The 144,179-nt window shown below is 38.2% G+C and overlaps 1 protein-coding gene across 1 annotated transcript; it reads right to left on the bottom strand.

Annotated features, from left to right (window-relative positions):
- Positions 1-70,096: 70,096 nt before the first annotated feature.
- On the bottom strand, positions 70,097-118,519 carry LOC139736465 (uncharacterized). The gene is made up of 3 exons (XM_071647216.1): positions 117,233-118,519; positions 79,389-79,552; positions 70,097-77,563 (listed from the first exon to the last, which is right to left on the bottom strand). The coding sequence occupies exons 1-3, from the start codon at positions 117,942-117,944 to the stop codon at positions 77,246-77,248; spliced, it is 1,194 nt and encodes a 397-aa protein (XP_071503317.1). The 5' UTR covers positions 117,945-118,519; the 3' UTR covers positions 70,097-77,245.
- Positions 118,520-144,179: the final 25,660 nt, after the last annotated feature.

Here is a 144,179-nt window from a genome sequence, read left to right as displayed (position 1 = left end):
ATATGTTGCAGGTACCAAAGACAGACAACTCTGAAGAATTTGCGTCATAAATCACGATCTAGACACGACATGTTTGCCCCGGGTCACAAATTACCGACGACAGACCATTTTTCCCTTTTTCGTTTGCCCTCTCCCTCTCCCTTGTCCTCTCCATCCCCCCCGCTCTCTATCTCTTTTGCTTGCTTTTTTCTTGTCACAGATGTTCAAACACTATACTGCACAGCACAAGAGGGCTATGCTCCTCTTATTGGACACTTGGAACGGACTGCGTCGCCACACATTCTCCGCAAACAGATGGTCGAATATAACGTATGAGAAATACGTGCCTGCTGCGTAGCGCACGGCGTACGCATCGTCCGAACGACACTCAGCTTTTTCCCTCTACAAGCTTCCTTGTTTTCAAACCACGTGACTTTCGTGGACAGCGTCCGCCATTTGGACGGGCTCGCCGAGCGATTCACACATTGCAGGCGAGTTTTATTGTAGCAAGGCGAAAGCTCGATCGGCTATTTGCAGCGATTACATCTCTGTCACTCCCAAATCCAAGGCAACGTCAAGATACTTCAGTCTTTGTAATGAGCTTCATCTTCCTTTCAGCGGTCATTAAGATGATCGATGTGATTTTCGTTCTTGGCGTCGAATAATCACCTTCTGGTGGCTGCAGTGGAACAGACGTGAGATCGTTCCTTTCTTTCATTTTTTTTCTTCATCATTTCTTTTCAAAATTGCATTTTCTACTTCTCTGATATAATGTGGTTGGGTGACCATTCGGAGGGTTGGAAAACTTACGTCTTTTTGTTCCTTGTAGTTGTTTTGTTTCGGAACAAATTGGTGCCAAGCAAATTGAATATAGTAACAGTGGTTCATAAAAAATTACCTAGCTCTGATATCTCATCTTTATGATAAAAAAGGAAAAACTTAGAAAGGTAGTCGATTCGTTACCGTTGCGATTTGGATGCGTTCCATTAATTTGCTGTCTTAATGAAAGGAAGTAGGTCACACCGCATGTCCCAATAAACTGCTTCGTTCGGTTAGGTTCGGCAGCAACTGCAGGCTGACCAATTCACTTTCACGAAGATTGATAAAGTTTGACTGGCTCCTACCTCAATCAAAGTGTATCATACAGAATGACATGCCGGGAACCACATGAAGAAGTCAAATAATCGAATCTTTCATGCTCTTCCTCGATAGCATTGAAACGTGATGTAATGGACGATTGTGTTTACGTGTTTAGAAGAAGAAGACTAAGAAGAAGAAGATGATGATGAAGAAGAAAACGAAGAAGAAGAGGAGGAAGAAGTTTGACAAAGATAAAGACTAAACAAAAAAGAGTGAGATAGAGGAGAAGTAGGAGGAGAGAAGAAGAACATTAAAGGAAACAGAAGGAAAGAAAAACGAGAACAAGAAGAAGAAAAGGAGAAGAAGAGGATAAAATTGAAAGTGAGAAAGTCCTTGATTCCTTTGACGAATGTAAGTAACTTTAACCAGGGGAGGGATAGGGGACGGAGCTTAAAAGTATCGCGAGTCTTTTATCGATACCAAGAAGGTTACCATCGGCCTCCTCCTTATCGGAATCGTGTAGGAAGAGATGGAGATTTGTGTCTCTATCCTCTGACAGCAGGGAGAACAAAAGTGATGCCATATTTAGAAGAGGAGGGAAAAACATAAAGCGGCAGAAGGAAGAGAAAAAGAAGAAGAAAAAGGAGAAAGAAAGAAGAAAGAAAGAATATAATACATTGTCTTTGTTTCTCCAGCGTCTTCCTCTTCCATCTGAACTCTGCAAAAGCACATTCCCCGAACTATAAATCCCCGGCTCCTTACAAATTGATCTTCCTCGGCTGGAAACATCATGCAGGAATCTCCGGGAATGCCGTCACATCATTTGAGCAAACAAGCCCCAATACCATCGGCGCACTTATGCACCCCGTCTCCTGCTATAACTTGGAATGATGAAAGAAAGAAAAAAAGCCCTCTTACGCTCGGGAGACCCGAGCTAACGCAATCAATCACGCGCAGTACACGCGCAAGACGGAAGATAGATCTAAACGTGCATTTCTTTTGAGCTTAGTTTTGTAGAGATAACATCCCGGAAATAGGTTTAAATGTTACTTCGGCAAATTAATGTTGATGATAGTGAAGGACGAAAGGACTCGTCTTTGATCTATTGCCGCCAAAATACATAAGCTTTTATACTTCTTTTTTTTTCTCTCTTTCTTTCTGTTTTGCGGGAGAGCAGTACAGTGTACGTGATTGTTGAAAAGGAAGGGACAAATGTAATAAACGACCTGTGCTGTTGTTTCTTTTTTGCGTTTGGTTTGTTTTATCCCAGCTGGGCTACTCCTCAACATGGAAGGGATTTAGAAAAAGAGGCAAAACTTTGGATTAGGGGTAACCGCGGGCTGGCGTCTTCGGTATAGCATGAATGTTTGCTGTAGCTGTCCATTGAGGAAAAGGTACAAAATGAGCACAGTTTAGAAAGAAAGCGAAAAGTATAAGAGGACATGACACCAATTTTTTCCTTGTTTTGTGGCAATATGTTCGAGCGGAAACATACAGAGACACACGGACACATGATGGAAGCACACGTAGAGGCACGCACGCAAACATGCTCTCGCATAATTGATGTTTGAAATAAAGTGTCTGTGTGCGACATTAAAGGCATTATCTACCATTCGCAGATGAATAAAAAACCCGGCTTTAGTGCTTCAAAATAGTTCTAAAGTTTTGGTTAAGGATAGAAACAACCAATGTAAAAATGTAAATCATTATAATCAATGTTAAAGGGATGGTACAGTATTGGTGGAGATGAGAATTGGGCTTTTACTTTTTGCGAGATACCAAGAAAACACTTATTAGATAGTACAGAGCATACTATGTTAAGAGGAATTCAAAGTTTATTTGATGAAAATCGGGTTTGGAATGACTGGAACATCCAAAAACAAAGTAAAACAAGCGATCGTAATAAAGGGGGGTCTCACACTTTATTAAAATCGCGCTGTTTTGGATATTTCAGCCATTTCAAAACCAATTTTCATCAAATGAACGTTAAATTCCTCATAGAATTACATGCTCTTTTATATTTTATAAAAGGTTTCTCATTATCTCACCAAAAAAAAAAATGTTAGAAACCTGGAATTAGGTCTCAACCGAAACTATACGATCCTTTTGAAGGGATGGTACATGTCTCGGTTGAGATGGATCTTCAGGTTTCCATCTTCTGTAGATTATAATTTTGTGAGATAATGAGAAACCTCTTATGAAATATGAAAAAGCAAATTATAATTCTGAAAGAAATTCAAAGTGCATTTGATGAAAATTTGTTTTGAAATGGCTGAGTTATCCAAAACAGAGCGATCCTGATATAAAGTGGGACCCATCTTTTATCAGGATCTCTTTGTTTTACTTTCTTTTTTGATATCTCAGCCGTTTCAAAACTGACATTCATCAACTAAACTTTGAATTCCTCTTAGAATTGTATGCTCTTTAGCATTCATAAAATGGTTTCTAAGTATCTCACAAAAAGTTAAAAGCTGAATCCTCGCCTCAACCAATACTATACCATTCCTTTAAGTATTTTTAGATATACAAAATGTGAACAATAGTTATAACAAAATTGTTTCTAGAACAAACCGTCTACAATTATGGTTTACTGAGAACAATAGTGATATCTCCTTATACTTAACGCTTTATTGCGATATTTCTATTCGGTAGGATTTCCGTTATTTATACACATATGCATCAAATTTGATAACTCGAACATTTTTTTAAATCACTGCTTCCAATGTTAAACAGCACCTTTACTTCACTAGCTCTGTCTTAAACACAATGTAATTTTGTAACAACAAGGGGGAGGGGTGTAAGGAATAATCATAATATTCCACCAGTCGCCGTTCGCGAGGTAGTTTAAACATGTTAACGCAAAAGTTTGACTGCATGTCCAACAAAGAAATAACTTAATGATATGAAATTATGCGCCATTAGGTAAGAAATCTTCATTGTGTGCTTATGAATTCATTACTACTTTACTCAGTTCAATCATGATTTATATGAAGTTTATGTTACAATGATTTAATCTTCACTTCATATGTAAAAATGGTCTAGGTTGCACTGATCCATCTCTTTTTGTTTTGTTTAAAGACGTATGTTCGTTGAGATTATGTCTGACTATCTAGATTGTTAACGTTCGTTAAGGTTAGATATATTTGTTGCGTTTATATATGTTTGTTGAGATTGAAAATGTTTTTTTGAGATTATATATGTTTGTTAAGATCTTAAGAAAGAAATGTTTCTTAAGATCATAATGGACATCTGATAGAACTCTCTTGGCATAGTTTTGCCCCTGTTATTATCCAAGCATATCCGTTCTCCAAAAGATTTACAATCACTTCAAAATCTTAATTTTATGAAGAATGTCAACTCAGTATTGACGCAATTTTGGGACTTTTAAGTATCATTTGAATTCCCTTTTATTTTTCTTTGAATGTAAGATGCATCTTCACTGCTTGTCGTGACCTTCTTTGTCTTAATTCATCCATGTCATTGTTGTGACGTCAAACTTACAGTAAAAACTCCTTTCTACTTGTTTGATTTGTGAAGTTATTCATTTGCAAATGGTAGTTTACTACCCATCCATTGCACTTGCAAACGTAACTTGATAATAAAAATATCGACAGCTTTCATGTACAAGACAAGTTTGTATTTCTATATATCTACCCCCCCCCCGTGTCCTCTACCAGTAGTGCATGTTAGTGCATGCAGTAATGTCTTTTCATATTTATTTTTCTTTTACCCTGTTTGATTATATACACTCAGTTAGTTTCAGTCGTAGTCGTCCGGAAGAGGAATCGTGGAAGTTATAGGGCTCACACGCGTAAATAATTCCCCGTAGAGACGTGTGTTAAAATTCAAATTTCAAAAAATTCTGTAAAATAGCTGGGAGAAATGAGGTGTTTCAGCCTCACTAACCTGGATAAGTGACATATACCCTTTCATCCATCAAATTTCCAGGGTGGGTTCTTCAGCTCAAATTTTGTCCAAGGGTCCGCAAAGCCAGACTACGAGTTCTAGTCACTCAAAAAATCACCTATTTTCCGTACACGTACCCAATGAAATATAGTCCCCTCAAATTCCATCAGAATAGCTTTCATCTTCCAACCAAAATGTAGTTTGTAGAGGAATTCATACTCAGTATCTATAGCTTTTCAGTTTTTTGCCAAACTACATCATTGATTTTTTATTAAATTTTTTCTTCATTTATTTTGGTATCTTTGGTACGAATTTGTGAAGGGGTCTGGGACATTCCATTTTATTTACGGGTGTGAGCCCTATATTGTCTATCTTCCCATGAAACAAAAGAACGTATCAGCTGTAAAGTGATATAATTACATTGGTTCTTTGAAATTAACAACAACAACAACAACAACAACAACAACAACAACAAAACAAACAACAACAACAACGACAACAACGACACCAACAACAACGACAACGACAACAACAACAACAACAACAAATAGAACATTCCCACAATTTTCATCCCACTCTATGTCCTTTCCAACGCGTTTTCAAGCGGTCCAAAAGACCCGGGTTGGTTTTTCACTTGACTATCGAGGAAGCTACGTCGCATGACGACAAGTTATCGAATGCATCGATTGCCTCACCCTATCAATCTTTATGTCAAAGTACATATAAGTCATACCTGTTTCTGATTCTGATGATGTTCGATTAGAAAGAATCGTACAATTTAGTGCATTTGGTATCGCAGACTTTGCACGCACGCATGCACACGCACATTGCACACACACAAACACACACGCACACACACACACACAAATCATCTTGTTTATGCATTGCGAAAATGATCCGTATTGAACAAAAAATCATCGCGTGAGACATTTTATTCATCACAATGCGTTCATTTTTTTGATGTAATAGTTTCATTTATCATAAACTGATAAAGGCAACTGTGAACTGCCATGAGATAAGAAAGTGAAACAGAAGAGAATTTATTTTCTGAAAGCTAACTTATTAAAGGCTTACAAAAAGATACATTTCTCCTTTACCTATTTACCACATATTGCAGCGTGGAGACAAGACCTGCCGGAGAATTGATTGTTATTGCCCAAGAGGCTTGTAAAGCTCAAAGTTAAAGCGTTGTTTGTTCTCTTGGATATACGTTTTGATAGGAAAAATCTGTGGCAAAAAAACCCAAAAAACCCTCAACATCTGAATAACCGTAAGAGCAAGCATTTCCAACGCCCATTACCCCTCAAAGAATACGTGAATGGTTCTAAAACAGCCATTTCTTTTTCTCAACATTATGAGTAAGAATTTGAAGAACTTATGCAATGCAAATGCATGCTGACTTGTGGTGACTTATAATACCCTGATCATTACTTATGTAGCCAAAACAATATCTAAATATGTGTCATATACTTTGTGATTTTTTTAAATATTTTTCTTCAGCTTACTTGGAACTGGCCATAAAGAAGCTTCCAAACCAAGATTTCGTCAGTCACTGCTAAATCACTACTATGATTAACAAAATACACTGGAATTCATCTTCCCTAAATTGATCATAACTTACATGTTTCCAATAAATAAATAAATAAATGAATGAATATATATATATATATATATATATATATATATATATATATGTATTATTGAGTGTAATTCAATTATTGTATGTGTTTAATTACTGGTACACATTTGATTTATGTCGTGTTATTCTTATTTATGTTTTGACCTGTCTGTTTTCCCTCATTTTTCATCTTTCCTTTCGTCTCTTCCCTGTGCGCTTAGAAACATTGTATTCAGCGCATTACAAATGTAATGTATTATTATTATTATTATTATATGATTAATAAAAGACGTAATACGGAAACATTCAACATATGCTCAGTAAAGGGGAAGGTGCATCCCAATGTCTTTTGGTTATCATTATTAGTAATGAGGTCATCGACAAAATCTCGGTTTGGAAGATTTTTGTAGGAGGTTTCAAATAATCAGAAGGAAAGTAGCAGAGTTTCATAACATTATGACGTATACTATTAGATGTTTGTTTGGCCACGTGAATGCTAATCAGGGTAGGTATAAATCAATGAAAGTCAACACACAGTTGCATAGCATGGGTCCTTTAAGAAATGAAACCATTGTAATGATATTTCTTAACAGCATGGGTTCGTTCTTCGTTTGGTTTTCCTTTTTTTTTTCACTGATTTACACAAAGTTTGATATTTACCGGCATTTTTTTTTTGGTTAAGAAGATATGAGAAAAAAAAAATCATTAAATAGCTCTATGTGTCTACCTTCCCCTTTTTCCTTTTCTTCTCTCTCTCTCTCTCTCTTTCTTAATATCTAACGACTGTAAAAACATGGATGTAGTTTCTATCTTGGTTTTGATGACAAAATATGAACAGAAATTGGATTGTCTTGGGGATGAATATATACTATACAGCGATGACGCCAAGTATAGTTTCATGGTTCCTAACAGCCTAAGGAGTGTGTCTTGCTGAGCGAGTATAATGTTCATCTCGCTTTAATGAACGATTCGAGAACATAGTGGAAATTTGTAACAACAACTGCCCTGCCGAAGACGAAGTACAATCAGAGTAAGGAGGAAAAAGATAAAAGACTTAGGCAGACCTAAGATATTTGCTCAAGTTATGAACGATTTCAAATTATGACAAATAGAACGTGATATTGGAATAAGAAAAGGAGAAAAATTATACCCCGGTTTTATCGCCTGTTAGCAGAAATTGAGAAACTTCGAGTGAAAGAGGACTATCAATTACCATGTATTCATGAGTAGTAATAACTGTCTGAAGTCATAGACGATAAATTACGTTTCCTCAAAACAGCGACTAAGAAAGAGAAGGAGGGAAGAAGATATGAGGAGGGAAGAGAAGACTTCAGTACATGTCTATGACCACAAATAGCCCATCGAATTAGCTTGATGACTATGAATATATCATTGGCATATCGGACAAGTGGCTCGAATTAGGAGGAGCCTCGCACATCACTTAGCATTAATTCTATTACCGGAGAGGAGGAGGGGAACAAAATAATGTCGGATGAAATCGACTATTAAGGGTACACGTGTAAGTGGTCTCAACCCCTCGCTCCCTCCTCTTCCCCCTCCCCCTTCCTCCGCTCCGTTCCTTATCGACTTCTAACATCACCCAACGCTGATGGTCGAGTCGCGAGCAGGAGGCCACGCGACACGGGCCGGGCGAGAAGGGAGAAAGAAAGATATGGCTGCAGGGATCGAGATAAAGGTTTAGGGGTATGAAACAAGAAAAAAACAAAGCATCCCATAAGAGACATGATGGAGAAGTGCAATTTGGAAGGTAGGAAGGCTGTTAGATGCTAAGAATGAAAGAACAGATTAAAATTGTAGCAAATTGTATGCAAAAGACCCTCTACTTTATGCATTTAGGACAGGAATCTTGTAATGTTTCGAAATATTGATTTGATATTCGCCACGGATTTCATGTGTGTGTGTGTGTGTGTGTGTGTGTTTTTTTTGTTTTTTTTTACCAGAGTTGTAATTAACGTGCAAAAGAATACGGCAGATCAAAAACTGGACAGATAGACGTAATAAGATTTGGCAAAAAGTCGCCAACAAGATATATTATCATATTGGACAGTAGAGAAAGAATGCATGGGGTGAAGTACGTTGGAGAGACGAAGAGAAGAAAAGGGGAGAATTACACAAATGCAATCTTTGTGGTTTATGAAATGGAGATGTATGGATATGTAAAGTTATGGCAAAAAACATCAGGCGTAGATAGATATATTGATGGGATGACGTCATAGACATATTACTACCATATCAATCTCTCTTCGCTTTTTCTCATTGTATAAATTTAAAGAATGGAAAAGGAGAGACGAAAGAAATAGATAGATAGAATAGAATAGATATATATATATAGGGGAGAAATAGATTATCCTCAGAGCTAAAGCCACATAACATTGCATAAAGAAAATAATGACAAAACAACTAAAGCGAAACAAAAGCTGCCGAATAGATTTAAAATCTAAAAGATGACCGAGCATCAAAACAAAGAAGGAAAGAAATAAAAAAGACGGAAGGAAAGAAAGAAAGAATGAATGAAAAATTAGATGAAAGAAACTGACGCTTGCACCGGCTGGATCGATAAAGGTCTAGGAAGATCAGATGCAAGGTATTGGAAGGGGATCGGATCATCGGATTGGGCATGGCTTGACGAGCGCCATTAACACCCAGTTCGCCCAGGTTACTCGCTGGGGGAGTTGGCCCGTAGATGACGATGATGTTGTCGCTAGGCGTTCTCCCTTGTTGCTATGATGTAGAAGATTAGGAGTGTCCGTGATTGACTCGCAGCTCGCTAGGCGTGTCGAGGAAAATGGTGACCGCATCAACTCATCATTCGTCCATTTGCTGAAAAAAGGGGAGAGAAATCGGTCGTGCCCAAGCGGAATGCAAAGAAAAGAGAAAGGCACTGCAGTGAAATGCTACTTCATGTTCTGTGGGGAAGAAGGTGGTGTGTAGATTTATTTCCACGAGATGTTGGCTGGTGTGAAGAGGTGTCTTTGGAAAGCAAGGAAGCTGTCTTGAAATTCTGCTCTGATCAAGAACGAGATAACGAGACCATCACGATAAAGATAATGTCGTGAAAAACTACATTACATGTTGCCAATTTGAGGAACAGTGCATCCACTTCTCGCCGATGCATTCCATGATGGCTTTTCTCCCAAGGCTTACACATAATGCACAGAGAGTCTCAACGCCGTGATTAAAGTATAAAAGAGCAGATGAAATAAACAGGTTGACGAATACTTCAAATGAGGAGTTATTGTTACTAGATAATTGACAAAAGTGTACAATATCTCCACTACTGTTTTAAATGTACAATGTACAAGGCAATGAATGAGTAGCGGTGACAAGGACCATGTTATATACTTATCATCACTTTCATTATGACAACAATGATACTTTTACTACTTTACTGCTACTACTGCTACTACTACTACTACGACTACTACTACTACTACTACTACTACTACTACGACTACTACTACTACTACTACTGCTACCACTACTACTACTGCTACTACTACTACTACTGCTACTACTACTACTACGACTACGACTACGACTACGACTACGACTACCACTACTACTACTACTACTACTACGACTACTACGACTACTACGACTACTACGACTACTACTACTACTACTACTACTACTACTACTACGACTACTACGACTACTACTACTACTACTACTACTACTACTACTACTACTACTACTACTACTACTACTACTTACCTCTACTACCGCTACCTCCACTATTACTACTACTGCTGCTTATTACTGCCTCTACTACTGATAATTGTTATTACTATCATTATTATTTCATTACTATTATTAATCATGATGATAACGCTGACAATGATAATATCAACATAGAAGTAGTGAAAATCACGATAGTAAAAGTTGTAGTTGTAGTATCTTTATTATAGTAATTATAATCATCACCACATTACCAGAGATGCAATGTCTAGGACTGGGATGAGGGCTCACTGAAGCAGGATGATTTTGCCGACGAAACGTTGTCCTCCTTTTGGCCTCCAACTCAGACACTACTGAGACGGATTAAGAACTGTGTTAGGAGGTCTGTCGTTTCCTGGTAGGTCAAGTGCTTCCGGAGCAGAGTTCAACAAATCAATTTATCTGTTTCAAGTGGCGAAATTGACAAATCCAAGTTTTGATTCCCCCTCCATATCAACGAATTTTGATCTATTGATTGCTTTTGGTGAAAATCTCATGACGATAATTATGATTCCTTCTCAAAATGATACGATCAAAACTAAAATAACAGTAACAGTGATATATAATCCCATCTTCATGTAGATTTCAACAGACATCTATAATATCTAGCTGAACTCTGAAATGTGATCATGTTCCGCTTGCGCATTGTTACAATATGATTCAAAGGCAGCATGATAGTGTGTGTGTGTGTGTGTTTAAAGTATCGTTTGAGAGAAAGAGAGAGGTTGTGAAGGAGCAGAAGAGTCTGTGAGGGAGAGCCGGAAGAGCGAGAGAGACCAATAGAGGGGAAGGGGAAAGGGGGATGGGGGAAGGGGAAGAGGAGGGGGAGGATAAGGGGAGTAAATAAGGAGAGCTTGGCTTAGGGATTAATCCCCTCTCGACACTTACCGAGACTGCATAAACGACTGAATGAATAGAAAGATGAAGGGGCTTAGATGGCACCCGTGGGTTAGGAGCGTCGAAATAAACTTGGCATAATCAGCAGGGGAGCACCACTTTGCTGCAATATGTACATTTGTATTAATTACTGACACAGCGTTTCAATTCTGGGGCCTGACACAGAGTCCTTGTTTTTGCCAGAGGCAAAGAAAGGGAGCAGGTATTGCATAATGAACTTACATGACCAATCCTCACTTCGGGGTGAGCATTCTACACATGTAAACACTAGAAAATAAACGAGATAAGTTGTAATGAAAATTAAGTTTGGGATTGATGTCGTGGGCCTTCTCAGACTTGATTGTCTCCTACCCGAAAGACTTAAGCCTTTCATGGATTTGATGAGCTAGAGAGAACTCTGCAATGAATTTATCTTAGCGAAAGTGACAACAAGATCTTCGCCGGGGGCAGCAGCTCTGCTCTTCTCGCTCTTTCGCTAGGCCACGCGCTCAGCGGAGTAAGGCGTCTCGTCGCCCCCGGGGCCACGCTGGGGAGCAGCTACGGGTAACGGCAGCGAGCCGTGGGTTCCCGCGTGAACTGGATCGGACATAATATCATCTTGATAGCTGGCATTTAGCGACGAAAAAATGGCGCGCGTTTGTCCAGCCATCAATGACGACTAATGAGGATAGGTGGGGTACCCCCTCTCCCTCGATCGTCCAATCGGGCGGGATCAGTGCAGGCTTAGGCTAAATGGTGCATGGGGAGTCGTCGGGATTAATGTCGATTGGGCGATCAAGTACGGGGTATCAAGCCGTAATGTGTACACAGCGTGAGCAATACCCCCAATAAATACGCGCTTAATTATGATCTAGTAATTCTGCATATTGTTAGCAAGGGGAAATAGACGGCAGAGACGGTGCTTTGGGCGCGTCTTTGTGAGGATGGACGAAACACCGCCCCGTCCGTCCTGCCTCCTGGTCATAGCGAAATGAAATCGCAGGAAGTCGGGAACATACACCGGCTGATTTTGAGAAATATGAAACTGATCATTCTAAATTCTTCGCAGAGAATAATGTCCCCTATGTATTAATCGCAAACGTTAGGGGGCATCCACTAAACCCAGCCAGCCCTACTGTGGCGGCGAAGAGCAAAGGCCTATGACAAAGTCATGCCATCCATATTCCGTAAAACGGCCGTCCTGGTTTTGACGTTGAGGGAACTACTTTATTAGAACTTTCATACGGAGTGACAAAACACTGCATTAGCAGTGGGACATATTTTACGTCAGCTAGCCCGAGGACGCCATCACACGACACCCTATGTCATCCACGTTTCCGACGACGAAATGTGTTATACATCAGAGGGTCCATTACGAACGAGATCAACAAAATGTCGAAAGGTCGAAGAATGTTTGTCCCATCACTGCGCTTACATGATCGTTTGCCAGTACACAGTTAGTTGTTAAAAGTTGCAATCAATGTCAGTTCTACCGCCAATGATAATTTTTTAATTGCATGTAAACCTCTCGAATGGCCACATAAAGGCAACATCAAATCACAACTTGTCAGGCGGTTCGGATAAATTCTTTTCCCGCTGATAACATGCTAACACACTGATGGTCATGCATCTATTTCCTGGAGAATTAACACCCAAAAGTGGTTTGAGTAATTGCACAGAGACAAATTTCGATAATTCCCTGAAAACTTATTCAAACTCAGTCGAGAAAATAAACAAATCATAACCGCTTATTTGCAAGCAGATCATCTTATATCATGTATATGATAGCGTCAAATGACAATGGCGATTCTAGTACAGAATTCTTTGTAAACCTTCTTAAAGGTCAAAGTAATCTATTATAGTTTTCTCAAATTTCTGGGAAAGATATGATTAGCACTAATGTATGCCCTTTCATACTTTGTTAAATAATTCATTAGCACTTGACTTGCAATACATACTACATGTATTTTGATTTACTCAAGTGTCATGACTGTATATTGTCATGATTGTTGTGCTTGTTTCACATTGCATCCATTCAGAATAGCTCTGTCCATAGAGTTCATTCATCTTTGGCTCTTCCGGTTTTCTCGGAACACTGATTGGGTGATGAAAGATTAACACATTCATGAATCACCCAAACCAAAAAACTGCATTAATTTCATTTACCAATAGTAACGTATCTAATCGCAAGTTTACTTCTATTTCAGCCATAAACACGTGAAAAAGCCATACGCATTCAATGGCAAAGAAACAATCATAGTTACACCAAGTTTAAATCACTTCTTTGAACAGAGTCAAATCCGGAGATAAAAAAAGCAAGATTTGAATAAAAACAAAACCGGACCTAGAATAATAATGGCACTGAGTTTTAAAGTTTCATATGTTTTCACCATGTAGAAATATTCGTTACAATCACGTACGAAAGACAGAGGAAGCTGCAGTCATGATGACGTCATTACACAATTCTCCGAACAATGCTGAAAGGTTTGTACGGTTTGTAAACACAAATCATAAGATTCGTGATTTTTGGTCTAAAACTTCAGCCATTCCCCCTAAAAGTCGTTGCTATCACTTCACTACAAAGATTTGATGTGAAGGATACAATGCATGTTACAAGCAATTTTACGCCCCCAAAAGGACGATTTAGTGAAAATTTATGTGCAAGTCAATGAAAGATTGATTAACATCATTCCCTCCTCCAATTCGCACACGTTTCATGAAAATAGTATGCTAAACATTTAGAGCTCCATGACATTCTTATCAAAATCCCAATCATAATAATTGTTATATCGTCCTTATCACTTCAGTCAGTCAATTTTCATGGCGACGTATTTGTTACTCCAAGGTTTCACAATTATATTTTTCTCAATTTACTTTGTTTTGATTATGCAACCTTATTCTCTATTACCAAAGGAAGTGAAATGTTTATGTTTCTTTTCGAAAAATGAAATAAAGTTTGAATTGAATTGAATTAAGTAAACCCGGCAGGATAATGTAAAGAAAAAAAATTGATAGATGGATAGATAGATCAATAAGTCGATAAATCAAATGAATAAACCACTAAACAAATAAATGAATGAATAAATAAATAGATAAACCTCTATCATTCTGTTGCTCTAATTTCATTATAATTTCACTTTGATAGTATGGAATGATTCTCTAACTTTGTGTATTTCTTAAAAGTGCTCCAACTTCACGGTGAGTTTTCATTCTAAGGTTTCTACTCCGTTAGTATACATTTTTTCCCTTTCATTTGATTTTGTGCGCTAAATCGGATGTAGAGCAAATCATCACACCATGACTACCACCCTCATCATATTTTCATCCAAAGACATTATCATCCAAGTCATTTACAGCTACAAGGCGTTCATGTCGGATGTCCCGGTATAAACATCACCGTTATACCATCATCGTCCAAATGTCAGGATTCAGTGTCAATTTTGTAGTCACTGGCTACATGGCTGGAGAGATTATGCACTGTAACTCAAGGACAGTGTAATATATTAATATTTTCAGCTCTCAACCATCGTAAGTCTCCAAATAGTTGACACTGATGCAAGCACGCTGCAATTCGTTAAATTCCACATCCATATATATATATATAGATATATAGGCCTATTATATATATTTGCTATAATGATAACGTTAATATAAATGTATATAAATGAATATAGATAAATAAATATAACATTAGCATATACACATTTTATAAACATATGTATGCTTTTCTATTTCTGAAATCTAACATTCCAATTTCACTACATAAAAGGAAATGCAATAAAAAAAAACATAAAATACTCTTCACTAAAAACTCATTCCTACTTTAACTTGATCTCAAAAATCTATTACAGGACCTAATACAAAATTTAATAGGGGAAGCATTCATGACGATGTCGTCATTTCACAATTTTCTGGACGGTTGTAAACATACATCATAGAATTCGTGTTTTTGGTCTATAATCTAAAAACTTCAGCCATTCCCACCTAAAAGTCATTGCTATCACATCACTACAATGATGTGATGCGGAGGATAAAATGCGTACTACAAGCGATTTCACGCCCCAAAAAGGACGATTTAGTGAATATTTATGTACAGGTCAATGAAAAATTGAGTGACTTCACCCCCTCCTCCAATTCGCACATGAGCGGTTGCGACGTATAGCTGTTTCATGACAATGATGTTATGTAAAACATTTAGAACTCCATAACATTATAGATGAATAGATAAATAGATGAATAAATGAATAAATAAATCAATTGATTCATTAATCGATGAATGAATAAATCTCTATCATTTTGTTGGTCTAGTTTCATTATACTTTTAGTTTGAGTGTGGGATGGCACTCTAACTTTGAGTGTTATTTTAAAGTGCACCAACTTCACGGTGAGTTCAAATTCTAAGGTTTCTACTCCGTCAGTACACACTATTTTTTTTTCATTTGATTTTGTGCGCTAGATGGGATGTAGAGCAACATCATCACGCTATGACTACCAACCTCATCAGCAGAATCATATTTTCATCCGCAGTCATTATCATCTAAGTCATTAACAGCTGCAAGGCGTTCAAGCCGGATGTCCTGGTATAAACATCACCGTTACCATCATCGCCTTAATGCGGGGATTTAGTGTCAATTTTGTAGTCACTAGCTGTAGATAACTATAAAGAGATCAAGCACTGTAACTCAAGGACAGTGTAATATATTAATTTTTATCATCTCTCAACCATTGTAAGTCTGCAATAGTATATATACAATGATGCAGCACGCTACCATCCGTTAAAGTCCACATTCATATATAGGCCTATTATATATACATTTGTAATAACAATAATTATGATAAGAATAACAATAATAAAAAAATGATAATTATGAAAATGATGACAATGATAACAATATTATCTAGCAATATCATTATTATTATTATTATTATTATCATTATTATCATTATTATTATTATTATTATTATTATTATTATTATTATTATCATTATTATTGTCATTATTATTATTATTATTATCATCATCATTATTATCATCATTAATATTATTACTACTACTACTATTATAACAATACTTACATTCTTTGCACGGAGTTTCATGTCATAGATACGCTTTACTGTCAAAAACAACAATCAAGGTCTCGTACTACTATTTTTCACCAATGACCTCTCTGCAGTAAAACCGCATGTGACATTTGCCGTGCGTATACCACAGTCCATGCAAAATCATGTCCTGTGCATTGTGCATAACACACTTTGAATCAAACTGTAAATTTATCATCTCTTTTGCAATGGGGTTGTCGAAAATGATGACAATTATATATGGAAGAAACTAAGATGAAATGTTGTTTGTATTAACTGTGCTTAATATGATATAGCTTTCGCCTTTATCCTCCACTATCAATGCCAATAAAAGGTGACATAAAGAACACTGTGCTTAGAATCAGCACTGGCTGTCGGGCGGAAGCTCGGTGGTCTAGTGGATAAGACACCTGTCCGGAAGTCATAGGTTCGAGTCCTGCTCGAGTATGTAAGCCCATGATTTATTTTGTCATGATTTCTACTTAAAACAGTGATCAATTCATTGCTTATTTGCGTCGATGTATAGGGCAATTTGTCAATTAGTTGCAATAAAAACAACTCGATGGAAGAATGTCATATTTTGAATAATACCGTGCTTGTTTGTTAGCATGTTCATTTGTTGGCAATAAACACAAAGCTGCACAAAATAAAATTATAATTTTTATAACTTTATCATCCTTTCTTTCAGCACTACGTCTTTAACGCCTTTTACCTTAATGACTGTCGCTGAATCATGTGTCAGCTAAATGAATAGACAGACAATCAAACGCAGTGTGAAAACATTCATTATTGACATTATTGATTATTATTATTATTATTGCCATCAATTCATCTCCATATACCTCCAGGGTCGAGCTGAATCGAGGGGCAAACCAGACACAGGTCGAATCGTTGGGCGGCCTATCATGGTTCTAAATCCCGGTCACGAACATAATCATCAATGCGGGAACAACATAATATACATCCATATCACGTTATTTTGAATGTAAATTAAACCTGAACAAGCAGCGGACCTCCAAAGGCGAACAAGTTTTTGACGAATTTGTTCAGCATTCGTACACGTAATCCGCCCTTTCAGGCGGCGATTATCGTTTCAGTAGGGAATGGAACAAGCCCAATCCTCCGATCATGTAGCACCGCTACTCAATCATGTTCTATGATCGTAAGTACATGCTCGTTTACCGCGCACAAATCATCGCTACATTCAAAAAGATGAATCTCCGATTTGCATGGAATATTGTGACGGAGACCCAAACATATATGCATATATATTTCTCCCCCCGTATTTTTGCCCCCCTTTCCAAAGTCCGCTAATTTATCATTAGTCGCCGCGATGTTCATTTCCTGGGCTCCCTCCGATTCAGACAACCCTATCGAGGTACAATTTCCTTCGAGCCTAATCCTCCACTTATTTGTCATGATACAGCGCGCTCCGGCGATTTAGACAGATTTAGCGCGGGATCTTGGCTAAATGCTCGACAATTCATTACGCCTTTATGAACGGCGGTCGTTCCTGTTATTGCGAGAAATCATAATAATATAATGTCAAGCTTAATAGTTTCGGTTACGGACGGGAAAGAGAGGCGGCCGCGAAAGGAGGGGGTTGGGTCTGGAGAGAAACGACTTTGATGAAATTGCCTGACATTAATTGCAGCGAATAGCAAAACGACCGTCAAAAATCAAAAACAGCAATTTTCGATCGCTGTAGCCTATATAACCACGTCATTCTCCTTGAACAACATTTTGATTACGGTCAGCTCATTGAACGCGACCTGTGCACGTGTAACGAAAATCGCTTGTAGCGGTCATCTTATTACAGAATAATTTGAGAGATTGAATTTGCATGTTTATGACCGGAAACGCGAACAGCTATGAATTTTTCAATATGATTCTGTCGAGAGTATCTGTGCTCTATTGCTTACTTCCGATCATTGTTAACTCATGAATATCAGCAAAAAAGTGAAGAAAAATGTGGAAATGTAAATAAATGCAATTCTATAATTTGTTTAGAGAAAAAAAAACGTATACAAGAAAACGGTATGATTAAGAATAAACCTGCCTAATTTGTTTCGGCTTGTGCTTTTGGGCTTCTTTTTACAGGCTTAATATGGGCGCATAGAGAGATATTTTGAAGTGAGCGATTTTGCGAAGGATATTAATATCTGCATGCGTCAGCCATGCAGGGTTATCATACAGCGCTCTAAACCGTGCAAGGCTCCCTTCGAGTGGATTATGCTCTCTTCGGTTTGATGCGAGGATTGAACTTGTAATTGAGGGTAATATGCGAAACATGGCAATCACATCGTTCGGCAATCTGACCAAATAATAATGAAATAATGACGAGGATATGCCTTCACCCCTTATATCATAATCACAGGTTTACGTTTTCCCCGTTCCGAGTGCAATAGTTCTGACTTTTTTTTTTACGGCTCCCATTGATGATCTTATAGGAGCTTTTCATCGATCGGTATCACTCAATGATAGAACATTCAGACAGATTTAATTCATATTCGTTCATGTTTTGTGTCGTAGATCATAACAATGTTACTCTTTGTGTGTTCATTTTAATTTGTTCGTATTTCCCTGAAGCAGCGTATAATTAGCAGTTGCACATTACTAAAAATCATAATGGAGACGACATTCTCAAAGGAACCTGACCGACATCTATAATCATGTTTAACTGTAACCTGTGTATCTCACCAATTAAAGTTATTCTTGAAATACATCCGATGCTTGTATTCAAGTACAAAATGTACTACGACGAATACACACACAAAGCTCACGGTCGATACCTTGAGATCGAACCAGCATTACTGAAAATCACCAAATTACAACGCCAGTTTCCATGGTCTCTTTGGTATATACAGTCTTTGCGTTTTTGTTATGGTGTATCAATATTTTGATCAGTTGTTCTTGCTTTCAGATTAGTAACTGTTTTGGTTATATGTACAATCTAAAGTAAGCACACATGAGTTCTTTATTGCAGTGCAGTAGAGTACATGTATGGCAGCTGAGCTGTGTAGATGATGTGATGTGAAGCACTGTGAAACAATTTATAGTTCCCAAGAGGACTTTACAAATGTTGTATTGTATTGTATTTACATTGTATTGTATTGTATTTTATTGTATTTAGCGGAATACAACTGGTGATAACAGTGATAACCAATTACAATGCAATTTTATGCGTCGCGTGCCCGAAAGAACGACTCGAACGCACGCGAGCGCGTAAAATATCTTACGCGCTCGGGTGCGTTCGCGTCTTTCTTTCGGGCACAAGACCCGTTTCAGAATTACAGTCCAGACAGTACCTGTCTAGCGACATATATAAGTAGATAAATAGATAAAAATAAGAAAACACAACAAACAAACAGACAAACAGACAAAACAAACAACCCAACAAAACAGAACAAAAAAATAGAGAATAATGTGTGAAATCTCATTGTGTAAGCAAGAGGTAAGGCGGTGTGCAGAGAGAAAAACTAGGTGAGGCTTCATACATACTTTGCTTTATACAGTCAAATCTGGCTTAGCGGCCACCTGTCTATACCAGCCAACTGCCGTATACGGCCACTGAAAAAATCCCTCCTCCCTCCCCCCCCCCCCCCCCCCCGAGAAAAGCCATGTTAAAGGACAAGTTCACCTTCATAAACATAAGGATTGAGAGAATGCAACAATATTAGTAGAACACATCAGTGAAAGTTTGAGGAAAATTGGGCAATCGATGCAAAAGTTATGAATTTTTAAAATTTTTGTGTTGGAACCGCTGGATGAGGAGACTACTACAGCTTGTGAGTCATATGCGTACAACAGTATAAAGAAAATGTAAAGAAAATTCAACATATTTTCACTTTTTTCGCATAATAATAGAGCACTTGAATTGCCTCTTTCTAAAGGCAGGGGGAATAATATTACCCATAACATTTGTCGGTAACGAGTCGGGGGAATGTGTACTTTTTTCAAAAGATGAAATATTGTGAAATTCTCTTTATATTTTCCTTATATTGTTGTACGCATGTGACATCTAAGTTATTCACACACTGCAGTAGTCTTCTCATCCAGCGGTTACTGCACAAAAACTTCAAAAATTCATAACTTTTGAACGGATTGTCCGATTTTCCTCAAACTTTCAATGATGTGTTCTACTAATATTGCTACATTCTCTCAATCCTTATGTTTATGAAGGTGAACTTGTCCTTTAGGACCATGTCATGCCTGTGCATAGCGGCAACCATTTATTAGTTGTATCCCGCTGTAGATTTTGAACTTTCATCTTTCCGTCTCCCGTGGATGGCCGCTATTGACAGGTTTGACTGTATATGAATGTGTAACATTAGACGACACACATCTAGTGTGTACACGTGTATGTGCGTATATGTGTGCGTATATCCACACTGGGAATAACACGACATGAAAAGAAGAGGGCTATCGCTATGACCATTAAACCCGGACTGCAATGTAATACATTGTATCCACAGGAACAAAATCGTTCAGTTGAAAATTATGGTATATTATAAAATGGGTTCAAGAATGTAGCCAATAGGAAGCGCTGAAATGAGTCACGTGTGCTTTATAGTCCAATTGCACTGCGTGTTTAAATCCTATTGCCGATCGTCTGTGCGCGCGGCGGCTCCTTTGAATTGCATGCATACGCGCTGTCAATCCTGTAAACAAATTCTAGTTCGGGCTGCCGGCCGGCCGGCCTTTCTTCCCTTGTGCATAACATGTGTGGCGTACGTATAGTCTTATATTTACGTACACTTTGTACAGTACAGTAGACCAAGCGTTGTGGGACCGGACGCGTATACATGGAGTCACTTTGAAGGGCAAATCCAATGATTTACCAGGTTAATTCTCACGCCATTTTCAGAGTATGTTGTCTAGTAGGTCTATATGAGGAGTCTATATCAAGTCCTTAAGGTAAAGGGTGCATATTCTATGTGAAATAAGTAAGTTTTCATGCGGGAACTTAAGTGTCCGGAAACCCAACCCCCCATCATACCTAATATACTGTATGTGCGGGATTTCCGAGTGCGACGTGCGTAAATGTTTGGGACGAACATCTTCGGACGTCTTGACCCACAAAGGTACGTGAAAAACGCTGAAAAATGCTGTTAGTTTTCGAATTTTCGACCCATTTTATAAAACAAATGATGCACAGGATTATTTCGTGGCGTTAGTGGAGGCGTAGCTCACTCTCGGGTATTTACAATGTAGTGCAACATGCACTCGGCTTCGCCTCGTGCATATTTCACAATTGTAAATACCCTCGAGTGCACTATACGCCTTCACTAACGCACTCTATCCTGTGCATCATTTGTATACTAGTATGCTAATATCACGTCATAGCGCCACCACCGTTTAACTGAAGACAAGGATTGAGATTTCGTCCCATGAGCCACTCCGAGTCTTGTTACCCACCGACGAAGAGGTCGGTGTTGTTACCCAGTGATGTAGGCGTCAATTATAAAGCATATTATGCTACTAGTCAATGAGAGTAATATGTTGTTGATTTATCATTGAATTATACAATTTTTATGTGAACCAACCATGGTTGGGAATCAAATGCCCGAATACTTAACGTAATTTTCATAACATATTATATCATATCAATCATATCACGATATAAAGAAATGAATGAATTATATAGGAAGATGTGTTACGTTATGCGTATAGTCTATATGAATGGATAGTAGTTTCGCTGTTTAATAAAAATGCGTGCTAGTCGATAGTTACGCTTTGTATACATTCCTTCAGAAATCCTGTATATACGTTATATGGTTACAAAATCAAATGATATCATTTCTATTTCCACGATTTGTAAGTAGAGGAAAGGGGGTCAATCCTGTAACATAACACCTTCTCTACATATTATTTTCTCAACCTTTGTGGTGTAAGATATCATTAATATTTATCGCAATTAAAATGAAGCTTTACATAATATCTCTGCTTACAGGTTGAAGATACAGAGAGAGAGAGAGAGAGGGGGGGGGAGAGACGTTTTGTATCTAAATGTGTGTGTATGATAGAGAGAAAGAGAGAGAGAGAGAGAGAGAGAGAGAGAAATGGAGAGCGAAAAGAAGGGAGAAGGGAATATTAACATTTTGATGAAAGAGGGCAGTTGAGAGCAAGACCAGTGTGCAAAAGCAGTTGATCCGTGTAAATGGGCGCCGTCATGGATACGCATGTCGCAATAATTGAAAGTTACGCTCAGCGCCATAGGGGAAAGGGATCCCCTATTTGCATGTGCTAAAAACCACTATTACCATGCCATCGATGATTTTTTTTTTTGTCGTGCATGTGTATGTGTGTCATTTTGTGTTTGGGGTTCAATTCTTACTTACTTTCCTTTTTTTTCCCAGAAGCTGCTAATAGCTTGGCAAATCCGCAAGGCTTCACGGGGCTTGAACGGAAGCCCGGGCTTGGCTGGGCGAAAGGTTCGACGGTGTCGAAGTAATCTGGAATCATTCGCAGGTTATCGCGCTGAATTATTGAGAGGCAGTGAATTGGCGAAACGGATGTCGAGCGACGTCATAATTGTGTCTGGTGGTCATTCGTCTTCTATGGAGACAAACACATGGGGTGTAAGAGAGTGAGAGAAAGTAGAGAAAGAGAGGGATATATACATACATATCTTTCTCTCTCTCTCTTCTCTCTATGTATTCATGCATACATACATACATACATACATACATACATATATATGATATATTCATGCGTAGAAAGAGAGAGTGAGAAATAAAGCAGATGATATTTTATACATAAAGCGGGGGAGGGCGAGACAGCTAGGGAAAGAAGAATAGAAAGGCAGAGTATACGTCAGACGACCGTGCTAGGCGACAAGCCGTGGATTTACACCGCCATTTAGGGCGCGCAAAAAACGAGTGGCTTAAAATCCGATTCCACGAGATAAAAGGGCGCCCTCGTCAAATACCATTAGCTCACAAACAACTCTGGTAATATCCATCAGCATCGGGCTCATTGGCAATCAAATGGGCGATGAAGGTTTTAACTTCGAATGTTATGACCGAGGGAATTGCGCCTCTATATTCTGTATATTTATGGTCGGAGTGGGGGTGTGAATTTGTCATTTGTGGAAAAGCACTTTCCACGTCACCAATATTGCATAGTGAGACACAAAGTAACGATTTGGCACTCGCTCCATCGGAGTGTGTAGGGAAAATTGATTCTTTTTTTATTGTTTCTTCTTCGCAAAGGTGAGAAAGGAAGATTACAGCTTGAATTTCAGAATGTGGTTAAAGATTGACTAGCAGGAGATTTTGCAAATTGCTGGAATTGTTAAATTTTGATAAGGAGTCATTTAATGAAGATGATGAATAATTGATTCCTAAAAGCCTTGATTAATATTGCAGTAAATGGCATAACAAGCAGAAGAAAAAAAAAAGACCAGCATATTCTAGAAAACCGTAAATGACTTCCGACTTGATCAAACAACTGGTGAAGTGGTCCCGCCTCATACAACACATCCAACTGGACCCCATGGAAGACCAGTTAGTACAGAATATGGGCTATCCAGCCATATTCTCGAATGGACAATAAAACAAAGAAACGAAGCTATCTCGCTCAAGAAGAAAATTGTGAGAAAGACAACTTGTCCAAGTGCACGCACTGGGCCGCATTGGAACCCAGAACCTAAATCTGTTAAAGATATTCATGTGTGTGTGTGTGTGTGTGTGTGTGTGTGTGTGTGTGTGTGTGTATGTGTGTGTGTATGTGTGTGTGTGTGTGTGTGTGTGTATGTTTGTTTGTTTTTTGTTCCTTAGATTAAAGATAAGGGAGAATCATAAAATACAATATCACCCAGAGGTCGTTATCGCAGTCAAGTTAACTGCTTATTAAGAACGGTCCCCTCCATCTATACGTTATGATAAGATGTTTTAATGTACTGTATGTTACTCTCTAAAAAAAAATCGAGTGAAAATATTCACTCCTAAAAGAGTGAATACAAAAAAAGAGTGAATTTGGAGTGATCACTCCAAAATCTTCGAGTGATCCTTGAGGTCACTCCAAAATGAGTGAAAATGAACATTTTCACTCAAAATTCACTCCAATTTCACTCTAAATTCACTCTTTTTTGTATTCACTCTTTTAAGAGTGAATATTTTCACTCGATTTTTTTTAGAGAGTAGTATATATGCACGCCATTATATCTATTAAAGTCTTTTTAAGTACTCTTATTCATATCTGGATAAGAAAATTGTTGATTTTGTTGTTGATTTTATAGTGATTTCATTTGTACAAGTAGAGAATTAAAACAAACTGAACCTGAAACTGAAACTGAAAAAAATCCACAGATTAATCCATACCATACACACGTAGGTGCGAAGACAAGAGGAAAAGTTTTACATATTCACGAAGTTATATAAAACACAGTACTATATCTGATACTGATATGAAAAAATTCGGTTGGTTTTCTTTGCTTTGGTTTACTTTTGTGATATTATATAATTATGTATATATGTTCAAGTTATATATTTCCGTTAAGTTCTGTTCAACAAATTAACTCAAAGTATACAAGGGAAGCAATATATATATATATATATATATATATATATATATATATATATATATATATATTTCTATATATATGAGAGAGAGGAAGTGTGTGTGTGTGTGTGTGTGTGTGTGTGTGTGATCATTCTGCTTTGTATAACAGAATCATATATGGGGTAGGGTGATAGGTTGAAAAAAAAATTATGGTGAATTTCATTCAAGTAATATAAATATTGAGATTCTAGTTTTTGGCAGGTTTCAGTGAAATGCTGTATTCTAAAGTAAGTGGTGTGTGCTATGAAGCAGATATTGATTCATTTGATCGGGATGATCAATGTAGCTTCTTCTGAAATTTATGCAGAACTTTATGTCACGTTTGTATACATGGTATGTTTTGCAAAAAATAAGTATTATATGTTAAAAAATGTGATTCAGCAGCACAAGTGTTAGTGTTATGAAGCAGATATTGATAGTTTGATCAGGTTGATCAAGATAGCCTTTTCTGAGATTTATGCAGAATTTTATATCACTTTTGTATACATGGTTTGATTTGCAACCCCCCCCCCCCAATATTGTATCGTATGTTCTTTTTAAAGAATGTGATTCAGCAGCATAAGTGAGAAGAACAACAGCTTATTCTTGTTCGAATTAATTTCGTTGTGAAAAAGAGCCTGATATTGAATGAAATTCAAATAAAGAATATCATAAAAAAGTGTGTGTGTGCGCGCGAACGCGCTTATTTCTGTGTATATCATAATTAATATGTGAATATCTATCAAAAGTTTGGTAAAAAAAAAAGTTCAGGTATAGCTGACACAATTGAAAAGAGTCAACCAAATAACATCATCATGTTTGGTCCTATAGGTGGACACTTTCAGCAAGAATGTGCCCATATTGAACTGTGGCTGCAATATAGACCGAGGTATGTACGTGTTGGATGCAGAATAAAAATATTGATCATTCACTCGCGAGGCACGTGCTATGATAAAAGCAAATCACATACTAATAAACTGATGCGCATTCCTTTCCAATATCTGTTTCCCTCATTTATTTTGCCCTGCTCCCCCACCGTTTTGTTTGGTAGGATTCTGAGTGTGTTTGCTGCCTTTCAAGATATGATTTTTTCTTTTTGGATTCCTCTTTCGTTTCAAAGTAAAGCTAAAGGTCGTGGCTGTTGGAGCCAACTCACACAAATCAGTAATTCTCCTGCCAAAAGTCTATTTACCTTTCAGGCGCATTAGATGAAATGAGCACCGATGCGAGTAACGGGGGGCATCTTTTTTATATCATCATTGAATTTTATGATATTTGAGGCTAAATGCATTTGAAGGTTGGAGACAATTTCCGTTTATCAGACATGGATTACCATAACCATGCGCTATCCATATTTCTCCCTCTCCATCTATCTCGACGGCTCTCTTTTCTCTTCTATTCCCTCTCCTTGTCCACCACACTATGAAAGATTCTTTGCCATGCAATCACCTCATATTAGCTATTATAGGGTAATCTTCGCTGGGCCAGGACAAGTTTTTCTGCGGGGCGTAATGTGCAAGAGAGTCCCGGCAGGTTAAGATAAAGCTAGCTGACGTCAGCTAAATGCGAGAAATTACGGGCGAAGTAAGAATGTAATTTGGCTCATAGTCGTTGAGATATCATGACATCTAGGTACAGCCGCCCATTTAGGGGGATGTTGGCGAATGGCAAACCTCTACAGGGTGTCTCATAAATCGGGCTATGGACAATCTCAGACAGGCAAGCGACTCCCATGAAACAAAAGGCAGCAATCGCACAAACAAACAAACAAACAAACACTCACACTCAAACACACAAGCACTCATAGACAAAGCTACGATTATGTTTAATGTATAACAACATAAAGGCATAATGATTATAATGTTGCAAGAGAAACACAATTCAGTTGAGGCCAAAAATGTAGACAACTGTCCTTTCCTTTGAAAACCACTTGTTCGCTTTTGAAATGGAGAGTAGATCCAGCAGACATGTATGTTTATTTGCATTTTATTCTTCTTCCCAAGTCAAAACAAAATACAATTACATTGTTGTAGAGAATTAAGCAGAACATAACTAAATTACAACGATACAAAACAAAAGCACAATCTCATGTAATACTACTGTAATGCAAAATTGGAGTAGAGAATGAGCTAGAATAGCGATGAACAACTAAACAGGGAACATCAGAGTACTCGTATCCTGACTAACGTTGTATGTCCACATGTTAATCAATCGACTCATTTAAAACTGTTTTTTTTCTCTCTATTACTTGTCACGTAAATCTATTAGTTTTTCATTGTTTCTTCATTACCATCTTCTTCTTTTTTTTTTTACTATATCTCTTCGCATCACTAATTATCATCGGCACTACGCTACTTCTTCATATTTTCGTTCTCCTTCTTCTTCTGAATATTATCATCATTTTGACTTTTGTTGTTTTCATGATGATGATGATTATGATGACGATTACTATCAAGATCATGGCTTGCATTATGAACACTGACCGAATGTATTAACAAAGAGTCGTGATTGCATTGCATTTCTAAAGTCTGTCATGGTTATCATTCACATTACGGATTAAATGGAAGGAAAAGAGCTTCAACTGTTTTCAAGTATTGTCGAGATTTAATCTTAAATTGATTTCCCTTTTGCTTCCAATCTTCTTTTTCACTTAATTTACCAATTTGCTTCTTTTAACCCTTTCACAATTCCCCTCTCTCTGAGTTTGTGGATTTGTAAATCTGTAGTTTCATTCTCTCTCAGTGTCTGTGTATGTGCGTGTTTGTATGTTTGTGCGTGTGTACCTTTTATTTTTTCCCTTTTTATATACGAAATTCTTTCTTTCCATTCGTGATATTGACAATGTGGAATTTATGCTGTCATAATGAAATTTGTATTATTTTGTAATAGATTAATTTGTATATTGATGGAAAAGAAAGAAAAATAAAAAATTGAGTGTTAGCGGGCAGACGTAGGTGTTGCCGCGTCTATGATAGTTGGGGACCAGTTTTGCCGAACAGTTCTCGAGCAATTGATGTGAATATGCAAATGAGTGAGCTGAATATGTCATCACCTCGCAGTTTGCCATTGATTGCGCGTACAGAACAAACAAACAAACAAACAAACAACAAACAAACAAACAAACAAACAAACAAACAAACATGACGAAAATCCAATTCATCTCCTGTAAACGTGTAAAACATGTTATTTCTGGCTGAATAACTTCAAATTCATGATCAGCCAGATAATTAGGAATTGCAAAACTGGGGTATAATTGTGTTTGGACAAAAAAAAAAACCACTTTCCCAAGATTTTGTATACAAACCTTATGGCAACTTGTGAGGCGACGACATCATTAATTCACTCATTTGCATACACATATTCACTGTTTAAGAACTGCTTTGTGAAAATTAGTTAACATCACAATTTCATAACTTCCCTATTTCCTATCTCATTTTTATCAAATGTTCACAGTTGTGTTTATTCAAATTTACTTTTTCTTTTGAATCTACATGTACATTTCAACTGGTCCATATTCTTCCTTTAATAACTGTGTTTAGTATTCTGGTCTCAGTTGCAGTGAAATGCCCAACACTGCAGCTCAACGTTAACGATGTTAAGGATGGTTAACCCATTATGGTAGCTTCATGCATATTTCCCTCTATAACATAAAGAGAAAAATGCGTAGAGCCTGAAAGAAGGAAGGAAGGAAGGAAGATAAAAGAAATTAAAATTCTTGGCAGCTTTTCGTAGTGTTAACTTCCCACTTAGACAAATGCTTTTGAAAAGATATTCTAGACCAGGCGTGCTATTTGGTGGCGTGTTTCGTACGATACTCCGATCGCGATTAACATGCTGTATGATATGAACGGATGTGTGGGACACCCTATACGTTCACCAGAACTTTTGAAGCCCGACCCGAAGGAGAATCAACAAGGAAAAATTGTGATGCATAGCTCTCTCCTCATTTGTTGGAAATTGAAATGATCGTGGCGACTTGCGCGCGCATAGCCCCCGCTAAATTGATGGATAAAAGTTTGCTGTTTCATCGCCGAGCCAGGAGGAGGGGGGTACGGTGCAGGCCATGGATACGGGAACCGAATCCTGCCCAGCTCTGCGCTTCGGAATTGGAGAAAGGAGACAATTTGCTTTGAAACGACTCGCCGATTACCCCGGTGAAGTCGACACAATATGAGCATACCTTTAGACACCGAACGTGAGAGGCATATGGAGCTAGTGATCGCAAAAGACAGGGCTGAAAACATTTAGGGGAATATGGTCTCTTTACCGCGTGTGACCTCGCGACAATGCACTTATTCTCTTCCCGGTTTTTTTCCCCTCTCCATCTGCTGAGAGCGGTTGTCAGAGACAAAGTTAAGACAGGGAAAAAGGGGAGAAAATGAGTAAAAATGAGGGCAGATGGTATTAAGATTCATCATATGACAATACACGAGATGATAAAAAAATTACCTGGCTAGCGTTATGAGTAAACGACTTGCAATTTGTTCGCGGAGTTCGTCCACGACATAAAAATCCGTCGAAAATTTTGTGGTCGTCAGTCTGTCGTCTGCACTTAAGAGGCGGTAACATACTGGCGCCTCGTTTATCTTTCGCTACGGCGCCAAGCGTTTGAAGTTGCCGTTTTAAGGTAGCCTAGTGGGGCAAGGCAAAGCTTTCTTAAAAGGTATGATCAGTCTCTTCAGTAATGCCCGTACTCTATCTCAATTATTTCTCCCCTTCCGGGTCTGGATGAAGGGCAGAAAAGGAGGGAGAAAAAGAGGGAGAGAGTGTGAGAGAGAGAGACGCGGGGGGAGGGGGGGGGGGTACCAGTCTGACTACAATGTGGCAAACATTTGCACCGACAACAAGGTGTTACAAAGTTCAGTACAACTTGTCATATTACTTCTTCCCCCCCTCCCCCCGCTGTTGATTGAGATGGCTCTCACGACTAAAGCTATCGATAAACCTTTCTGAAGTTAAATATACTCGTCATGCTTTTTTGCCCTCATTTCTCAAGCTGATTATATGGGAAAATATTGAAAAGAAACAAAAACGCAAGTAGAAATTTATTTCTACATAGTAGGTGAATCACTACTCAAATACATCCGAGTTGACCCTGAAACAAAAACAACAGTAGAGCCTATAAACAAAGTAACCCATCTAAAAACTCCCTTGTTTCAATAATGTTAATGATACAATGGTAAAGCGCATTTGAACATGTACGTTTATGGGAAATGCGCTATAAAAATGTATGATATTATCATTATTATTATCATTATTATTATTATTATTATTATTATTATTATTATTATTATTATTATTATTATTATTATTATTATTATTGTGATTATGGATTCACCCCCATTCACGAAGTGCAAATCATAAGATTGGTAACTACACGTCCTCTTCATTGTTTTCTTGTTTGATATGTAGTCGACGTCCAAAGTGATATTTCTGGAGAACCATTTACCTTAATGCTCTTGCGAGTATCTAATGCTTTATTAAAACATTTAGATTTAATTGTTATCTAAATAAGATTTGTATTAAAGTGGGCCCTATTTATTTTTTCCTAAATTGAGTGTAAATATTGCAAGAGACCTTATATTTCAGCGTCAAGTATGAAATATTTAAGTATCTGATTTTCACAAAATTTTCACAAAGCTTAACTTCAAAACCTTATATATATATATGAACATAAAAGAGGGTTCAAGAACTTATGTATTCTAAATTGAATGTTGGTATATCATATACATTTGCCTATGCATTCAAATTATATTTATTTATCATCGTCTATGGTTTCGCTTTGGAAAAAATAGAAATATTGTGTGGAGATAAGAAGAAATAAGAGTTTTTTGATAAAGTTCCCGAACATCTAACTCTTCCGCCGGATTTCATCACCTGCTTCTATTTTTTAATATCGATGGAACAGACGAATATCTATGATGATTGATATTATCAAAATATATTCTATATGACGAGAACATTGCCATGAATGACATTTAGCCATATTAGCCCATGTTTAATGGAGGTAATCAGTGCCATTATCATCATTATTAATAGTAACCACAACAAAAATTACAAAAATCATAGCGTATTCATGTGTACTTTTTCTCACACAAAGATTAGTTTCTGTCAAAGGATTTGTAAACATGACTTTTCAAACTAATGCATTTTGAGAGACAGAATAAAATTATTTACCTATAACTCGTCTAAAAATCGATTGAATTAACATATTATATGCAAGTGTCCGCCTAGTTTACATTCGTGATTTGACATCAAACAACACTTTATTTTTCTATGATCTGCTCATAAGTTGTATTCAATTCAGGAAATTGATTTCTTATGTAAAAACGGTATGACTTAGTGTTTTTTTTAACTGAACGAAATTCAGTTAATAATTGTATTAACAGCAATCCCTTATTAATTTTAGTTGTCTTTTTCTTTTCGCTGTTTAGTCATTTTCTTTTCTCTACACCATTTGTACTGCATTGACATGAGATGAGAGAACTTTCTCCAGAAGCAGATTATGTAGAGCAACGTAGGACCGATCAATTTAAATCTGAAGTGATTGGTTATTCTTACATTAAATTTTACTTTACCGATGAAGCACGCGATAGTCAGTGAGGAACAAGTTGATTTCGTGATCAACTTCCATCACCATAGCAACGAGTAAACTGAATGCCCAACATGGCCGAGGAGAAAGGAGGGGTGGGGGGGGGGGGGGACTTATCTGTGCTTTGTGATGGATGTCTAAAGTGGTTAGAGTTTGTCATTGAGTTTGGTCAACGCGTTATGGAGGGTGCCATTTTGGTACCATCCACCATCATAATCATTTTGCACTTGCCTTGTCATATGGCATAAAGAGATTGATGCTTTAAAGTACATGCTACTATCAGATTGTCGTTTGCGCCATTACTTTTCCAAAGATTGGAAGGCAGAAGAGATGCAACGTATTTAGAACAAATCGCTCGACCCTGTGCAAAATGTCGTCTGCCCCGAAGTGGGTTGGCTATTAAGTTCTGTGAATAGATTGTCTTCCATTTTGCCTTTTGAGAGCAAGGTCACTTCCGCAGAATTAGAAGAATCAGTGCGTGGGTCGGAAAAGTGGTCTGGGGATGCGAAGTGGAGTCTTGCTGAATGTCATATTTTGAGGTAGCGGCACTCTCTGACAGTAGTTTCCGGTCTGTGTCAGAATTTTGTCTCGGACTATAATTTTGCATGGAAGTATCTATTCGGAGCCATCTATACATCATGTAACAATACGTGATGTTATTTAATGTATTATCAGCAACGAAATACCACGGTAGATTACATTCCATTTTCTTTGATTTGTAATGGGAAATGCCCCTGTAGGCAAAATTGTATCCATTTTGTGATGAGATAACACAAAAGCGATGGACAAGCTAAAATGGAACAAGTTATTTTCTCCACCATCCTGAAATCACTGGTCATACACCTGGCATACACCTAGCATACACCTTTTCTCTCTCCTTTTCCCCCCATTTTTCTTTTTAAAACAACAACAGCAACAACAACAACAAAAGCAATGACAACAACAACAACAACAGCAATGACAACAACAACAACAACAATACCTGGCAAAATTAAGATTACAGTTTGTTATTCGAAAGGGTCTTTATTCCGAAAATGAAATTACATTCGTTATTCCAAGGGCAGTGAAGGGTTCGTTATTCCGATAACGAAATAAGCATGATAAAGTTCGTAATTCCAAAGGTTCGTTTGTACACTCTTTTTCCCCTCACTTTTTCGATTAGACGAATCTCATTTCATTTACGAATTAACGAACCGTCAGAATAAAGAGGTTTTTTTTTCCATTTTCGGAATAACGAAACTTCGGAATAAAGAACATCACTTAAAATGAAAACTATTGCTTGACAAAGATTAATTCAGAAACTTTTCATTTTACCATCGTCTTGCATGCACGGTGAATTCCGTCTTTACTAAGATTACATAACCCTGCTAATTTAGTGTCATAAACATGCATATTCCATTTGTCGCGCACATTTATAACAAGCTACTTAGTGGCACACCGTATAGCATTGGCTTGAAAACGTTTTCGATGAAGCCATAAATTTCCCGAGAATGATTTCAATCCAACTGCCATGTAGGAATCTCTCCTACTGAGGGCGCTATTCTCATGCAGACAACGGCCCTGTCTCAATGAAAAACAAACAAACAAACAAACAAACAAACAAACAAACAAACAAACAAACAAAAAAACAAACAAACAAACAAACAAACTAACTAACTAACTAACTAACTAACAAACTAAAAACACGCGTTTGGTCTAATAATACAGATACTGAACTGTTCTCATACATGGGCAGCTATGGGAAAATATAACTCCCTTCCTCCACACATCATCTTCTCTCCCCCCCCCCCCCCCTCTTTAAATGTACGCCCTTAGCTTTCCATTTTGGGACATCAAATTATTATTATTAGATCAATCTCGTGTACGTATTGATATATGTCGATAATATTGATTGTGTAATTGACTTTCTCATGTACGATTTTAGTGTTTAGCTACGATTGTATACAAGTCATTAAGATTAATTAGATTAAACTAGTTGGAGAGCATTGTTTTTTTTTTAAATCTTATTCGTTCTTGTATTGCGATACTATAACTATACTATATAACTGCTATACTATATGACCGATGTGTTGGCTCAGTGAGTAGAGCGGCTGCCCTCACAATCGGGAGGTCGTGGGTTCAAACCCCGGCCGCGTCATACCAAAAGACGTGAAAAGATGGGAGTTGCTGCTACCTTGCTTGCCGTTCAACAGTTGAAAAGGTTAGAGCAACGTCGATCTGGCGCTGCTCAGTGGCTGCCGGGCCCACGATCAATTGGGCAAAAAGAATTTCCATTCTCGGACAATAAAATTTTGAGTTTATATCCAAAACAATTATTATTATTATTATTATTATTATTATTATTATTATTATTATTATTATTATTATTATTATTATTATTATTATTATTATTATTATTATTATAGTACCTCCCTATACACAGGTGGAAGTGGCTGAGAAAATACTGCACCAAATCACGCACATGTCTACATTTTCGAGCAAATTATTCGACTAAGGAGCACTATATGCCTAATTTAAAGGTATTCTTTACAAATCTTGTGAACGTTTCCATCCAAAATCTCCCTAAAAGAAAGAATGAAACATTGTAACAAAATAATACAAATAAAAGAAGCGATAATTAAGCAGAGGGTAGAAAAAGAGACTTTATACCACATAACACAAATAAGATGTCATATGACCACTGGTAAAATTCGGAACGTCTGCTGTTGACGTTATATACAGTTCCATGTTATTCCTTATCTGTTTCTCTTGCTTGTATACACACTCACATACACGTCATTGAAACGTTTCAAATAATGAGCTCTCTGAAGTGTTTGTATGCTGTCTCTAGCTGGCGCTATTCATTTCGACTTGCCGAGATTGTTGATCACTCGGTTGCGCTCGTCAACAAAGGATTGGCGACAAAGGACTGTCAGTATCAAACAAGGTGCACCCCCCCCCCCCCCCAGGTACAATAACAGACAGACGCAATGACCTTTAGCCTGGCTGTGCCTTTCTACCCATGGAGCTGGTAAATTTGTATTTAGTAGCTCCAAGGCCTACCTATGTTTTGGTATGTCTGTGCTGGGACTTTTATTTCCCTTTTGTGAACTTCTGTTCGTCATGTCTTTTCAAATGAAATCACATAATTTACATACCATCCTGTAACAGGGGAAACGTCAAAAGCAAAGAAGAAAGATTCTGAACGAACATAGCTACGGTTTTGACAAGATAATTTTCACTTCGAAATAACGAATCAAAAGCAGAGATACACCCTATTCACTCATCCATTTATTTATTATTTCTCCGGCTTCTATTACTCGCACCGAGCTCAAGTACTCAACATTATGGTTGATAGATATCAGTCACATGTTGGCGCTCTTCTCGTTTATCCTCCGGACAGTTGGTTATAACCACAGTCATGATAGAGATGTAGTACAAGTGTCTCAGTATTGTAACCTCTTTGATTACTTTACTTGCGTCCTCATTTATCTCTATTTTGAAAACCAGACATTTGCTGGACTCAATTTCTTCTATTTCTGTTCACCTTATGTGTTATGTACCGACCATCTGCTTCCATGTGTTCATGATATTTTGTTTTTTTCCCTCTTCTTCTTTCCTTACTTTCTATGCCCTTTCTTTTTTTATTCATTAAATTTCCTTCTTCTTGCCCATCTTTGCATTTATTTATCCTACTATTTTCTTCTCTTCTTTTCTTCTTCATTTTTTTTTTGCTCTTTTTCTTTTTATCCTCCTACTCGGGACCTTTCGTCCTTTTGTTTCATCCTCATTTTCAACTTCTTTTGATTCTTCTTCTTCTTTTTTTTTTCTTCTTCTTCATCATCATCATCTTCTTATTATCTTCCTATCATATTCTGTTATCCCCAGTATTGCATTCCTTCTCCAGATGGCCCTTGTTATTTTGTTCTCTCTATAGTATCAATAATACGACCCTGTCTTCTGACAGATAACATTAATTCTCTTCACTGTCATCATTTCTGTCTTCATGTCTTTAGCTCCCATCCTCCTTCTTCTTTCTTCTAATGGTGGGGGAGTTTAGCGTGATGGTTTGGCCAGTATGAGTCCCGCAGACGACAGACCTCGCAGCAAGAGTGATGCGGATTACCATGGGAACAGACCCGGTACTTTTGAGTCTACTTTAATATTTTTTGTTGTTACATTAACTAAGACGTATATCATATGTGACAAAACTCTTTCTCCAGTGTCCCATTGTCATTTTAATATTTATTGTTTTGTATTAGTTTGTATGCTCCTGACTTTGTGCATTATGTGAGTTTTTCATGGCAAACTTTGTCTTTCGTAATTCATAATAATCATAATGAATTGAATTATAAGGAATATACTTTAAATACCACTTGATCAAATGCATGTAATTTCGCTACGAATTTGATTTGTAAAATAAGATAGCATGTTATGTCCTTCCCTAGGTAATTGTGGCCATTCCAACAATTCTACTGAAATGACAAAGCTCAGAAATTAACATTTTGTATCTAAATTGACACCAATGCGTAGTACCCACTTATTTCATGTTCATTGATATCGTTACATCGAACATAATATACTCTGTATCTTTGCTTTATAAGATTAGAAGAATCTTCCATTAGCTTGTCAAGTTATAGACATAGGTCTCACAGAATATAGAGATCAAGACTAACGCCGTGGTATCTCTATCGTGATCAATGTTTCCATTATGAGGTACCTACTACATAAGTTTTCGGTTATCATGGAGGCGGCAATCCGGAAGCTTTCCCTATCACAATAATCATGATAATTATGGACAACAATGATTTGAGGAAGATTAGTTTAAGGAAATACTGCTGAGGCGCAAGAGACCGTACGTTTGTTTGAGAATGCAGTGCAGCCACATCACGTGTGTGTGACCCCAACACTCGTTTCGACAACAAAGCCCCAAAGTAACTGCCAGGCATCGCTTGTGGGGCGCCATCTTGCGGTCGCTGAAACCAGCTGCGATTCAAACTTACCTGGATTACCTCAACCTCCGTAGTACTTCATTATTCAACAAAAGAGGCTCTTGCTCTCCCCATCACTTTTTTCAGAGGTTTGGTAAAGAAGAAGATGAAGAAGAAGAAGAAGAAGAAGAAGAAGAAGAAGAAGAAGAAGAAGAAGAAGAAGAAGAAGAAGAACGAAATCACGAAAAACAACAGTTGACGAAATTCATAACTGTTGTATGCTTTCGTAGTTCATCGCATTCTGCCACATTGGAGGACATATCAATCTAGCATTTTTCAAGGAGATATGCATGCATGTATGCATGTATGCGTGTATGTGAGTGTGTTTGTATGTACTAGCTATCTATCTATCCATCCACCCATCTATCCATCCATCTATCTATCTATCTATCTGTCTATCTATCTATCTGTCTGTCTATCTATCTATCTTTCTATCTATTTATCGATATGTCTATCTATCCATCTATCTATCTATCTATCTCTCTCTCTCTCTCTCTCTTTATCTCTCTATCTATCTACCTGTATAATACATATATGTGACTCAACACCACTTCGAGTCTTTAATTGGTCTCTTTTATTGCCTTAACCATCAACCATCAGTGCAGGGACAACTGCGAATTAACCCGGGTAAAATTCGTTATTTCGAAGTTTCGTTAATCGGAAAATGAAGGATTGGTTCGTTATTCCGAAGATTTGTTAATCCGGAAACGAAACTTCAAGGTCAGGGTTAGAACAAAAGACGTTACTTTATTTTCGGACTAACAAATCTTCGAATGACACCACAAATGCTCAGATTAACGAACATCTGAGTATAGGCCTATACGAAATCTGAGTGTTTCGGACTAACGAACCTCCGAAATAACGAATCTTATTTCCTATTCTCACGAAACGATCCCTCGGTGTAACGTACATCACCCTCGAACCCCATACATCGTCATTCCTTCGTTGATAAAGTGCACCAGTCTATGTGGGACCAACGACGGACATTTACGGCAGCTGAGCTTAGGCATTCATAACGCAGAGCGTACCTCACTTTCAGCTGGTTGGCAAAGCAAAATTTAGTACCTACATCACACGTTGCCATCTCTTGTCCAATACACACCATTACAAGCACGCACACGCACACACACAAAACACCTAAAGTTGCTTCAATACCCAGAATCAATCAATTCCACTCATGGGGCAATTCAGCCGTCTTTCTATAATAACTTGTAATTTGCTTAGATTAAATGGCTCGATTTTTTCTTATATTAATAATATGATGGATGTATCTAGTGTCATATCTGGGTCAAGTGAGGAAAAAAATGAATCATTGGTGAATAGAATCGATGACTTCTGTGGTATTGTTCTGCCATTCTGTGCAGCAATCTCACAGCCACTACGAATCTAATTATAATGCGTTACTTGTTCACTGGTTCAATGGTCAATATTATGACAAAAGGCGAACACCGTCGTAATAAATCAACTGACAACTAGCCACCGAGACGCGAACAGGGGCAGATAAAGCCTCACCAAAGTGACGTGATGATATAAATCACCAAAAGGCTTTATAAACGTTGCGTGAATGAACCATAACTATAGAGTCGCTGATCTTCAAATCGTGGAAACGTTTTTCCCCTCTAAATTGAATGAGTAAATGATTGGCACCAACACACTCACTATCTTTTTAATTTAGCAGTTGTAACTCGAGAAGACGACAACATGCTAACAAATAATCCCGAAAAATGATGGCAATAAAACTTTGTAAATATTATGTATATCGTGAGTGTGATTGTTTGATAGTGTGTTTTGTTTTCGACGGCTTGGTCTGAGTAAATTAGTTGTTGTTCAACTTGAAATGAGCAGGATGTTTTCTTTCTGTACTGTGTAGCAGTATGAAAGAAGAAATCGGGTTATTCGATATTCTCTACGAGATCCCTGTGGTCCTCAAATTGCTTAGTGATATTTTCCTTCTGACTCTATCATCACTATCATCCACATCATCGGAGATAGCACTGTTGTCTTGTTGCTGTCCCTTTTCAAACTTATTCTAGTGATCATCAATATCATCATCATCGTCATCATTATCGTCATGGTCAGCTTCCATATCGTGATTGTTGCTGTTATCAATGTTATCATTCTGGTCCTCCTCGTTTTCTTTTTCCTTCTCGTCTTAAACGTCGTCATCATTATCATTATCATCATTATTATCGCTACAAGTTTATGCATCATAGTCATTATTGTTGATATACCATTTTTCATTACCGCCGCCACCACCACCATCATCATAATCATCATCGTCATCATCATCATCATCATCATCATCATCATCATCATCATCATCATCATCACTAATATCATTGTCCTACTCCTGTTCCTAATCCAGGTCATTTTCCTTTTCTTTCCAGTCATATACGTCACCATGCCACGTCATTATAATCATCATCATCATCATCATCATCATCATCATCATCATCATCAACATAATCATCAATGCTTTATCTGTATGAATCACAGCCATAATTTTTAATATAGCATCATTCATGGTCATCGTCATCACCATCATTACTACCATCGTCTTAGGTACTCCTGCTTCCAGTTTATGTGATTTTCATTCTCCTTCCAATTGCCGTCGTTATCGTCGCCGTCATCATCATCATCATCATCATCATCATCATCATCGTCGTCGTCATCGTTATTAGTGAAACAACTACCATCCTCTTATAATTACCCTTAACCTCTCCTTCAAATCACTTGTTTTCTTCCTGCTCCGAAATCATATTGCCCTCAGCAGATAGAGACTTTAATTCTGGTTTGTAGATACCGACACATCCAATCATTATAAAATTAACAACAGAGTGTGCAGAAATGCAGTGTTTTTCAGTATACAAAGGTTCTCGACGTTGAATTATGATATGTACAAAGAGTTGACGACCTACCTCACAATTGATAGTATTCATCGACAGTAAATCAAAATCGTCAAATTTGAATCCTTCTAGGAGGGAAAGACTTATCAGTGTATTGCCGTTATGCGGTAATCATCCCGGAGAAAAACGAAGTTATGACGTGTTCGATGAAAATCCGGACCGCTGCTCTTCTGGGGCCGAATTGTATAGCAGTACTGCAGACCTCAAATGGAAAACAGCAACAACAGTATGTCCTTGACAGTAACCTAAAATTTATACACACTGTCCAGGCTCTACGGAAAGAGAAAGGAAGGGGGGGGGGGGGTGAGATAGAGAGAAATAATGTGTAAAAAGTTGACCAATCTTATTCAGTCTCTGGTCCAATTCTTCTTGCCCTCTTTTCACTTCAGTCCAAACGTCCCACGCAGATAGAAATTCGAAGTTGTCATTGTGCCATGTGAATTTTGCTTGAGACGAGAAACTGCGTACCCGCAGCTTGAAGAAAAAAACAAGACCATTGTTGTGTTGACCGCAATTAAAAAAAGTTCTCTTCTATGCAAACGTTTAAGGCTGGCCCATCCTTCTGAAACACCTCGGCAATAAATCATAACTATTTCATCTTTCGACGAAATGAGCACAAAGCAAGTTAAACAAACAGATTTGGGAATTCGAAGAGGTGGGGCGGATGAAGAAGGATTCTTTCAATTCTTGATATGTCATTCAAATATTGTGGTTTCATTATTATACAAAGAGATCAAAAAATGAAATTACGCACAGACAGCCAGACAAGGGTATAGAAATTGCCATTGCACCAAAACATTTGTCAAAATACAATAGGTTCGCGTAGGCAACTTGCCGTACAGTATGCTGCTTCTACAAGCTGTAAAATGTAAAAATGTACCTGCTCACACCAATCATTTCCAAACGGAATATGATGTCCTATGTCGATATGGGATATGTTTTGTTTTGTTTCGTTTTGTTCTATTTCATTTCCAACACATAAGATTACAACATTTAAATACATGTAATTATACTACTGATACAACATCGCAATGAAAAACAAACTATTGAAAATAAATTGAAAATTTTGTGATTTCAAGACAAGTACAGAAAAAATGGTTGAAAATGGAGGGGACTGCTAAAAAGCAGAACTTGTAATCTGCAGTCCCCTTATTTAAACAAATAGATGAATATCTGCAGCATGAAAAAACAAGCAAACACACCCAAAACCGTAGTAAGAGGATGAAATCATCAGCTCATCACCGGAATTTTGGACTATTTTTTTTTTCATAAAGCTTTATATACATTTACACTTAACATTCTGAGAACCGTTCAACCTTTACGTGCTTTTATAGGCACCATTTACAGGAACCATGTACAATGTTGGCATGCCGCGTTGTGTCAAATAGGCGATGTACACTCTCATAACGAAAGACATGTACGAACACCACCACACACACACATTCTCACACACTAGATGCATTATAGAATGACTTGTAATCCAAGTTAACATAACCATATGAATAGCAATAGTGTTGAAAGAAAGACATTCCAAGTATTTTTTTTTTGACCTCAGAAGGAAGCACCGATGGCTGATATTCTCTGTTCCATTCATTCTGAAGTGGGGTAAGTACTGGATATCTTAATTCTTAGCCCTCCCCACCACCTTTTTTCCCCTCTCTCTAGCGGTCTAGCTTGCAGGCTGAGCAGATAAGAGCTGGATGAAGAGACCAGTAGAGGGCGTAATTTACACTATGGGTGAGGAGGGATCACTGGTCTCCATGCAGCTATAAAGATCAATGGTTACGACTCCTCGAAGAGAATTATTCCCTAGTGACAATTTCACTTGCCAACGAGAAGTATGTCTACCGGAGACTTGATATTGTTGTGATTCAATAGTAAACAATTTCTGTCAATATCGATGATATACAATAGTCACAATTTTCGACCTTCATTTCTTTTTCATTTTAAACAGCCGCATTTTGATTCTTTTTTTCCCAAATTACAACTCATACAAAGTGTTGTGAAAATACATTCCCGTTTCCACATAAAACATGTGTGTATAATTGGATCTAGGGCAATTACCCCCTGGGCAATTACCCCGGATCCTTCCCTTTACCCTAACCCTAATCCTAATCCTGAACCTAATCCCAACCCTAACCCAAACTCTAACCATAACCATAACCCTAATCTTTACTCTAACCTTATCACTAACCAGCATTTAGCCGGGGGGTAATTGCCCTCGGGGGGTAGTTGCCTTATGGTACTCAGGACGTTATCAGGGAGAGGTAGGCAAGCAAGCAAACGTGCATTGCGTCTCTCCTGGCCCAGAGAGCTGGGAGGGTTCTTCTCCACCCTCTCGAAATCCCTTCGACACCGAGCCCTTTCAACCAAGCAACACTTTGAGAGCGTGTGTGAAGGCTATTTCAACGATGGCGGCTAACCTTTAAGAAGAATCCTTTAACTTACAGAACCCTAAACTCCGTCCAAAATAAGACGACATCAATCTTAGGTAGTTAACAGCACTGGAAATGTATCACTCTGTGCAAAGGTTTGTGGGATGTTTACCATTACGTAAAATCGGGGTAGAATAGCTTCAGTAACAGTATAAGATGTGTGTCAAAACGCCTGGGGTTGGTCTGGTAGGATTGTCCGTCTTGGTTGGTAACGGTCTCTCAGGAAATCGAAGATCAGCCACGAGTGGTAAACAGGTATGAGTAGCTAGTCTTTGTCAGAGGCCTTCTCACTGCAGTGCTTCCTGCAGAAGAGAACAGCCAGAATCAAGCTCCCATTGATAGGCAAGGCCCAGCCACAGGTGACGACCAGTATGCCGTCGACTCCCTTCTCTCGCGATCATCGGAGCTAAAAACGCCTTAAGAGCATTTAACAAAGGCTGGCAGGTATCTGACATCAGCTGTTCTGGTGTTTAATATCACTCGATTACATAGTCCTGAAATATTATGTTAATCATTAGCCCATCCACTGCTGCAGTTCACCTGTGACAAAAAAACACAAAAACAACTACAACAACAACAACAACAACAACAACAACAACAACAACAACAACAACAACAACAACAACAACAACAACAACAACAACAACAACAACAACAACAACAACAACAACAAGAAGTAGACTTATTTGAAAACCAGCATCTCATCAGGCCAGAAATAGGAACAGCTTGGACTACTGTATTCAGGTGCGCTGGGACATAACCACGGAGGAACTGTTTCCTATAATTTAAAGGGTGTGTACAGTTCTGGGTGAGGTGAGGATTTAGCTTTTAATGTTTTGCGAGATGTTCAGAAACCACTCTATGAGATGTCAAAGAGCATGCAATTCTAAGGGGTATTAAAAGTTTATTTGATGAAAATTGGCTTTGAAATGGCTGAGATATCCAAAAACAAGGTGAAACAAAGAGATCCTGATAAAAGGCGTGGCCTGTCGCCTTATTATTATCACTTTTTTTGATATCTCAACCATTTGAAAACCAATTTTCATCAAATAAACGTTCAATCCTTCTTAAAATTACATGCTCTTTCATATTTCATAAGAGGTTTCTCCTCATCTCACTTTTTAATGTTATAAGCCTGAATCCCCACCTCAACCAGTACCGTACAGTCCCTTTAACATGATACTCAATAGGAAGATGATTCCAAGATTCATTATATCTAGTCAGCTCGCAATATTTCTCTAGCTCCACTTTCTTAGTTTTCCTTTTCATCTTTCTTCTCCTCCTACTCCTCCTACTCTATCCCCCCCCCCTCTTGCTTCTTCCTCTTCCTTCGTCTCCATCTCCTACAAGGCTCGACACTAACTTTTGTTTTCTTTGCTGGCCCGTCCGTGCAGGCCACTAAACTCATTGGCCCGAATTCACGAAGGCGGTACAAATGAAACCATGGTTTAAACCATGGACAAAAACTATGGAGCGCCAAGTGTCGCACAGAATATTTCGTTACGAAATTGGTCATTTCGTCGACAAAATGACTGTTTCGTTAACGAAATCATCATTTCGCGGACCAAATGTTCATTTAGTTACAAAATGTTGTCATTTCGTTAAAAAAATAATCATTTCATAGACGAAATGACTGATTTCGTAACGAAATATTCCATGCGACACTTGGCGCTCCATGGTTTTTGTCCATGGTTTCATTTGTACCACCTTCATGAATTCCGGCCTTTAAATTTGAAATTCTGGTGGCGTGCAATTAAAGGAAACATAACAATCGATTTTGAATCTCACGTGTCGATTGGGTCAACAAAAGATAACTTTTTTTTTGAAGTTTGGTGGCCAGACATAAATTTGAAGTAGCCCGGGGCCATGTATGAGGTCGTTGCTAATATCCAGCCTTGCTGTAGTCATGATTATTGTTGTCATCTGTTTATCTCCTTATTCATTTTCCCTGTTCTCTTTATATTAATCTATCTTCCACGTGACTCGCACAATTTTTCAAGTGATCCAGGTAGGTGAATTCAGATGGACCTTTTACTCTCCATGAAGTCAAGACCAAGCGAGAGGACGGGTATGGCATGAATTAAAAATGAAATGAAATGAAATGAAATTAGTGACACAATGACAACAAAGGTGTGCAGAGTTGGCCGCCAAGAAATCAGGTGAAGTCGTGTGCTCGTGCAGTTGGATGGATTCAAGTAGGATTTAGTACGGCGTCTCCTGTCGATCTTAAAATTTGAATCATGATTATCACAGTGTATGGCTCCATCCAAAATTACTTACAGCAACGTCCTTTGTAAGATATCAAATCAAGCAAACTTGGAGTTACAATCTGGATTTACAGCATTTTTTTCTTTCTTGCAGTTACATCTATGACTCATATTTTTGTGAAACAGTTTCATCGGAGTGCCAAGAAAACTGAAAAATTGGCGTAAATTGTGTATCTCTGTTAACATCGTTTGAGCCGATTTATAAAGGAATTATACAACATATATCACACGTTTTATTTTTTGTTAAATCAAGCGATAAATGTAATTTATATATATACTTTAATTTTCTTTTTTTGTGTGACACAGGACAATTATATAAACGATATATGTCGACTATGTTGATTATGCTTTTTGCCAAATTAAAGGACTATGTCAGTTGTTAGATGAAAAGTTTGCACCTGTTATGCCCCTGACACATGAAGAGAGAATATCATGATATTGGTATAGAGCGTATCTTTGTTCTAGGCTAAAAATAGGAGAACACGAGTTTCGAGAAAGCGAGGACAAGCAACAGAAAAAAAAGAGAGGGAGAGAAAGAGGGGAGAAAGGGGCGGAGATCAAGGTAAAGGAAGAAGGAGATCAAGAGAAGGAGGAGAGGGAGAAGGGATAAAAATTGAAAGAGAATAACGAAAAATGAAAGCCGTTACAAAGAAAAGTACGAGGCCCAAACCTGTTCATCGAGACTGCTGTAGGTATTAGAAAAATTAGGAACAATAAAAAGACCGCAAAACTTTATGCGCAGATAAAGGGATAAAGGGTGTGTGTTAAGGCTATGGGAGGGGTGGTGTGAGGAGGGGGGGGGGGGGGGTTGATGCAAGTTCTACAGTCATTGCTATCCGTCTAGGATCGTGACACGTACAAAGGGGCACCATGATTGCGAGTCGGTGCGCGACACCCTTTGGGCATTGATCATTGTGACTTGTAACCTTCTCGCTCCCCGCTACGCCCCCTCGTATGTCCCTCCGTCCAGGCCTGTCGCCCTCCCTTACCGTCCGCTCTGCTTCCCCTCACTCGCCATCCTCTCTCTCCACTGCAGGGCCGAATCTGCAAACAAAGTGGATGCGCCGCTGCACAAACGAACCCAGGCAGTGGATTCAGACATTGATTAAACTCTCCGAATGATTTAAGATTCCAGACTTGAGGATTGAAAAAAAAAGTAATAATCAAAAGAAGAAGACAGATCCTTTAAAAAAAGTTTACTAGTAAATGCATATTAGAGTAACAATATCCAAGCGAGGGGGGAAATGTGATTAGATTTAAACCGCCTCAGATGCCGGTTTTGTTTTTTAAAAAGAGTTGCGTGTTCATTTCACTGTGCAAATATACACCACGCGTGTATATTATGACCACTCGTCTCGCCAGAGAACCCCTTGTATGCCGAGTTTATATAGCCATCGGCGTTTGCGAAGACATTCTCAAAATGTCAATATGACTGCGAGACGCACGTTTGGACTTTTTTTCTTGTCCCTAGGAAAAAAAAAATCCACAATTTATTGACAATTCTGAATCTCCCTCAAAGTTCCATTTTTGTTCAGTCGCTCTCTTTCTATCCCCACGTGTTATGCTGAAGATGAGCATCGCTGAGTATAGGGACCATATTATTTGTTGATCGTTCTCGCTGTGTATCGAAATCGACCTTTTGTGGGTATGGCTACAGTGCGCGTCTGATCTACTGGGTCGTAGTTCTTTCCACTGAATCTCTCTAAGCCATGTAAGCGGTGTCAAGGTGAAGGTCAAATGTCATTTGAGTTATAGATGATAAAAGTATAAAGGTCAATGCAATAAGTCTTTTTTTGATACATTGTAACATTAGACAAAAGGGATATACTGACACAGATTACTCAAATTGAAAGTGTTCTATCTTTTCAGTGATATATCGATAGTGGTCAGAAGGTGTTTGATCGATATTATGCTTAAATTACAAACTGCGAAGATTATTATCGATAACAATAACGTGATGACTGCGATAACTACTGCGAGAGTGCTGGATTTGGTACATACGACAAGTACGAAAAATAGCTTAGCTTTAACGATATAATCTTAAAAATACATTGTATAACTGTGTTTGATCTGTAGAACTTGCAATCATAACTGAAGTAGGTGATAAGAGAACAATAACAGGCACGCTTTTATCGCAGAAGTAGATAAGTAGGATGTTTGATGAGTTTTGTTTGCAATCAGTGATAACTTTGTGCTACTCCTGTACTGCCTCTGTATTGGCGTGAAGGACCTTTAATCATCCACCATGATGACTTTAAAAGGCATTCACAAGATAATATTTCAGAAGCAATTATCAGCGGCTAATAAGTTTTCATAAGAATGCTAAAGATTTCAACATCTATCACCTTGTCTATAGAGAAAAAGTTGCCTCTACAGTACATTCAAACCACTTGCTCTTCTCTGCTTAACTGACCCGTAGCCAGTGAGTTAAGACACCAGCAATACTCGTAAAGTGTTATACTTCTACAGGCAGCTGCTACGTTCGGCTAGACGTCCGGAGAGCTATAGGTTCAACGTGGATTATAATAATCTCTTCTCATACTTGGCGTTTTGGGGAAGTTCATTGTCAAATTAAAAACGAATTCATAAGCATGTATTTGATTTTGATAAATGAAAAATAACGATTGTTTCCATGACAACCAGTGATATAGATGATGTAACGAACTTCTGAGTCCCCTCTGTAGTCCATGAAAGGATAGAAAGATTTCCAACGCAGTGGACGGCTGGAAATGAAATCGTGAAGTCATGCTCCACCCATACGGATTTCAAATCCTATTACATCGTACTACTTCAAAGTCGAGAAGTTTTTGGTGATAATCTAGTTTTCAAGACCATTCTTCGTGTTGCATTTTTTTTTTCAGGGAAAATAATCATCTCACAAACGCTTCTAACTTCAGATTATAGACCAAGATGGACCCTATACGGTCTCAAACTGAAAAAAAAACCTAAAATGGATGCTCCTTCGACGGTAGCGTTTCAATTGTTCTACCCCCCCCCCCCGTATCAAAGCTATCATAAATACGACGGCATTAAGGAACAACTTTGCCAAGTGTCCACATATGTTTTTTTATAGCCCATGTGATTATGCCACAGACTTATATGTGTAATGAAAATTGCCGAATTTTAGGAAATAACCATGTTGTGTAGCACCATATGCAGTTGATGTATATGTATGTAGTATAATGTTTGATGATATTGCTGAAAATAAGTAATTGTAACGCAATGTAATAAAGAGAATATATGAAATGAAATGAAATCAAATCAAATCTTTAAAAGTGTATACTAAAATAAACATATCGTCAGCTTTATAAGCTTGTACAGGACATCAAAACATTTAAAGGACCAAGAAGAAGAAGCATGAACAATAGTGACCCTGACAATACAAAGGAGAAGGGCAAAGGTCATAAATGAAAATAGGACATTTGCATCTTCAGCAGTGCGCCAACGATATCTTCGGAAGGGAAAAAGATAGAGAAAGGGGATAGGCATCTTGAGATGAGACGAGGTGAGTTGATGACACTGATAACATGTTTTCTTTTTTTTTCACGTTTTCGTTAGAGTGGAGATGATCTCCAATATTCAGGCTGATAGTACGGCAAATCGTTTAAAGATCTTGTCAAGAACTCTTTCTGATTGAAATTACACACCCAAAGGTTGTGTTCTAATCGTTAGCAGTTAGCGTTGCCCTTAAGATTAAGCTTACTTGAATAAATTACATATAGTCTCTCTCCTTGAACATAGCATTGGCATAACCGAAGACGTGCGAATCTGGATTAGTATTGTTTTGGTGAATATAAACGGATTATTTCAATCTCAGCAAATTTTCCTGGGAAACTTTGCTGTTCATACGCATACTCATCCGGAAAGCAATCAACCAAATGAAATACAACAAATGAACAACAACCAAATAGCCTTGCTGGAAAGAACACAGTGCCTCACAGTGTATTTACGATAGATCGACTACTGTATACGCCATATATTTCGCGAGTCTAAATTTTCGCGAATCGGGAATCCCCGACGATTTCGCGAGTGGTTAAATTCGCGATCGTGGAGTCCTGTACTGAACGGAGAAATGTACACGCGTACGTCACATCCACATTGGGATCAGAGTCAATATTTTCGCGTGTCTTTAATTTCGCGAATAGCACCTGACTCGCGAAATTCGCGAAAATAAAAACCTCGCGAAATATTCGGCGTGAAAACGCTCGAATTTAACAGTCTGAAGATGAATCCACACTATGTTGTGTGGTGTTTTTTTTTTCCACAGGGAGTTCACATAGTAATATTTCGTGTCACACTGTGCATTGATGCTTCACAGTGTGCTCACTTTTTTAAAACATTCTAACAGTGTGAAGAGATTTCACACTGTTGGACATCGTCATCTTTCCAGCAGAGAGATAAAAGACAAATGCACATAAAAGCAGAACTTAACAGTTGTGGAGCAGCAGTAGTCAAGTCCTTCATTCGTTGTCAGTTAGCGTAACGCGTTGCAAGATGTTAAATTTTCTAATGCATTGTGGTCATCAGCCTAATTACAACATGCTATTTTCTGACAGAATAGGAAATTTTCGCATGATATTGGGTTTTAATTCTCACTTGTTTACAGACAAAAAGTGACATCGTGGTTGAAAATTAGAGGTATTAACGAATTACAAACATATAGACATATGCATAGTTTCCAACTAATTATGTAATATGTTACATCATTCATGCTCTTTGGAAAAAAAAGAAGAAGTAAAATTGAGGAGTCCACTTAAAAGCAATGCTAGTATACTATGGACAACTCATATGATTGACTCATAAACTTACAAAAGAAAAATTTAAAGCCATTCTACACATGACAGACATTTACAGGACAGACATGACCCATGTGAACACGAGGTCTATAAGTGTGAGACACACAGTAAAGAGAAATAACGCAAACGAACACAAGTTTGGGAGGAAGTAGATTACTGCTAACTTCTGCCATATCATTATTTTTTTCCATACGTAGAGATATGTGCTTTAGATTCCTAAGCGAATATCCATTACTATTTCCACCACAGATTTTTCATGGGAGCTCGATAATCGTTAAACGTCTTTCAAAGGAAGCAAATTCGGTCCACTGTCTCCCATCCCCTCCCCCTTAAAAAAAAAAGAGAAGGGGGAGGGGGGGGGGGGAAGAAGAAGAAAAAAAGAATTGGTGTCAATCAAAGTGGGGTGGGGATCCTGTGTATATTATCATAGCGTTATTTTGTGAAAGCAAGCGAATTTAGCCCTAGTCACTGGCTGGAGCCAATGTCGGTGGCCAATCTTCACCTCGACAGGTGGAAATGGCTGCAGCTCTTGGCAAATTATTACCATCTGAAGAGAAAAGACAACAACAACATCAACAACGATTCAGTATTCGTTTTTGCCCTGACCAATGTTGACAGTGAATAATGGTAATATGTAATCCACCATGCAAAATACAATACACATTTTTAAAATCTTCAGAAAGGATTGTTGACAAGTTACACCAATTAAGTTCAAGAGCCCTCAAAAAATATAGATAGACATTCTTGTCCCCAAAACGTAACACCTATTCAAACAATATAATATATCAATAGCATGACAAATTAAGCCAAAGAGATGAAGTACAACAAACTTGAAATATGGACTGTTTCAATTTCCAAAGGTCTAACCATGAACTTGTGAAAATTTTTTGCACTCATTGATGATATACCCCAATGGGCTGATAGGGGTCATCCCACGAGATCGACACCCACGAGCCTTACAACCAACGAGTTCGACATTGAAAAAAAGGTCCAGTATGAGTCATACAGCCCACAAATCATGCAGCCCATGAGTTCGACACTAGGACAGTCCACGAGTTCGACATTACCACAAGGGGTTTAATGTGTCGTTCTCGTGGGCCTTGTTTGACTCTTGGGCTGCATGAATCGTGGGCTGTATGACTCGTGGGTGTCGGTCTCGTGACGTGCACCCAAATACTGCATGAAATAAGATGTTAGTCAGTTTACTGTATCAAACTTACCCCAGAGTCAATCATCGCATCTCCGAGACTGTTTCTTTTTTTTTTAAATCAAGGGCACAATGTTAAATTCCGAATAAGTTATTGTCTTTTTTTTTTTAATCTCCTGAGGGATAAACTCGCAGTATTTCATAAAGTAATTACTTGGAAAGTGCTACGAATTGTAGATATGAAGAATAACAAGCCAATGACAAAATCATAATAGCCGAAGATTGACAACAACAACAGCATCAGCAGCAACAACAACAATACTTACACAAATTACAACACAAACACAAACAATAATACAATTTCAAACACAAACGACAATAGCTACAACAACATACTAAAGAATGAACTCATACATAAATCGAGAGTCTAAACATGCTATTTTTGATGGTGTCACATTTTGCCGAAACTTATAGGGCAAAAGTTACTTAGTATCTTATATTATTTTTTCGACCATATCTTCTTTGAGTGCAATTCTGCATGCTCCGTGTTCAAGTTGATTTATAAATCAATTGTAAATAGAGAAAAATTAGGCGAACGCAACGGTAGAAGTCCTATAAGAATTAGACATAAAGTAAGAAAGTTGTGAAATTGTAAACCTTCACATGCTTTCACTGAATAGAGACATTGATCGAACCCTTGGATTCAAATTATAAGATGTCACCACCTGTCAAGTATCCCGATGCACACGAAAAGGCTGTAAAATCATGTTTTTGTTCGATAGTTCAGAAAGTGCAAGCTCCTCCTCACCCTAAAAAGTAATTGTTGCTAGGTTATTACAACACCACAAGTAATACATCATGCTAAAGATACAACTTATTCGAATAGGTTTTCTGTGAAAAGGGGGCAATTTAGTGCAAATTCATGAATAGGTCAGTAAGAGACATTTGAGATGACAACGTGTTATCTCCTCCAATTTGCATGCCTTTATGAACAATGTAACTGTTAAAACATGTGTAACTTCAATATTCAATAACTCTTTTTTTCGTTGTTGGTGCAAGTGCCATTTTGATGAAACTTCTGCCTTTGTTGGTTGCATGATTTCCCTTAATTCAAAGCTAACTTGAACTACGTATGGACTTGCACTTTTAACACCTTGTCACTTTTCCTTACACTTCTACCTATGGTAGAATGAGCGCACATATTATTGTACTGTACTGTTCGCACAGCCGGGTGGAAAAAAAAAAATCTGTTCCAAACATCAGAGGAGTTGGTATGCCGTTCTTTATCTTTTTGGAGCAGAATTTGAGGGCGTCATTTTAAGGTTGGGCTACGGGAATCCCGAGAAAATAAACACGGATCTCCAGGACGGATCATCTACTTGCCGTAATTGGTCAGCGCTCTACGGAATCGCAGAGACTCCGGCTAGGGTGCTGCGTTAAGTGAGCACATCTGGAGGTGAGCAGCCCCCACTGACTTCCCTCCGAGGGCGGGGGAGGGCCGGCGTGGAAAGGACTTCTGCGGATGAAAACTTTGCGCATTTCTGGAATGCGCCTATCGTCCTATTTGAATTCAAAGATATTCCCTGCCATCGAGTGAGGAGGGGAGAATGCAGGATTTGAAATAATTGCTCGAAACGCTCAGAGTGGCCCTGATCCAGAGATTTCGCGGTGTTTCTCCGATTTGAGGAGTTAGATGGCGGAGGGGAAAGATAATGTTAGGTTGCGGGATCATGCTAAATGCGATACAGAGATTACGCTGTCACAGCAACGACAAGCAAACATCGCCAGAGTTGGCCCGTTGAGCTGTGACGGGCGTTCCACCGTTGGCTCTGTTTTTTGTGTTTAGTTTAAAGGTATGTGCTCTTTGTTTTTAAACTACATTCTCTTCTTGCTCATGAGAAGGGCAAACTATTGAAAATATCGCTATCTTCCTCTCTGCTCGTAATATTTGTTCATCTACAAGTCATTCAGATGTAAATGCTGATGAACAATGGGATACTAATGTTTGCGAATTGCGGTAATCTATTGCTTCCATCAACACAGATTCTTGGATATTTCTTCGGTTAAAGGAGTACTCAATGGGGAACCTTGGAAATTTAAGTCATCTGCAGAAGTTTTGTTGTTGTTGTTGTTGTTATTGTTGTTGTCGCACATTACAAAATTGAAAAGTTCACTGCAACTGCGAGCGCTGGCACTGGCAAACCCTTCATCCTATCCCGATGGAATAAACTTGTGAGAAGGAAGTACCTTCTTGTTCATGATAACTAGAAAAACCAACCCTTTGACTCCAAAAGACTTGCTCGGCAACCTACTCTCTGTCTATTGTTCTCACTTTCTAGCATGATATCAAACTTAAGGGCGTTGGAACGGCGCTGCGTTGGAAATCGTTGCCTCATGATCGCATCACGCTGAACAATTGCTTCACTCGTTGACTGTTGCTTCATTTACGTTACTGAGAAATAATTGTCAAACGTGCATTGCACATTTTTTCTAACAATTCATCTTGTAACCAAAACTCTATCATTGACTGAATGGTACAAGCTGTCTTCCGGTCATCTGGAGGTGTGATATGATCCGATATGTCAATTAGCTGCCAAAACCAAATCAGTTGGATCAAATATAATTAGGTGCCGTGACGAAGGCCCTCGCAAAGCAAGCAAGCAAGCAAGCAAGCAAGCAAGCAAGCAAGCAAGCAAACAAAAACAACAATAACAATAACAACAACAAAACAACAACAACAACTACAACAAAGCAAAAAAAAAGCAAAAACAAAAAACAAAACCCCACCCAAAACCCAAGAAAATGAATAAATAGATAAATAAATGAATTAATGAATAAAATCAACAAAAAGTAGATATAGAAGGGGACGACTGTCTCACTATTGAGGGAAATGCACATCAAAAGCCTGCTTTTCAGCTTCCTTTCCATTTCAACACTATTTAGTAAATATCGTGCAAATTGCCTTCCCAAATATTGTGCGATTTTAATATATTTTGATACATTCAGAATATGCTTCATATTGCAGCAAAATCTGTTTTGAGCACTTCTTTGTTGAAAATGAGAATGAAAAAAAAAATGAAATGTAATGTAATGAAAACGCTTTCTCCCCTGTGATTTAAAACCATGGTTAACGCCAGACAGCATGCTTTCCTCCAGGCATTTGCCCGGCACAAAAGACAATCAGCAGTGAGTGTTGGAGAAAGGACGATATCTCCAGGTCTACCACTGATAACTATTAAACATGTGCAGTGGCGGCAATGCATTGTGGTCCCACGTCACGTGAATCATAATATGCACTCACGCGATAGAACCGGCATGTTTGCAAACCCACTCACCTGCCGCGTTCCTTAGCTTTGCTTATGTAAGTAGTCCCAACACATTTAGCTGGGAAATTCAAAACTGCTTTCGTTACCACGTTGTTATGTGGTTTTGGGTAGGAAGCAACGTTGGCTGGAATGTTGATTACAGTATACGTGTGAATACGCCATTTCCGCACATTTCGTATGTATTGTACAAAGAAGAAAAAGGTTCCCTTCAACATCCCTAGCGTCCACATTGTTTCTTTATGCAACTTTGTCAGACACATCCACATATCTGTGTCGAAATTATTAAACCATGAACTGATAAACTCGCTGAAACTGACTGGATATAGCATCTTGCGTGCGTGCACATGGATTGCATTCGATATCACTAACTGTATTTTACATTTTCATCGACACTCGACGGTGCTTTAATAACACAGACAATTTGTATTTAGCAGGACGCAGCATATGACAGACCTCATTGAGAGATGAGTGACTGTAGCTTTGTCTTGTCAGACGTTCAAAAAGACTTTTTTTCACCGTCCCTCCCCTTTCAATACAGAATGACGCTTCTAGAGAACCGTGTCGGCAAATCTAAGCGCCAACATTGTTGGATGAATTACGATTATTGCGACAGCGGAGTGCGCATAGAAGTGATGATATTACGGGGTGGAGGAGCTGGTCGAAAATGACACAAAGAACTTATCAAATTCATTTGCGGTCATAGGACATTTTATGGGGTTCGTAATCGTCTTGCTCTTGCATTTCGTCTGCATGCCCTTATTACCACTTCAGCCATTCATTGCATTTACGACCACAAATCTCATCTCACCGACAAACGTGACTTAAACAAACCGGGACACTCATGGGAAGGCCGAGAAATGCAAACGGTGTTTAATCAACAACATTTTCATGTTGTTTCTACAAAATCTAATGATCATGAAGACCCCCCGAAAATGCAATCTACAGATTTCAGACGGGCTCGTAAAAAGCCGCGGAAAGGTTTATTTTAGATGAAGTGGCACAATAAATATGTCACGGTATCGACCCGGGATCGAGTTACAGCGCGCATGCATTGGCGGACACGGTACTCCAAATCGCCCAGCTTTGTTTGGAAAACACATAGCCAAGATGACGGGCAGCATTTTTTATTAATAAAACGTGAATTGAACAATTAAATTGCACCTAATAAACGTGAGAGCAAATAATTACTCAGAGATCGGGCGTAATTATCCAGCTAGTCTCAGGGGTAGACCCGGCAACCGCCCGGGTGACGATTCGGGCGAGCGCCCGTTCTGAGAGTACACCAACCCTGGCGGCCCGGAAAACCGGCGGCCCTGAGCCCAGGATGTGGTCGCGTATTTGTCTTTGTTTTGGCTGACTTTTCTGCCTTAAGATACAGGCTCTCTGCTGCAAGACAGCAAGACTTGAATAAACGGCATTTAAGAGGAGCGCGGGCTGAGTGACGATCAGCCCCACGCCGTGTAGCTCGGCTGGCGGAAGGAGTGCGATCGGTGGACTGGAGACGGACAGTGCCGATCATGAGTAGCGGCGTAATAGGCTTTCGTGACACAGAACACATGGAAAGCTGAGCATGCTTTCTCCAGAACAATTCCTGAAGTACTCTGATAAACAGACTGCTAGTCAACAGCAGTACTTTGCGGCTATTGACAGGGAGAGAATATAAATGGTTTACAAAAGTGCGCCTACAATATCGTCGCTCTCCGCTGAAGAAACTCGGGAACAAAAGTCTAACGTTCGTCCCCGCTTAATCCGAAGTCCCGTGCAATTTCCTCGTATTTCTTTCTTGTTTTTGTTCGGGCGATGAGAACTCATTTCCTGGCATATTTAGTTTGAGTAAACAGCTTTCCCGAGGTTTGGTTAAAAAAGGCACAGATGGAGGTCCTTTTGCTCGATTTTGGCGGGCGAGCGCCGGCCATTCCGCGCCGAAAATCTGGGAGGTGTCTTTGCAGCGCGTCAAAAAGTGATGGATGCTCTACACACGCGATGTACGGGTGTGCAAATTACGGCTCACTCTCTACCTGCCTAAGCAAGAAAACTCTTAAACACGAGCGGGAGAAAAACGGCGCTTAGAAACTGCTTCATCATATCCCATAACATTGAGATGACAGCCAGGAGAAGGGAGACACTGTCGGCAAAATCTAAGCGTCATGTTAAATGAATGTGTAGTGTCTCCTTCTCTCCCTCTCTTAAAGAGCCATGTCATTAAAACTTTGTCGTTCAATGTGAAGAGATATTTTTCATCAACACACTTCGCTCTCAGCTAGATTCAATATCATGACATTGAATAAAAGAGAGTTAACAATGGTGAGTGTAACCTACTTTGTGTGTGAAGTGAAAACCCGTCTGTGTGTAATGTGTCAGTTACAGCAAAAAGGCAATGCACGAAAATAGACGTAATGTTTGAAGTGCACCTTAGTATCGTAACAATGTAAAAATAAATGATAATCTGAAAAAAAGGCACATTCCTATTTTTTCACCAACCTTTCCGATAGATTTGTATTCTCAATTCTTTAATTGAATGACAAACATGATGGCTATACTCAACGACATTAAATCTCTCATTTTACAGCGACAACATAGCATAACGATTAAACGTATGCAAACAGACACATAAAACTGACACACGCTAGAATGCTGACAAAAAAAAATCAAACTTCGGATTGTGAATCGTAATTTGATTCGCTCATGTCGTCACTGTAATCCATGACATTTTTAAACGGCTGACTTTATCTAAATTCAAGTTGATATGAAAAGTATATCCTTATCACATAACCTTGTTTTATTTTCCCTGCGATTAATTGTTCGTTTTGTGTAGTGAAATCTATTGGCGTTCAAATTGATTGTCAAAGATGCTCACATAATGACAGTTTGATGGAAGTGGCATTGCATAAGATGATACCACAGCTTGAGGTGGGCGTACTTTACACTAACTTACAAGGAGTTTTCCCGTATCATAGAACATTGAAGCATCTCGCAAGGAACAATGCCAAGAGATCATAAAAGAATATTAGCTGACAGTACAAGAGACAATATCTCATACAGAGAAATTTTCGTCGTTGAATAACACACTTCAACGATTGGTATTGTAGACATGGTGTGAAACAAAAACACAGCTGTTAGCCGCTAATTGAGTAAATCCCAACGATGTACTTGATGCTTTACTACGCCTTGACACATTTTCACAGCGTGTTCTCTTCCCGACAGCCAAAACATTGTTGGGTAAGGGGAAAGTTATCCCCCTCTACTTTCAAATGGCTCGTCCATCAAAGTATTCAGCTAAAACTGTTCGTCCTGTAATTAATCAACCAAACAACACTATAGTTTCATTAAAGCGAGGTGCGAAATTAACCAGCAAAGTCAATAAAGGACACTCGATCAGCTGAACTTAATGACAAATCCAAAGTTGCTACTAACATGTCATTGGTTCTTCAGCGCCCTCATACAACATAATATACTAGAAATGGCGGGAAATAGAAGCCCAGGGAGGTAAGGAGGGGGGGGGGGGGGTCGGGAGGGACAAAGAGTTCATCCAGAAACTAAATGAGAAAACAAAATATAAAAGAGTGGTTCATCTTATCGTGGTTCTATGGGGTGCCTCATGGCATTTAATTTCAGCCGCCGAATTGTCTCTTTAATGTTCAATCTGTGAAGATTAATTATCGAGTGGCCTCTCGGCCAGTTGGACGGAGAGGGCCAGACTTCCTCCGGTCAGCTCCGGCCGATACTGATTGGAAATCATTACGACCCCTTTATTGCGTACGGCCACTCGTGAATAGCGTCAGTAAAGAGCCACACTTAAACCAAACTTCAAGCTTTATACCTTCAAGAAGGCGCCTCAATTACGCAAACAAGTATAGCAATCTCATAATGACTTGATTTTTTATAAGTGCAACATCTGAATAATGCGATAAGGGAAAAGGGAAAGGCTTCAGCTTCAGACGCCACTGATGTCGTCCTTGCCAGCATTGTCTGGAACTATACAATTAGCTTTCTTTGTCCGATTTGCTGCAGAGGATGTGAGGGGAGGGCACTGCTGGGATCGAGTGAAGACAGTTTCTGACGGAGAAAGAGGTACTCCGTTCGTCATCTCATGAGACTATCGGAACACCATGCACAATAACATCAACAAGAATGCATACTTGACATGAGATGAGGACAGCAAATTTTATGACATTTGTTTGCACAAAAATTTCTTTCTTTCTTTCTTTCTTTCTTTCTTTCTATATTTATTTATTTATTTATTTATTTATCTATTTATTTATTTATCTATCTATCTAACTATTTATTATTTATTTATTCATTTATGTATTTACTTATTTGTTCATTCATTCATATACATATTTTGATGAATATGTCAAGATATTCCCATTCTTCTTTTCCTGATAAAGATGAAGTCCTTTTTAGTGCTCAGTTATAGCAATATTTAGAATGTACAAATAAACGACATCTTCAAGAACTTCTGTTTCAAGATCACAAGTGAACCATATTTATGGTTGTGACAATTAACGCCCCCTCACTTTCATTTACCCTGTTCTTTGTGCTGCCGAAACATAATTCTATTACAATTTGATATTGTTATGAAAAGCTCCAAGGAACTTGCGATTCTTTTTAACATTATGGACTTTTCAAAACGCTATGACAAAAATGCTTGAAGAAAGCTAGAAAAAACGATTTTCAAAGACTGCTAATTACATTTTCTTAGTATTTTACTCACACATGCTATGTGAAAAGTGTATATAAACAGTCGACAGGCGACTTATATATTCTTCGTAAAAGTGAGCTACTATGAGTACAACAATACAAATTATGCCTTTGTTGAACATTTTCGAAATGGATTAACAAATGATGAACAGGCGAACACGCTGCAGAAAGAATACATTCTGCTTCGTCCGGTAAGACGTGTACTTTCCTCATCAATGCAATCGAAATCCTGTTTTCATTATGCTGGTGTTGCCTTTTGATAGTCAGTTTTTTTCGTAAGCACTGTGAAGAAGACTTGATTTCTTAGCATTTTCACACAAGTGATAGCAAGCAATCACATATCACAGCTTACAGTGTTTACCATCAAAAGTGCAATCGTCATCAGTTTTGAAAATTCTTTTCCCCTTTTGTATAGCCGGATCATACAATGCCCTCTGTCATTGTGTTACGTGATTTTATGGTAGATACAGCGTGGAAGCGTTGGGTAGATATTCTCATATTTTGACCATTTCCTGTATCTGTCTACGTAATGATATGATCACATTACATTTCATCATTACATCAGAATAAAAGAAAAGACAGTCATGGGTGTATGCTATATTCAAATGATTGTGTCTATCTATTTTGCTTTGTACTCATACATTTACATTAACATAATGTGTCCATATCTGATTACTTCTTCTTGCTTTCATTCGTCCAATTTTATTTCCATCTATCTATCTATCTATCTATCTATCTATCTATCTATCTATCTATCTATCTATCTTCACATAACATGATGATTATGATTGTACAATAATAGCATATATACATAATATACAATAATATACTTATATGAGTGAGTGTAAGTGTGTGTGTGTGTGTGTGTGTGTGTGTGTGTGTAAAGACAAAGAGAGAGAGAGAGAGAACGAGCGAGAGAATATAAAAGAAGATGGAGGGGGGTAAGCTTGACGATATTTTGGAGTCCATTCTAAAAGCATCACGTAGGCAAACACGAAAATGAGCGGGAGATGGATGGCTCTCTACCGCCAGGCCCGATGCGGGAGGAAGGGACCAGGCGACACCCTGTCCACGATAGCCCCATCTCTCCCTCACCCCTCTCTTCTCCAATCTTTTGATTGTTGATTTTAAGCCATTCTGTGTCTACCAGAAGGGCGTAAGAGGCAATAAGAACAGCATCTATAGCATACAAGAAGATAACATGCAATACGAAGTCCACATGGTAAGAGAAAGTGTCGTCGTCTTTACTCTTTTGTCTTTGACTCATCTTTTAATTCGGTTTGTCTGCTGTGGGGGTAAAAGCGAACACAGCAACTTTAAAAACTGCGACAATCTCCTTTTAATCAAGTAAAATAGACCTTCAAATATGTGATTATGTCATTCCTCTATGACGTGAGGGGCATAATTATGCTAAGTTATTTCAAGTTCATAAACTTGGTGCACCCATTCAACAGACTGTAAACTTTGCATTCACTTTGTGTATGCCCATCCGTTAGGTTTTGCTGCGTACTTACTTAGTACCCACTTCCCATAGATTTGAAGGATGACGTCACTATAGTAGTACTAGTAATCCTAAGCTGGAATCTGCCGCGAAAGAAATATTCAGATGAAGAAGGAGAACGTGTCTTCGCTCGAGTTGATTGATGCCAAGGTACAACGACACCACAAGGGATCGGCTCTACTTAAACGGGGTGCTTAGCGCCCTCTATCGCCGAATCGTCGCACTGACCTGACGCGCCGTGCCCTTCGAATTGGAGGAGATACTCGTGCGATGCCAAACGATCGATCGAGGGTTGCAGAGAAAGGGCACTAGGTGAAAGTTCTCGTCTCACTTGGCCATCGTGAACTATTTACCATCGATTCGATCACTGCTTGAAAATAATACTGCGGTCTTCATTATGTTTGCGGTTGGCTAGTGTCAATGTGGGCCGGTGGCAGGAGGAATTATAATGCAAAGAATGGTTTTGTTTTCTTCTTGAAAACCAGCCAAACAAGACCCCAAAACAAGCAACAATTAAAGCGGCGATCGTTATCAAGTCTTTGTGGTCATTGTGGTCAGATATGCAGACAATTTCATGTTCAAACGTTTCCATGTGAAGAGGGAATCCGCAAATCTCTACAAAATGACTGATGTGATAGGAATTAATTAATCATTCAATTGATCTATTGATTAATTAACAAATCAATCAAACAATCAACCAATCAATCAATCAATCAATCAATCAATCAATCAATCAATCAATCAATCAATCAATCAATCAATCAATCAATCAATCAATCCAATCAATCTGTCTATTTACCTATTTATCTATCTGTTTTATTGCAATCTATTTATCAATCTATTCATCTACCTACACCAAGCTATCAAAATGAGTGAATGGATAAAAATAATTTACGGAAATATTCAATAATAAAAGAAGCATGCAGCATTCTTTAGCTCATTTCTGTGTTTACACTTCTGAAAATATTGTTTGCTTGAAGTCCCTAATGCCAATATAACATATTTGGTGATGGAAAATTATATACGTAAAGCTGAATGTTACCAAGGTGACAACAATATCGCTTGTTTCGAGAAATATTACTGCCAAATCTTGAATTATGCTGATTGGTATCTTGAAGTGCTAGTGAAGAAAATATCAACGATGTATCAGCATGATCAGATTTTGCGTAGATAACTATTGAAAAAAAGAAGAAGATATAAATCGATATTTACATTGGACCTAAGGCCCAATCCTGCAAGCGCTAAAGATTTTGATGGTAGAATATTGTTGGTAATGATAATAATGTGGAATGACCATGACAAAATTGTGTAGTCATATCCCTTAAATGAACATTAGCAAATTGATGTCGAAGAATATTCATAATGATACAGACATGACAGCAAATAGCCAAACAAAACCAACCTAAATAAAAAGGGAAACAAGGCCGCCCCCCAAAAAAAAAATTAACAAAGAACAATATGCATAATGATTGAATCTTGTCTTGAAAATTTGTTTTTACCCCATGAGAACAAGCATGAAACATGTTGAACTGTCATCCCTTTGTAGGCCAGGGACTTTGGATGATGTGTACAACCCTATGAGGTTTTCTGTACCAAACGCCACTCAAAGCACACAAACGCTCGAGTCTTGTTTTGTTTAATCGCATCAAGTCTTTGGATTTGATTTTGATTTTGATTTGATTTGATTTGATTTGATTTGATTTATTCTCTGTATGGTATTTTCTTTACAAGTACATCAATTCTCTGCAATATTCTTTGTAATATGATTATTTTCTAAGTTTTCGTCACATACACACACACACACACACACACACACACACACATATACAGGTATATATATATATATATATATATATATATATATATATATATATATATATATATACATCTGCAATATAATCAATCACATGCGTTACATTTTGATTTCCATACAGAACGATTTCCAAGGATAAGCACAAAGCCTGACTTCAAATTCATGGAAACTCTTCCGTCGAGATGTTTTACGCAACTGGTTGACAAATTGCCCTACATGGAGTGAAAAGCACTGAATTGATCAGCGTTTTAGTAGAAGCCATGATAAAAAAAAAAAAAAAACCATTTGCGTACGTACTCGAGCAGGATTCGAACCTACGACCTCCTGATCTCCGGACAGGCGTCATCTCCACAAGACCACCGAGCTTCCGCCCAACAGCAAGTGTTGGTTCTAATCCTTATAACATGCAGCGGGTACTGCGTCATTATTTAAATTCATGAAATTCTTCCGTCGAGATGTTTTCATTGCAACTGATTGACAAATTGCCCTACATCGACGTAAATAAGCACTGAATTGATCAGTGTTTTAGTAGTAGCCATGGTAAAAAATCATGGGCGTACATACTCTAGCAGGATTCAAACCTACGACCTCTGATCTCCGGACAAGCGTCATCTCCACTAGACCACCGAGCTTCCTCCCGACAGCAAGTGCTAGTTCTCATTTTTATGGCATGCAGCGGGTACTGCGTAATTATTCAAATTCATTTATCCAAATTCATGGAAATTCTTCTGGCGATATAGGGCAATTTGTCAATCAGTACGCCCATGATTTCTTTTATCATAGCTACTGTTAAAACACTGATTAATTCAGTTCTTACTTACGTCGATGTCGGGCAATTTTTCGATCAGTTGCACAAAGCTTGATTGTTTGGAAATTGATATATTTCAAACGATGTGAAATAAAAATTGTAAATGGAAACAACAAATAAAACCTTTAGTGCTATTACTATACTACTGCGATTCCGACTGTTGCTATTACTACACTCCAAGAGAACTACTACTACTACTGCTACTACTTGTGATATACTATACTGCTGCTGCTACTACTTCTACTACTACTACTACTACTACTACTACTACTACTACTACTACTACTACTACTACGACTGCTACTATAATTTTCTATACAACCTTACAACATTTTGCATGATTTCATCCATACAATATAAACATTTGTCATTAATTTCATCCCTTTGTTCCTACATGACAGGAACAAAAGGGTACAGATGTTTTCTGATGGTGTACCGTCCCCCGTTGTCCTTGAGCTTTGATATCATTTTTATCGTTTGGATAAGTGATGCACTGAAATATGAAAGAATAAGGAAAAAGACAGAGAAAGTGGTAGGAAGAAAGGGTCAGAAAGAGAGAGACAGAGAGATAGAGAGGGAGAGAGAGGCAGAGGGAGAGAGAGGCAGAGGGGGAGGGTCTAGATAGAAAGAGACGAGAGACTTCCAATTTCCCGCCAAAAATTGGGAGAGGAGCCATCCGCCCTGCCGTTTTAGAGAGACAACATCAAGGTGAATGTTAAGGCGCTTTGGCGCGTCGGCTGATCCGTCACAATTTGTGATCAAAAGACATCCATATCATGACATGATGCGCTTCATCACTTAAATTTAATGAGCCAACGGAAGATGATCATTTGGAGGAGAGATATAAATGAAATGATATTAAAACGGGGGAATAAAATAAGAAAGGGACCGGCGGGTCTTTTTTTCTTTTTACTCTCTCTCCTTTTTTCCTCCCACTTGACATTGGGAATTTTTGCGCGAGGACAGAAATTAGATTAGCTCATGCTTTTGTCCTTGCACTTTCCGTCTGGGTTTGACACTTATCATTCATTTCTTCTCCTTTTTCTAATTTAGATCGCCCTGTACTTTCGAGGGGGAGGAGAGATTGGCGAACCATTCGGGGAAGTGTTCGCAGCTTTACCAGATTGTTTAAGTAGGTCGAACAAAGATCCAGCGAGCGAAGATAGTACTATATTGCAGTTTAAATGTTCAATGTAGCTCGATGTTACTCCCTGCCTTTCTCTACATATAGGCCGTACATCTATGTGGATGTACATACAGGAAGAAATGAATGAAGAAAATAAATAAATCAATGAATAAATGAATGAATAGATAGATAGATAGATAGATAGATAGATAGATAGATAGATAGGTAGATAAATGAATAGATAAATAAGTAAATGAACAAATATATATATATATATATATATATATACATATATATATACATGTGTGTGTGTGTGTGTCTACATATACATGTATGTATTATGTGTGTTTATATCATAGCAACGTACACATATGAAATAATGAGCATACTTGTGACAATACAACATTAAGTCACAAGGCACTATAGAGAACAGTGATTATTTCAAGACAAAGAGCATAGCGCTGAATTAATACTTGATTTGAGAAAAAAAAAGAACAATTATATCATAGAGGACAAGAACTACAAAAGCCAAGAATTTCTGAGCAATTGCTCACACGCCAAAAAATTGCAAACCACTCTCGTGAGCCAATTGACGCCATTTTCCTGCTATGGAGCTGACATCGCCCTGTTATTATTGTTGCCCACGATATGCAGGGTTCATGTCAGCTTGACGACCAATATGGCACGGAAGTCATGCGCCGTAAGGTAACGAAGAGACACACGCTGTCATTCGATGGAGGATGAGCAGGCATGCACCGCGGTCCTCCGGCATCTAATTTTGCCACGTGCGAAATTTTTGTCTCACCCTAACAGACTTATCGCCTCCGGTCTAGCTGCCACCGCGAATCAAACGTCGGGGGTCTGAATCACTCGGGGACACGCACGGCAGCCTTTTGAGACAATTTGGACGAATTCGGAATAATTTTCCCCTGCTCTCTTAGGCTGACGTCCGCGTGAACCTGACGATTTAATACCGATGCCGTCTCGTAGCAGCCAGGAACCCCTTGTGTCAAGAGACGGTGTCATTTAGCCATCCCGCGTTGAGTGCATCTTCTCTTCGTTTGCCATGCATAGGTGCACTACGTTAATATGATGCGAAGAACGAGGAGAACGGAGTCAGAGCGTGCGCTTTGGGTATGCATGCGCGGAAGGAGCCGCTTCACGGCTTCCTCTGTCTAATAAGCAAAGCCTATAAGAACTGAATTGATGAAACGAAACCCCGTAAAATGATTGTGACATGACAACAACGGCAAAACAGAGAGAAAGGGGTAGAGAGGGAGAGAGTCAGTTAAAAGGGAGATGTTCTTTCTTTTCGTATTGGGTTGTCTTCAGGCGAGAATCAACCCCCCCCCTCCTTTTTTTGTCGTCGATACAATCCTGTCTTCTCTGAACAGTGTCGATATGGCTTGGCCGATGCTCGGGCGCGTTTTATTGGATTTTGCAGGTGATTTCGCGCTGATTTAGCCTGCAATTGTTACATGCCACTCGCGGTTAACGCTGATCGGTCCCGACGTTTCGGCCGCTTGATGAGCAAAGTACATAGTGATGAGAATCGCCCTGCGCGCTGGGGCTGCGGGGGAGCGCGCGCAATTAACAAAGTAGACAAGTTAAATTTGGTTCAGCGCAGGGCACGTAATGATGACCGTGCGTTATCGCCTGTTACGACTACAAGTAGGCCGTGGGTGCCCTAATGAATTGCGTTAAGCTTCTACTTAGGAGTGAGATCGAGCCTGTAGGAAAATGCTGCTATGTAAATTACACCGCTGCCCGCTCACAGGTTATGAGTAGGGCAGAGGCCTTGTCACTAAGGGTAGAATGGGGGCAAACAATTCGAGATTAAAGTGAGATTTGAAGATTAGATGCCGAAGATCAATATTCCATTCATTTCACTGACGAACCAAGCTCACGTACTGAGGTCCCAGTTCGACATGAAAGTAAAATGTTAATTGACGCTTTGTTTGATGTTTAACAACTTTTCAAATACATTGCAACTGTGCTTCTTCAGAAATCAGCTGAAATTCTATTTTTATTATTCTCACTCCTTAATATAAAACTTTATTCTCTAGCTAGTTTATTGGCAGTTTCACATTTCGTTAAATCACTAAAGAAGACACTTATTAACAAATTGACAAAAGTCTGATATAGATTTGTGTGCAGAAGAACTGTTAGCAACTTGTCACTCTAGCTTAAGTTGAACAGCAAAGATAAACTTTCATTTGTGTGTCGAAAGGTAAAGAAGTAATCATTTTTCGATGCAGATAACCTATTATTTCAATGAACTTATGTGAACTCACCCCACTCCATTGTTGTGGACGCGAAACAAGTAGGTGAGATGAAGCAAATGAATATGATATAACATGAAGTATGATTTATGATATCCTGTAATGAGATATAATATGATGTGATATAGATGAGATGATTACATAACAATGTCACGGTCTGTCCAAAATGTCAAGTGACTAAAACAGCTTTGAAAAGGTGGCTCAACTAGATTTTACAGTCTCCGTTGAAGTGAAAACATTGCACATGTCAATGATTGACGGTAATATCGAAACATTATCGAAAACGATAAAACGATAATCGCGTTAAAGATAGTACGTGTCGTGACTATACGCGTAATGTTGTGCGTAAATGACATGTAGCATATCGGCTTCTGCTATCGATTATGACTCGAGGCCCGAGCAGCTAGCTGGTAACACCTCGAATCGCACAATATTCATCTCACCACCTAATCCAGGCATATGGACGGACACCTAAAGATCGTACGGTTTTGGTTGAGACCTAATTTCAGGTTTGTAACATTTTTTTTGTGAGATAATGAGAAACCTCTTATGAAATATGAAAGAGCATGTATTTCTATGAGGAATTCAACGTTTATTTGATGAAAATTGGTTTTGAAATGGCTGAGATATCCAAAAAAGAGCGATCCTAATAAAGCATTGGATCCACACTTTATTACGATCGCTTTGTTTTACTTTGTTTTTGGATGTTTCAGTCATTCCAAACCCGATTTTCATCAAATAAACTTTGAATTTCTCTTAAAATGGTGTGCTCTGTACTATATCATAAGTGTTTTCTTGGTATCTCGCAAAAAGTTAAAAGCCCAATTCTCGTCTCCACCAATGCTGTACCATCCCTTTAACAATCAAGAAACCATGGCATCTCCATTCTCTTTATAGCAACGTGGATGAATATTGCCAGAATACAGATCCTATTGAGCTCACTAAGATAAGAAAGACTCAAAGAAGAAAAAGGAATCCTGAATATTACCGAAAAGAAAAAAACAGGCGAGGAAGAAGCAAAAGTAGAGGAGGAGTAAGAGGAATGAGGAAGAAGACGGAGAAGAAGAAATAGACGAAGATGACAAAACAAAAAGAGCAAGAAGCAAATGGAAAGGATGAGGAGGAGGAGGAGGAGGAAGAAGAAGAAGAAGAAGATGATGATGATGAAACAGAGGAAGATGAAAAAGAAGAGGATAGTAAAAAATTGAAAGATGGAAAAGATAGGAAGAAGGAGAAGACGACAAAGAAGAAGAAACAGAAGAAGAAGAAGAAGAAGAAGAAGAAGAAGAAGAAGAAGAAGAAGAAGAAGATGCGGAAAATCCGAGACCCCCTTTCTGCTGATTTAAGTTTGATGTCCGGTCGCTTTATTGGTCTTCTTCTCCTCAATTTCCTAAACACGAATGTCCTTCGCTCTTCCTGTTAGGGCCTGGCTCTCTCCTGACCCCCCAAACTTGTTGAAAATAAACAGATTTATAGACATCCATATTGATTTAGACATCGGAACAAATACAAAGTCATGGCCGGGGACAAGGATTATTTGCGGAGGGACAATTGAATATGTACATTGCAAACACTGCAGGCCCAATCAAGATTCTGTGGGATGTTTTTCAAGCGGGCTAATTCATTTTTTTTCTCCTTTCTCCAGCCGTCCTGTTATCATATCATTAAGTGATATTTTTTGGTACATTTTTTCAAGCTGCACATCTATGTTTTGAAGGAGTTGTCAAATTGTTTTGTAGGAGGCATTCTCTGGCATACAAAGACACGTTCACAAAACACAGCATATCAATGAGATATAGTGTGCTTCGTAAACAGTGAAATTACTAGGGTAATCGCAGACGATGTAAGTTTTTAGCACACATAACTTGCAAATGCTTTCAATGAAGTGTACGCTCTTTAGTCCTATGGTGTGATAGAAGCTCCTTATTTATGATCGCTAACAAAGTACAATCAAACAGTCATAGTCCCGCATTAGATGTATACATGTACTGTATATGCAATGTATAATGTACATCATTAAAAAGTACATACACACACATGGTACTCTCTCTCCCCCTCTCAAAAACACGCACACACGCAAACACACACACACATACACACACACACACACATACATATATATATATAATACATATACACATATACAATGTATATGTATTTGTATATGTATTACATTGGTATTACAGCGTATATGTACTGCGTGGGGAAATGTATTTAATTTTGTGTAATTAATGTTGTGTAATTGTTGTCAACCGCACAAATCTGTTGCGAATACAGCTATATTGTTATTTATTCACTGTGTAAGTATTCGTAAGTGTGTCATTACCTGCCATGTGTCCAGAATAGGACCATGGACCTGGTGTATATGACAATATGTCCTTTGTTATCAATAAAGACATGATTACAACATACATATATTCATATACTTATATATAGAGATAAGTATATGGCAAGTTGATATAGCTTTTTTTAAAAACTATATTCTAACAAGAATTTAATTTCTATGCTCAATGTGTTTGTTAACATTTATACTACTGAGAGTATAAAAGAAACACATGACCATAGCTGTTAATGTACATGAAATGTTTTAACATTTATTCATTCAGTCAAGTCTGAAATAACATAAACCATGCATAAGTTTTTAATTTTCTTTGTATTGTACTGATATCAGCATTCTCTCTCTTTCTTTTGTTGTCCTATAACCAACAAAACATTTTCAGAAAATTCATTTATAAGGACATTTATATTTGTATGGTGACTTTGTGGATGTATGGAAACTTCCCAAAACTGTCATTAAACGTTTACAACCAAAATAATTGCACTCTTATGCACAGAGTAAGTAAATGTTCATGTTTATTATTTTCTTCTGGTACACACGTAACGAACCATTCATGTCCATTTTTGTACTATGTTACAATATTTGGCAATATTCAAACACGTGGCCGCATATATGTTGCTCACACTTTGACAATAAACACAGATATTAGTTTTCTTCTTTTCTCTTCAAAAGAAAAACCCGTCACAAAATATGATTATGTACATTCACAGGGAGTACGACAAATCTAACAAACACGCAAACTGGGCCGATTGAGACATGGTTCCGTATTGCGCATGCTCAAAAGTGTCCACGATCTCTTCAAATATTGAAAATATTAACTGTAGTTCCCTTTTTTGAATCATACCTTGCTCTGAAGTGTAGACAATCTATGATATTGTATTCTAATTTTTTCCAATTAGAAAGTTGTATTTTCAGTCCATTCAGTGGCAAATAAAAGAAGAAAGAAGGATTTTGTCGCCACACAAACATTCATTCTTGGGTATGGCGTAATAATCACAGTTCATCGAATGTCTTAGATCATGAAATAACTATAACTGTATTGCGTAATAAAGATTTGGCACATAAATATATTTTGCATATACTCCTAAAAATGATTTATCATGCTGGTGGGATTGTATTTTCGAGTGAATACTGAATGACAATCATTTCAAGTGAGTATACTAACAAATCACAGATGACCAAAGGAGATCATAATCATAATTATCTCCTGAAATTAAATCGGTACAGTGAGAATTTCATGAGATCTCATCAAGCATGACAAACGAGGTCATAAGATAAATTGCACAATATTTTTCGCTGCCTTTTTGCTGCATCTCCGACCCCCCTGGGAGAGGCGTAAAACACCCATACACTTCATAGTCAACATATTTTAATATCATTTGCATCAGTACCACAATGGCGGCCAATTCATTTTCACTCAAAGTTCGATGCAAAGGTTGATACGATTTGTGTTTCACTTTTTCACACGATAGGGAACATTTACTTTAACTCGACAGTGAGGAGACAGTATCAACGCCTAAGAACGATTTCTAAATCAAAGGGAGGGTGACCAACAGTTTAACACTAAGTTGACGAGTGCAGTACATATAACCAGGTCAAGTCTTAACGCTCACATTTACATCTTTGACGACAAAACGGATGTCTGATAAGAGAGAGGGAGGAAAATAAAACAACAACAGCGAAGGTACAAAGAATGCCTCATAATCAGATGAGGACATTAATTGCAATAATTGACACAAATGGGAAACAGTAAGCAAGATTTGGCGTAAAGCTATTGCACAAACCCACCAAATATTTCGCACACGAACTAAACTCATGTTCTCTCCATCACTCCCGTTATTTCGCATGGATTGTTATTGTTATTTTTTTTAATCTGATGTATATATCAACGAATGAGGCACAGTTAAAAAGATGGCGTCATCTTCTTTCCACCTAGAGGGTCTTAGCTTGAACATATCAGATCAGTACTTCAGCATTTTAGCGTGGACAGCCGGCAGATTTGTTGCAAAATAAGGTTCAACGAGCGCTCGACTGGATAGATTATGAAGATGGACATTTAGAGGGTAAATGCTTCGGAGGAAAATTCTGGCTATTGAACTTGGGTTCGATCGAATTTGTTTTCACCATTTAACCTAGCCTCTTTCGCGCGCGCACACACACACACACACACACACACACACACACACACACACACACACACACACACACACACGCAGGCACACACACACGCACACATATCATAAATCTGTGTTTCCAGTTTATTGGGGGGTTGGGAGATAGGGGATCACTGGGTGGGAGAGGTAGAGGATTTCGGTTGACTTGGGAGGAGGTTACGAACAAGTATTTCAGAGTCTGGTATGTCTGCCGAAAAGCTTATTCAAAGCTTGCCCGACATAGCAACAACTGATGCGTGCTGGCTGTAAAGTGATTGGACCGATGCAGATCAAATGTATGAATCTACCAACCATACATAAGTGAGGGAAAAAAAACACACAGTGAAATAGGGTTACATCAGTCATATTTCTCTAATCTAAGACGAACTATTACGACAGATGGTAAGAACATGATAAACCATCAACTCTGGTCTTACAAACAAATTAACAATCAACATGAAATCACATTGGTCTTTCATGTGCTTATATCATTGTGTATTATTCTGCCATATCACAATGGAGTCTGCAATCAAGAAATATTACGTAAGTGCAAAGATACTGAACAACCTCTACAAACTGTTGAGTCATGAACATTCATGAACTCGAGCACCTTATACATGACATCAAAATGGTTAAAGTTGCACATTGTGGTCCGGTGGGATATTACTTAGTGTAATTACGCACAGCAGAGCAGATGTCGCCTATTCTTTCTTTCCTTTCTAACATAATAGCCAGCCACACGAAGGAACGTGCAGATCTACTGCTGACATGAAAGAGCAGGAGACAGATGAGAGGTTTCCAGGTGTTAGACCGGATGATGGACGAATGATGCAAATGTGCATCTACTTCAGCGGCTATCTTGTAGGCTCATGTCACCCCTGAGCTAACGACCCACTTGCTTCATGGAAAGCAACAACCCTCTCTGTAATGTGTCGACGATGGCGACCATGTCTTCGTAAGAGCGCGCGGCTTGGCGCTCTTTATAACACTGCACTATGGCGATGGACGCTCGCTGTGTCACGGTGGGTATACATGCTGCCACATTGCATAGCAACGTAATTTTTACTCCGATGCGATGGCGTCACGGAGCAAAAACGGAAAGGTCATGCCCTCACAAGCGTTATACTCTCTGAACAAGAAGTCGAGTCATGTCGAAAAGCAAACGAGACTTTATGACACGGCGGTTACGACTTGATTGGACATTCCACGACCCTTTTTCTGGCTCATTTTGTATCATGTAAACGCTAAACACCAAGTCAGAGCACTATGAGTAACACGGCCTTGTGGCGCTCCGATAGCTTCGACTAAAATGGGAACTGTCATACACAAAATACCACTCCTCCTTCCTCCCCCCCCCTCCATCCCCGTCTCCTTCTCCCACCAGAATGACCGAACATTAGGATGGGTTGAGTCAGTGGCCAATGTTTCGTGATGAGGCCTTGTGGCCGAGGGAATTCACCTCCTTCACGACAAATCAAAGTTGAGGGGGGCTATTACAATGACATCAGGAGCAACAGAACATCGCAAATACAACATGTCCGCCTCTCCTTTGTTTCACTGTCACATGTGAGGGTATATTGCGAAAAGATAACACCACCCCCCCCCCCCAAAAAAAAAGTTATGGGCAAATGGGAGTCAGTTAGCTTGGAATCTCAATGTCACCATTCAACTTAAGCTAATTAAGAAAAGTGATGACATATTTTATTTTTCTCTAAGGGTTTTTTTTAATCATCTTTAGCATCTAAGATGTCCTAATTTTGCTGAGCGCCAAAACGTGCTTACAGGACCATGTCCTCTCTCACAAATGTAGCAAAGTCTTAATTCTTTCCATTGACCGATTTTATGGCAAATCCACTGTTTGGCTTTTGTTGAAGAAATATTTTGTTAAACAACAATTGATGAATGTTGGATTATCTAAATTAATTTTCCTCCATAAAAAGAAAGAAGAAGTTCAGATAACATGAAAACAGATGTTCCTGTCAGCTATCGATTGAATTTACGAATTAATAAAAAGACAGATCACAAAAAACCTAGACAGTGTTATTTATCACATTTTCACGATCCTTTTGGTATCGACACTTCCAACTAACTTAATTGCAGACAAGAAAGTCAGATGATAGTTAAAAGCCAGTGATTAAAGCTATTTTATTTTTAAAACGAGGGCAAGAGCGGTGCCCCAAATGACCTAATGTTACACATTAAGCCAGCCTCTTTATCCCTTATTTCGCGCTGATATGTGTGCGCCCAGAATCGGTTAAGCCAGTGTTTGCATGACAAGACGCACACATAACACATACACGCACACGCACACACTCACACACACACACACACACACACACACACACACACACATACACACACTCACACACACATGCAAATCCCCGTCCGTTCGAAGTAAGATGAAAGGCGACGATGTCGGCAGACGTGGCGAAGCTGCAAATTTCATTATATTCATATCAATTTATGAGTCAACTTTGGCGGGCATTGACGCTTATTCTACGGTAGACCAGCAGTCTGCGTTGGACCGTGGAAGCGTTGACAGGTCGGCGACAAGCTGGCGGTGCGTATTCAACCAGTGTATAGAAAACGTCAATACCAAGGCCCGAAAATGAGGACGGGCCGACTGAAGGGCTGTTCACACAATCAAAAGTCTAATTCCACCAATACAATCATATCAATGTTCAAAATCACTGCTATAGAATTTGCTGTAAAATATGAAATTTCACAAAAAATAAAAGAAAGAACCTAAAGCCAGAATCACTGCACATCAGTGTCTCCCTGTGTGTGTGTGTGTAATTTTTCTGGTGTATGTTTACATACATTTTTTTTGTTAAAGGAAGCGGACAAAGCTTGTGCAGTACTGGGAGTTGTTTGGCTGTGGTGGGTTGAATCGTCTTGAACGAGGATACGAGGTGGTCAGTGACCCTCATTACTTGTTCATTTTCGCTCGTTCCTCTGTTTGCCGAGTGCAGCTGTAAGAAAACGAGGGGACAACACGGGAGCTCTCCCTCGCCTTGATTTCGCCCGTCGCCGACCCACTGAGGAGGTAAAGGCTGTCGTAACCCGGGCCTTCTTCCGTCAGATGTTGATTACCATCGACACGTCTGTTCACATTGTCCCGCGCTTAAGCAAATTGTGTTAGGCTCACGGATGGTGGTATGCATTGCCTGCTACGTGTTTATGCCTTGCCTGCAAATGGACCCAAATCGCCTTGCCTGGCGTTTTTATTTTCTCTCTCCCTTCCTCTCTCTTTCTGTAACAAGCCTTAGAGATAGCGATGAAGTCATCGCAATAAAAACCGAGTGTGTGCATGACCAGACATTACCCTCCACTCACCGGGGCGAAAAAGGGCACAAAAACCATAGCAGCACACTACAGTGCGTAGTGTCACGAATAAAACAAGACACTGTCATCTTGTAGTGTGGTGTCAGAAATTGCCTAGCTAGCCGTGACCGCCAAAGCAGACTCATGACCTCAGAATTAAAGGGTAACATATACCAGGAATTATGAGTACGATGCCCTCTTAAAAGTCAAGCAGTTCGGGTATTCCTATCTCAAATGCCCTTCAGCTGTTCAGCATTTGTGATGGGGCTTTCTCAATTCTCTTGTTTTCTTGTCTTTTCACACGTCAGCGTACTGGGGCAAGGCAAGACCGTGATGTTACGGAATTAGCGCAGCTGTGGTGGCGTGAACGAGTGCGCAGTTGTCCGTCCCCCTCTACGGCCAGTAGGATTTCACACCCTCACACCCACTTGAAAACAAACTTGCGTCGTCAGGCATACGCGACGGCATGCGAGGATGACGGACGATAATTAGTGGGAGCGTTGAACGCGCTTCTTTTTCGTGTGCGGGAAAGGTATGATGCCTCCCGATATCCATATTGTTTTCTCTTCTTTTTTCCATTGTTTGGAGAAAAAGAATGCAAAGATACACTTAAGCAAATTTCGGCACTAGCCAGGTAGGACTAGTCATAATTTCAATGTGACAGTTTATGAAATCTATTTTGATTAGCTTGAAAATATCTCTAATAAAGTTGTCTTTGCAGGTTTAATTACGTTTTGCAGGAATACATAAATGAATGTAGGAATATGTGCATACGTGCAACCATATAGGTGTGTGTGGGCGTATAATTGACCACGTGTGTTTGCCTATATATTTGTTTACAGTAGTTGTAAGTCTATTCAAAGTGTGATGATAAATCGATTATGAGTATTATCAACGTTACGTTGAAGCGTATGTTAACCGCTCACTTACGGGAAACTCCTAAAGCCGAACTGCACATAACTACACACACACAAATACATCACGTTTACTGCACAACGCTGGAAGCTATGCCTATACATCCACTGAGACTCGCCGTGGTCGAAACAGCTTCATTTTTGAATGGAGTAAGCATATTAAATGTATTATGCATGAACTCGTTGGCCCACTGACACTCGCTTCACATACTAATGACTTAACACAATGACCGAAAAATCTCAACCTTTTCTTTACATTCTGTCTTCATCACGCGACACACTGTGTAGCACAATACGGGTCATTGAGACCATACTATGCCCGAAAAGACAACGTGGGTAAGCATACTTGGCTCCAACATTTGTTGTGGTGGCGGGGGTAAAAGCAGTACATGTAGGCACACCCCCCCCTTTTCACAGTTCATTATGTTTGTTTGTTTTGTGTTTCCCACCAGAAAGCAAATCTGTTAACCTACAAAAAATACCAATTTGATTATTTCCTATCTTACACATCACATAACCTGATGATTGGATGTTTTAAAGCATTGATTTTCCTGCGCTACCTGGAATGAAATACTGACGTGACAACGAAACATCGAAGATGTTGCACACACCGTTTCACATTTCAATGCTATTCCAGTCATATTCTGCATTGGTGAATTAATGCAACTTATCATGTGCTTTACCTAAAGAACAAGGATAATAAAGAGTAAAGTCTGAATCTTGATAAGCACACTGTTGAATCCGAAGAAATAAATATTATTGATATCATGTGGGAAATAGATAAATTATAATGAATTGAGTGACGTGCAGTGTATGTTAAAGTATAGAGAGGAGTTGCAGAAACTACACTACAGAACTGCATATCAATTGGTTTGCCACTTTCACTTTGAGCTAACACTTAGGTCTCTCAGTGAACAAAGCTTGGTTTAAACAGGTAAAATACTCTGATGATATTTGGAGGTTAGTGGATATTAAGAACCCCGAGTGTAACAATCAATGTAAAATCTTTACAGATAGATTCTCCAAACATGGCAGATGTGTCATCTTAAGTGTATGTGTCTTAGAATACACGGAAAGACCACCATGTGAACACATACTACACTGGATTAAAACAGCTAGCTGTACCTACTTATTAATTGGCCAATCAACCAGAAGTAATCAATCGCTTTACAAAATTGCCCTATCGGAATCTAGTTAAAAGGGCCTGCAATACATAGCAAAATTAGAAATATTGACTTTTATTGTACGTTTTGAATTTGAATATTCTCAGGCTTGTAAGAAGAGAATGGAATGTGATATAATTGGCGTATCAGTATAAAATCAATATTGTATCGACAATAAAGTCTGTAATGATAATCTTTTCGGAGAGTCAACCTTAAATCTGCTTTCATTTCTCCTTCATTCATTCCACACTGAATTAAAAAAAAAAAAGATGTGCACCAATTTGAAGACTCGTCACCCAGTTTGTGGCACGCGTTTCGGGTACACGTGCACGACCGCAGTACGAGGTATTTTGGGTCATCACGGTCGCCATACGTACGTTGCCTATAGCTTCACTACGCTCTGGCCGTCGTGAAACGAAATGTAACGATATTGAAAACTTGTGTTTGACCTGCACTGGAGTGGCAAATGTCACAGACATGCCGGACGGGCAGTTTGCCATGGGTTTTCATTTAGCCCTCGATTCTCGCCTGTATCACCTTCCCCATCGAAGCTCGGCTGTGACGGTACACGAAGGGGCCGTGAAGCCGGGAAGAACGCAAACAAGCGAGCACGAATTTATTTTCCCGCCATATTATTAAAACGACATTGACTGCCTGTTCAGCGCAGGTGTTTTTCTCCAATGCTTTTTTCTTTGGTTGTGTGGAAGGAGAGGGAGAGAGGGGTGGGAGAGGAGGAGGGTTTTTGATGCAAACGTCTATCGTTTGGGAAGCTGATACTGCTCTTTCATAGGAGATGCTACGCGGGAGATATTAAGAAATGATAATACAGGAGTCAGACAAGAGAATAGCTCTATCGTGCACTGTAGCCAATGTGCTGATGTGAATTGTACCAGCATTAAAAATTCACATCTGTATTCACCCAAGCACTGCCGTGTTCCCGCTTGTTCGGCTTATCATGATTGAAGTGATCCAAATTCTTCCGCAACACGCGCTGCCAATGTATTATTTAATTCTACGGTTCTAATATCTGCATTCATGAATCCGATCGGCATGAAGGAAAAATGTCTTTTTGTTTGTTCTTCTTTAGGAGGTGGGTGTTGGAGCTGACACAGAGTCGGTCTGTGTCTGCAATACAGTTATGAAAAGACAAAATGTACCACAACATTCTTGCTACATTAGACTACGATAATCTGTGCTAGTTTACATTGGTATCCATGCAATAGAAACGACTTAACATGTTAACGCCGAGTTCGCCTGGGGGCTCAACGAAAGATTCAAAATCACGTGACCAAACGTCACATTCACGCACAGTGAAGTCCGTAGAGGGGGCGATATGCTCCATCAAGTTCCATATCCCGCTGATATCGTGTTTGAAAACGACGGCACATGGATCGGATTGACATCTCGTCGCGAAAGTTGAATCCGGCCGAAACGACAGCTTACCACTTTTGGTTCGACGTTGTTCCCCCGATAATGGCTGCTACGCCAGCGCTTGACTGACATACTTGCTGGCTCTGCCCTGGTAGGAAACATCGATTTTAAAACGTGGAATAATCGCAGCATTCCAGTATGAATACACCCTCACTGTACGTGACGCTACGCCTCCGGATGTTCGTAGGCTTGAATGCCATTTCGTTGTTGCCAGGATTAAATGAAGTGGTTTAGCGTTATAGAAAGTCGTTGATATATATATTAAAATCATTATTCCTCATATTTGTACTGTCTGACAATCATAAATAACAACGATGTCTACTATATATAACGCTATCGGTGAGACTTTGCCTCGACATTTGCATTTTGCTTCCTCCACAAGAATTGCCTTAAATCTCCAAAAAATGAGTCTCTGTCATCTGCTGTGTCTTCTTAAGTTCCATTTGTAATGACCATCGCCGATCCGCTGTGGCTAAGGTGCCCGTGCCCACAAAAACTACTCGATTTTAACTCGGAGTCGCTGAGAGGTGACCCGCCGGAAAGGATTGTCTGACCCGGAAGCGCTCCGGTGAAGTGTGGCAAGGGCGGCGACGCCTGGTGGTGGACAGATAGTGACGACGGCGTTGTCATGGTGACCGAGGAGTGCATATGGTGGAGGTGTGACATGGAGTGGGACGGGTGAGGTGGGGGGATGCATTCCTTCATCTTCTTCTTCTCCTTCATCCGACGGTTTTGGAACCAGATCTTCACCTGAGTCAAGTACAACAGAACAGGATATGAACGGAAACAACGTACAAAAATGTATAACGAAAAATTATCAGTATAGCACCCATCCTCCATACATCCGAACTCCATAAACAAAAATGCCATCTGACAAAATAATGCCTGTACACTGGATAATACCTACGTGTCTTTAAAACATTATTATCCTCAGTTCCACACCAAATCTGAAGTTTAATCGAAAACCATTTGGTGTTATTGAATACTTCCGATGAGCCACCAAATACACACACACACACACACACACTAAACAAAAAAAAAAACAAACAAAAAACGCAAACAAACAAACAAACCTCCTATCTTCCCAAACAGTTCTTGTTCAAATTCAATTATGACAGGTGAAATTTCACCCAATTTATGCTTTGTTATTTGGATATTGCATAATTTTATTTTTATCTGTGCCATTTTCGTGAGAAATATGAAAACAAAAATTGAAAACAAAATGAAATAAAACAGTGAGGTTACGTGTAAATATTGATGGCAAAAAATAATTGTGCAATAATTACCATGTATAATGGGAAAAGAATACAAGAGATATAAGAGAATGAATACAAGATGATGATCATTGGAATTTGCTTTGCAACGGTTATACACAAATTTGGAGCACATTGGATATCCTATATAATGATACTATAGATGATTATGCTAAATATTTGACACTAAATAATATTAATATATACATTCATGTAGATTCTTCACAGCGATTTTCTTAAATTGGTGTAATATCGTCATACTTAGACATTGAAGTATTCGTCTATGTCGCCTCTTTGTATGTATATAGTTAAGTATTATACGTCAGCAAGCGTGCGCGTGATGTGTGCGTTTAAATACGTACAGAAATGTATGTATATGAGAACGCATTGGCATATGTGCATGCATATATGTTTCTATAACTATAATCTATCTATAACTATCTATCTACCTTTTAATCTATATCAGCTGATTACTTTACCCATTAACTTATCCATCCATCTAATTTCTACTTTGCATTTTCATCTGTCTTTTTTTTTCTGTGTATCTATATCTATCACCCTATACTTAGATATACACACATGTCCACCATTGCTTCGGAATATTGGAATCTGCTTGAAGGGAGACGTATATCCGGACAAAGAGATAGAGGAAGAGGAAGAGGAAGAGAATAGAGTGAGGGAGAGATAGCCCGATAGGTAAGTAGAGAGGAAGAGTGGAAGAGAGGGAAGGAGGGTTAGGGAGATAGATAGATAGATAGATAGATAGATAGATAGATAGATAGATAGATAGATAGATAGATAACTAGAGGAAGAGATAGAGAAAGAAGAAGAGAGGGAATATGATAAATGGATAGAGAAAGCGAGAGAGGGAGGAGATAGAAAGATAAATAGATAGATCGATAGAACAGGGATAGAGAGGGAGAAATAGAGGGAGGGATATATTATATATATATATATATATATATATATATATATATATATATATATATATATATATATATATATATATATATATATATACAGAATCATAAATAGGTGAAGAAAGATTTACAGAAATAGGAAGAGAGAAAGGAAGAGAGAGATAGAAAGATAGGTAGAAGAGAGCGAGAGAAGAGATAGAGAAAGAGAAAGAGAAAGAGAGGAACGGAGAGGTAGATGAAAATAATAGATAAGAATAAGATAAGATAAGAAAAGAGATAAAGATGGAGAGGTAATAAGATAGATAGAAAGATGGATAGATAGAGATACAAAGATAGATAGATAGGGTAAGATAGGGAGAGAGAGGAGAGAGAGGGAGGGGGTGAGAAGGAGATGTATCTAACCTGTGTTTCATTCAGCCCCAACATGGCAGCGATTTCTATTCTCCGCGCCCTGGTCAAATATTTATTAAAGTGGAATTCTTTCTCCAGCTCCGTCAGCTGTTTGTTGGTGAAGTTGGTTCGACCATTGTTGTTGGCCGCATTGCTGGCGAAATCACCGGCCTTCACTGCATGTCAAGAGAGAAAAATGCAGAGAGAAAGAGAGACAAAAAGAGCGATTAAATCACCATTTTGAGGCTAAGTCATCTCTTTAAAGGGGAAATCCAGTCCAAATATAAGTTAGTCTGATAGAAAAGAGTAAAATATTAGGAGTTCAACGGTAAAATTTTGATAGAAATCGGGGGAAAAATATGGAAGTTATGGCATTTCGAAGTTTCGCTAATTTTTCAGGAAACATTCAGTTCTTGAACGGTCAATATGAATATGCAAATGGCAAAGTGAGCATGTCATCCCCTTACAACTTACCATATAAATTTAGCTCGTACGTAAAATTTTGCAATTTCCAGCTTTTCATTCAAACGCAATAAAGTCCGAGGCTCAAATCCTGGTATATCTAATTGATCACTATTCTGAAGTTATTCAACCAGGAATAGCATCATGTTTCACACTTCAGTGACACAAACATTGAATTTTTATTATTATTATTTTTTTTTACACGATCAATGGAAAATTGTGAGGGTATGATATGGTTAGCTCATTCATTTGCATATTCATATCCACTATACAAGAACTATTTTATAGGAAGAACTAGTAAGATTTTACTCCTTTTTATCAGACTAACTTATATTTGGTATACGCAAACAAGGAAACAAACAAACGAACAAATAAACAGACATACATACATACATACATACATACATACGTATATATACTATTATATAATTATGTTCCTACTTTTTTTGTGAACAGTATCCACATATTTTATTTTCGTATAGGGAATAACTATGTAGCTGTAACTCATTTTCAGTACTTTCATACATATTGCATGCAAATTAATACACACCCATATATACAGTAGAAGAATCCGATATAATATGTTCATACGTCTATACATGAAAAAGGCAACCATTTCTTCAGCAGTTCGTCAGAGGGTTCAACCGTACTTTCTTGCCCTTAATGCTTTCAAATCGAAATATTCCGAACACCTTATTTACAAGATCTGCTCGTGTAGTCAACACCGCTGCTCGCAGTGTGTGTGTGTGTGTGTGTGTGTGTGTGTGTGTGTGTGTGTGTGTGTGTGCTCGCAAAATATCCAAACGCGCGCCTCGCCTCCGTCGAAGATAAAAATAGACACCGGGCTTTACTGCAGATTTGATAAATCCATGAAGAAAGAAGACAAGAATGAGACCTGAATTCACCTTGTTTGAGAGAGTTTACGGCGCAACGCTCTCATTCACTGTTGACATTTCTGTCAGGAAGTTGAGTGAACTTTTTTGTTGTTGTCTCTGTTGTCATTGTTTCACTTTCACTTGAGGTCTACGAGCAGAAATCAAACATCTCTCAATGGCGAGATGGAATGGCAGAAAAATCTTGCAAGACGACTGGGAAGAAGACTATCACAAGATTGTATGTATGTTGTAAGAAGTTCGGTGGTACACTCATGAACACATCTAAGAGTTCATAGGAAGGTTCTGAGTTCAGTTCCTCGTTAGGACACTAATTCATCCAAGAGAACCTCCTCCCTATGATATGGATATTGCCACTCTATCTGAAATCTAGAATGTAAAATCCATGTGACCTTTGACCCCAACAGCCTGATGGCCACAGGCAGGAAGTTCCCTACAAGATTATGAAGATGGCACACAAATCTGTGCAGGCTTCCAACGTGTGCAATTATCAGACGTTAAGGTGTTCAGCTACAGGAATGGAGCAGTTTACCACACTTTAATGTACATTTCTTTTATAATGCATACCTATATTTCTTTTCCTGGTTATCTGTATGCATAACAATATACATAAATACATCTCTCTTTCTTTATATATCTCTCTCTAATATACGTACAAACATACACGCGTATATACACACATACATACAAACATACAATCAAGCATTTGTGTACTCACGTGCCCTGTAGACAAACAAAAGAAAATGGACAGAAAAAAACATATTCCTCCGACAGATAAATTATACAGGCTAGTAGAGTACATGCTGCACTTTGAGAAATGGATATGCGTCCGCTTGTATTCATATCGAGCCATTAATAATGTGAAAAAGGTATATATCGTGTCTAAATTACATTGAGCCTAACAGATGGTAAAGTACCACATCTCCCCTTTATGTTTTGTAATGATACTGTTGTAGAAGAGAGCAAGAGGAAGAGATAACTACTGTAATAGATAGACAGACAGATAGATAAAGAGAGAGAGAGAGAGAGAGAGAGAGAGAGAGAGAGAGAGAGAGAGAGAGAGAGAGAGAGACGGGGGGGGGGGGGGCGAGGGATAAAGCAACACTGAAGAAAGGGGCCGTTTGGTAGGCTACTCAAGTAATGAAATAAGCACGAGTCGTGAAACTGAAGTACAACGTGTAGTCACGGAAGATTCTCACTTTAGATTTACTGATTCTCACGCAACGCGCATGCGCACGTACGGCTACACAAAATGACCCCCTCTCTCTGTGTATCACTGTCTACACGTCATTCCATGTACCCTCACTAATGCTGACTATGTAGCAAATCTGATACTGTGACTTGGCGTGATTAGCAAATTTGATACACTCGTCCTCGCAGGGTACCGTAAGGTGCGTTCTCGGATCTAGTGAAATCTAGTACAACGGTGCGGGATAGTGAGAGCTCAGGTTCCGCCCCAGCTTCGCCCAGTCTACCCGATGGGAGTGGCCCCGGAATTCCCCGAGAAGGCCGTATACCCACAGTTCACATCTACCTACGACTTCCGGAGAAACATTGGACCATTTTTCTTTCGCACAGTGCATTGAATTTTCGGAGATGATTAAGATGCATGTGGTTTACGCTGACCAACTTTCATTAAAAAATAATTAATGTCGTACATTTACTGTTAGAGTCTTGCTAAGATATATCAAATGTCAATATTGCTTACGTAAGAATGACATAAACTCACGTATTTGTGTGTATGTTTTCTTGTATCGATAATCTTGACAGATTTCATGAGCTCGGGAGTTCGAAACTATTTCACAGTTGAATGTTTTTCTTTGGCTGAAACACATAACTTTTCGACATTGTTTTTACACACCTTTGGTGAGGAGTACAGAACGTATTGTTTCATGAAGTGGACATTGATGTACATGTACCTACACTGGCTAGTAATCAGCAAATGTATGTCTCTCTTACCTGAAGTTTTAGTTCTTTTTTTTTTAACCGATGGGATTGCTTGCCGATGCATTTCAAAATTAAACAAAGATTTGCAATAATGGTCATGTTCGATATCCATGAAATACACACCTTAACTTATGAATTTGTTGGTAGCATTACTGATTATCATGTTCGAAGCATGCTGCAAACGAGCCAATTATAAATACTAGAAGATACGAGTAACAACGAGAAGTATACTCTCTCATCAATGAAAGCCGATTATTTTCACCCTCTCTTTCTAGCTACCAAACATTTATTATAACTGTTTTTAGAATCTAAAAGAAGGATTACTACATACTGTGACACAACCCCCCCCCCCCGAAAAAGAAAAAATTTCAAAGCATCTTTGTTGTTCTTCATTAAGCGGAGATTCGATGTGTCGTGTTATATGCTTTTAGATTATAAGACCATAGTGAAAGAAAAAGTCCCCCATTCTCTTTCACTGTCTCACCTGCCTCTATGTTTCTACAACCTCTTTGTTTTGGCACATAAATGGTTTCCATTTCTTTTTGTACATCGTAAAGAGAACAAAACTGGAGTACGTGAGATGTTATCGAATTTTGTAAAGCTGTATCAGGCGTGCAAAAAGTATGTAAAATGACTTTTATCCGAACAGAAGGGGAAAGAAACAGAAGATATGCTGATAGCTGAGTCTACAACATCTCCCTGAGTGTAATAAAAAGCCCTAAAACAGTGAAAGAAGATACATAGGAACTCGTTTTCCCTTCCTTTTGTTTTGATACGCTATTGAAGCAGCATTCTCTAGTATTCAAATAATCCGCACGATAGTAGCTTTGGATTAATTGTTCAAAAGTTACTGAGTGTGGATAATTTACTAACCCCCGAGCGAGTAATGTACATTATTTGTTTTATAGAATAGTGCCATGATTTGAATTCAGCTACAGCCATTTTAACAAGATCACCAGGCCAGTATCAGCTCCAAGCTATAGCTGCATGCACTCACAGTTAAAGAAAGACATTATCATCTCACAATCTGACTACCTGACTACTTTCCCTATAGGAATACATGTACCTACTGAATTGTAAACAATGTAAATATATGAAACAGTATAATAATGTACATGCACAAAATGGGGATCCATTTGAGTCAGCCTATGCTTTTGATGACGGTCTCCTGTATTCTTTAATCCCTTGTTTGCGTATGATCGTTAGTGTACGTGTCACTGCTTTCCTGATGTGCAATATTATCAAGAAAGAGGAAATAACAATTCCTATAATGATTTTTATCTATTACTTTTTTGTCTGCATACATTATATCCGTTTGTTTCTGTACCTGAAGAAAATAAAAGAAGTACAGAAACCACAACAACCCCAACAAACTAAACTAAACCTTTCACACAGACAATGAATTCATCATACACATGCATTGCAGCTGAGCGCAGATGGGCGGTTCGAAAGTACAAACTTTGCCAGTCATTAGTGTACTAACGCCCTGTGAAAAGTAAATTTCGGCCTTTAGGCAAAATAGCTTGTAACCATTCCTTTGATTTACATTTGCCATCCAATTATAAAACATAGTATGTAATTGCTCCTCCGTATCAATTCTTAAACATGAAAATGCGTGAGAAATACAAAGACCGGCTTGACAATGCAGCAAAATCTATGAAAACGGTTTAAATCAAGTGACTTAAAAAAAAAATGTATGCTTTTTTTTTCAAAGAGAATTTACTTGCATCCGCGCATCAATAATGGAAATACTGGTAGCGTGAATAACTTTACGCCCAACGTCTGCTTATCGTTATTAATAGATTACTCGCCAATGAATATATTCCTTCTCCTCTTCTACGTCTACCACGAAAAAGAAAGAAAGAATACAATATATATACAGTGACGTTTCCACCTGTCTTCTTGTAACGCTTTCCATTGATGAGGCATTTAAACTACGCCGAAATTTAGCGGCAGAAATTAAAATGCTTCCAGCCATGTAGCTAGCATACATGCTCAGCTTTTGATCCGTCAGCTAATTTGGCTTGAGGCTATATATGTATACACCGGGGTAGTATTTTTCTGCTTCTCTCTTCTCTCCCATGTCATATATGTGTGTCTGTCTCCGTCTCTTTCTCTCTTCCTCTATGTTCTCCTCTGTATTTACGTCGGACGGACGCCAAGTACGATACAAAGAAGAGAAAGGAAGAGCGAGGGAGCGCTCGCTCTGGTGCGCAAGTGCGGTATCATCAATTAAGTACGGATATGCATCATTGATGAGCGACTGCTGTACGCCTAACACTTGGTGTGCGCGGACGAGCCACCGCGGCAACATCGTCGCGGGGAAAGAACGGGGGCAAGGAAGAGGAGCGGAGTCCGTGCATGGCCAAACGGGAAGTGCAAAATCGCTGGTGTTGCCGCCAGTATAGCAGGAAGTCTTCCTCTTGGTGGGAGGGACGGATGTGGAGAGAGAGATAGAAAGAAAGAGGGGGAGAGAAAGGAAGGGAGATAGATAGAAGAGACTGAAGGAATCACGCTACAAAACATTGTAAAGATAGGAAACGTTTTTTGTTTTTGTTTTCAGAAAAAATCGTAAATATCATTATCATATCTATTTACATATACTATGTATATATCACATACATATCTATGTGCATAATTATATTCATGTATACATAGATGCATACATATATGCATATATATATATGAATATATATATATACATGTATATACATATATATATATACATATATATATATATATATATATATATATATATATATATACGCATATATATATATATATATATATATGTATATACATATATATATATATATATATATATATATATATATATATATATATATATACCAGCACATATTTTTCATTCATGTACTTCATTATCTCTCAATATGTATTATCAGAGGAGGTGCGTCCTTACATCCAGATCGTCACAGGTAGGCCCATATACACACATAGCAAAAACGACAGAGAAAGGGACAGCAAGTGCAGCAAACTGACGAAAGTTATCAAAGACAAGCAAAGTCCATCACTATAGAGATATATGTTCGAGGCATGGGACTTACTCCAGCAGCGGGTATTTACCCTGTCTTTGATCTCTACGGAAGAAGACAGACGGAGAGAAAGACAGAGAGATACGAAGAAAGAGATATACGAAGAAATATAGGATTATAGTAGTAGATGACGGAACAAGAACGTGAGAGACTGCAGGAATAGAGATTAAAGGTACTGGTTACCATTGGGAGCAGTGATTCAAAAAATGTTCGAGTTATCACATTAATGCATATGTGTAGGTCAGTTGTATCACAAAACATCCTACCATATAAAAAATTTGCAATAAAGCCTAAAATATGAGGAGATATCACTATTTTTCTTACTAAACCATAACTGTAGACGGTTTAGTCTAAGAACAATTTTATTATAACTATTGTTCACATTTTGTATATTCAACAATACTTAACATTGATCAAACTGATTAACTTTTTTTTTTTACACTGGTTGTTTCTATCATAGCTCACATTTTAGAACTGTTTTGAAGCACTACAGCTAGGGTTTTGTTTCATCTGCAAATGGTAAACAATGCCTTTAAAATAGGAGAGAAATATATCGTTTTGGATAGAAATAATACAGTATACATGAATGGGAAAGAGAGATAGATTAGGAGAGATACAGAGAGAGATAGATATATTTATACAGTTATATATATTTAGAGAGGGATATAGATAGATAGATAGATAGATAGATAGATAGATAGATAGATAGATAGGGGATGGATGGATAGAGAGAGGGAATGGTAGATGGAGGGAGAGAGACAGATAGATAGAGGGAGAGAGAGAAAGAGAGAGAGAGAGAGAGAGAGGGGGGGGGGGGGAGAGGAAGAGAGCGGATGGAAGGGACCGATGCATGGATAAAGAGATTTTGCGTGAGAGATGCGCAGAAAGTAAAAGGCTTTTATCGGAACATGTCGCCTTTGGACATTTTGAAAGACTTCGGCAGAACAAAGCTCGTGTGAACAATTTCCGCGAGTAAATCTGTAGCAGTCACTTTTCATCCTCTCGTCAGCTTGCTGTCCGGGGAAAGTCGGAACAGTTTAGGGCTAAGCTCGCCTCTCGGACATAACCTACTCGATTTCTCCTTTTCCATGATTGTATCATTATCAAGCATATAATCACTCCACTTTGAGCTGTGTGTGTGTGTGTGTGTGAATGATTTTGGTCACACAGGTTTTTATGTGTGGTAACCGTTTCACACGCTGTATTTACTGTATTTACATAATGCGTTGTTTGAAAGTCTGCGTTTACATGATCAAAAGTATACGAGAATAATGCAGTGAGCAAACTGGGGATCATCTAAAGAAAGTATCAGTGACGATCCCCATGCCTCCTCAGGGTTTGATACACTGTGGATAGTCTTGAAAATATTATATCACAAATTCAGAGAGTGTTTGATAAAGGAAAATGACAAATGTCGCATTCTTTGAAGAAATCAATGATTTGAGCAAAGATGAAATTCAAGTTTTATAAACAAAATATTAAGAAAAGCAATAACATAGGGCATTCAATCTGGTAGGTAATGATATCATATCGTATGCAAATACAAATAGGACTATATATTTCAAAAGACATGGGCAAAGCATGACATTTATACAGATGCCATAATATACCAGTAAAAAAAAAATATTAATCGCGCAGTTTGCTGCCGAAGACCATGGAAGCGTACTCGGAACCTTGAAATCGATCGGAGAGGCGACATTGCTTGCACAAGCTTCAGTCTATACTCCATCGGACATAGTACCAGGTCGGATATTGACCGAGTACACACGCACACACACACACACACACACACACATAAAGATTGCAAGAAGACATAATACACGGACTAAAGTTGAGCGTCACGCTGTCCTCTTATTCAGTCTCGGCTCAACGCACGTGTTCCACACACCCATGAACCCGTAGACGAAATATGGTGGGAAAAAAAATATAGACCAAGAAAAAGTTACCGTGTATTTCAAATATGAATGTCGAAGGTGGGGGATGGAAGAACCCTTACGAACGAATTTTGTTTGCTGGTGACCGAGATCGGACGGCGGGACGCTCCCCGTCAGTCTCGTGTCATCCCATCGTCGAAGGGTTTCTTCTCCGTTTGTCGTATTTGGGTGATTTATTTGATAGGTACGTTCCCGCAGGTAAAAAGGGGGAAAAGAGAAAGAAAAGAGTAGAAAGATAGTAAAAAGGTTACCTTACCCACCAATGACAGTTTCGGTAGAGACGAAAGGGCATTTTTTTTTCTGTTTGTTAATGTTCAAGAGCCGGACACCGTGGGCTGAAGGGATTTGAATTTCAAAGTCAGCACAATATGCAAATTCACTTTTCATGTCTTTGAATGGATATAATAACGAACATATTCTCTATCAATCTTTCCTACTCCTTAATATCATTCTCTCCTAGCTCAGTTTGTCACATCTCCAGTTACTTTCTATCACTTTTTTCTTTTCCCTCTTCTGTTCTCCTTTCGTAATATCTTCTCCTGAACTAGACAATGGTCAACACTTAGGAGAAATACCTAAGCCATTAACACACTGAATAAATCGTTTTGACACTTTGCCATTGATCGTGATAGTACCGACTCGATCTGGTAAAAAAAAAATGTATTCGATAGAGATAGAATCACTCCCAAAAGTTCTCTTTGCACCATCTTGCTCCTTCTTACGCCGCTGTCATCCGCAAAGGAAGACGTCAGCCGTGACCAGTGACTGTTTAACAGGTGCGGAGTCTTCGAGTTTCCATAAAAAAAACAACTACTAATTCATAGATGTGCTCATAAACAAAAAAAAATCTAACTGACTGAATTGCAGCGTGCCTCCTCGTGGTAAGAAAGAATAATGATGGTGAAAAAGCCCAGAGTGATTAAGAAAGAAAAGGAGAGAGAAAGCAACAGAGAGAGAGAGAGAGAGGGAGAGAGAGAGAGGAAGGGATGGGGGGGGGATGAAAATATGACCCCCAGTAATCCCCCAAAGAAAGAAAGAACGACAGGAAAAATCAAAGCGAGACGTTGGACGTAAACCCAGGCAAAAAATTAACTGATTGGTTTTCGGACGCTCGGGCGCGTTCTAACACGGCGCAAGCGATCAATCAACAAACGATTAATAGTGTTGATTGCGTACCACACAAATTTGATGAAGTGAAAAGCAGGTGGCATAGATTGGAGCGATCGTCGGTAACCCAAACAATGTGGACGCGGAACTTACACGCGCGTAGAAGGCCTCCTTTCATCTAGTTTCATCGGGCCCAGATAAATTCAGATGAAGATGTTGAAGAAGGAGGAGGAAGAGAAGAAGAAGAAGAAACAGAAGAAGAAGAAGAAGAAGAAGAAGAAGAAGAAGAAGAAGAAGAAGGGGAGGAGGAGGAAGAGAAGGAGGAGGAAGAGAAGGAGGAGGAGGAGGAGGAAGAGGAGGAGGAGGAGGAGGCAAAAAATAGAAAAAAGGGCGACGACGAAGCCGACGATGACGAAGAAAGCATAAGCGAAGAAAAAGCAAACAAATCATCAGATCATCCAGATTTACTGACTAGCTGTCCATATATGAATAATGCCTTTACTGTCATTGGTTTTTATCAGATAGACACAATTTGCTTCAGATGCACTGCGTCGGGTGAAAGCAAAACGACACAAGAAAAGGCAGAGGATGAGAGGTAAGAAGTAGGAAAAAAAGACACGACACATAGTAATCGACTATACCTCTTTTCTCAAAATATTCAGTGAGTGATATAGGAACTCGATGCATTACTGTTTGCCTGCTCAAGTGTCTCTTTTTTGTATGTAGGGAGGAAGGGGAAATGGGTGCGGGAGAGGGGTATTGTCATGAAGGTGTTTTGGATTTTGTTCGGCGAAGGTAAGATAAATCTCCGTCAATCAAACCGTCGCTCTGAGAGACTGGCTCCTACTCGGGATTTTCCGAGTGTAAACTACTTTGGGGCAAATCGCATTTTTCGCTGCACCCCGCTCTCTCTCCCTCCCATTACTGAGTAGGCACCATCTTTTTTTTTTTGGGGGGGGGGGGGTGTCAGGAATTTTTGTCGGGCGTTGGAAATATTTGGGAGGACATTTTCGGAGATTATCGCTCTGCCTCTACCTGTCTCCCGGCCTGTCTTTACTTGTCTGTCTGTCTGTCTGTCTGTCTGTCTGTCTGTCTGTCTCTTTTCTCTCTCTTTGATATCATCTCCATCCGCCTCCTTCCAATTCCTCCTGACCCCACCTTACTCCGTCTTGCACTCTAGCAAGATGAAATCAGGGAGCTCCCCGACGACATACGCGTCCAGGTGTGACGTTGCATCAGAGACGGATCTGTGATGTGTTTATAACTCACACAAATATTTCACTTAGTCTAAGCCGCACTGGCTTCACCATCAGACATATATATATAGCGAGACAGGCAGAATCGCTGGCTCACGCAAAATACATGATGATGCATTCCGTGAGGTGTATTCTTGGTTTAACTGAGGAGAGGATGAAAACAAACCTTTGAATCACCTCACCCTTCCATTTTTTTTTCTTCTTCACGGCTACGCACTGGTAATGACCAATTCGCCCCAGCTAACTTGAATGTCTTCGCTGTCCAGATAACCAAGTGACATGGATTGCGATTAATGATTAAGCTTAGGAAGATGACTCAGTAAGGCCTTGAGTGTACGCAGAGCAAAAAACTGATATCGAAGTGACACGCAAATGCCGGAATCGACTGCATCCCAAAACTTTTTTAATTAATTGGAATCCCCTCCATGGGTAAAACGACGGTGACGAGTTCTCACCTCGTGTAGGCACACAATGACAAAGGCACGGAACTTCGGAAACTCGGAATTAGCGGTTAAGAATTATCTCTTAAATCTATTGCAATGTTTAGATGCTTTATGTTATTGATTTGGGCTGAATTCAATTGTAGCTGAATGATAACTTCATTTGCATTAATAAGAGAGCAAAATGGAACATCGAAAGGGTATGACACACTTTTTCCTGCTGCTATTCGTTTTCCTTTAAATCCAGTGGTTTAGACTTTTATTTTTTTTGACTTTCAGGTCTTGATATCCCTATCAGTACTAATATTAGAGAGGTCTTAAACAAAAAGTTTGCTTTGCCAAGAATGTTTCAACTCATTCTATTTGTTCAATCAGATCCCAGCAAGGGATTAAAGGTACTAAAAGCAGAGAATTTCACTTTCTTGAATATATATTTATATGGATATGTAAATGAATGGAGAAGGTTTAAGTAACTGTTTGTTATCGAAAACATGCACATATATGATATGGGCAAAGAAAAGAGCTTGGTGTATCCGTTAAAACGATATTAAATTCAGTTAATTTTAAAGTTTATTTCATTTTTCAAGAGAATGCAAATTAACATGGAATGGAGATGAGATGATAATACAGTTACGTCAGTTTGCAAATATAATTCTTTTTAGGTAATATTTTTGCCATCACAATAAAAGGTAAGTTGAAACCATAATCAGCGCAGGAAAAAAACAAACCCTGAAAGATATGCCCGTATCTGTTAAATTACTGCTTTTATGTTTAGAATTCACAGCGATGCAGTTTTGCTGCAAATGAAATTTGTAGCATTTACGTTAACAAACACAAAAGTCTTATGCGAACAAAACTAGACAGTACTAGATATTGTTACTCGACTGTGCAGTTTATATAATGCAGTCACTACAGTGCCCTACATCTGAAAAGGTGAACCAAAGAACTCATGCGTTTGTACAGAGTTGATATTTGATCGTGGCGTCTCAGTTAACATAATATGAATCATGCAGCCCATCACTTTATGATAGAGGTGACAATATTTCATAGCAGACAATCGTGATTCACACTAAAACAAAATTACACACAGAAAGGGGGGGGGGGGATGGGAGCATGTGGGGCAACATCTTGTCGCCGTCTTTTGCAAACTCTCCTCACGTTCGTCAGTCCCACATGCATTCATTTTATGTAGGGTGCATCTATTTTCTTCCGGCGACTTCTTGCGCAAAGCCTATATTTGTCGTCGTAGTCCTGCCGGAGCTTCATCCATTTTCACCAGCCGTTTCCCCCCATCCACACTCTTGGCTTTCTGATCATTATGCAGGCGGTAAGTAAGGCAAACGACAGATACCCCTAGGACACTTACACACATATGAATTGCAGATTAACGCAGCTTAAGACGAAACTTATCGTCGAGCTAAGTTTTATGGCGGCAGGAGAGACGAAAAAAGACAAAGAAAACCAACGACAACAAGTGAATCCAGAGGGTGAAGGAGAGTAAAAGAGAGAAATAGAGAGAGATGAAGGTAAAGAGAGAGAGGGAAAGGGAAAAGGGGAGAGGAAGAACAAGGAAACGTGCATTGACACATGAAACCTTTAAAGCTCAAAAAGAAGTGTTTTCTCACCCTCGCAGCGATTTTGAACGTAAGTGATTGATATTCAAATACGGTAGGAATAAAATTCAATGAATTATTTCCCCCAAACGCAACCTTCAAGCACATTGTTTAATTACTTGCCAAGAAGAAGCTGAAGAAGTAGAAGAAGAACAAGAAGTAGAAGAAAAAGAAGCGAAAGAAGAAAAAAGAAAGCGAAAAGTGGAAATCGGAGAGAAAAAAAGAAATAGATATCGTCGGCGTAAAAGGGATGAGTGACTGGCAGTCAGATGAAATTGGACGGAACCCCTTCACGCGGAATTCCGCTGCGCTGCCTATGATTGAAAGCTTCAGAGATAATATTAGATCCATTATCAAATGCCATCCAAACCTGTGTGATGTTCTTTAAATAACGAAACTCTTCTCACTAGAAAGAAACAAAACACCAACATTAACCCTCTGAAAGCCAGCGTAATGCATGACTGGAGTCGTATTATATGCCAGCTATGGCGTATAAATTTTATTCAATGATTACTTACAATGAATAGAAAAAGGAATAATTAACTCTTTCGTTACCATTGACAATCTGTCTTTATGAGATGGCAGTCGGGAGAGGTTTAAGTTGCGTCATATTTCTCACATGCAATATATTGCATTATACCAGGGAGGTGGGAAGCCCCCTCCCTGATTATACCCAGCTTTTCTACAGTTTCTAGTATACAGGGACTTGGAAATATTAAAGGGAAATTGTACTGCATGCCAATAGATCTTCTTGCGCCATATTGCTAGTCGTGTTTAAAGTACATTTCCACACCATTCCAAGTGGACTTTAAAAGATTGGAATTCAATAATAATAATAATGATAATGATAATAATAATAATAATAATAATAATAATAATAATAATAATAATAATAATAATAATAATAATGATAGTAGTAGTAATAATAATAACAATAATAATAATGATAATAACAATAAGAATAACTATGATAATAATAATGATAATAGTAATAGTAATAATAATGATAGACATTAAAGAGATACATGACTAGATCTTATAGATTTTGATCGAATATACATAATAGACTATAGACAGTAGAACAGACTGGTTAGAGCATCATAAAAGTCGGACCTAAGATAAGAAAGTTATTGTTTTTTTATTTGTATTCATGAGACAGGTGAGGTCCGCACCCTTGCAGAGCGTCTCTGTGCTTGTTACTAATATCGCTTTTTCATAAAAAAATATGTACAATTATTTGAAGGTACGCAAGGAGATTCACATAGCCTTCATATCTATGTCCAGTTTTGATGAAGAAGCTTTTTAGATTTATTTTACTCTACAAATTGAGTGCAACTTGGACGTACTTTGGAACTGCACTGCAACTCGCTTCATCTCTATTTATAAATCCATCCATCCATCAATCAAACTATCAATCAATCAATCAATCCATCCATCAATCAATCGATCGATCAATAAATCTATCTATCTATCTATCTATCTATCTATCTATCTATCTATCTATCTATTTTTTACCTATCTGTATAATTAAGTGTATACATACATACATACATACCACATACATACATACATACATACATACGTGTACACTGACATCAAATGCTGAGACATCCTACATTCGAACAAGTGTTCAAAGGAATAAAAGCACACTTTTGTTTTAGACATAGTAATTCACTCATCTTAGTCTGCATTGTATAAAACTTAGAGGGGATCTTTACTTAACATGAATTCACTTGTGTACATCATGTATCTGTAAATCATTCATGTCCAGCTGTATAGCATTTAGCTGTATATCTATGTATGTAGGCCTTTTTGTGTATGTATGTATGTATGTATATATTTGTGTGTATGTATGTACAATGTATGTATGTATGTCTATGTATCTATCTATCAGTTATCTATCTAACTACCTATCTTTCTATTCATATTTAAAAACGGTGGATTCCTTTTGATTCTTGTTGTTTTTTTAAATGACAGAGAATCGAATGTTTATTCAGTCTCCTCATTCTATGAAAACGTAAGGTAAATGATTTTCAGCCGAAATGATGGTAAAACTGAGAACACATTTGCCAACACAGTGTAATTTTTGTGATGCAATTAATACAAGTTAGTACAATTTTTGTTTTCGTTCTGCATCGCAGTGTTTCGCTTAGCCTTCATGCTTTTTTATATTTTGCAAGTGTTCTTAACAAGTGTTCATCACAAAAGTTTAGAAGTGAAGTATTAAATAAATTCTTTTTTTTTGCACGTCAATATAGTAATGTCCTGAGTTGTTCTCTCCACAAACTCGCAAATATCAGTAACTAAGACTGAAGTGTAATCACAATCAACTGAATCCGCTGATCACCAAAAGAAATATAAAATTACGTTCTCAGTAAGAAAATTCACTTTTTCAACATTTTAAAGAAAAATATTTATCTAGAAGAGCAAAATATAATATGCAACGCGCTCAACTCTGATGCGTTAAATAAAGATCCAAAGTTTGCCAAGTCTCTACAGACTCCTTGGTCATTGTTCTATTTATAAAATGCTCGACTGCACTTCTCCTAAATTGGATTTTTGATACCCCAATTTTCCCCTGTCTTCTCCGGTTTTTTCCCCCTCCTTTCCCCCCCTCTCTCTGTTTTCTCTTGCCACGACTCCGCAATCGTTGCCTGGATCTTAATTGCCAGTACATTTAAGTAACTTTCTCGTCTGTGTTTTGTATGTAACGATCCGAGAGCTTGAGAGAAAAAAAATCTGGAGAGAAGTCATTGTATTTGAAGGGGTATCATGGCAGGCTTAGCTACGTTTCGAGACGTTTTAACAAGCAAATTGACGCGAAAGCACCAAAGCAGCCCCCAAGCAATGTTCGTTTCCTTCTAAATAGAAAATGCGTGACTTTCTCGCCACCCGACGTGCCTCAAAGCAAGAAGAGAGAGGGAGAGAAAATTTCTACCAGAAGAGAGATAGAGAGGGAGAGAGGGGATATCGAGAGAGGGAGAGAGGAAGAGAAAGATATAAAAAGCGATCCGAAAGACAGGGAAAGAGAAAAATAAAGAATACTCTTAAAGAATGATTATTAGCATTATGTGTAATATCATTTAAGTTGTACAAAGCATTCGCTGAGAAAGCAATCTGGAAAGATTTTACAGACAGAAATTTATGTATATATTATGATATATTTGCACATTTATAAATTAAGGAGTAATTGATGAAAACGATAATCTAAAGAAATGAATAGAATTTATAAGTGAATAAATGAGAGGTAGGCTCAAGTTTTGTTGAAACAGGAGATCATGATTTGTTTATTTCTACATAATAAGATCATCAAAATCCATTTCGCAAGATGGGAAATAATAATCAAAAGAATATCGTTTAAAATAGAATGATTAGAAAAGAAAAGAAAAGAAGAATAAAAAACAAAGAGAAAGACAACAAAGAAGAAAATGAGTAAGGTAGAGAGAGAAAGAGGGAGAAAGAAAGAGAGGAAGAGAGGGAGAGAGAGAGAGAGAGAGAGAGAGAGAGAGAGAGAGAGAGGAATAGGGAGAAGGGGGAGAAGAGAAGGCAACATTTTAGGAGAATTGAAACTGCTGCTGATTGTGAGGACGGTGCGAGGCTTCTTGGCGCGGTCGCTCGACACAGAGGTGATACATCACCCTGCCGAGTCTCTCCGGGCGCTTGGCGCTCGTGTGCCTGATCAACATGTCTGCCCACCTCGGCTGCCTGTAGCCTCGATGCCCACTCTGTCCGCCAGAATAATTCGCTCGCACGTTTCGCCAAATTAGTTTGAATTCGTTCGCGAATTGTTTCTGACTGGAGTGAGAACTTCTTTTCAAAACAGAAGGAAGTCGCTGGGATTTAGAGCGAGAGTACGGAGAAGAAGGTTTAGGAGGCGTTAATGGCCAGGTTACGGTGTTTTTTGGGAGGAGAAAAAAAAGATGAAAAAGAAATTGGGGAAGGAACGATTCGACAGGCAAGAACGTCACACCAAATGTTTCTCTGACACGTTTCCACGCGAAATCAGAGCGATGCAAAAATTGATTTCGACTCGATATAGGGATTTAAGACTGGTTTAAGACTTAGCTTGCGATCAAGCAGAAAGAAAAAAAAAATCATGTCTTCTTTTGTTCCCGCTCCTCAAAATATCATCTTATTAGAATTTTCACACACATCTGCTTGTGAAGGAAATAAAATGAAAGTGTACCAGCGTTTTGCTTTGTTGTTGTTGTTTTTTACAAGGAACTGGATCTTTTGGGTTAGCACATTATTATGAAAAGGTCTTTTAGATTACATTCAGTTTTGTGTTCATTGCACCAAAACCTGGCCAAAAATTATTATGCAGCTCACTTAAAACACCTTGTAATAAGGAGTCGATGTACCAAAAAAAGAAAATATTTACTTTTGTAATAAATGGATGAAGATTGCATCCATCAGCTGTCTGTCCGAAAACCAGGTAAAGACTTCTTAGATCGAAGATAGACTCCCATAGATAAAAAGAAATCGAAGATGAACCAATCTACCTCATTATCATCGAAGTAGATCTACTGCACTCTCAATATTCTTTGGTAGACATTGATATCACATTTGCGATAAAATAGAGTATGTTTTTTGTGTTTCTGTGTGTTTGTGTTTGTGTGTGTGTGTGTGTGTGTGTGTGTGTGTGTGTGTGTGTGTGTGTAATAGTGATTTTGCTACTATGATTTTAGATAAAAGATGTCAAAATTATTTCCTCTAAAGAAGAGAACAGGCAGAACTTAAAAGAAAGGAAGTAATTCGCAATGAATTTGTACTACCAGAAAGCCGAAATTCCTCCTGTGTTTTTCTCAAAACATAACAATGCAGTTGAAACTTCAAAAGGAAGTATGTGGGCAAAGATGTACCAAACAATCATATTCAAAAGGTGAGATCATGCTCATATATCAAGTTGAAAAGCTGGAGGGGAAACTATTGTAGAAACAAGAGGAATGGATAATACTGAATATAAATATTGTAGCTTTAGAGAAGAATGACATTCTAAACGAGATCTTCAGAGTATAATGAGCGTTATAATGTAATGTGTCCTTAATGAAAGCAACGTTACTATTATGTTGTGTTCGACCACAAGTTTAACATTTTAATCACACTGAGGTGTGATAATTTTAGAGAGGTATACAACTATGTTAAAATGAATAAACAGGGAATAGTTAAAAGGAATGGAAATGCAATAAAACGAAATTTTATGCTACTTTGACAACAACATGGCATTTCCAACAAATTTTCTTTCATGTACTACAAATGTTACATTTTATGTCCGCATTTAATTATATTATGTTTTCTCTCTTCGTGTTAAAGGAGTCTCTTTCATTTTGTATAACTATGTATTAGCAAATATCATGCTACATTTATACTTTGTTGGAAATGAAACAAATGAACTGGACTCAAATGAATTGAAAAAGCAAATACAAATATGTAAAGGGACGTATGAAAAGGCTTATCGTATAAAGATAACATACACACAGACACACATAAAAAAGAATGAATATACTGCATGATAGATAAGAATATATGTTCACATAGATACGCACATATAAACATATGAAAATATACACATGATACGTGTCTACATACATATATGTATGAAATAAATACAAACAGGAAATAGATGAAGAGAGAGAGAGAGAGAGAGAGAGAGAGAGGAAGAGAGGGAGAGAGGAAAAAGAGAATACATTGTATAACACTATTATTTTGGAGGTTTTTTCTTTTACGTCATCCATATTTGCATTGGAGTGTGAGTGTGATCTGAGCAGCTCACCAGAAGTGCTTTTCCGTAAAGCTACTAAAAGTAATCTCCTTTCAAAAAAGCAGGGTGGAAAGATCAAGAATAAATCTCAGCTTACCTGAAAATGAAAAATCAGTCATACCACTATATGATCTTTACTTTTTATCTCTTTGCACTATCATTCTTTTTTTCCCTCCGGCCGAAATACCCCAGTTGCTCATTTATATGCAGTCGTTGTAGAATGTGATGGATATGGCTGAGAATGCGATTGGGTCAATGCATATTTTGTAGGTGTTCTTTCCGACTCTCGATTGATGGATGGAAAGAACCGTATTGAATCAGAGAGAAAACCATAACGGCGATTCATGGCGAAACAAACGGCTGTTGTTTTGCAGTTGCGGATGCCTGAGCGAAAACAGTGCGCGGACACGCACGACAAATTAACGAGAATGCGTCGGTCTCGAAGCGTTCGCGCTCATTCCAAATTCATAGCCCGTCTCGCTCACCGATTCGCACCTTGAAATATACGGCGTAAGAAAAAAATGTCGAGTGAATGGAAGGATAACCATAGTAATGTCAACTAATTAGAACACAAAATCGACGTGATTAAGTCTGATGCAACTATAGGTGAATATCTATCACGTGATGAATAGCAAGCTATCTCCGGTCCGCCATTATTCTTTCGTCTGCGAGGTCGATAATCGGGATCTGATAGAACTTTGGCTGTCTGGGATGACAGACAGTCCTGCGTGGTATCAAACTAGGTGGAAATGTGCATAAACAAACGGAACAATACACACACACATGACACATTGGCATACTTTATATGTATATGAATAAACGCAAAAAGATACTAGTATTTTGACTTTCCAGAAAGACACTTTAAGATTTAAGTTTCCTCGTCATTTATTCGAGTTTTGTACAATCTGCGACTCTAGTAGATATTCAAACAATGGTAAAGTAGCTCTCAACAGGGCCTTCTTTTCCTCTAGACTATACACAAAAAAGATGTGCTCACTTTAATGCGTTACAGAAATAGAAGTAAACTGAAGAGGTATATCGAAGGGGCTCAAACTTCGAAAGAAACAGGAATCTGGGTTATGCGGCCGGGAAAGACAAGCAACGTATGTCCAACTTTTGTGCAATATCTAGGTCACCTCTTCGGGTTTGCTTTGTTCACGTCACAAAGCTTGTCATCCTCTGCAGGAATTTTTTGTCAGTGTTTACCTACCTGTTTGTCGCCTCGGATTCCGAGACTTGAATTGAAATCAGCCTCGGTATGAGTGTGCGTGTGTGTGTGTGTGTGGGGGGGGGGGGGGAGGGCTGATAATGCACACATTACACCCTTCATTCGATACACCATGTTATACGCCTTGTGTGCAATCGATGGTGAGCGCCTCATGTTTACCTGGCAAATATTCTATGTTCTTTGGCCTCTTTTGAAGTCATATTGAAATGCAGGATAATCATACGAACAGCGAAAAATCCCCCAGTTGTGGTAAACAAGTCTCAAAGTGCCGTAAATTAAGAGTTTATACAGAAAAACAACCTTTTTTTGGAATGGATTCACAGGATTCGTGAGTGAAACAATCACTGCATCACTATGATGCTTAATCCATTTGGGAGAATGTCCAAGTTTTAGTTTGAGAGAAAACGGTAAGGTTGTTGTTGCATAGTTTATGATAGTGTTTTGATCAAGTATATATTCTAGATAATTCAAATATTCTAAATGTTCTTTTTTTCTGTTATTGCAATATTATTTATGGACTTGTAATCTTAATGCATTCAAATATATCATATGTCGTCGTATCGCGTATAAACTATTTTTCAGTAAAAAAAAATATCAACGACATAACAGAGTAGAATTTCACTTCCTTATAACTCTAAACGTTTTGTATTTGCAATTTCAAATGGCAACCGCAATAACAACGGCTGCAAAGTATTTTCTTTTGCTCTAGAGATGTCAGTATAAGCATTGATCAAGCAATGACATTCTAGGAATTAGAAGTTGACGAGTAATAAAACGAATTTGAACTAACATTGCATAGTTTTTTTCTCTTTCTTTGATTATTGTTATAATTCTTTTGATAAAATCAATCTATTGCAAGCTGTTATCGCAGGAGTGATTAAAGTGCTAATGTCACTCTCATGGTAATGAAATATTTCATTCAAAAAAATAACAGGATCATCGAAAACACTGAGAGCTGGCAACATTTAAAGACAAATGATGAATTACAGGTAATTTATCATCACTACATCATAATGAAAAAATTTCACTTTCACTTTTGAAGTTCTCCAAAGTTGCACTAAGTGGAAGTGAAACTATAATCCTGTTGACCCAAGCAAAACAGACAGTCTATAAGCAGCTCAGCGAGTTTTCGGAGTAATAAAGAGCCCCCTTTTTGAACTAATGTTTCCCTTATAGGTGAAGGTATACAAACAACAAGTGTTTCGGAGTTTGATAAATGCGAAGGGATTGTTCAAACCAAAGGATTAAACACTTATTATATATGCACACGCGAAAATGCTATCTGCAAAACCTTCATTGTCTTTCCTTTCGATGTTGTTATTATATACCTTTTCTCAAATCCTGTATGACGTAACTATCGTCAGCAGGTCCGCAGGTCCTTTTTCATCTTTCACTTTTGAAAATCAGCCTACGTAGGTTTACATTTTCATCTGTTGTACACTGGTTGAGTTTGTATGTGGGCGAACTGAATCTCAAAAATATACTTTTAACAGGTTTAGCTTCTTTAGGTTACCACGAGTGAAATTTTCTTTCAGTTGTTCCACATGTTCACTGGTAGTCGTACCATACATTAAACTATATTTTTGTGACGCAAAGGAAAAAAAAACACGATCTCGTGAAATTAAAGTAAATCTTTTTTTAACATTGTTTATATTGTTGACACTGCTTATACCTGAGGTTCATCCTCCTGCGAGATTACTGTTGGATCACTGTTCATGAATTTTTGATAATCGATTTCTTTATTTGATATGTAAGTCCATCGTCCTATGCACAGACATTATGCACAAACTAAAATTGCTTTTCTTTTAAAAACTCGACTATATATTCTACCCTCCAATATGGCTCCACAGTGTGCGTGTCATGTTTACAATTTCTCTTCTTTTTTAATAATTCTGTCACCTTTCCCGGCCGGAAACGCGAGCGAGATTGTTCCCATTTGAATCCAGAAATTAGGAATACGTTCGTCGATTTGTAATATTCAAAACCGAGAAGAATCGTCGGGCGGATTCGGGGAGCGCGGCGGCTTGATTTATGGGCACATTACGACATGAGGGACGCACCTCGAAACCCGTTAAATCGGGATTTGTGGGTAAACTAGTTTGAATAATGATATTTTTTGTTCGATTATGCGCGTGAAAAAAAGTGACAAAAACGAGGAAATTATGCATCGCCTAGGTTATTACCCAATCTATGCCCTCTCTAAGCCCCTATTCTGTCTCCGGGACGAATCAGCATGTTTCCAATAAAACCGCAGTAACACCAACTGCATACATATTGTCAAAATGGAAACATGGTACGACTATAGAAAAAAAGAAAAGAAAATAATAAAACAACACCAAAATTTTTGATTCAAAAATAAACACAAAACAAAATAAAGAAGAGTCACCCTTTCATATGTAACTTGAATATTTGAATGTTTTATGTCCCCAGTTTTTACTTGCATGCAAATGCAATTCAATCTATCTAGGAACCAGAATGAGAGAGTTAGATAACGGTTTTAATCTAAATCAAAGTATTTGTACTACAGCAATAAAGCTAAAGACAAAGCAGACGTAGCGTCAACTCTAGTAGTATTGTTGACGCCAAAGGTTAAAGGAGTACCATCATTGGTAATGGTATTATACTATCACCCTCGTTTAAATCATTGTTATCAGTGATGTATTAGAAATGGCTCTGTCTGTAGTAGCAAAGGCAACAGCGACAACTTGCAAAATTTATGGTATCACTATGCCTAATCTCAGTGGCGGTGGTGGTGTTGATCTTTTACTGGTTCCATTATTAATCATTGTCGTTGATAAAAACAATTTCTGGTGAGGAACGGTTTGAAATCAGAAGATGATAGTCAAGCAGAGGAACCTCAAACAGATGTGAACACTAGCAGGATAACGGCAATACTGTCAGTGTTGGTAGTCGTCGTTATCTTGCGGTAACCCGATCATAATCAGATCAGTCTACAGGCCTGTTACACTATCTCTTTTGAATGAATGTTAATGATTTCTTTATCGATGTTTTCAGTACCATTCACAGCACAATTTACACGAACCATTTCACAGACATCTGCATCAAAATCATATATTTCATTGCCGTTGGTATGGTAACCGTCATTTGGAATGAATGTAATGTTAGACACGAAACAGCCAAAACAGAAGAAGCTTTTGCAATATCATAATGAGGAACAGTGGTAGTCATTAAGTAGCGACACGGCTATGGTGGCAATAAGTGTTTGCATGGTATTAGTACATAACTTTATAAAGTAACTAAAAAGGGGTAGCAGGAGTGACTGTTGTAGAAGTAATCTTAGCAGACTGGTAGCAGCAGTAGTAGTGGCGTAAGGAGAAGGAATAGTAGTCACAGAAGCAGAAGAAGAAGAGGTAATAGCAATGGAGCAGGGATGCTGGATGCTGCTGGTACGGTCGCCTCCTACGTTGCCCTATAAGCCGTCTGAAGTCTGAGCGTCTTTGCTGCATGTCAGACCGCTCGCTAACGACTGCGCCCCGGCGCCGGCGTGTCATTTGCACACTCGCCGCAGCGATCCGGCCAACAAAGGAATCCACGCCGAAAGGTTAGACTCAGACTAGGGGCTTCAAAGCTTCGTCACTCCTTCGTGGTTCCTCACTTCTGTCTGATAGTTTTCTTCAAAAGAGAATATTGACATCGCAGACTTTGGGGATTGTATATACAGAGTAAAAGGAGAAGGAGAGAGAAAGAGAGATGGTTTGGTAGGGGTGGGGTTGGATTAGGTTATATTGCAACGAACCTTTCGGTGGAGGCGAAACAAGCTGTACCTAGATTTGCCCCCGTAGCTCCTATTTCGTTTTCCTTCCAGGCCCTATTTGCAGATACCCTTGTATTCTCTCTCCCCCTTTTTTTTTTACTTAAGCAAATGGTTATTGTCGGAGAGTGGCGTGCAAACACAATAGCGCAGCCTAGGTGTATTTACAATGAGTTTTGACTTTTGAATCAATGTAGCCACCAGTGAATGTAATACAAAGGCAATAACACAAGGGTTACAACGAATTTTGCGGCTCAGGAGAAAATCTGGATGGCTTGAGACTGCGTGTTTAGGTTGGAAGAGAGGAACAGAAAGAAAGAATGAGAATATGAGAGAAAGAGGGAGAAGGAAACAGAGATGTAGTAAAAGGTGAATACGTTGCAACAAGAAAGAAAGTACTGCCATTGGAAACGAGAGAGAGAGAGAGAAAAGAAGGCGACTCGCGCCTGCGAGTTTTGACAGGGCTTTCAGCGGGCATCTGCCGGGTCGGGCGGCGCGGTAATCCCTGCCCCGGGGATGGTGAAATCGATACCGCATTGTACACTGTAACAATTTATTGTAGCGGCGAGAATAACACGAAAATAGGTGGTTAAAACACCTCGAAATCTGCCTCGATTGAACATGGGGGAAAAAGAGGAAAAACGGTGTAGGGGTGGGAGCAAAAGAAGGAAACGTTGGTATAGAGAATAGAGCGCGAGAAGGCACGATTTGGTGTGTGACTGTTGGATCAGCTCCATGCCGTAGGGGAATACTTAAACGCGCGATCAAGGCGCTATTCTGTCTTAAATCTGCCTAAATAGGTAAAGCACGTGATCCCCAATACAAGACCTTCGTCCATTCTCCTCTCTGCCAAACACGCTTAACTCTATCAGCAACACCTGAAGTACTAAGCGTGACCGAATCGAGAGAGTGGATGGGGAGGGGGTGGAACAGCGAAAAAAAAATCTGAATTCACCCATTGCAGCAGTGATGGCGCGCTCCAAAGCTGAGAAAATCGTAATCTCGCAAGTTAAAGTACATTGTACATAGCCGATGATTTAATCGTAAGGCATAGATTGTGGAGAATTTCTTTTGAATGTAACATTTTTTTTTTTTTTTTTTGCATAGTCTTTACAGGAGAGAAGCGTATCCCTTTACCTCAGCTTAATGAGCTCGTGAATGATGCGTGGTGATGAATTCCTAGTTGCGCCGGATCGCTGCGCCCGAAATTATTCTAACACCGGTCGATTATTCCTCAGAGAGGTGCCTGCCCTAGCCGTAAATGACAAATATAAAAACACGTAAGCAAATAGTCGGGGAAAAGCGGAGAGAATTCCCCGATTCTCACTGCATTAATCATTTACTTACGCTATCGATGATAGATCGATTGCTCTGCGGTACAATTCAAATATTATTTCGCAAAAGTCATGAATGAAAAAAAAAAAAACAATCCGCATGGCTGGTGCTCTGCAGTTGACCATGAATGAAGAGATATCTTTTCGTGTATGCTCACATACCTACTGAATATTCTCTCAATAAGTTAATCGTGTATTCGAAGGTATGAAAACATGTTTTGCCGATGATGATGAATGACTGTCAAAATTGTAATGGACAATGCAGTTGTTATTCTGCTTACTGTTAATTTGGATTTAAACACACATTTTTTTTTTCGTTTTTTTTTTGTCCGCCAAAACGCGCACTTAGGTACGAAGATCTACTAAAGACGTATCGTTATGGTTTTGTTTTGTTGTAACAATTAGTATATTGCAAGAGTTGAGTATCTCCCTATGAAAGAGCAAAAATTCTATACCCGCTTTTTTGTCACATTTTCTATGAATTTAGTTGAATATAAATGAACTGTTGACACGAATGTCCTGAAGAGGAAAAGGGGAGAGAGAGAGAGAGAGAGAGAGAGAGAGAGAGATAGAGAGAGAGAAAAAAGAGACAGAAATGAGGGGATAAACGTAAATTTTACTTTCTTTTTTTGTGTGATCCTTGGACGCATTATGAGGTTTTGTGAAAAAAAAATATAATGTTTAGGGTTGTCTACCGAAGATCTGAAAACAGCCGTGATATGCCTTCAATGTCTTTCCCCCCTTCACACCCTACAACAAAGATGAAGAAAAAAGGTTTGAAGTTGACATGAAATAATGCTTCTTAAGCCTCTTCTACAATTCTTTTAATGCCTTCATCACACGAAGAAGTTGGTATAGCATTCATTTTATATGTATTCTTATTACGTGTGTGTGTGTGTGTGTGTGTGTGTGTGTGTGTGTGTGTGTGTGTGTGTGTGTGTGTGTGTAATATTACTATGTGTACACTAAGAAATTCTACTTATGACTTTATGGGATTGGAGACCTTTGTTTTATATATATATATACACACACACAAATATATATATATACATACAAATATATGCATATATATTTATACACACATTATATATATATACATACAAATATATGCATATATATATTATACATATATATATATATGTAAATATATGTATATATATATATATATATATACATATATATATACGAATACAGAATCACAGTTTAAATTGCTCTTGAATTAAACAATGTTTAATTTGCTCTCAAGCAATGAATAACACGGTGATTACGATCTGATAACCAACCAAACAACCAACAAAGCAGCCGTCACTTAGTTGTCAACCCCATGGTTGTTTGATTCCACGTGGTGATTAAGGTAATTCGGGGTGGGGGGAGGGACAACCAGTGGTCAGAGTCCACGATGTCTGCACGAGTACTGATGCTATACAGACGATAGAGGGTAGACACAGCGCAAGGCGATAGGGGAACCCTAGGCTTATCGCCAGGTTTACTACAGAAGCAGAAGATTGGATGGCTGTATCTTTATTGGGTGCCCCCTTTCTTATATTACTGTATCTCGTGATAAGAGATTAAACACTGCATGCCCGCAGTTTTCATTAGACCTCTGAACTAACAAGCAATAGGGGCAATACTTGAATTGAATAAATTACATACGTGATTATGACAAAGTAAACAGAGATAATGGGTGTCAATTACAAACGCTTCCTGAACATTCCTAATACCGAAGAAAGAAAAAGATAGATAGATTATTATAGAGATAGATAGATAGATAGATAGATAGATAGATAGATAGATAGATAGATAGATAGATAGATAGATAGAGAGAGAGAGAGAGAGAGAGAGAGAGAGAGAGAGAGAACTTCACTTTAAACATGATGATCTACAATATTACAGATCTGTACTTGGTGTACAATCTAAGTGGCTATTTTGATTGATCGGAGAGTTTAAAATATCTTTCTATTATCATGACACATGTACAATTTCCTTGTTAACACCTCCTGGTGTAGGAAAGTTTTTGTGTGAAATTGATACACATGTTGAATGGTGCACATATTTAGCTATTCATGACACCAAAAGCACAGAGCGAAACTATATGAAGAAAAATGAAGGACATGATTTTAAGAAGGCGTTTTTGCAAGTTTTGTTGTTGTTTTTTTCTCCCTCTCTCTTTTCTTTTTTGTTCGCTTTCTTCTGTTTTATACATCTGATTGTTCACGGGCTTGCCGCGATGGCATGATAATGATGTGTGTGTGTGTTTTTAACATTCTAACTTTTGAGTACCATTATGAGCACATTTATAGAAGAAAAAAAGTGCCACCGAATGGTTTCCAAAACGTCAAGAAAATTGATTTAACTCTTTTTTTGTTTTTGTTTATTGTTTCTGTTACAATTTTTCATATCTTTTTTTCGATGTTCAACGCACCATCAGTAATTATGAAGAGAGAGAGAGAGAGAGAAGGCAACGTATGTGATAAGACAGGAGAGTGCAGTAAAAAAGAGACGGAGAAAGACCGAAAGAGATAGAAAAGTTGAGATTGAGGTCTGTAATCGGGGGCATGCAGGTAATGAGAAGAAATCATGAAATATGAAGTTTGACCTATTGCCTTCCATTGTGACGTATATCTCCCCAGACAATCAAAAGACCTCTACCATAGCGATAGTGCGATGATATCCGGGGAAAAAAGAGGAGAAAGGAAAATGGCGCATTAAATAGTGATAGCCGCGTAGATGGCGGCGCGAGAACAGTAAGAATTCTCTCACCGGTAGATGCGAATTCTCCCCTCCCCAGACTCCGCGAGTGCCGAAGCGCCGAGGCCTCGATATTGGAAGGTTATTCCGCCGGCCACTGCACTACTTAGCGTCATGCGTGCTATGGGGAAGTGCTTTTCCTACCCATGCAGCGCTCCGAGTAACCAGCGATAGCTGGAGGGGGTCTGTTGACTGCACTTCTACTATGATTGTCGAGCTTTAGCTCATGCGAATTTCCATCCATCTCCCTAACCCCCCTCTCATCTTTAGCCTGGACCCATTGTTAACGAGTACGTGTGCTTAAAAATCGAAGAATTAGTCTAAACTCATGACTTTATGGAGAAGGTGGAGGATGATTATCTTCTGGTAGGACTTTCTCATGTAGGATATGATTGTACCAAGGATAAGATCAAAGTGCTGCAGTTACAGAAGACGTAAAGGGGAGTTCGTCCCGGTTGCACCTACCAACCATTCTCCACTGTTATTTCAAGCGATTATTGCCCGCAGCAGCGAGACTAAATACATGACCGGATTAGAAATGGGTATAAACCTAGACAAGACGTTCAGAATTGAGAAAAAAATAAGTGAAAGTTTGAGCGATGGATAATACAAGAAATTTCGTGTTTGACAATTCATTCAGGTAGTGGTTTGAGCATATTGCTCAAGACATTCGAAATTGTAAAGAATCTTGCTTACAACTGTTGACATCATATTATTAAATAAGAAATAAATGCAAGATAACTACGCAGAGAGTTAATTGTCGACAACCTTTATACTTCCATGAACCCATGTGCTGGGAATTAGAAACATGTACCTACAAAAAGATGAAGACAACAACTGCGATGTCTGTCACTACATGTGAATCTGTTTTGATTCATTGAACATATTCGTTTTGCATTCTTAGAAGCTTGATTTATTTTGTTGCCAAAAAAAAAATCACTTTGGTAGCTTCCTTAGCATTGCTTAGATTTAGCTGCGGCAGAATTGTGATATTTCACTGACGGTACATGTAAGAATGCTTACATGAACTACACGAGAACTTGAATCAACTTTCTTTCTTAATGCTGAAGGAATCTATTCATTTCACCATCTTCTTCAAAGCATCGGTAGGCTCAGCCCACTGTCGCCTGAATAGTTCGTATATTATCTAGCAAGAAGTGATATGATCTCATTCCCATACCAATATTCCTTATACTTGTTATTTATCATATACTTGAGGTATTTCAAGAGTTTTTGCTGACATAACTAAATCCAACTAAACACTTTGTCGACTAGTACAGGCAGGAAGGTAGTAAACACATTATTTTAATCTTTGTTCCTTGCAGATCAGTGTCAAATAAAATGCACTGACACACTGAAGAGTTTCACCTCATAGCACGTCCCTGGTGTACGAGAAACATAATCTTGTAGCGTTGACCGCACTGCGTAATGAGGAAACTGGGAATAATAAAATCACGATGCGCGCTGAAGAACAATCTACTTTGACGTTAAACAAGTGTTTTACCATTTGATACACTTGCAAAAATATAACAAAACAAAACAAAACAAAACAAAACAAAACAAAACAAAACAAAACAAAGCAAAGCAAAACAACAACAACAACAACGCCGCACAACGAAAACCCCACCAAAACATGTGTGCTTATTTCGGATAATCATTTCGAATTGCATCATATGCATAGATCCAGTTGGATATTGTGTAGTGACTAGTGGAGAGGCGCCTTTCCAAGACACGTTCGAAAGTTTGGTGATTAGAAATACGTGACACCTGATTACACTTAGATACAAATAAACGTCATGTTATATCGTATACTAGTAATACCCTGATTATAATTTCATATATAAGAAAAACTAAAACATAACCCGTTTTTATGAGTTGATCATATGGAACGAGAGATGCATTTCGTAAACTTACAACTACATGTATGTAGAACATAGGTTTACGTTGAACTATGATGTTCCAAAGAGAATTGTTCATTTGATACAATAAATGATAGAATCCGTCACCAGATGAAATTATTGATGCCTTCTCCAGGTTACAGAGTTTGACTGTACAATAGGTTTGACTACTGAAGAAAATATTGGACTGTGAAGTCATAGTTATCACAAAGAAATCGCACATCCATCGAAATCATTGAGAAGTATGTTCTTTAGTTTATACAAAAGGTCCAAATAGCTTTGGAGTAAAGCTCTTGATATAAAATCACTTTCATTGATGTCATGATCAACTCAATAGAAATGCATTTTTAAAGCAAGATATGCTGTAAATTGAGATGCACTGATAATTATATCAAATACGATAAGACCTTTGAGCAATTAAAATAGTTATGTATGCATGATAATCTATCATCTACGTAAAAGCACCTGTAGCTTGTGACGTGAATCAAACAGTGATCTGGTTTGGTAATTTGGTCAACCCCCCCCCCCCCCCAGTACCATCACTTACGAGAACATGGTCATATCAATAAATATGACTGTAAAGTAAAATATCGAAGTTTGAAGTCCAACTTGTAAATGTTTCTTATTTTAGTGAAACTACATGCATGCCTTTGGTTATCTAAGCCATACTTTTCACGGCTTTATATTCAATATAAGTTTATTAATTCCGATCTATTATCATAATAATGTAATTTAATGAGATAACACGGTAAAAAATGTAGAAACTTTGTTTATGTTTTACATAAGTGCAAAAGAAAAGATCAATTTCGTTACATCATCATTGTGATCATGGACTCAATCAAGCGATTATTACATTTAGACACACAATAAAAATGTAAGTCCCTTTGCCTGATACAGAGAAGGTATTACAAAAGTACACATACATACCCATGTACATACAGTTAAACCCAAGCTTGAGCATACTTACCTAACTATTTTCATATTTGTCAACAAACAAGAGAACGAACAAAAAAAACAACAACAAATGAACAAACGAACAAATATAGATCTTGCAATAAATATTACATACATATCATTGTCTGTAGTAATCATCAAAATATAATACATTCAAGTTATATAACCCTGGAGTTATGATCAGTTCCATTACTGTTGTTTATGTGTGTATGTGTGTATGTGTGTTTGTTTGTGTGTGTGTGTGTGTGTGTGTGTGTGTGTGTGTGTGTGTGATACATGCTAGTAACGTTATTGCAGTCTGACTTCATAAAAGCAAAATTTTTTTCTTCCTTTTTTTTTTCTCTCTCGCTCTGTCCTATTCATCTCGTGATACCACATTTTTAAATTAGTCAAACGAACGAGCATGTGGGCCTTTCAGCATATTTATGAATGATCCTCAACCCCCCTTTTCTCATGCTAATGTCCAAAATGAGGGGTGGGGGAACATTGTGGTAGCTGTATGATCTAACCTTGCCGGAGAGAGTGGACCGTAAGTACTATGCACTCTCTCCCACTGGCTGTGATTTTCAGTATTGACATGGTACGTGGTTATACAGTATGGTGTTGCCCCGGCGTACCACCTTTGACAAGGACAAGATGCTATATACCAAATACACAACATTACCTGGCGTAGTTGCCATACAATGATATCATAGCAACAACATGAAAAGAGCGATTATGATTATAGTAGCAACGACCGTAGTGACAAAAACATATTGTTGCTGAAGAGATGATATTTTAATCCTTATAATTGTAAGGAAAGTTTGGCATGGTCATAACATGAGAGACACTGATGGATGGATGACTTTCAGTATCAACTATGAACTCATCATAAAACCATCACTGTATAATTGTTACAGATAAAAACGTGTAGCAGCTTTTGCCGGTAGTAATATCGACAAAAGGCCTCTATGGTAGTTAAGTGGTTGCAACGATGAGAGTTATGGTAGTATAACAGTAGGTAACTGTGATATTTAAGCGGTTATAGTACTGATAGTTATAGCAGTAATAACAGGTACCTGTGGTATCTAGGTGGTCATGATAATGGTGAAAGTTATGGTAGTAACAACAAGTAACTGTGGTATTTAAGTGGTTATAATCGTGATAGTTATGGTAGTAACAACTGGTAACTGGTATTTAAGTGGTTATAATCGTGATGGTTATGGTATTAACAACAGGTAACTGTGGAATTTAAGTGGTTATAATCTTGGTACTGGTAGTTATGGTAGCAACAAGTAACTGTGGTATTTAAGTGGTTATAATCGTGATGCTTATGGCAATAACATGGGGTAACTGTGGTATTAATAAGTGATTATAATCGTGATAGTCATGGTAGTAACAACAGGTAACTTTGATATTTAAATGACTATAATCATGGTAATATGGTAATAACAACATGTAGCTGTGGTATTTGAGTGGTTATAATCGTGATAATCATGGTAGTAACAACAGGTAACTGTAGCATTTAAGTGGTTATAATTGTGATAAATATGGTAATAACAACAGGTAACAGGTAAGAGATTACAGAGTAGAAGTAGTTAATGTTGTGTGGTACGCAGAGGAGGTCGTAGTTGTTCAAATATGAATAATTATGATAATGGCAATGACGTACTAGTTGTAATGCTACTTCTGATCATGATTTTTACTTCGTCCTAGTCGGTCTTCTGCTTCGTATAGTCTATTATTTTGTCCCTTACTTCCGTTACCGTTATCCATCTTGAATACTCTTGAATAATCTCGATTTTAAAAGTCTGGCATTAAACCCTGGGAACATAAGTTTTATTCAAAATTTGTAATAATCTCATTGTGTCTTATAAATTACTTCCAAGCATGGACGTCGTACAAAGGTCTCTAAGTGTTCGTTCATAAGCTTCTAAGTTATTGTATCTATTCTTGTTTTATTAAGGGAAAAAGGTAAACAATTATCTAGTGCTTTCAAACGCAAGTTCAAGTGTCATAACAGAAATTACAGCCATAATTTACCATCTGCAGATGGAACAAAAACCCAGCATTAGTGCTTCAAAATTGTTCTAAAATGTGAGTTAGGGATAGAAACAACCAATGTAAAAATTTGAACCAGTATAATCGTTGTTAAGTATTGTTAAATATACAAAATGTGAACAATAGTTATACCAAAAATTTTTCCAGACTGAACCGTCTACAGTTAAATATGGTTTAATGAGAAAATAGTGATATCTCCTTATATTTTAAGCTTTATTGCAAACAATTTATACGGTAGGAAGTTTTGTGATACAACTGACTTACACATTTATGCATCAAAAGTGATATCTTGGACATTTTTAAGAATCACTGCTCCCAAGGGTAAACAGGACCTTTAAAGTAAGACTTACACAAAAGTGAACCATGATCTCACAAACGAGCAGCTCATTTTTTCATGGTTTCAAAGATATTATTGAAATGTAACTTACACGTCAAAATGTACATTGCATTCGACTGGATCTCAATAATTCGGCAAATATAAAATGTCTAAACTGATTGAAAAATGTCTTTAGGCCCTGTTCAAAGTGTAATTGATACAAGAATAGTAAAATACAGGCTTCAAAATTGTACATACCTTTGGATACTTTCCTTTTTCCACGATAGGTTTAAGACATTCCCCAATTTTACACAGTGTTGTTCTGTTGTCATAACTATACATGCCACAACATCAGGGTCACGGTGAGAGTTGTAAATCTTCATAAGCAAAATGACACTTAAGATCATGCTGTGATAAATTTCGATGAAATGAAACCCAACATTTTTTACTTCTTAACACAAATCTAGGAAGGAGGTAAACTTTTGAGCAGCATCCTTTGATTTTTTAGAACCCTTTCTTGAAGAAATGTCATAGAAGTTGAAAAGGACTTGGTTTCATTTACCCTGAAAATGATAATAGTATCGAACATGTAATGCCTAAACTGAGTGAAATGGTATTCATTGTTATGCACAGAACACGAATACGCAGACTCCGTGTACAAACAAGAAACATTATCATAACAACGGTCGCGGTGACTACGCTGTCGAATGCGCAGGCAGGAAAGGTTAATTTGTCCCAAGTAGCATTGTTTGATAGTGCTATTCATGGTCATCAAACACACATATAATCCATTGTTTGTTAACCGTTTCGATAGTATGTATTAGAATGCTACTCCTTTATTTGCAATTTTGTAATTTTGTACGTGACGAAATGACACGCTCTTAATAAAATGTGTTTATAAGCAAATTGCCTTTCCATTACATGTACTACAATTGAAGAATACATGACTTTACCTATTTCTGAAACATAAAACTTCATAGGAATTCATAGTGTGTTTAATATGTGCAATGCAATCATAATAAAATGTGTACGACAACTAAATGGACATCACAAAAGCTGACTCTGAAAATGCTCTTGTGACAAAGCTGTAGTTGGGCGACTGTATACAAGCTTCCTCTGTGCACTTTCTGACCACTTACCTGAGCACTTTAGTCGATTACCACAGTATTCTTTGTGGTTTATTTTCATGAATTTACAAACATTGGAAGTTAACACAAATGTTACTTGCTGTCACTGCTCTGTTGCACATAATTTCTATAGTACTCTTTAATAACCCTTCTTTTGGAGATGTTACTTTTTCGTTCTTATAGCCTTTCTGTGTCCATGCATCAGTCAATTCTTCGTCAGACGGCTCTGCACGGCTTACATCATTCGTTCACCACAGTTAGAAAACATTATATCATAGCAACAACAACGACAACAAACACAACAACATCTACTACAATTAACACTAAACTACTATTGCTACTACTACTATTACTACTACTACTACTACTATAATTATTATTACTACCTACTAATATTATTATTATCACTACTACTACCTCTATTACTACTACTACTACTACTGCTACTACTACTACTACTACTGCTACTACTACTACTACTACTACTACTACCACCACTACTACTACTACTACTACTACTACTACTACTATGACGACGACGATGACGACGACGGCGACGATAATCTTACTATCACTTTTCTTAGATTGACCCCTTGTGCTACAACTATTGTTTTCTTGTTTCAAGTAGTCATTCTGAAAAAAAAAATTCCAAAAAGGGTTGAACATGTATTGCCTAAACCTAACCCTAAAACAGAATAATGCATCGGAATATTTCTGTCCTTTCCCGGAATCAGTTGACATAGTTTTACTTTGCGTTATTATATTCATTCCTCATTATCTTATTGTATAGCAATAACTGCTATGATAGCAATGAAAACGTGTGACCACTATGCTGTGGACTCGTTTAGTATACATTTTGTGATACATGCTCAGAAAACAGTGCAAATAACAATGTAACATATGCCATACTTCTTCACAAGTCGGAATATTTTATGATTTCAAGACCTTTTTGCCGTCTGAAATGATTCTATATGATCATTTGGTAAGCAAAATAGCATGCTTATAATCAGGCCGTAGCAAAATCCCAGGAAAACACGTTACCACATCTACAGCTCATATCAAAACTTCAGAGCGCATAGATCAATACAGATCAACGCTGAGCTAATATTCCCGTCAAATCGGAAAGCTTACAGACTGGTTAATCATATTCGCCCCTTCTTAATCTCTTCGTTTGATGTGACCCCATTCAGCCCCTTCCCCACCCCCCTTTCTCTCCCCTCCGTCTCTCTCGCCGTTCCTCTTCAACTACTCAGTCGTGTTTCCATATTTAAACGCACTGTTTGGCGTGGGCTTCGTCTGCAAACACTGTACAGCGCATTCAACTCTGCTGTGTTTTCATTTCAGGCTCAAGCAGCCTGTTTCCCTACCGACTACTACTACACGGAGCTCATGACTTTTTATCTATGAATTTCATTTTGTCTCCCCGCGCAACTTTCGGGTGCAATTTTTCGTTTCACTTGCAGCCGTGAAGCAGTGGCAATGTGCTCTTTTTCTCTCCTTGATATCGCCACACAAACTCACAGCCAAGTCAAGTAGAATCAATGAAGAATTCCTCTCCTTTCTCAAGTCTTCTCTTAACTCTGTAGGGACAAAGGCGACAAACTTCACCTTTGGGGCAAAAACGACTTTCGATGTATTCTTACAGCCGAACAACGAGTATTTAGAGTATTAAACAGCCATTGATCGCGTTCTATCCGACTGGTAAATTGCCGCGAGGTGCGTAGAAATATGAGAGAAAGGAGAGAAGTATACAGATTGAGCAAAAGAGAAGGAGAGAGAGAGAGAGAGAGAGAGAGAGAGAGAGAGAGAGAGATAGGATTTTATTTGCTGACATGGAAATAAAGATGTTGGAGAAACTGTAATGCAGAGGTTAAATACACGAAAATTGTGTGATATTAACATGAAGAAGGCAAAAAGAGGGATAATAAGACTCCCCACAATTTCGGCAGATATAAAATACAGAGTGAAAGGGTAGGAAAGGAATGGAGAGATAGATAGATAGGTAGGTAGATAGATAGAGAGAGAGAGAGAGAAAGGGGAAGAGAGAGAGGAAGGGAGAGAGAAGGAAAGAGAAAGAGGAAGGGGGAAAGAGATGTCAAAGGGACTGAGAGGTTAAGAGGGGGGAGAGCTGAAGCTAACGTTGAATGAATTTCTTTAGATGGTGTTCAAGGGTGACATGGTAAGGCTGCGGTCACACAGCAAGCAGAGTGCGGCGGAGTGAGACGACACGCCCCGACGCTCGCCCGCCAAATACCAGGGACTGCCCGTCGTCTTGGCTCGCCACGACTCGCTGCTCTGCAGACACATTTTTTTTCTTCTCTTTCCTGCCCTGATCAGGGCGATAGTCAAGTGGATACAATATTTTAATCCCGCATAGTAAACATGGTGTCCCTAAAACAATACCAACCTAAAGCCTACTCTAAAGCAAGATCAACGGCATGCTGTTGGATATTAGGGCAAGATAGTGATATTATAAAACCGTGATGCATACTGTCCAATGTACAATTGCTCCCTAAATTATGAAGTATAGCCACTTGACACATCTTAACTACATGCATTGCGCCCTGTTAACATGGCATGTCTCCTCGGAATGGTCCCAAACTTCGTGAATTTTACATAAAGTTATCAGCCAAAAAGCAATAGAATACAAACCAAATCGTTGGAAAATTGTATTCTCTCAGCTTGTCTATTTCGCCCTTGCTTGACTCTGTCAAAACAGCCCACATCGCTGCCAGCGTAATAAGCTTTTGGACATTAAATATTTTGCGAATTACAGAAGTTAGGTAGACATATCTATGTTGAATGCATCTCGTTATGTATATAACCATCACCTTCTTACAAGAAACGGTGTTCTGTTGAGAGGAAATTACGTAATGTCTTAAAATGCATGAAACAAATCTATTACGTAGAAAATTGTGTCAATTATATTGCCAAGAATCGAACAATACATCAATATCTTTGAAACGCAGATAACCATAAACATGATAAAAGGACGCAACTGTAGGCACCTCACTTTTCTTTGAAATTCTTTTTTACAACAACAAAGGAATGTGAGTGATTCCGAATTCAATCCTGCCAGTTTAATGGCAGAACTGATGCGATGCATTTATTGCGATACTTCAATCGATTCAGCGACAGTTAGATGATGATGTATGAATTAGCCGTCAACATTAGACGACGAAATCGTCATAATTATCTGCTTTTGTGCGATCCCGTCCTTTCTTCTCTGCCACTCATGACTCACGCAGGACGGCAAGAGAGGGAAAGAGAGCGCGAGAGTAAAAAAAAAAAAAAAATGCCAGCACAAATCGCTGTATTATCATTATTATTGTGGGCCGTTAGCGATGTCATCAGGTCGCGATATCAATTCTGTTGATGTTTTGAAAAAAAGAGAGAGAGAGAGATATCTGTTCTCACTGAGCATAACGACTGGCCCTCGGGACATGTTAGAAGGAAAAATCATCTCATATTTGTTCTCAAAATTTCCGATTATCCCCATGGCGGTGTATTTAGATAGATGCGCCCGTAAGCCGCGATAAGCCCTGACAAGCTTAGCGCAAATCTTTCCCTATGGCGTTTAATATACGGCGTTGTAACACAGACACGTGCACAGTGTCCTCATCTGCCTATCTGTATCTCGCCTCAATTTTTTGCTGTTCTTCCGCTTTTTTTTAACTTCTAACTTGAGAACACTTTGCTCTCTGGCAGTTTCTTCCAAAGAAATTTGTGTATTGTGTCTAATGAAGACTTAGGTGTTCTTTTTTTCCCCTTGACAATTGAACCCAACTGCGAGGGACGGGATCTCCGACACGAGATGGTAGCCATGCGCACCATCGCGTAAACGAGAACACTCCTCCTAAATGTACATGCACAGCGGGTGCGAATTACTATCTACCGTCACGTACATACACTGCCGGCACAACACATGTATGAATTTATTGGAGACATGAGGAATGAATGCAGAATTGCTTACCTGTTTTGGGCGGATTTCTCTTGATCCTCATCCATTTGTAGAGTCCTGCCTCCCCTGGTGGTGAACCCTCGCCGTTCGAATTCGAGGTCGGCGATCTGCCATTCGTGATGGCATTCGCTCTCGACTCGTCGTCCGCGGCCGCCCCGTTGGAGCCGATGGGTTGCCCGCTGGTGGGCTCCTGCCCCGATCCTAGCGCGCAGGTGGTCGGTGACGGGGAGTCGAGGTTCGTTATCGACGGCGAGTCGCTGTTGAAACCACCATTGAAGTTCACCCCCGACGTCGCGCACGACACCGCTGATGTGGGACTTCGGACGTGTTTGTGGATATGTGGATATTCGGTCTCCGAGTTGCCGTAATGATTCACCGAACCGGGGTAAGCGTATGCCGACCGGTTGTAGACATAGTTCATACTCGACATGGAGTTGCATGTCGACGGCGGGCTGTAGTCGTGCAGTCGATGCCGACCGTCGGTGAGATGAGGGTAGGAGTTGGTGGAACCCTGAACTCCGATGCCTGAGACGAGATGGCCATCGAAGCCCTGTGGGTCGAGTCCCCCGTAAGACTTGGGATGGCCCTGGTAGAGGCCGACCCCCTGCGATACCGCGGCGCTGCAATAATCGAGACCTCGCACGCCGGAGTACATGCTGGTTTGATCTGCCGTGATGTAGTCGGCGTACGGCGCACTAGCTGTCGTTGGCGACGATTTATCCATGGCGCAGTTCTCACGCCCGTCGATTTAGAGTAATGACGGTAAATCCCGACCAGTTCGAAGTGCCAGTCTGGATTTGGTTGCAATGATAAATGACTGTTGGTTTGTCTCTCTCTCTAGGTGGGCGCCGGTACGGGACAAATGTGTATGGATGGAGACCTATCACGTGATGCTGGGTGACCAATCAATGTTGACTCTACGACTAGTGAGTACTTTGGCGCTGGTTTTGCAGCGCACTCAGCATGCGTGGAGTATTTTTTTGAAGCAATGTTTACATCGGGGATCTGAAAAGAGGCAGAAATATTTCCCAAACAGTAGACCTAAGCCACAAGCCGGGATCAATGTCTGTGTTGGCCTAGGCACGTGCCGTAGAGAAAACTATATAATCTTTTTTTTTCTCTCTCTCTCTCACTCTCTTTTTTTTCACACTCAGCAGACTGCCATGCTTTTTCTAAATGATATACTACAAGTGGAATCTTTTGTTTTTTTTACACACAATCAGCTCTTGCACACACACACACACACACACACACACACACACACACAAACACACACTTATATATATATATGTATATATGCGTTAAATACACTATGTTATGGTATATAATATAATATAATATAATATGATATGATATAATATGATATGATATAATATAATATAATAAAATATAATATAATATAATGTAATATTTCCTCACATGATATTAGATCATACTATAATATTATATCCTACACAATGCTGCCGAGACATAGAATAAGACGACATTTTTCGCAAATTCATACAAATATCTGATTTATATATTATATAGATTTGTTTGCATGACACTCACTGGCATACTGACTTATGCACGGATAACAAGATATTATGATATCCTCTTTCCACGTTTGTCGTATCTCGTGTGGAGATTTGTAGTGTGCAACTTCAAACGCCTAGGCTAAAATTTAATGAAAACTTCTCTCCGGCCGACTGATACTCATATGCAGGAAACTACCATGACACCATAGCAGTAATACATCGACAGGTACGTTTATAAACACCTACGTGTGGGGTATTTATTACAATTAAACACTTGGGACGCAGTACCCTGAGTGAATGTATAGAAAAGAACATTATTTCACATCAATTGAAGATGTTTGGGTTTTTCTCTTTGGCATTTTTTTTTCATTCGACGTGCTATGAAATGATATGGTAATAATGATATCAATTCATAAAGTGGGAAACCTATGTAAATATATTATTCTGGGCTGGAAGAGCTACTGGTTTGCTTTATGATAATGAGTTATGAGTCTCGATTTAAAGACTAACAGTTCGGAATTTCTTGATCTCTAATGGTAAGTTATTCCACAGTTTGGGAGCTGCACAGGCAAATGCTCGGTCTCATAATGCTAATTTTGTTTTACATGTTGGGCTTTATAGAAGAAAAGTGTCTCTAGAACTGCCCAGGTTATGAGTGTGTTTGTGAAATTTAAGTACTAATAGTTCAATAATGTAACCAGGGGCTTGAATAGTACGTGTTGTATACCTTATGTGTTCAAAATGCTTAAGGACTGTACTGCAATGCGTCTATGTGGATACCAAGGACGTGTAATCACTTTCCCTCTGAAAAATGAGAGCCTTTTTTGACGGCTTTTAAGAATGAACTGCTGAAGTGAGAGACATACATGAACCGTTTGGTTACGGAAACATAATAGCTTCTCTTAGATGCAACACATAGGAGACCCTGTCCTCAAAGTCATGGTTTAAGTGGATGTTGGATTTTAAAGTAACCATGGTAACCATTGATACCTATATGACGCAGTATATCGTCTGACATTAAGGACATTTAGCTCACCACGTTCTATCATGATAGTATATTTCTGCGTGTCGCCAACTTTCACTCTGGCGGCATCAGCACGTGCATATTGAAGAAAAAGGTATTTTTCCGTGGTCCAGTCTACTTTTTTCCCCCTCCCGTTTTCGCACGGAACCGCGTATGTCAGTGCGTCGAAAGCATCAGCATACGGTAATTGAAAATCACTTTAGGAGCCGCTTCTATTGTCAATTCAGACCCCAGCGAGTATCGCCTGCCACTATTTACCGAGTCCATTCACATCTGATTACCAGTTCAGATGGACTGACCCTTTCCCCCATTCCGGGCATGAATGTAAGAGGGTGAAAGTAAAGCAAGGGGTACAGAGCAAAACAAAAATCACCATGACGATCATCATTATCTCTCGTTGCTCTTTGCTACTTGATTATAATTTTCCAGCATGCAGCTGTATGTATATTGTTAGTCAGAATTCATGTTTCTCGGGGCAGGTGGTTTTATTGCATTTGATACTTTGTCGCATTAACTGATTGCCCAGCATACGACCCTTAAAAAACATGAATTCCAGCTGTTCAAGTATCTACTGACACTTATCGCTTACGGAGTGTAGAATGTATGCTTTTATTCTTTTAGTTATATGCTCACTAAACTGGGAGCAGGGTAGAACAGTAATATGTAAGATCAAACATTTCACATATACTCTGGACAGGTTATCATAATTACGTAAGTTGACACATTGTCAAATGATCTGAGTACAGCAGCATCAAACATACACTGGGCCCCCTAATGCCCGTGAATTCCAGCTTTTACAGTGTCTACTGACTTATGGAGTGTAGAATGTATGCATTCACTCTTATATATACATGAGACCAGATATTTTATGAATACTACTTAAATCTTGATTCCAAATCCAACAGGCTTCTCCTTTTCACCCTCTTCTCTTAACACTACTTCTACTAATTAGCTACTATCTTATAGCTGCTACATATCCACCACTTTGACTCCTTATCTTCCTCCTCCTACTACTACTACTGCAGAATCTAGGTTTAGTATACTGTATGTCCTCCAAAAATTACAATCAGATTTTCGCATTGATAACACCCAATATGATTAAACTGTCTGAATGCTACTTCAGGGTCTTAAAATATAACATCTTAGATCAATTTTTCAGAAAACCCCATTCAATTTGGTTTAGCGGTCACAGAGAAATGTGGATTGTTGTAAAGCATGTCATGAGTCTGATTCTTCCAAGTTTAGCACTTGGATGCTCTTTTGTGTGAACACAATAGACGGAACTTGGAGGGAAGAGATTCCTGACATGCTCTACAAAATTCCTCATTTCTCTGTGACCACTGAAGCAAATCGAATGGGGTTTTCTGTAAGATGTGGGAAATGAGTTATAGTTTCGTACCTTGAAATTGTATTTGGATTGATTTACTATTTTTAAAGTTATCATAACGGAGGGTCCCGTTGTATTTTTTTGGACATATGGTAGTTAAAAGGCTGCAACTACTACTACTACTCACTATTACTACTACTTCTACTACTACTACTACTACTACTACTACTACTACAACTACTACTACCACTTCTACTACTACTACTACTACTACTACTTCTACTACTTCTACTACTACTATTACTTCTACTACTACTACTACTACTACTACTACTACTACTACTTCTACTACTACTACTACTTCTACTACTACTACTACTACCACTACTACTTCTGCTACTACTACTACTACTACTACTATTACTAACTATTGTTACTACTATAGTACTTCTACTACCACTACTACTACTACAACTACTGATACTTGTTATTATTGTCATTATCATTATTATTGTTATTATCATTATCATTGTCATTATCATTATCATTATCATTATTATTATCATTATCATCATCATAATCGTTATTATTATTATTATTATTATTATCACTACTACTACTACTACTACTACTACTACAACTATACTATTACTACTGCTGCTGCTACTGCTGCTGCTTCGACTACATCTACTAATACTTTTGCAATAACCCACCAACTGCTAAAACGGTCAATATCTTCGCTAACGGAAGAAGGTCTCTAATCGACTGTAAATCATAAGTACCATTTGATCTGACTACACAGCTCTTTTCTTTGGCCTTGTTTAGTAAAATGAGCCACTGCTCAAAACCACTTTCAATTGTTATCACCCTCGAGTATGATTTTACTGTATGCTACCTCCCTGTACTTTATCTATGGGAGTACCTTAGTATGGTGGCTACGGATCTTGATTGTAAATAGCAGGTTATGGGGTCGAATCTCTTCTGTTTTCTTCGTAGGACTAGGTGTGTTACTTACAATATACCCCTACAAACGGATATCCAGTGATGATGGTTAATGAAAAAAACAGGACCCTATTGTAGAGTAGTACAAACTCGAAAGAGGCTATAGCTTGGTTTGATAAGACCACATTATTATCAGTTGATTATGATAACTATCATTCTGTAGTTATCTCTGGAATCTTTTCTTCTTTTTTTCAAATTTTTACTCCTGATAATTGTAACATTATCACTGCCACAAAGCAATCTTCTTTTCCCGGTGAGATCCTGGGTTATATTCATCCTTTTCTATTGCTTCTTTTTTGTACGTTTTTCAAATTATCTTCCATTTCCAGTCGCTGGTATAGCCTTACACAGTCATGCTATTGGCATCATAACGTAGGTGGATCATTACAATTGGCAGAAGATAAAGTGATATGGCTTGTTTGTGACTGACCGTGGCTAACAATTTAGAAAATAGATTCCGGCCTTTCAGATATGTATCAAATCATATTTTGGAAGGTCGGGATAAAGGCTCCGAGGAGATCCTCCGACTTTGAAGTCGGAAAATATTGGGTAAATGGCACATACACGCGGTAGCGAATCCTTCGTGGTGTTCCAGATACGTGCAAAGTGTTCATCTCCTCGCGCATTTGAAACGTGGCAAACTCGCATTGACGGCACCCGTTCTCGTCCACGCCATTAAGCATGACGTCACCAATTAGATTGACCAATGAGAATGCCATCCTTTCGTCCAGCTTTTATACTTCCACTATGAATCTCTGTATTATTATAAGGAACGACTTGAGAGTTTGGCTCCGGATCATCATCTGAAAACACAAACTCTGATCGAGTTTCGTCGAGCGCAATGCTTGCCATTCTGTTGACCATGCTGCACTGATTGTGTGGACATTTTGTTTGCTCTTTATGAATTTAACATACAGGTTAATAATTCATTCATTGATCTCTACTGGGTGTTTCCATACAGAGTGCAAAGGCTCATGACACAACTTGCTGCCATACGTTAGAGGTCACGATCCTTCTCTACGGAGTGGAAAACGTTCGCACAAAGAGGGCGCGATGCAGGATTTTTCTCCCATTTGTACCTAACCGCGATATATAGGCATTTGGTTTTCACAAGCCGTTTCGGGTATATACTATAAATGCTTTCTCACGTTTTCCCGTCTGTTATAGGCATGCAGATTAAACATACAACATGGACAAACGCTAAACATAACTTTGTATTAAAGAAAAGCGTACATCTCACCGACACTGCAATACCAAACTCAAGCATGAGACGTGACTCTTACGTTGTAGAGATTGCACCCTAATTTCAATCAGCGGAAAATTTTCAGAAAAATAACGAAAAGAAAAAGTACACAACCCTCTCCCCCGAACAAAACAAGCAAAAATATTAAAATTGTGTAAATCAAAAGGAAAATCAACCTTCCATGCCCTAAATACTTTGTTCATCTAATAACGCGATATTGTTATATCTTTGAACAGAAAAGAGAAAGAGGAAAGCTTTCACACACGCGCGCACACACAAAGGGCTTCATGCATTGTCACACACAAAAGGTCTAACTATACCAGGTCTGACAATATTCACTAGGGGCGACTGGCTCGCTTTCATGGTTCAATTTCGACCCTTTGCTGAATAGGCAACGATTTGATAGGAAGACGTACAAATGTTGCATGTCCCAATTAACTCGAAAGATGGTGCCCATAAGGCGGTCTCCATATCTCGTCACGTTTGCAACGAAGTCCACTCTTGTATTACTATCCTTAAGATTACTTCTTGTGTTTTTTGTTGCTTTGTATGTGTGTGTGTGTGTGGGGGGGGGGGGGTTGTGACATTGGGAATTTAGTTATCCTTATTGTCAATTCCCCACTTGAAATTTGATCCACAGCGCCGATTAATGTGCCAACGATAAACGGGGCTCGCTAATTTGAAGGGGCTAACGTTAGGTTCACGGACAAGTGGTCGAACTTTAAGGCGGGTTGGGGTATTCATGCCAATACCACCAAGCCCTTGAAGGACAATACCGAAAAAAACTATTGTTACGAAGTGACAAAAAACCCCAACCCAACTGCAGAGAGCAAAATTTCTTTGAACACAGATATTTTTAGACCACCAGCTCATATTCCTGCTAACAGATAATGAAATAATGACGGAAATATATACTGAAATTATAATTTCACAAAGGACATCAAAGGTCTCTTTAACTCTTAAAAAATGAGGACATTATAACCAATACCATATTTTTTCCCTTTTTTGGTGAGGGCTTGTAATGGGTTTCTAGCTTATTTTCATAAATCAAAAATGCCAAATGGCTCCATTTTTTTTTTGCTTATTGCAGAGAATATTACACCTATGCTTAGATAAATCATCTGCATTACTTTTTGGGTGAATAACAATCATCAAAAAAATGAAAATGTGTTAAGTTTAAAATCCTAACAACTAATAATGCAGTAAGCTTATTCATTTGCGTGGATTTTTGTCGAGAATACTATTGAAGCCTATACAGTCTTTGCTGTGCAAGTAGACCTGGTAATCTTCCCATATTTTTTTTTTTAGTATTTCCTGTTTGATATTTTGACTGCTTTAAAAACAACACCCCGGCCGTGCTAAATTTATGTGAATGCACAGATGCTCACCATCACTTTTTACCAAACTATTGAATATCACCATGCATGGAGATAAACGTAAATCCAATACATATGGACTATGATCGAGACAATTTTGTTTTAATCTTTTCCACTGCATACGATGCCCTGTAAAGAAAAAAAAACCAACCCAACACTAATTGTTATTTGCTTTCCTCTGGAGTTGATATTGGCCATCCATTCACGGTACTTTCCTTTTTTTTAATCTCTTTTTTTATGGAGTTTTAATTCTGCGTAGGAAGCGACACTAAAAGTTTGCAGGACAATCTAACTAAGATTTCAAAATGGTAACTTAGTTGTCAAACAGTGCATTTAAACTGAAACTTCAACAGAAAGAAAAAGGGGTGGGAAATCCGCGTGATATCGTACTATAGAGAGCAGTATAAGGAGATCATTTATCTCTGGGTTCTACTTCGAAGAGGCAGGATCACTTTCGGAAAGAGTAATTAACTACAACATGATTTATACTCTACGCAAACTTCTTTTCCAAATAAATCTCCTCTCCTCATTCTTTCTGCAACTCGAAATGTTTAATGATCGCCAGACGAATAAGCTCATAATTCAAAGAAAGAATCGGAGAGTAACACGAAATGGCGTGTTTCTTGTTGTACTATATCTATATCTCTATATCTCTCTATATTGTATATTATATATCATATATTATATATTATATATTATATATTATATGTTATGTATTATATACTATGTATTATACATTATATATTGTATATTATGTATCATATATCATATATGATAGATTATATATTTTATATTATATGTTACATATTATATACTATGTATTACATATCATATATAACATATTATTTTGTTAAACTTTTGTATTAGTTATTGTATTATAAAAGCGTGACACTCTTGTTTGTTCTGCAAAGAGGTGTATTGAAAACAGATTCCCCTCACGCCAATTTCGAGATATTTGATATTGCGCCCACTGAATCAACTCCATTCTCATTTGAGAGCATTGCGTGTATCTTTACCATCGCATGTTATCGTGGAATTAATTCGCAAATATCATTTAGACATATACGAAGAAATGCATTCATAATGTACTTAAAAACAAAGACTTCCTTTTTTAATTAGAAATTAATCTGAGCTCAGGTTAAAATTGAATTTAGTCAAAGAGTTGTTCATAATTACTCTTTGTTTTAAGAGACCGGTTTACAAAATATAATTATATTGGAAATTTTGTTTTGGTTGGTATGCTTTCAAGGATACTGTTGCTGCAAACATGCCCCGTGCAGAAACAAGCAATGTCAACATCTTTTTGGGTGTGAATACATTATAATTTTGCCAGTTAACACGATGATAGCAATATTAGACACATAGTTAGGTACACAAGAACGCTAGCACAGTTTAAAACTAAGAATAATGAATCAAAAAATTGTGTTGATTTACTGGTTTTACATAATGATTATCTAATGTTTGTGGTTACATATAGTTATTCACAAGGTCCCGTACAATCTCTAACTCAGTGAGTGTTATTGGGTTAACTCTCTTTCTGTAAGCATTTCATACCAAAGGACTCCTTTGAGGCGAGGGACAAACAGTGACATCGTTTTTATTGAAGCGACTGAAGCTAGCGAACGTGAAGTGTGTTGGAATAGATACATTTTCTGTGAAGGTAACGTCGGAAAGAATGAATCATCGTCGTATTTTTATCACATTAAATGAGGCTACCTTTGAATAGTGTGGTGATGGATGTAGATTTAGAAAAGGATGGACTAAAGTATTCCTTTGCTTTCAGGGGGTTGATGCAATTAATATGGATCGTGTCACGGCACGACATTGTCCCAAGTTAAAGCGCACGTTTCTTCCTCCTCTTGACTGGCGAGTATGAGGGTGACAGTGCCTGACCGCTGAGCAGCGGCCTTGCTGTAATTGAAAAGTACATGGCGGTCGGTCCTAATGAGAATGACTTTGATACGGGAAGGGGGAAAACTTTGAAATCGTGCCGCACCGTGAACAGCCAATTACAGCCAGCGTCACGTTCGTTGCTGTATGTGCTCCAAGATGCGATTTGTTTTTGATCATTTCTCGCTCAGAGTCAACTGGATATGAATCTATTAACAAAAAAGAGAGACGGGGGATTCAGGGCGGCACGCCAAAGTGCATAGCCTTGCGGGATTAGGCGCCAAAACTTCTGGGTAGGATGGCGCTCAAGGTGCGCCCAGCAAGGCCGCTGACAAAGCATTCACATCATCGGCCGCCTTTTCGCGCCGGCTTGTCACAGGCTGTGCTCTCTAAGTCAGGCCGTTACACAACACCAGCGAATGGAACTTGTCGGGGGACGGTCAGCGGTGTGATACGAGCCGATAAATTAGCCACTTAAACGATGCCTTTCCCGCCTAGGTCAGCGTGTGATTATTTTACTGCGGTTGATTGATATTAAGAAACTATCGCGGTTACGGCGCATGAAATTGAACGGCACGTACAACCCACCAGTCTCTTCCATGCAGATAGTACTTGCTGTGGATGAAGAAAAATAGCATTGTTGCCATGGAAATATTGCAAAATTTACTCTTTGTCAGCTATCATGTCATCGATCTCATATCAGCGTATTATTTAAAGTGTAATCGTCTTTATATATACCACATACGCTAAGTAAAGGTGCAACACCTTCTGATCCCATGACACTGTCATTATCTTTAAACATTTTTTTTCTCCTTATCGGTATTGTTGGCCAATATCGCGGGGAGGTGAAGACAGTCCTTTGAAAGGAATAATTAAAAAAAAGAAGAAAGAAACGCAGTCATAGCTCCGCTTGAGTTACGCCATCAACATGCACATTTCCATCACTATCACCGACAATCCACAATTCAATGAATACGTCTCTACTCGTGTCAAAGCAAGGCGTTTATCTATCTTTTTCCTGGTTTTTGTATTCTTTCACAGACCCACGATAGGCCATTTGATCGTGCGCTCCGGGGCGAGAAGGCGTTGATGGCAATCTCCAGGTTTAATAGCCTACACTTGACACCCATCGCCCGCCGGTTTTTTTTTTCTTCTATATCTTTTTTTTACGTCTCTGCAGATAAGACAACATATACTCATCGTCGACGGAAAATGTTTGTTGTTGTATGATGCAAGAAAGTAATATGCATTCTGCAGTCATCTGTTTTATGAAGCCAAATAAATCTTTCGCTTTCTTTCCTTCATTCTCTCTTCATTATTGTCTGTAATCTTGCAGAATTATGACGATGACTTTTGCACTCTATTTTCATTAATCGGATGTGCATTTATCAAGCATCTGATGTAACAAAGTGGACATGCTTTTCACTATTACCAATAGAATGAAATAGATTTAAAATTTCTCTTGTATATTTATGAATACCATACTCGTCTTTGTCTTACAATCATAAAACATAAATGTTTTTATGCCAAATTCGTGGATGTGTATAATTATTTTTGTGCTTTCAATTCCCGAGCATGCACTACAAAACAAACTATGCGCAGTAAAAGATGTTAATGTGGTAAAATCATCTCAGGTAATAATTTTTAAAATTATTATGTGAAGCTTTTTACTTTAGTAATTTATTCTACTTTATTCACTCCTTTGTCTCTCAATAACTTATATTCTTACTCTGTCTATATACATACAATGAATACATTCTACTACAACATATACACACAATCACTATTTCATGCGTTTGTCTTCTTGCACAAATATAATTTGCAGGGTCCCTATATCAGGATTATGTTAAGTTAGAGTGATATGTTTTCTATCATGCGAAGGCGAGGACATCTGCATACGTTTTATTCAAAAATTCAGTCCCCGTGACAGCTTTACGGATTGCACTGCAGTATGCCAAGAGCCATAATAATTGGACGACATATGCATTCGGGCATGCTAAACATGCAGCCTCTTGGTGGTGTTGGGGAAAGATGAGACTGACATAGAGACAGTACGAGAGAGATATTGATAGAGGGATATATATAGAAAAACATATATATATGATATATAGACAGAAAGAGAGAAATATAGAAGATAGATAAAGAGATAGAGAGAGATAGAGAGATAGAGAAATATACACATATATGATACATACAGAGAGAAAGAGAGAAATAGAGAAGATAGATAAAGAGATAGAGATAGAGAACTTGAGAATGGAGATTAAATAAGAGAAATAAGAGTCAGAGAATGGGTATGCATGATTTCCTGTTCTACTTAAACTTACATTACCCCCATTAAAAAATCTTTAAAAAAATACACAAACAATATATTTGCCCTTACTCTGCGTTTTCCTTTGCCCAAATCCCCCCCCCCAAAAAAAAAGAGGGAAACGATATATACGCATTATATTTTTTACTTGTGATTTGTAAAGAAAAAAGAAAATACTAAATGGGTCTGTTTACTCTCTGTGTTAAGGACTTGGATGTACAGATCTCATTGTTTTCCAGGTATATATTGATCCTATGGTTGTGATTTTTAGGGTGTAAAAAATTGGAATTACAGTTGAAGTTCTTTGGAGATATAGGAAGTGCTGATAATTTTTATTTAAACTATTTAGGATGGTGCAACAAAATGGCATTAAGGAACTCTTGCAGCGTAGCAGAATATATAGATATAGTTTCTGCGCTCAACAGTCATTATTATGATTATTCAACAATTAAAAGCAAATATCTTATAAACTCTTGTACGGTTGTATACGAGTATTTTTGCTTTTTCGTCCCGCTTTATCTTTCATTAAAAAAAATATGGAGAAAGCGATGCTGTTTTCAAATGGAAAATTGTCCAAAGTCTGATTTCACAAATCTAGGACAAATCATACGATTAACCTTGGTTCTTTAATACGAAAATAACATCTCACATTCCTTCGTACAACACCTATTATTGGGTGTGGTCGTGTTGGTATGCATACCATATCTGTCGCCTAGCAACTTCGCGTTTGCTTAGCACACACAGTGACATTTACAAACTCGCCTTCCCGTCATAACCCTTAAAAGCGTAAAAAAAGCCCCAACAACCCTGAAACACTGAACACTGCCACCATGGCCACAGTACGGGATTTGTGTTTTTATCTTCAGTACTGTAGAATATAAATGAATACTGAAGAATGATAATGTGAGAGTCATGCCCGTTTCCCAAATGACGTCATACTCTTGTTGCCATGGCGATCATGTTGTAGTTATAGGATGCCAAGATGAATGTGAAATTGGGACCTATCAGATATTCTTTCTCGTGGTTGATTTTTTTTTCGGGTGTTTACGCTAAATTGTTTTAATTTACAATCTTTGGTAAACTATTTTGTTTTCAACATCATGTGGATTGTGTGTGTGTGTGTGTGTGTGTGTGCGCGCGCGCGTGTGTGTAATGCTGTACATTTCCTTCATCTAATAAATAATAAAAACTTTTTTAGAAGACACGTTGGAGAAATTAAACTAAATTTTGAGTTATTTTTATTTTCTAATCACAATGTTGAATTATTTGGAATACATTTGTAGATCTCGTTCGCAAATATGCAATCATGTAGGCCACTCTTCAATCGTTTAATATCTTTTTATGTTCTTATCCGAAAGAAATTGTAATCCGTATCACCTCTTGCTCACATATTTTCTGACCTATTCGGCTTTGCGAAGATTAACGCCTAACGTTACTTATGCAAGAAAGCCTTCATACTTTTGATATCATTTCTTCAAAAGAAATTATGTCAGCTTATGCTCACAGCTTATTTTGTGGTGCGAAGATTGCCTCTCAGCATTAGTTCTGCATTCATTTCTTGTATTCTTCCTCTTTTCCTTTCAGTAAGAGAACAAATACTACAGTAGTCACGTCATGTTAAATAATCCTAATCAATCTTTTTTGAACTTCTTTACAAAAGATACAAATACGGATATAGATGATGTGATTACAAGCCACTTGTTAACTTTAAATAGCATATTTTCCCTGTCCTGATTGCATATATTTCAAAGGATAAAATTGTAACTATAACCCGATAACTGTCATTAAAAGTGTTCTGCATGTATATGCTGAACTCAATAGGACTTTTGCAGTGTGAAAAAAGTAAAATTTTTGCAATTTTCAACGAAAGACAAGCACAAATCAGAAAGTATTTTATGTTTATGTTATAATAGAATAATGAAGTTACATGATACAGACTATCACCACGAAGTAGACGAGCCGATTTTATGATTTCAGTATTCTTTTTTAAATTTCTCCAAACACTAAGCTTGCCAGTCACACATTGTTCCACTTTACTGCAAATATATGGGAAATTTCATGCAAATAATCACTGACCACAATTTGATAAACACAACTTTTTTTTTTCTTTTAGCAGATGAATCTTTGTTTTCGTTCTTTTATCTAGGGAACTTATTGATTGTACAAGCTCTGTCTTTTTTTTTGGCAAGTTCCCTTCCGATTCCTTAATTTACTGCTACTTAGTGCTATTCCAACTCACAGTGATTTCATGAAGATCAAAATGTTTGTATGTTATGATTGTGTATCCGTATGTGCATGTCATTTTATTGTTGTACTATTGTCTTTACTTCATGTTATTTCACCTTTTTCTACAAATCTCAATGTTACTTTGCAACAATTTTATATTTTTTATTTTATACAATTTCATATTTGTTTATACTATGAAATCAAATCAAATAAATTGAATTAAATGAAACTTGGAAGCGGTCTGCAGTTGACGTGAGTTGATGTTTGTCGTGAATAATTTGCTGTAGAATATACTTCCTTTATAGTGATTCAATGCATATTTGCATTAAATTTGTTTATTGCATATTTGCATTAAATTTGTTTATTCAACAAGAAATCAGTGTGCATCAATAATGCTGCAAACATGAAGCGAGAACAACTTACTACTTCAGTTAGACCTATCTATCATGTCAATGGGACAAAAAGTGCGTATTAGTCATTTATTTCAATTCAATTCAATTCAAACTTTAATTTCACAGAGAATATGCAAAGAAATGTGTGATATTTGACATGCATTTTATCAAATGATACACAGGCAGCAAAGAATAACAACATGTTCATGTAATCATGGTAGTAAGACATATCTATACAATTACTAGAGGAGACATACTTTGAAAAAAAAAGAGCTATTCATTGTTGTTTCTCTCAAGTTTAAGGTTGCATATTGCTATACGACTTAGCACAGTTTTTTTGTGATTTGCTTTTCATAAAAATATGCCTGTAGCACAAGCGCGGGCCGCGATTTGGTTTGCGGTGAGTTGTGAGGGAGAGAGGCACAGCTCTCCCGGTCGGTCCAACATACCCGGTATAGAAGCGCCAAGCCCCCACAGGGCATTTGACAACTGGCTTCTGTCTGTAGTCCATACACCCATCTATCACGCTCGTCGTCGACCAGGAACGAAGACGCGGAACAGCGTCTCCTCCCCCCCCCCCATTTTCTTCTTCATCTTTTTATCCGCGCTCGAATTCGTGTAAGAGGAGAAGCGTAGAAAGCACAATATACGAAGAGAAATGAGAAAGTGAGGAATAAAAAAAAAGAGAGATAGAAGAACTTAAACAGTTGCCTTCCGTGGATCATGCACAGTTATCCTTTTTTTTTTATCCCGCTCACGACATTCTCTCTCAAACAAGCCCCACGGACTGTTTCGGAGGGGGAGAGAGAACGAGGGAGATATTTTAACGCAATGAACATAAATCATCATAAATCTTTCCTTAACGTATATGTTCGAGCGACCTTAATTTGATATTACAATATGAATGTTCCATCAATCTAGTGTGCTCAGTGGTAGGTATTTGTGTTCATATATAGCTAAACGCACACACACACACACACACACACACACACACAACACACACAAATATAGACGTATTTATGTCTTTGCATATTTGTTTCATAAACTGGCCCCCTTTTTAAAGAAAGATTGGAAGATTGGGTTAAGTGGAATAAAGCGAAACAAGCATTAAAAGAAATACGAAAAATCGACAGAAAAGTGTATACATATATATATATATATATATATATATATATATATATATATCTTTTTGTTCATTTCATTAGGTAGTAGTCATTAACAAAAAGAAAGGTATAAACAAGGGAGTTATTTTGTAAAAAATGAAAGTAAGAAAATCTGTTTTGTAAACTACTTAGTAGTCTGTTTGTGAGAGAAGACTTCGAAAGTAAGGTCAAGGAGAGAGAGAGAGATTGAAAGATATATGACAGATAGATAGAAAGATAGATATATATAGAAAGGTAGATGTATAGAAAGCAGAATTTATATAAGAGAGAGAAATTGGGCAGACGGGTGGGAGAGGAAGATAAATAGCGTCGCTGATGACGGAAAGACTGATGATCTTGGAATTACGAGAAGCTCTGCTTAGTTTGTTGTTCGGTGTTGGATCTGCGAGTTCGTCGGGTTGCCGAGAAGAGTGACGCCACGAGTTTTCGATTTTAGACAGAAATCTTGACAGAAAAAAAAAAGAAAGTCAAAATGGAAGTCACGCGTAATCATAGCAACTGGATGGGAGTGTAAAAACGCAAATATGCCTTTCGAAGCTGAGAAATAAGAATATTTGAGATATAACATTTGTGTTATATATCAACGCGACAATGGTGATGTAAACGTTATCACGGATCACAGCGATACTTCGGATATTCTGCAAAGTGAACCAAGTGCCTTGTTATGAAGATTACCTAACTCAATGCCTTTGATGAGCTAATTCCTTTTTCTCCCTTTTCTTTTCCTGTATCATGCTGTATATTCATTTCAATTATCATGCGTGCTTAGAGTAAAAAGTCATGCATAAACAGTTTTACTAACTTTATACTTAAATGGATCTAATGATCGAAATATAAGCACAATTGAAAAGGTACCTAAGTCTGTTCGTCTGATAGATATGTTTGAAAGTGTTGAATACATAATGAATTTTCTTTTGATTATTTTAAAATATCGATGACAATTTGTGGATTTGATGACAAGTATATTTGTTAGTCAAATAATTGATAGCTTGAGAGCACCCTGAGCAGTAACGGGAACCTATGATATTTCTGAATTGAAGTGAGGTATCTCAGATGTTGTTGATACTCAGTTCAAGAAATTTCCCGAATTCTTTCTTTTTTCCTTGAAACAAGTAAGATCTCTTTGATTAACTTTTGAGATAACCCTTACGTAAATTCGTTGCTTTGTGATTTGTACCTGCCAACAACACCTGTAAGGCACGGAAAAAATATATAGGAGTATGTAGAAATAATTGGATGAGGAATTGCCCGGGGTTTCGGGGATGATAATTGTTTTAGAGGAGACGCACGTGCCCCTTGATTACAGCGTTCTAAACGTTGATACCGTTCTTTTCCTTTCGGCTCAGGATCCAAGGTATTTATCAACTCCTTGTAATGGAAAAATTGCAAGTTGTAAGTGGATATGCGACCCTCGGAACAAACACATCTCGGACGGGAACTCTCTCCCGTAGCCAGACCGCCGAAATATCCAACGGGGGTGCAATGATATCCCAGGTCCATGCATCATTCTGCTGTCGCTTTGATTGCCAATTTGCGGTGAAATCTCACGTTTCTACCACCCACAAGCCTGGCATGCTATTACTGCAACTCGGGCGCGAAGTTTGAAACTCGAGCGTCTTTTTTTACGCAATGCCCTCTGCGTGAAGACGATTTTGTCTCTTACGGGCGTGTATATTTTCGTATATAGACAAAATGGGGTAGGTAAGTGCGCAGGAGTGTTTGTTAGTGTGCATCGTTTCTTTCAGGCACATTTATTTTGATACTACAAAACTTTTGATCAAGGATTAACCCGAGGTTTTGCATCAGGGAAACGGTTTCGGTAACCTAACAAATCTTCACAATTCAGCGAGCAAACCCATTTACAACGCCAATCGGCTTGACTGTATTTCAGAGGAGTTCAATTAAGATGTTGTCCTCGAAAGTTGTAATATCGCATGGCAGGTCTGATCTCTCGACAATCGTGCTGGGTAGGTGAAGCGTGTGCACTGGGTCTTCTACAGCAATTTGTATAGGCCTATATACTTATTCGATCCTCATGATGATGATTTCTTTTTCTTTTGTGTTTTTAAAGATTTAACTCTCTTTGCACAGCAAGAATCTGTCTAATACCATTTTGGGTTTCCGTCTCTTGAATACTATCCGTGACTATTGCATACAGTCATCTTGTCAGAGGTATTTTTTATTTCTAGAAAGTCATCACATCACAAAAGGAATTGAGAATGCAGTAGTTTAATTCTCCATAAACAACTTATCAGAAATCGACAATGTTACCTTCTAAATAGCACTTACAAATTAAATTATTACATCACGAAGGTTTCATGACTAAGGTGTGTCTTGATCTAAAAGAAGCATTACAGTGGTGTGATTCAGGACCATTCAGGAAAATGCAAATGTATACCCATTAAAAACAAACAAACATCATCTTCACTCTTCCAGCAAGGGTTGCTAAAGAATCCTCGACGGTTTCTATTGATGCGTGGTTGTACATCGCGCCATATTTGTTTTATAGTTAATCACACCACGTCTCGTCATTTGATGGCTGTAATGGTAATGAGTGCACCTCTGAGGGGTCGTCTGCTGTCTGTTCATGACAACACATCGGTAACATTTGCCTGTTGCTAAGGTAAATTTCTCTCCAGGTTTCGATCCTCATCCATTAACTTGATTAAGATACTTTCCTGTCACTTATTATTCACTGGTTACCGGTTGAGAAACAAGCGATATTCATAGAAATTCATATGCCTCAGAGCACCAAACAATCGCCCAACTAAATCTCCAACCTAATTATCAGAAATTGTTAACCAAAAATTCTCTAACATACAGCTTTCGACCTATATATTTTCATCATCTTTTGTCGACCTATTCTTTTGACATGCACGCGCATAGCAACCGATTGTTGGTAGCCTGAGGTCCGAAGCTTTGAAATTAATCAATACTGATATACACTTCGTCCTACTTGGACAACTTTAAAAGAGCTCTAAAGACTTGTTTGATATCGCTGTATAATCAGTTTATGTATACCTCATGTTGACAATTGAATAATCAAAACACTCCCAAGTTACCAGTAACTTTGTAAAACAAATAACAGCGGCATTTTTCTCCATGCTATACTTATTTCTACACGAACCATAGTCCTTATGTTTTACTCGAAGACATGAGGACATTACCTGTTTTTTATTCTATTTTTTAGTTCAAGATTGAAAAAAGAAAATATTGCTCATTTTTTCTCATCCTTGTGGTTAGGTTCGACGCATGGCTAGGGTATCCTACGTGTATTATATTCTAACCACTCTCTATCCAGAATCACTCGTATAAATATCGAAGTTTTAGAAAAAACCTGATTAATGTCTTTAAATATATAGTACATCACTACGTTGGAAGAAACAAGGCACTTTTTTTTTTGGAAGAGCAAGCACAGCTGAGGACAGGATGAATCTCGCCTATCAATGTTCGTTTTCTTTTTGACAGAGGTAATCATGTTACTGACTTTGAGACATAAAACTACTTTTCGTCATTTCAAAATAAAAATGCCGCATGCATCGGATGTCCTCTAAAAAAAAAAAATTGTACAAGTCTTTGGTCATATGTACAACAGGGTAATGTCATAGATCACTGAATACAAGCCGGCAGAAATGTCTCATCTTGTCGCAGTTTTTAACATTCAAAAGACTACTGGAAAGAGATAATCCAGTGTTGTGTGACCTAAAAACATATGGATGATGCTAAATAACAAGTTGGTCAGTACAGTGAGGTTTTCAGGTACTGCCGTAACACGTGCCTATCAGCAGTAGGATTAACTACCTAAGATCTTGACATGTTGCTCCCTCAATTCCATGCCCTTATGTTGACCGAAGAGTTCAGTGATTCTTGCGGAATACTGCCATATGTTATCCACTTTCAAACTACAGCTGCATTTTGTGTCTTTATTCGTCATCGTCAACATCATCACCATTATCGTTTTTCATTTTCCTTCAGATCGCGGTTGAATCAGACGATTTCCTCTTTGTTTCTTTGCTTGGGGAACGATGAGGTAAGTCAGTGTTTGCAGTCGAACGATTTCTCTTCGTCCCCTGACCTTTCCCGCGCGAACTCGTGGCAATGGCGGGAAACGAACGCCCTCAAACACCAATGAAAACGACAATACACCATAGCAACGATAGTCTTAGATGATGTCGTTGTCTTTGTATAAAAGCATTTAAATTTTCCCTTCACTGAAATGAAATTCAATATTGATCGTAGTAAATTGATAATAACAAACGCATTGCTAAAAGTGTTTGTGTGTGTGTGTGTTTTGAAGCTTTTAATCAAGTATTTCAAAAATCACCAAGTTGAGTGAAGTTACTTTTCGAAGATTTAATATGATCGTTCTAAGATACGGATGTTTAGAATAACAGACACGAGTATGCGTTCTTGCACTCTAAATTCCATGTCGCTTCTTATATTAAAAAAAAAATCAAATGAGACTGTTAAAATAAACCAAAATCTGTATAAAATCATAAAGGCACTTCAACAAATGTGTCAATTTCCGAGAAAAAAAGAGAACTTTAGTCCAAATCGTGTTGCAAATTTAAGAATCATCTTAAAGTCAGTTATAAGAGACATTTTAAGATTCTTGAACATCACATAATATTGGCATAAAAAGGTTCAAATAGATATAAAGGTTTACTCCAAGTTATACAACACAATTGATATCAAAAGTAGATAATAGCATAAGGTATATAATATAGAATAGACATGTGTTTTGGGGGACTGGATGAGTTAACGTATAGAATGATAAGCATAACATTTTTTATTGTTTTGATATAGATATATTAGTCAGATTGAAATAGACAGGGATAAAAAAAGTAGGAACTTTCATAGCAAATAATTTCTCACGACTATGACCTGGGTGATGAAACTGTTCGATGTCTCAGAGTCTACTACAGTCTTCGTCATCAGGATTTTAAGGTATTACTTAATCTGATCGCATATTAGAAACATCACAATATTTGCAATTCAATGAAATGGGTTATTTTTCTACCTGGTATTTTCAAACACAAAACAAAAAAGCCACTTGGTGATGTTCAATGACATGTGAGTGTCGCAGCATTTCCTCCTGAAATCTTATTTTTAGTCATTCCTCTTCAAACATAGCATATAGAACTATGCATTTCTACTATTTTCATCGAAATGAGCTAGGTAAGTTATATGACCCTGTGACACGTCATAATCATTTTGGTCTTGCAGTTTTTATTATCATCTTGCTACTTTTATTTTCCCACTTGCGACTTGTCATTTAATAATTGCAACAACTCCCGAGCTGATTCGAATATATTCTGCACAAGCCAGTCACGTATGCCACCTATTGTGACTGCCAGATTGCATGTAATTTATTTACCAGTGTAGATTTTCATTTGGGAATTTTTTCTGCTTTTTATGATCGTGGGCTTGTTGATTCAAGTGCATATATTGACAACTATTTCACTTTCGTTACCTCAGCAACTATTGTAATGTATTGCTACTGTTAGTTTTTTTCTATTATTGTTGTTTTCTCTGTACAATAGTATGCATTGTTCCTTTCACTCAAGAAAGCGAGATTTATGTTTGTATATTGTGGAAAATAGGAATAAATTTGAACTTGAACTTGAAGTTCTTACTGGTAGAGTTTTTAAACTCCTTTTGTACACCAAATGGTTTGATTGTGTATATAATCTTGCATCATTTTGTTCGCTGTTTTGATATATCCTTTTCTATCAGATTGTTTTGTCATATCGTACATTGATCTGGTTACTACTGATTTTAACTAGACGTTTTGCTCCTTTCAACTCTGATTGCTTGTTTGTAGTGTTTTTTATGCTTATATCTATGTAACATGATTTTATATTCATATAGTTGAATTGTACAGGACCTTGATGTAAAACAGCACTCATCTGCTGATCTTGTTATCCTGTCAAAATATGTTGAAATAAATAGATAAATAAATAGATAGATAGATAAATAAATAAATAAATAAATAGATACATAAATAAATAAATAAATAAATAATTCTGTTTAGACATGGAATAAAGACATGATTAGGTAATATAATCCTTCAGCTGATACGTATGGCAGGAAAATACAAACATATGGGTGTACAGCTACTGTGAGTTTGTTGTAGAGACACTTGTGAGTTTGGAATATTTTTTTTTCACTCAGCGGTAGATGTGTTTATTCAAATCGGAAAGCACGCCTTTTGAACTTCCTTGATAAAATCAGCAATTACCGATATTGTATTTACATAACGATAATCATTCATCGCCTATCGGCGAGGCGTAGACAATTCTACACCTACTCAATCACGGCTAATATCGGAATGATAATCCCAGGCAATTCAAATTGTGCCATTGTTACCTCTCACCTGGGCATTTTGCTATGAGAGTTTCTGCTTTAATTAGAATGAAATGAACTGTAATGTTGTGTTTGTGATTGCCAAACAGTTAGTAAGATGGTAAATCAAGATGCCTAGCTGTACTGTGCAACTGCTGGCATAATTCTTTATGTAGGCGGAGTTTAAAGTGAGTAGCTGTAGCATGCTAATTTTCTCATTCTAAATTATCAATATAATGAATAAAAAGTATGACCTGAAATGTTTGGCAGGTGACAAGAACTCTGTATATTGTCTCCTGAAAGAACCAAAGCAAAGCGACATTAAAAAAAAATTCTAACTATATTCCATTAACCAGTCTCGATCGGTAAATGGTTAAATTCATCGGACCTCTTCTTGCGGTCACATTTTATGTATTTTGTTTTCTCTTTGTGACCATACAATTAATATTCCGATTAATATTCAGGATAGGGGGCCTATCTGTGATATTTTTACATCGTTGATTGATGAGTGTATTACGCATAAAACGAAAGATAAGCTAAAACGAAATCGATATGCATGTAGATACATAGTTCAGTTAATTCATGACAGTAGGTGTTATGAATGAAAGCACCATTCCCGAAGTAAAGTGCGTGTCAAAAAAAGTTCACATTGCTAAAGGGTTGAAAACATTACAAAATGTGTTCGAAAAACAAAAACAGCAAATTACGGAAGGAAAAACAAGTTACCACACATACACAGCAACGCCTGACAAGCGGGAGAAACGGCACAGCCAAAAAAGGTGCAAAAAATGCAGAAATACGGGGAAAAATCGGCCGGAATAGCGCAAGAAAGGAATTAAGGGCGGGCAGCGGAGGCAGCGTGGGGTGAGGAGGTACCAGCCGGCGCCTTGTAACCATGTAACCCGACGAATCCCCGAGGATTTGGTCCCTGCGACGGCCCGTCCACCACTTAACACCCGAATTTGCATGCCACGGGACTGAGGCCATTGATCAAAACCCTCTTCCTTATCAATCACGAGCCAACAACTTGCTTCACACCTCTTCTGCTGTGTTCACTTTTTCCCCCTTCTCTTCTTCCTCTTTGGTTAACACTTGCTTCATCCGATGTTTTCTGGGCTCCGAACGGAACAGATTTCTTGTTTCTGCGTCGAATTGGCACCGCGCGCAGCGAAACGCAACACGGGATGATAACGCCAAAGATCAGATGGTGAGAAAGAGGGTAGAAATCTCGGATGGAATTTCAGCTCTTTAACGAGTTCGGGAAATTGCTGTTTCTCTTGTCGAAGGAAGGATTCTACGTTCGAGTACCCCCTGCCCTTCATACAGCGTGTTTTTAGATAACACAGACCTCTTGCCTTCTGCACGAACGTGACACCAAAATATCATCAACACAATCTTACGACTTGGACGCACTTGTAAAAAGAGAGCGAAGAAAAATCCAGCATTTATTTGGACGTAACGTTTTCCTCCTTCGCGTATGATTAATGTTTTGATATCTAATGGATCTTGAGATTGCTCTGCTCCGAACCGTTCTAAAAAGCTACAAGCAGACACAGAGAAGACGATTTACGCCAAGGAAAAATGCCTTATTTTGACACTCTTCTTTCACCGTCAAATTTAGATATTTCGCCACAGTATCTGTTGAACCCACTTAGTCGTCTAGAAAGATATTGATAATTGGAGAATGAGGTGAAAACGAAATGTCCAGGTAGCAATTTGCGGCAACAATTTAATCTTGTCCCCCAAATTGTTAAAATGCAAAAAACAAGTTCAAAGAAGCAAATTACCTCACAGATTGTGTTTCGGATTATTGTATGGGATGAACAATTTTCTTCCTCCGCAAATTTTCTCTGATTTCGTTACATTGATAACGCGATCTTCAGGGGAATTAAATAAGTTTTGAATTAGAAACTGAAATGACCTCTCGTATGACACCAAATTTTGCTATGCTTTTGTACAGGATCTGCAACAATGAAGTAAGAAAAAAAAATCAATTAACGGTTGCTGCAACTACAACAAAGTCTGAAATAAACCTTGCGGTAGTGGCACACAACGTTATACAACAGCTGCGTTAATGACGTCATGAGCAATAGTAAGGGGAAAAAAAACAGTTACAACAACAACAACTATGACAAGCGACACGAACTTTTTCTGACCCTGAAGAAAACGGTGCAATTTCCTCCCTGAAATCATTTTTGAGACTGCTCCTGCGCTAGTTTCAAAGATTGTGCCAAAATAAGACTCAGTCTGGGGAGGGGGATATGTCCTTCCTTTTACATTTGCTATATCATGGGGAATGCTAATTTTGTCTCTTCAGAATTTTGAATCCATCTCTCAGTAATCTATCGTGCATACTCTCTAATGATTTTGTCATGGTCTAAGTATTTACATACCGGCAGACATAGACACAGGAAGACTGACACACAGACAAATAGACTGACATACAGACAAACAGACGACTTGATAGACAGATGTATACGTAGCCAATATAACTTATAGGATAGCGACAAGCAAGATCCTTAAACCGACTGTGCTTTTCAAATCTTTCCACTTAATCTTTTCAAGGAGCCATACGCTCTACAGGCCATGGTAATTTCTCAAAACCATTTGGTCTGACCTATTCTTCCTTAAACAGTGCAGTCAGTCAAATTTGGCTTCAAGACCTAAAGCCAGGGCGCTTGCTTGATATGCCACCTGAGGTTATGATGATGATGATGATGATGACGAGGACGATGATAACATGGTCCCATCTACCGAGCCCTAGCTTCTTAAATCTTATCCAGTCGTGTGGTTTGTTTTTACACTTATCTTGTGGACAAAACACGTTGTATGACCTCAAATGTTTAGGCAGGCAAAATTCGATCTTTGGCTCCCCTGTGCAAGAGATCCGTCTTGAGTTGTTCTCTGCAATACATACCATTTCCGATTAGTGAATACTTGCAAAGGGAAAAATTTCACCCTGATACTATGTTTGTTTGTGCGCATACAGAAAAGTCCGAGAAGTACTTTAGTGAAAATTTGGAAAAATATCTGACACATAAAATAGTTACAAATTATTGTTCAAGTTTAGAGAGCAAGACAATTTGGCAACTCTGTGTGATATAGACATTAAGCAGCTCCCCTTTCTACACATTTTCCCTAATTTTTGCATATCTCGGTATTTTGGCACAGACAGAACATATCCGCAGAGGAGGAAATGCACAAATGTAATATTTCAATTTGTACAAATAGCATGTCTGAAGAAATTTTTTCTCGGAAGAAATATGAACATTGATAAAGTTTTGTGCACAGGCAAAATGGAGACCTGCTCAACACCTAGATCACACAGATTTTCTGATTTGTCTTGCTCTTTATACTTTTACAATTCTTAAGTTTATTTCCGTGTCCGATGCTTGCACTGATCTATGAGTAAGTTTTCACTGTTCTATTTATATACACTCTTTGTTTTCGTATCAAGCAACATGATATCAGAATGAAATTTCCATTTAAGAGCAAGCATATGAATTCAGAGGACTCAATTTGATCAGAGATTTGGTTGTACTCGTGAAAGAAGTTGTCCAATTATGTTTATATAAATGGGTGTGAGCATTCTTACTGGTGACAATTCAAGACAATGCTCCTTTGGTGACCCTTCCCCAAAAGTCATTCTTGAGGTCAGCTTAACATTTTTTTTTTGCAAACAATATTCTTGTCGTTAAAAGCACGTTCATATGATCTTTGCAGTACGGTCAAGATTTCAAGATGCACAGACATTGTTTCTGAGTCAATATTACAGGCTGGCAATGTAATCATAGTCACTCAATAATCATGCTATACATCTTGACGATATCTTTTCATTTGGATTTTTTCTTTTCAATTTCCGACAGAATCCTCCATGAATGAAAATGGTAACTAGTATTGTCTGCGTACCGAAGACATATCTGTTCTCCTACCAATAGATGTTCCTTACTTTCATGACGATCCCTGTAATGCCACTTTGCTCTCCCATTTCATAAAATAAAATGTCACATTCAAACGTTAAAACATGTGTGCTCCCTTGGAGGATCCCCAATAATGAATATACTTTGCAATAATTAACTTTCTTATCCTTGCATACATGAAATTGGCATTGCAGCATATATGGAAGACGACGGTTTTGCACGTGTGGTGGTATGAAATTTATTCATAACGACCTCAAGAAATAAAAGCGCACATCGTGTTAAGAAATCATCCGTCACGGACTGTGTCTCGCCTTCTGAAGAGTCTCTCGTCTTTGATTCGTAAAGATGGCGGATTTACAACCATCGCCACATATTTTATCCGAGTGTGATCTAACCCCAATACAGTCAGGGGCTAATACCTCGTCTGAAAAATGCACACTTCTTATTTTGTTCCGGGGGTATAATCTGGCATCGCGTGGATCCAAACAAGGAAAGAGAAAGAAAATAAAAGGAGAAAAGAAGAATATTCGATCAGGTATAGCATGTAAGGCGGGGAAATCAGCAAAGATTCTTCAGTTAATGCCGTTATAATGAAGTCGATCTATCAAGGGTTTTACAGATAACATCAATCATTGTTAACACTCCGGGATGAGTTATTCACGGATTCACGCTTTTCGGCCGAGACGAGAAACGGCCCGTCTCTCCCGGCCTTAGTCCTCCACTACCGGGCTCATCTGGCGTAACTTGCCTGTACAAATCGTATGCGTCGTTGCTCTAGATTGTGTCTTTTTCGGAGTAGGAATGACATCTACGCTAGCGAGAGGAAAGGGGGTGGGGTAGGAGTTATCAAATAAACATAAATGTAGTCTATAATGGCTTTTTCAAAGTATTCATTTCCTACCAGGAAGCGTAATGTCTCAAGTCACCACATTTAGTTGCACGGAGTGAAGGATATACGATTATGGGCCATCGATTAAAATGCCGCAAACAACAGATTTGTAAGCTAACCTTGAGAACAAAGAGAGACAATATCAGCTTCCACGCATTGATAGTCCTTACACAGAAAATTCCTCCTGCAAGCGAGCTGAGAAGTGTTTACATTCATTAACATAGATTAGCGTTTGAAAAAAAAAAATTGTCTGTAAACATAAACAAAATTGCAACTGATAGACAAATTGCCCTACAACGACGTTAATAAGTACTGAATTGATTAGTGTTTAAATTGC

The sequence above is a fragment of the Diadema antillarum genome, unplaced genomic scaffold (assembly GCF_040938485.1).
Source record: "Diadema antillarum isolate AM-2024a unplaced genomic scaffold, OU_Dant_1.0 seq00000649_RagTag, whole genome shotgun sequence".
In the NCBI taxonomy this organism is placed as follows: Eukaryota; Metazoa; Echinodermata; class Echinoidea; order Diadematoida; family Diadematidae; genus Diadema; species Diadema antillarum.
This window is presented reverse-complemented; position numbering and strand designations above follow the sequence as displayed.

What these genes read in the sequence shown, in the direction of transcription:
- LOC139736465 (XM_071647216.1), bottom strand. Translation starts at nt 117,944, where the DNA reads ATGGATAAATCGTCGCCAACGACAGCTAGTGCGCCGTACGCCGACTAC. An exon ending in GAGAAATCCGCCCAAAACAG is followed by an intron (nt 79,553 to 117,232) that starts GTAAGCAATTCT and finishes CTTGACATGCAG; the next exon opens with TGAAGGCCGGTGATTTCGCC. An exon ending in TGGGGCTGAATGAAACACAG is followed by an intron (nt 77,564 to 79,388) that starts GTTAGATACATC and finishes TACTTGACTCAG; the next exon opens with GTGAAGATCTGGTTCCAAAA.